This window comes from Pseudorca crassidens, chromosome 16 (genome assembly GCF_039906515.1).
Source record: "Pseudorca crassidens isolate mPseCra1 chromosome 16, mPseCra1.hap1, whole genome shotgun sequence".
Taxonomy (NCBI): domain Eukaryota; kingdom Metazoa; phylum Chordata; class Mammalia; order Artiodactyla; family Delphinidae; genus Pseudorca; species Pseudorca crassidens.
Window position 1 is genome coordinate 61,055,558 of NC_090311.1, and position 142,991 is coordinate 61,198,548.

Consider the following 142,991-nt stretch of genomic DNA (forward strand, 5'->3'; position numbering starts at 1 on the left):
GGCTCCAGATAGCTTCCGGATGAGGGCTGGTGGCACCAGAGGAGCCCACCCAGGGATTAGAGGCTTGGAACGTTCAGCTCCACGCCCCCTCTCCAGGGAGGGGAGTGGGGCTGGAGATGACATAATCACCCATGACCAATGAGTTAATTAATCATTCCTACATGATGAACCTCCAGAAAAACCCCTAAATGATGGGGGTTCAGAGAGCTGCTGGGTTGGCAAACACATCCGCCTGCAGGGAGGGTGGCACACCCCAACTGCATGGGGACAGAAGCTCTGGACCTGGTACCCTGTTCATTTGTATCCTTTATAATAAACCAGTGATAGTAAGTTAACTGTTTTCCTGAGTGCTATAGGCCGTTCTAGCAAATTATTGAAAGTGAAGGGGATGTGTGGGAACCCTCGATTTTGTCACCAAGTTGGACAGCAGATTGGGCACCCTGGGTACCCCATACTTGTGACTGGAGTCTGAAGTGGGGGCAACCTTGTGGGACTGAGCCCTCAACCTGTGGGGTCTGAGGCTCCATGGAGTTGGTGTCAGAATTGAATTGAATTGTAGGACACCTAGCTCGTTTCCAGAGAGTTGGACAATTTGTTGTTGGTATGTATATCAGAAAAAAGAAACCCACCACATTTGTTGTCAGAAGTGTTGAGAGTAAAAACAGTGCAAAGACCCAAAGGTGCCAAGGGCTGGGGTCTTGCTTTGGAGGAACTTGTGCTCTCCCTGGGGGGACAGGCAGCCAAGGGCAGAGGATACAGGAAACCCTGCAGCTGCAGCCAACTCTGAGAGCAGACCGATTCCAGGACCAGGGAGGGGATGGGAACGGCTGGGCAAGTGGGCAGGCCCCAGTGATTGGTGGGATCCGCTCCCTTGGCCCGATGTTGTTGTGGGCTGGCTGTGGAGGCCTCTTCTGATAAGGCCTAGGAATGGAGTAGCAACACTTTTCTGCCTGGAGGGGCCTCTCCTCTGTGTCTGGGGTGGGGATGAGGCATAGAGGCATTGCAAGTGGGCGGAGTTGATGCCTGCTTGCAGGCATTGCCAGAGCATGTCAGGGAAATATTTGTAAACAGTACACTGCTGCACAGCCACTGGGCATCCTCAGTGTTCTGAAAATGCACGTGAAGAAGAAAAAGAAGGGGGGAGAGAAAGGAGGAGGTGAGGGAGAAGAAGGAGAAGAAGGAGGGCCGGGGAAGAGAAGGGAGGGAGGAAGAAAGGAGAAGGAAGGAAGGAAAACTCAAAACATCCAAGGTGCTCTCCACTGGGTTGATACTTTACAACTCGGCGCTATGAGAAAGCATCCTGTCACTCCCAGGCTTGGAAATACCCTGCAAGTTCTGAGTGCTGTACGGAAGCCATCTCACTATTACAAAGGGACTTGCTCCTGGCGCCAGGGAGCTGGGATGCGATGCTATGGACTGGCTGGGGAGGCCACCTGGTGTGGTGGACAGAACTGGAGCCAGATGGCCCTGGGCTTGGATGCCGTTTAGGCATCCCTAGGAAGACAAGTCTGGGTTCCCTCCTCTGATCATCCCAGCCTAACAGCCTTCTATGAGGCCCAGAGGGGGGCCCTGCAATTAGTAACAACTGCTCTCAAAAAGCTCTGGCTGCCCTCCCCCTCCCCCCAGCGACCATCTCCTTGAGCCTAACACACAACCCCGTGAGGTCGGTACTCTGGTTAGCCTCTTTTTACGTATGAAGAACCTGGGCTACTGAGAGGTTAGTACCTTGTTTGGAGTCACGCAGCTGATAAGCGACAGAGCCAAGATTCAAAACAACGCCTTTCTGCCTCCAGAACTCAGTCAGGGGTTCCATGAAAGGAGGTTGGGAGTGGGGACGGGGGAAGGCTCACATAAACTCCTCATTTCACCCAAAGCCTTAAAACCTGTAGGCGATTAAGCAATAAGAAGAGCCTGCGCAGCAGGAAGGCCACCGGGGGAGGCTGAGGCTTCATCAGGCTGGTGCTGCCATCTCGTGGCCTTTCCCCGTCACTGCCATGCTCCCAGGCTGGGCTGGCTCCGTGCATTTCCTGCTTTCTAGGGTTTCCTGGGCCCCCAAGCAGGGCACGTGGCTCCTGAGAGATAAGGAATCGTCCATAACTGCTGACCCATAACTCTCTGCTCCCACATCACTGGTTCAAGTCCTTACCACCTCTCTGGCTCAAACCACCTCTCCTCTGCTTTGCTCAACTGCTCCCTCTGGGGAATGTTCTGGACCTCCTGGAGGCTCCAGCCCCCAACCCCATCTGTCTCCCCTCCCTGCATTGGGCATTTTCCTTCCAGCCAGAGCCAGCTTAGATCCCATGGTCCATCATTTCGGTAACATCTTGGCAATACCCTCAACTCCCATGCCCCTCGTCTCCCAGTGGCACTGCCGGTCAAACCGCAGGTGAACCCACCTACACCTGAGCAGAAGAGCCTTGCTGGACAAAGTCCCCAGCAGGCCAGTGGCTCCACTCTAAATTCATGTCACCAACCTGGGATGGGCTTCCAGGACACCGGCAGTCCCATGACGCGTCTTCGTTCCTGCTCTCCGCAGGAAGGGCTGCCACCTTCCTTCTCCACTCACCTCAAACACCCGGACACACCCCATCCTGAGATGGCCTTGCCTCCTGCCTCCTACTTGGCAGAGAAAACAGAAGCCACCAGGGAGGACCTTCCTCATTTCTCAGCACCGAATATGCTCCCATCTGCTCCTGCTTTTCTGTCTATCTTTCCACTTACAACAGGAAAGTTGCCCTCTCTGTCCTGGGTCTGCTCCCCCTCCGGCTCCAGATCCCAACCCCCGCCCTCCCACCAGCTCGGGAGCCTTTCAGGATCCATCGATCCTTCTCTTTCTTACACCTTCAACCTCACACTCCCTAATGCATTCTTTCCACTGTTTCTTTTGTTTTCTTGTTTGACGTTTTCTGATGCAAGTATAACCTACATATAGCCTAGTGTACAAATCATAAGTGTAGAGTTTATGAATGATTACACAATGGATGCATCCATGCCACCAGCACCCGGATTAAGAAATGGGACATTACTAGTGACACGAGCTGGAACCTGTGACCTTTGCAGTAGTGGATGGGGGAGAAATGGCTCCAGGGTGGACCATGAGAGCTGTTTTCAAATATTTGATAAGCTTTCAGGGACTGGAAGCCTTAGACTTATTCCTGTTGGTTCCTAAAATCAGCCCCTACAGTGAAAACAAGCACTCAAATGTCAGCTGTTATTATTACTGTTCATACGTGATGAGTTCCCTAACTCTGCAAGTATTCAAGCAGATTGGTCAAGCCCATGTGTGGGCCATTGTGAAGGGAATTCTGGCATCAGGTGAGGGTGGATTAGATACTGGCCAAGGACCCCCACCTCTGCCATCCTAGAAGTCTGTGAAATGGATCCCAACGAGCCCCTGCAGTCCTCAGGGGCTGCCCTGCCCAGTGTAACCCCCTTGGGTTATCACAGCATTTACCGGTGTGAGTGCAGGGCATCTGTCCCTGAGCTCCTGGTCATAGGGGAATCGCTGGGACCTGAGGGCTGGTAGCTTAGCCCTGCCCTGGGTTTCATCAGGCAGAGGAGAGGCTCCTGGGAAAAGGACGAGCCGAGGCTGCCATCCCATGGAGGGATGCAGGAGGGGGGCTGGGGCAGGTGCCACTGTCCTTCGGATGCAGCTCGGGGAAAGCAACGCCCAGACAGGGGCCTCTTGGCAGTCTGCAGAGAGGGCCAGGGGCTCGGGACCCTGTCCCAGGCAGCAGAGCCCTGAACCAGAGCAGGGCTTCTGAGCCTTACCCTCCTCTGCTTCAAAACCCCTCCGCAGCTCCCACTACCTAGCAGGTCACAGACTGGGTGGGCCTTGTTTGGCCTACCCAGTATTTAAAGAAATTTGAGCCCAAAATTACAAATGGAGTGATTTCCCATACAAATCCTAATCCTGGTTTCTGGTTTCTAAGAGCAGGAGCTTGGAGCAGCCCTGGGTACTCACTCCTGCCTGGCAGCCACCGTTTGAGCCAGTAGTGAGGGCCTCCCTTTCCGGTGGGCTGTGGGGTCTCGGGTGAGCCACAGTCGCCACTTTCCCCTATCACCTCCCTGTTGCGCTGAGGCCAAATGAGAGAGGCCATTTAACAGAACACTTACCCTCCTGTTTCCTTGAGACCCGTCTGCTAACAACAGTGGAAAGTGGGCAGTATATGCTGAGACAGCCTGTGTTTCAAGAAACAGCCGAGAGGGCACACCTCTTCGTGAAGTGTTCATAAGGCTGCTTCTCTTGTTCACGTGACCGAGCAGCATGGATCCTGCAGACGTTTCTTTTTGACCCCTGGCCTCAGGGAGCAGATCCGTGGGTGAACCTCGAGTGGGGGGCCTTATGGGGAGCCATGCCCCTGTGGCAGGTGGGTCAGCACGGCCCCTCTGTCCTTCCCAGACTGACCCTGCCCCTTCTCTGACTCCAGGAGCCCTTTGCTCCACTATGGGCTTTCTCGCCTCCCCACTTGTCATCACGCCATCCCTGCCACCTGGTGGTCCCTTGCATCCAGCACTCCACCCCATCTCCACCTGCCGAGATTCCACACCTTTCAAGGCGGGCCAGCGGGGGGACCCCTCCCTTCCTCGAGCTCCCTCGTGCTCCGCTGGTGTCCCTCTCAGGCTGGCTGCTGCTCGGTCCTGGTGTACCCACTACGAGAATTCACTTTTTATTCTGCCGAGTGGCTTGAGGGCTGAGTCCAGGTCTGGTTCACTTCCCGCTGCACTCCCTGTGCTGTGCAGGTCTATGGATTAGATCAATAAATATTGACTGAATTTCCAGTTATCCAGACCCTCTCCTTGAGGAAGCTTCTTAGGCCGAGGAACTGGAATGGGCAGATTCAAATCCCCCACAGGGAGGCCTGGGCTGGGCCAGCCCCTCGGGGGCTGCTGGAATAGCGCAGACTTGCTGGTGCCACCCCTGTCCCTGCACCCACCCACCCCCCATCTCCCAGGTTAGGGTCATTAAGAGGACACCAGCACACACCCCTCACACTCATAAACGCACCCAAATAGGGCCCTGAGGCCACTTCGGCACCTCCAGCAGACAGCAGCCTTCATATCTGGCCCACCAGCTGCTGAAAGGACAACAGCATCTTCTCTTTGTAAGAAGTTTCATGAAAGAAAATTGCTGCTGACTTTTGCCTAAAAGCATCTTCCACAAGACGCATAATTGCAAAACTGTCTGAGGGAAACCAGCCCCAGCATTCTAAAACATCTTAGTTCCAGAAAGTCTTTGTGGACCCCAGGCTTAGTTGGAGCCTCTCTGAGCGTCCGTGGTCCCCTTGCCCATTGGTTTCCCCGTCTCCCCCTAGGCCGTGGCTCCGAGAGCAGTGTGTGCTGCCTGGACCTGGCACCCAGCAGTGACGGGCACTGTGCCGAGTGAGATGGGCAGCAGCATGGGGGCCGCTCCCTGCCCCACCAGTTTGTGTTTTGAAATATCAGGGCCTGGTGGTTCCTAATCTCAAGCGCCTCCTGTCCCTGCAATGTTGATCCAGGGCAGGGATTATGGTTAGAAACGGCAACCTGTTGAGAACAGTCCTTAAACTCTCCAAGAGCCCAGTTCAGAGACGGCCAGGGCCTTGGTGTGAGATGCTTGCACCTGGTGCAGGCGACAGCTTGCTTGAGGGCAGCTTTTCTGACGAAGTGACGAGGGAGGAGGTCGGGAGGGCGAAAGACATCCCGCTGTTGGGAGCAGGGAGTTGTTGGCTGAGGCAGTGAATGGGGATGCAAGGGGAGGTCAAGGGGGAGGCGTGGAGAACAGGCAGCGCAGCCCCCAGTGGCCTGTAGAGGGCGCTAGCAGGGCCTTCGTTAAAGATGAGGTTGGAGTTCCAAGATGGATGGGTGGAGCCTTAGCAACAAAAATGAATCTGTCTTAACAACAGCAAGGGAGAGAAAAGTTAGGGACCTCCATGGAGACATCATTAAGGGAGGCTGCTATCCAGCGGGGAAAGATGGTGTCAACAAAATGAGTATCTGAGCAGTTATTGGAAAAATAAAACTATTTCATGTTTATACCTTAAGGGCTTGAGACTCCTGAATCAAACCCATTCTATTTAAATATTTACATGAACAAATGTATGTTTGTATATGCATAGATCTTCCTGAGGCGATATATAAGCAAAGTAGCAATTGCGTCCATGGGGGAGGACCGGGGACTGGGGAGGGCGGGAGGGAAGGGGGTGAGACAGGAGGAAGAGGATCTACTTTTCCCCTATTCTTTTGTACTTTAATTTTTAAACCATAAGCATTATCATATTTTGAATTAAAATGGGCAAAATTTCGAAAATTTGCTGAACGGCAGTGGACGAGGTCTTCCTGAGTCTGATCTCAAGGCGTTGGCTGGGGTTGGAATGGAGTTTTTCTCCTTCTGGCCCCTAGTGGAGGAAGGGGCAGCCCGTGGCCCGTCCACACCCAGCAACCCTTCAGGGGCAACAGCGGGTGGCCTGAAGATTGCAGGCTGTGCCAGGCTGGCTGGCATGTGTGGCAGCCTTGTCACCTCACTGCTCTGCTCTAGGGCATCTCACTGGGCAGCTACCCGGTCACAGGGGTGGAACTAGCCCATCTTCTGCCTGCTCCTGGTTTTCCATCATCCACCCTGGGACAGTGACAGAGGAGGGTCCAACGCGTGGGGCTGTCACACCCCTGCCTAGAACGAGGACCCCCAGCCTCAAATTACAGCACTACAGCAGCCAGAGAAAACTTACAGAGGAGCAGGTCAAAGGCCTCCATTTTATGGATGGGGAAACTGAGGCTTGGCGAGGGATAGTGACCCCCACAGCATCAGGACTAGAGCCCAGGTCTCCTGCTTCCCAGGCTGGAACTCTTTGCACCCCACCAAGGAGCAGGTGGCAAAGAAGGCCCTCCTACTTAGGTGGTGGGCAGAGGGTGAGGAGTTTTAAATGGGTACCCTTGACTCCTGGGGGTACCCTAGATAATCTACCTGCCTATGGGGGCTACCTGTACGAAACAACTTCCCTCTACCTGACCTTGCCCACCCCCTCCCTGGGCTGCTGCCCCACCTCAGGCTATTACACCTTTCCTTTCCTACATACACACACACACACACACACACACACACACACACACACACACACACACACTCATGAAATGTGATGGCTCCAGGTACTCTGGGTCCCCAGAAAATGATGACAATCTTATCTTAGTGGTGGGTCTGTGTGCATGTATGTGTATGTGCCTTGCCTCCCCCGCCTCCCCCACTAGGCCATAAACTTGCAGAGGACCCAGCCCACAGGTGCTCCCTACCCACAGTGGGACAGCCAGGTCATCCTTGGCATACACCCTAGAGCCACAGGTCCCTGGAAGTCAGAGCTGGCAGGGCCCTTCAGGGCATGAAAAGTTTAGAAAAGGATCCCATAATAGGTAACTAATAAGGACCTACTGTATAGCTCAGGGAATTCTACTCAATAATCTGTAAGGGCCTATATGGTAAAGAATCTAAAAAAGAGTGGATATATGTATATGTATAACTGATTCACTTTGCTGGACACCTGAAACTAACACAACATTGTAAATCAACTATACTCCAATAAAAATTTTAAAAATAAAAAAGGGTCCCATGGCCAAATACCTGGGGGACGCCCTGGATTATGAGACCAGCTTTTTCACGCAGGCCTTCTCAGATCCTTTAATGTGCTGTGACTCTCTACTAAGAAGCCAGAGGGTGCTCTTACCCCAAACTTTAGAGATCACAAAATTTACCCACAGAGCAGGCAATGAATGCTGGACAAGGCTGGGACCAGACTCAACTCACACAGGGAGACCTGAGGTCTACAGGGTAGAGGGGACCAGGGCCACTGCCAGCCGTATGACATCTTTGTGCAAATTAGAAAAAAAAAAATCCCCTCAAAACATTTCCAGGACTTGCCTGGTGGCTCAGTGGTTAAGAATCCACCTGCCAATGCAAGGGACATGGGTTTGAGCCCTGGTCCGGGAAGATCCCACATGCTGTAGAACAACTAAGCCCGAGTGCCACAACTACTGAGCCTGTGCTCTAGAGCTCATGAGCCACAACTACTGAACCTGTGTGCTACAACTACTGAAGCCTGCATGCCTAGAGCCCGTGTTCTGCAACAAGAGAATCCACCACAAGGAGAAGCCCGCACACCGCAACAAAGAGTAGCCCCCGCTCACTGCGACTAGAGAAAGCCCATGGGCAGCAATGAAGACCCAATGCAGCCAAAAATAAATAATAAATAAATAAATAAAGACATTTCCATCTATAGGAAAATTAAAACCAATGTGTTGATGTTATTAGAACAAGACCTTTTACTGCCATCTGCTGGAAATATCTCATAGTAAATACATAAACGTACAATCTGTGTAGGAATAGCACCACCCTCCCCCTTAGATATGGCATTCTTGTCCAGTGATTAAGCCCAACCATGCAAGACAGCCTTGGGTCTAAAGTCACACAATCCCAGCCCTCCCATCTTTCCCTTTCTGCTGGCATGATTTTCTTATGTCTCAGGTGAGTGCTCTCAACTGACCTCAGCCTCAGCCCCAGCTGGGAAACACCCTTCTGAACTTCTCAGAGGCAGACAGGGACGCTGAGGGCTTCACATCTGTTGTTCCTCCCACCCATCACCTAGCCCATGACAGGCTCAAATGACTGACTCCTGAACACGTCCCATGAATGCTTACACACTGAGAGCACTGGCTGAGGAGCAGGGACTGGGATCCAGAGGTAGCATGGGCTCTGACTTGCTGTGTGACCATGGGGAAGTTCTTATCCCTCTCTGGGCCAGTTTTCCCTTCTGTAAAATTAGGCAGTTGAACTTGATCATTTCCAGGAGCTCAGAGAGCTCTGGCAATGACCTCCTGGCCCCTAACTTGTGGAATTTTGAGAAAAGCAGGAAGGTCATTCCCAATTGCTGACAGAAAAACATTCAAGAAGACAGCTGATGGGAGTTCCCTGGCAGTCCAGTGGGTAAGACTTCGCCTACCAATGCAGTGGGTGCGGGTTCAATTCCTGGTCAGGGAGCTAAGAGCCCACATGCCTCAAGGCCAAAAAACCAAAACATAAAACAGAAGCAATATTGCAACAAATTCAATAAAGACTTTAAAAATTTTCCAAACCACTAAATAGACATTTCTCCAAAGATATACAGATTGCCAACAAACACATGAGAGGATGCTCAACATCACTAATCATTAGAGAAATGCAAATCAAAACCACAACGGGAAAGGAAATAGTCAATCAAGTCCAGGAAGCGCAGAGAGTCCCATACAGGATAAACCCAAAGAGAAACACTCCAAAACACATATTAATCAAACTATCAAAAATTAAATACAGGGCTTCCCTGGTGGTGCAGTGGTTGAGAGTCTGCCTGCCGATGCAGGGGACACGGGTTCATGCCCTGGTCCGGGAAGATCCCACATGCCGCGGAGCGGCTGGGCCCATGAGCCATGGCCGCTGAGCCTGCACGTCCGGAGCCTGTGCTCCGCAATGGGAGAGGCCACAACAGTGAGAGGCCTGTGTACTGCAAAAAAAATAATAAAATAAAAAAAAAATACAAAGAAAAAATATTAAAAGCAGCAAGGGAAAAGCAACAAATAACATACAAAGAAATTCCCATAAGGTTAACAGCTGATCTTTCAGCAGAAACTCTGCAAGCCAGAAGGGAGTGGCAGGACATATTTAAAGTGATGAAAGGGAAAAACCTACAACGAAGATTACTCTACCCAGCAAGGATCTCATTCAGATTCAACAGAGAAATTAAAACCTTTACAGACAAGCAAAAGTTAAGAGAATTCAGCAACACCAAACCAACTTCACAACAAATGCTAAAGGAACTTCTCTAGGCAGGAAACACAAGAGAAGGAAAAGACCTACAAAAACAAACCCAAAACAATTAAGAAAATGGTAATAGGAACATACACATCAATAATTACCTTAAATGTAAATGGATTAAATGCTCCCACCAAAAGACATAGACTGGCTGAATGGATACAAAAACAAGACTCATATATATGTTGTCTACAAGAGACCCACTTCAGACCTAGGGACACATATAGACTGAAAGTAAGGGGATGGAAAAAGATATTCCATGCAAATGGAAATCAAAAGAAAGCTGGAGTTGCAATTCTCATATCAGACAAAATAGACTTTAAAGTAAAGACTATTACAGGAGACAAAGATGGACACTACATAATGATCAAGGGATCAATCCAAGAAGAAGATATAACAATTGTAAATATTTATGCACCCAACATAGGAGCACCTCAATACATAAGGCAAAGGCTAACAGCCATAAAAGGGGAAATTGACAGTAACACAATCATAGTAGGGGGCTTTAACACCCCACTTACACCAATGGACAGACCATCCAAAATGAAAATAAATAAGGAAACACAAACTTTAAATGATACATTAAACAAGATGGACTTAATTGATATTTATAGGACATTCCATCCAAAAACAACAGAATACACTTTCTTCTCAAGTGCTCATGGAACATTCTCTATGATAGACCATATCTTGGGTCACAAGCCAAGTCTTGGTAAATTTAAGAAAATTGAAATTGTATCAAATATCTTTTCTGATCACATGCTATGAGACTAGATATCAATTACAGGAAAAAATCTGTAAAAAACACAAACACAGGGAGGCTAAACAATACACTAATAAATAACCCAAGAGATCACTGAAGAAATCAAAAAATACCTAGAAACAAATGACAATAAAACACAACAACCCAAAACCTATGGGATGCAGCAAAAGCAGTTCTAAGAGGGAAGTTTATAGCAATACAATCCTACTTCAAGAAACAAGAAGTATCTCAAATAAACAACCTAACCTTACACCTAAAGCAATTAGAGAAAGAAGAACAAGAAAAACCCAAAGTTAGCAGAAGGAAAGAAATCATAAAGATCAGATCAGAAATAAATGAAAAAGAAATGATGGAAACAACAGCAAAGATCAATGAAACTAACAGCTGGTTCTTTGAGAAGATAAACAAAATTGATAAACCATTAGCCAAACTCATCAAGAAAAAGAGGGAGAAGACTCAAAATCAACAGAATTAGAAATGAAAAAGGAGAAGTAACAACTGACACTGCAGAAATACAAAGGATCATGAGAGATTACTACAAACAACTATATGCCAATAAAATGGATAACCTGGAAGAAATGGACAAATTCTTAAAAAAGCACACCCTTCCAAGACTGAACCAGGAAGAAATAGAAAATATAAACAGACAAATCACAAGCACTGAAATTGAACATGTGATTAAAAATCTTCCAACAAACAAAAGGCCAGGACCAGATGGCTTCACAGGTGAATTCTATCAAACATTTAGAGACGAGCTAACACCTATCCTCCTCAAACTCTTCCAAATATAGCAGAGGGATGAACACTCCCAAATTCATTCTATGAGGCCACCATCACCCTGATACCAAAGCCAGACAAAGATGTCACAAAAAAATAAAACTACAGGCCAATATCACTGATGAACATAGATGCAAAAATCCTCAACAAAATACTAGCAAACAGAATCCAACAGCACATTAAAAGGATCATACACCATGGTCAAGTGGGGTTTATCCCCGGAATGCAAGGATTCTTCAATTACGCAAATCAATCAATGTGATGCACCATATTAACAAATTGAAGGATAAAAACCATATGATGCAGAAAAAGCTTTCAACAAAATTCAACACTGATTTATGACAAAAACCCTCCAGAAAGTAGGCATAGAGGGAACTTGCCTCAACATAATAAAGGCCATATATGACAAACCCACAGCCAACATCATTCTCACTGGTGAAAAACTGTAACCATTTTCTCTAAGATCAGGAACAAGACAAGGTTGCCCACTCTCACCACTATTATTCAACATAGTTTTGGAAGTTTTAGCCACAGCAATCAGAGAGAAAAAGAAATAAAAGGAATCCAAAACAGAAAAGAAGTAAAACTGTCACTGTTTGCAGATGACATGATACTATACATAGAGAATCCTAAAGATGCTACCAGGAAACTACTAGAACTAATCAATGAAGTTGGTAAGGTTGCAGGATACAAAATTAAAGCACAGAAATCTCTTGCATTCCTGTACACTAATGATGAAAAATCTGAAAGAGAAATTAAGGAAACACTCCCGTTTACCACAGCAACAAAAAGAATAAAATACCTAGGAATAAACCTACCTAAGGAGAAAAAGACCTGTATGCAGAAAACTATGAGACACTGCTGAAAGAAATTAAAGATTATACAAACAGATGGAGAGATATACCATGTTCTTGGATTGGAAGAATCAACACTGAAAATGACTATACTACCCAAAGCAATCTACAGATTCAATGCAATCCCTATCAAACTACCAATGGCATTTTTCACAGAACTAGAACAAAAAATTTCACAATTTGTATGGAAACACAAAAGACCCTGAATAGCTAAAGCAATCTTGAGAAAGAAAAATGGAGCTGGAGGAATCAGGCTCCCTGAATTCAGACTATACTACAAAGCTACAGTAATCAAGACAGTATGGTACTGGCACAAAAACAGAAATATAGATTAATGGAACAGGACAGAAAGCCCAGAGATAAACCCATGCACGTATGGTCACCTTATCTTTGATAAAGGAGGCAAGAATATACAATGGAGAAAAGACAGCCTCTTCAATAAGTGGTGCTGGGAAAACTGGACAGCTACATGTAAAAGAATGAAATTACAACACTCCCTAACACCATACACAAAAATAAAATCAAAATGGATTAAAGACCTAAATGTAAGGCCAGACACTATAAGACTCCTACAGGAAAACACAGGCAGAACACTTTATGACACACATCACAGCAAGATCCTTTTTGACCCACCTCCTAGAGAAATGGAAATAAAAACAAAAATAAACAAATGGGACCTAATGAAACTTAAAAGCTTTTGTACAGCAAAGGAAACCATAAACAAGATGAAAAGACAACCCTCAGAATGGGAGAAAATATTTGCAAATGAAGCAACTGACAAAGGATTAATCTCCAAAATTTACAAGCAGCTCATGCAGCTCAGTATCAAAAAAACAACCCAATCCAGAAATGGGCAGAAGACCTAAATAGACATTTCTCCAAAGAAGACATACAGATTGCCAACAAACACATGAAAGGATGTTCAACATCACTAATCATTAGAGAAATGCAAATCAAAACTACAATGAGGTATCACCTCACATGGGACAGAATGGCCATCATCAAAAAATCTACAAACAATAAATGCCGGAGAGGGTGTGGAGAAAAGGGAACCCTCTTGCCCTGTTGGTGGGAAGTTAAATTGATACAGCCACTAGGGAGAACAGTAGGGAGTTTCCTTAAAAAACTAAAAATAGAACTACCATAGACCCAGCAATCCCACTACTGGGCTTATACCCTTAGAAAACCATAATTCAAAAAGATTCATGTGGGACTTCCCTGGTGGTGCAGTGGTTAAGAATCCGCCTCCCAATGCAGAGGACACGGGTCTGAGCCCTGGTCCGGGAGGATCCTACATGCTGCAGAGCAACTAGGCCCGTGCGCCACAGCTCCTGATCCTGTGCTCTGGAGCCCATGAGCTGCAACTACTGAGCCCACGTGCTGCAACTGCTGAGGCCCGTGTGCCTAGAGCCCGCGCTCTGCAACAGGAGAGGCCACCGCAGTGAAAAGCCCGCTCACCGCAGCAAAGAGTGGCCCCCGCTCGCCGCAACCAGAGAGGGCCCATGCACAGCAATGAAGACCCAACGCAGCCAAAAATAAATAAATAAATAAATAAATAAATAAATAAATAAATAAATAAATTTATTTAAAAAAAGAGTAATGTACCACAATGTTCATTGCAGCTCTATTTAAAATAGCCAGAAAAATAAATAAATAAATAAAATAAAATAGCCAGGACATGGAAGCAACCTAAGTGTCCATCAACAGATGAATGGATAAAGAAGATGTGGCACATATATACAATGGAATATTACTCAGCCATAAAAAGAAACGAAATTGAGTTATTTGTAGTGAGGTGGATGGACCTAGAGACTGTCATACAGAGTGAAGTAAGTCAGAAAGAGAAAGACAAATACCGTATGCTAACACATATATATGGAATGTAAAAAAAAAAAAAAGGTTATGAAGAACCTAGGGGCAGGACAGGAATAAAGACGTAGATGTAGAGAATGGACTTGAGGACATGGGGAAGGGGAAGGGTAAGCTGTGACGAAGTGAGAGAGTGGCATGGACATATATACACTACCGAATGTAAAATAGATAGCTAGTGGGAAGCAGCCACATAGCACAGGGAGATCAGCTTGGTGCTTTGTGTCCACCTAGGGGGGTGGGATAGGGAGGGTGGGAGGGAGGAAGACACAAGAGGGAGGAGAAATGGGGATGTATATATACACATAGCTGATTCTCTTTGTTATACAGCATCAACTAACACAACATTGTAAAGCAATTATACTTCAATAAAGACATTAAAAAAAAAAGTCCATCCATACCAAAAAAATCTAAAAAAAAAGAAAAAAGAATACAACCTGAATTTTTTATTAGACTAGGAAATATAATTTATTTCATAAAAATTAATTTTGTTACAATAGGAATGCTAAATGTTATTTACAGGTTGTAGTTTACAGAATAAACAGAGGTGGGATTGGGGCCATCCCTGCAGCCCTGCAGCCCCGAGCATAGAACCATGTCCATGGCCCAGGCGAGTGGTCCAGCCCCTGGCCCACAGGAGAGCTGCTCCCTGCACCCAGGCTCTTGGTCACCTCTCCTCAGAGGGCCTGCTAAGGGACCTGGCTCAGCTGCCTGGTTGCTGGGGAAAAGGGACCAGAGGGTCCTGGATCTTCCAGGAGTGGGGAGGATCCCCCTGGAGCCCAGGGCACTGCGAGGGAAGGCCGAGGGAGAGGCACATAGAAGATACACCGACTGACCCTGTGGACTCAGAGAGGGCAAAACCAGGCACACCAACCTCCAGATGGCCCAGCCTGGACGCAAGGAGGGCACACATGTACACACAGGTGGGGTCACGTTCCCGGAGAGGCACGCTAATGTGCCAGCGGATAAAAGCCCCCCCCCCCCAACGCACACACGCGCAAACACACCACAGAGATGAGAGAGACGTCAACAGCGCGCGAGGGCCCTGCATTCCTGCAGTGGCACTTTATCTGCGGTTCTCAAGGTACTCGGCTGTGTGGGGCTGCCTCTCAGGCTCGAATAAGTGGAGGAACGTCCATCGCACCCTGAGGCGGGCAGTCTGCAGACGTAGTCACAGCAGCCGTGGCAGATTGATGGAGCCAGCAAATCCTTTCCAGGCTTTTCTTATAAAGCTGGACAGCTTGAACCCTCCCAGGAGGCTTCAGCCAATTGGTTCCGTGCTCCAGGCCCTGGTACACAATTTCTGGGAATCCGATTAGAAATGGCACCTGGGGGGCTGGCCCGGCCTCACCCACCAAGAGCTCCCGTCCTGGGCACTGAGGAAGCAGCTCGCTTCTGAGGGTGGGGCATGGAGGCGGGACATGGCCGACCACCGTCAACTTCTACCCACTAGCGTTCCCATCAGGAGACTAGAGTGACGTATCAGAGCCCCAAAGTCCTCAGACAGCAGCTGTGGGGCCTTGGTAGAAAAAGGAACAGAGGCCCCAAGAAGGCCGTCATATGCCTGAAGTCACACAGAGGTTTAATGGCAAAGCTGGAGCTTGAACGCTGACTCCAGGCTGCCCTCGAGCTACCACATAGGCCCACACAGCTCAGACTAGGAGCGAGCCGGGATGCTGAGCCTGTAGTGGACAGGCACCTTTGGCAGGGAAGGCTCACTGCCTTTGTCTGAGGCCACGTCCACACAGGCACTGGGGTAATGAAGAGCCATGGTCTCAGCCTCAGGGGCCCAAGCCCGATGCAGGCCTGGCCCCTTCAGCAGCCCTGATAAAAAGGAACCCTCTCTCTCAAACCCAGCAGGCCCTTGACTGCCCACAGCCAACCCATTGCCCGGGGGGCTGGTGGGTGGTAAGAATCCCACTATCCCCATAAGCTCCCTGGTGCATGGAGGAAAGCCAGGCTGGGGACATTGGTTGGGACTACAGCCCCCAAACCTGCCTTCCTCCCAGGAGACCAGACCTTTAAAGGCCAGGATGCTCATGGACCTGCTGGGGCAAGCCCTGGGGTCATAAAGGCCAGGATGCTCATGGACCTGCTGGGGCAAACCCTGGGGTCAATGCCCAGAGGTGGCACTTGCTTTGGCTCGGGTGCCAAGGAGGAGAAGCCTTTGATGTGGCCTCTGTGCCAGCTCAAGATTCTGGTTCCAGCCAGCACCAGATGGCCAAAAAGGGACCCTGATGGCCCCTTGGAACATCCTGGAACAGGCTGGAGAGGGGGTGCCAGGCTCTCCACCCTGGCAATGCTGCCTGTCAAATCTTCCTTCAGCTCTGTCAGACTGTGGAGGGAGGGTGACAGGGGGTGCCTGTGGAGATCAGAGCTGGGAAAATAGCCCTCCACCCTGCCTCCTCCACCCCGGGCCAGTGCGTAAAGCACAGCCGAGCAGCCACCTCCCAGCCTCCCATGCCACCCGCAGGGACGGCTGCTAACATGTTCCTCAAAGCCACACTGACCCCAGAAGCTCAGGCTTCTGCAGCTAGAGAGGCCCTCTTATCCACCCCTTCTGTTTTACAGAAGTAACCAAGCCTGGGAAAGGGCAGATCCCGGGCATTAAGAGAACACCCACCTGCTCCAGCCCACCTGGTCTAGAGGCTGCTGGGTGGGCGTGTCCTGGCTGGCCCCACCCTGGGATGCGGGAGAGAGATGTGTCCTGTCCATGGGGGATTCTCATCCCTGACTTCTCTCTCTCTGTTAGGGTCCCGCTTCTGGGCCGTGGCCCCTCTCCAGAAGCCACCAGACCACAGTACTGGAAATTCTCCCTGGCTCACAGCTGGGCTGGCCCGCCCACACTTTCCATCCCAGGGCCTCTTCATCTGGATTCCTGGGAGCCCAGATGAGACTTGGAGCACCTGCCTGGGGCTGTGAGAGGGAGGCAGGACACCACCCCAAGCCAGACCTCAGGGCTCCTTGGCTTTACTGATTCAGCATCTGCTTAAGATTTTAGGAAGAAACATGGGACCACAGCTCAAACCTCATCTGACCCTGTAGAGCTGTGGAAGCTGAGGCCTTGTAAGCATTTAGTCTAAGATAAAATCATTAGCAGCAAAGTGTTCCCTAGTCAGTCTCTCTCTCCCTGATTCACACACACACACACACACACACACACACACACACACACACACACGCTCCTGGCCAGAACCACGATCATGCCCACACTCACCCATACTCAAGAAAAGTGTTTTCTATTTTTTTTGTGTTGTTTTTTCATTTTCTTTTTCTTTTTTTTCTTAAAAAGGACTTATCCAAATATCTGGATAATAAATCATTTGCGTTTCCTAAGAAACTGGGTTTTCTTTTCCCTTGTGGTTTTGGTGTTTTTCTTCTTTGTTTGAGCCTTACTAGCAGTCTGAAGCTTTCTTTCTTTCCTTCTTTCTTTCCTCTTCCTTTTTGCTTGTGGACAGGAGAAAGCAGTTTGTCTGAACTGTACTTGACTCTTCGAAGAGGAAAACAGTGTGAAAGGAGAAAGGGGCTTAGGGAGGAGGGAGAAATCAATAGCTGAGGAAGAAAATGAAGAGCACAACTAAAACAGATGCACCCCAGAGACCCTGGGGCACAGGGTGGGAGGGCCACCTCCTTGCTCCCCTAGCTGCCTCCAGAGGCCCCATCCCCACCCCGGTTCCTGCACAGCGGTCTGAGGTCAGGAGAGACAGCAGGAGGTGGAGAAGGACCGCTGGGTCCTCCCAACAACAACGTCCATGGATTTCCTAAGGCTGGTCGTGGTCTGGGTCGGGGGGGCAAGGGGAGGAGGAGGAGGAAGGGCGATTCTGGCTGTGAGCTCGGGAGCAGAGGAGGCCCAACTGCCCCACAGGAGGTTGCCCTGGGTCTGCCTGTGCCAGCCACCTGCTGGTCCCTAACAGCCTGCGGGTTTGGGGCAGCTCAGCAGTCCCCGTCGGTGGCCATGGCCACCAGCATCTCGCTCTTGCCCATCTCCTCCAAGGCACTCGCCAGGCTGTTGAGGTCCCCGTCGTCCTGCTGCAGAGCTTCCCAGAGGTCGAGGATCACACCCGTGGGGCTCGCTTTTGTGGCAAAGTAGTTCAGGTACCTGATGGAGGGAAGGAGAAGGACACTGGGCTCCCAAAATGCTCAGCCCCTCCCGGGAGCCTGGGGTGGAGGGAGCACTGAGGGTACATCCCAGGAGCACCGGGACGGTGGGCTCCGGGCTCCCACAATCCTGGGTCTGAATTCCCAGCCCCTCTGCTTGCAGGCTGTGTGGCCCTGGGCAAGTCACTGCTCCTCTCTGAGCCCCAGTCTCATCTCTAAAATGGAAACTGTCCTGCTCATCATCAGTCATCAGCATCGTTCTTACTATCATTGAAAGACACTGGCCCCAGGAGAGGCTGTCCAAACCTAGCACTCCATTCTCTCTCTCCATCCCACATTCGTTGTCTGCCTGCTCTCACCCGCCCCATGCACTGCCCTGAAATCAGGAACAAAGGCTTTGACATCCTTACAGATCCCACCCATTCTGAGTAAGATGTCTTCTACATGGCATCTGCTCGACGCAGGTGTATTAAATGGTTTCTCAGTAAGTGTACCATAACAATAATGATGACTAAATGCCATTATATTTATCCGGCACTTTAAGTTCTCCAGAAGAGTTCTGACACCAGGATGCATTCTGTCACCCAGCAAGCATTTCCAAAACACCTGCTCTGTCCCGGACACAGGACTGCTGACGGTGATCACGCTTGGCTGGTATCCTGGCTTCACCTGATTCTCAAGGGCCAGCACTCTGAGCACGACGCTCCTGAAGGAACCAGCTTCTCAGACTTGGCACACCCAAGCCTGAGCTCCTGGTCTACCGCAAATGGCGGATCCGCTCCTGGACCGTCAGGCTGCCTGCCCCACCTGCCCCACGGGGACAGGGGGTGGGGGCGGCTCTGGTCCAGGCCGGGCGGGCTGTCCCGACACTCACCGGTCCATGGAGAGCTTCTGCGCCAACAACCGCCAGTCACTGCCGCGCGAGTTGGGGGCGTCCAGGCTGTTGCATATCTTCTGGCGGATGGAAACGGGGATCTTGAAGGCGTAGGGTCCCAGTTGGGTGGTGACTGCACTGCTGGGGGCGGAGCAGAGGGCATCCAGGGAGCCAGCAGGCGTCTGGAAGAGCAGGGGGCACGGGTGAGAGGGGCAGAGAGCTCCCTGTGCACGGCTCACTGGGCATCTGCCCCTCCAGCCTTCCTGCCTGGGGACTGTGAGCTCTTGGAGGCTCCGGCCGCTCCCCCGCCTCTGGGCAGGCTCCAGCTGCTCAAAGGGCTCCTCCCCTGGAAGGCCAGCTCTCCAGGGCCAGGGCTGTACACCCCGTCTCCGCCCTCGGGGTGCACACGCTAAGGCACTGCCTGGGCCAGCGCTGGTGCCACCTCGTCATCACAAAGCCACGAGGGGCCTCAGCCCCAGCCTAATCCACGGGGACCTCCTTTTACACAAACGCAAATGAAGTCTGGAAAGGAGAAGTGACTAATCCATGGTCACATGCCATGTTAGTGGTAGAGCTAGGTCTAGACCAGGGGTCCCCAGCCGGTCCGCAGTCTGTTAGGAACTGGGCCGCACAGCAGGAGGTGAGTGGCGGGGTCGGGAGAGCGAAGCTTCATCGGCCATTCCCTATCGCTCGCGTTACCGCCTTAACCATCCCCTGCACCAACCCCCATCCGTCCGTGGAAAACCTGTCTTCCATGAAACCGGTCCCTGGTGCCAAAACGGTTGGGGACCGCTGGTCTAGACTATATCCAGTGCTCTTTACACTGCACTGCAAGGAGGGCCTCGCACTGTTCCTGGGTGGCCTAGGTTTTATAAACCTCAATCCGGATTATAGTGGTGGAGAGCCACAGGCCTGGGCCAAGCGTTGGCTGGATACAAGGTCCTGATACCGGCTCTCCCTAAAACCTTCTTTCTCATCTCCAGGTGAGGATCCTCGTATCTGTCTCCCTGGCGGTTGTACAGATTTGGTGAGTTTTGGTACAGGCCAAGCCCAGGCTCGGCACTCAGTAAGTCACAGCTGTTAGCAAAGAGTGACCAAGTCCCAGCTCAGACTTGGGAGGTGAGGGGCACAGCTCTGTGGGAGGTGGCCTTTCCCCCAGATGAGGAGGAGCCTGGGGTCTGCACGCTGCAGCGCCCAGCCCCGTGGGGCATCCGCGCTCCGGTCCTCACCTCTGCCAGCGTGGTGTGCAGCTGGAATATCTGGCCCTCTCCCTCCACCTGTCGCACGCAGATCTTGCAGGTGAGCTCCGTGGAGGCCAGGCTATGCCTCTCCAGGGTGAAGGTGCAGTGCAGGGCCTTCTGGCTGCCACTCCAAATGTGATAGAAGGGGATCTCCTGGGGGAGGAGGGGCAGGGTCAGGGAGGCGAGGCCAGCCTGCCCTGCCCTCGGGGAATGGAGGCGGAGGCAGGTAAGGGGGCCAGCCTCAGGGAGGGCTGGGACCTCTCCATCCGGGTGGGCAGAGGAAGAAGAACTGGGCAAGGGCCCTTCAGTTGAGAAAGGGAGTATATGGGTGAGAAGGCACGAGTCTGAATATGTGACTGTGTGGGTGCATGTGTCTGGGTCTGGGAAGCCTTGTGGACTCAATGGTGTCACACAGATGGGCGCGGGCAGAGGGATGTGACCATCAGAGATTAGTTTGGACAATCTGCCAGCCATGAACGCTCTTAGAGATGGTAAGGTCTCTTTAAAGATGATGGGTACAGACATTTGTGTGTGGGAGTATGTGACAGGGGTGGCAGGGGGAGGGAGACAAAGAGAGACACAGGGGTGGGAGTGGGGACCAAGGCTACAGGACCGAGGGAGGAGGCAGGGAGGGGAGTTGGTCTTCTCTGGGAAGCCCCCCAGGTGCGCCCCTCCCCAGCTCCATCCCTCCCCCTCCTGCGGCCCAGCCCTCACCTGGTACTTGGCCAGCAGCTTGCTCCTCCAGTGGGCGTGGGGCAGGTCGTGGAGGGAGAGGCGCAGGTTATGGTAACTGTCCTTAAACAGCAGGGGTTTTGGCTCCTCCACTAGGTAGCCACCCAGGGTCCGCTCCAGCTCCAGCACCTCCTGTGGGCCAGGGAGCAATGAGAAGGGGGAGCCCATCACATTTGGCCAAAGGGCCCTTTCCTTCTGCAAGTTTGGGGCTTGGGGACACACATGGGCAGAGGGAACTAGGCTGTAACATTGAAGGCAGGGAACCATCTGAGCCACAGGGCTGGGACTTGGTAAGTGCTCATAGAAGACTTACTGTGTGGAGAGATGCATGAATGAATGGATGGAGGGAAAAATAGATGGATGAATGGGCAGATGGTGGGACAGGTGGATGGATGAATGGATTTACAGATGACTGAATAGATGGACTGATGGATGGATGGTTAAGTAGATGGATAAAGAGATGGGTTGACAAATGGATGGATAGATCAACAGAGACAGACAGACAAAATGTTGTGCAGGTGAATATACAAATGGATGGGTATAGAAACAGAACAGATGGAAGAAAAGATAGATGCGTGGATGAGTGATGGCTGGATGGACAGACAGATTATGGACTAAATGAATATACAGACAGATGGGCAGAAAGCTGGGCGGATGGATGGATGCATGGATAGATGGGTGAATGGATGGATGGGTGAATGGATGAATGGATGGACAGACGGATGGATGGGGATTGAATAAATAAAGAACGCCATCAAGCCAGTATGTGGCAACTTCCCTCTTGATCTCCAATCCATTCTCTGACTATAACTAGATGTTAGCCAATGCCCTAATACCAAGGGATCCACGCTTCAAGAGCATTTCCCAGGAGCCTCTAGCTATGATGGGCCTCCTGCAAGTTCAGGTCAGCCTGGTCCCAGCAGAAGACACTCACTCTCCCACAAGGCCTTTTAGCCTGTGTTGCATCAGTCGGCAACTTGGAGTTTGAGACAAGTCACATGAGACTGAGAGGCAGAGGAGATAGAAAGGCCCACAGATCGTGGGCTGGAGGAGGCCTGGAGCTACAGGAAAGGAGAAGGCTTCATAGCAGCAGGGGATGGAAGGATGGAGAAGGAAAAGGGGTTTAAATAGGGCCAAGGCTCTGTGCTCTTCCACTGTTTGTCAGGATGAGACTGAGATCCTGGGAACTGGTGGAAGGGCTGGGCAGAGAATGGACAGGGTCTTAGAGGCTGGAGGGACAGGGTGGTACTAACAGCTGCCGTTATCAGGTTCTAGGTGCTAAAATCCGGTCCCTTCACCTTCTCTCTCTTCCTGCCCCGAACCCCTTCTCATCTGCCATGCACCCCCCTCGCTTAAGGGCACTGTCCGTTCTTTTGCACACACTAGGAGCTTGGCTGTCAGCCGCCACCCCCTCCCCCTCCCCCCTCCCCCTGTTCCTCCCATCAGTCACTGTTTCTGTCCATTCTACTGACTAAACAGACTCCAGGCCCCTCTCCAGCTGTTGTCACTGTCTGTTGTCCAGGGTCCAGCTGCAGCCTCCCAATTGGTCTCCCTGCTTCTTGTCTACCCATCCCCACTGCGTAGCTTTCAAAATAGCACCCATGAACAGGTGTCCACCGGGTCTCTGCCCCCGCCCACTGGATAGGTTCCAAATTCCTTGCCATGACCCTAAGGCTGTTGGGAGGCTGAGCCCTGCCTGTCTCTCCAGCCCCACCTCTCACACCCCTGCACGCTTTGGCACACAGAACAACACACCTGCCTCTGCATAAGCTGCTCTGTCTCCTGGAATGTGCTTCTTCCTTCTCTGCCTGGAACACCCACCTGTCCCTTGGAGCTTAGGTCTAAGGTCAGCCCTGCTGTGAAGCCTTCTCAGACCCCCTCCCCAACAACCAGGACCTGCCAGCCGCTCCTAGGCCAATGTTCCCTTAGCCCCGCATCAGTGATCCCCTGGTCTGTCTCCCACCTCTAGCCCGCAGCTTGGTGAGCGCAGAACTGTGCCCAACTCATCTCTGTATCTCGAGGATCTGATGCGATTTCAATGTTTGAGGAACAACTGAATGACTGAATGAGGCTGATGGTGGCAGAGGGTGCCTGGCAGGTACCATGATCCTGGGGAGGGGGATACTGGAAGGTACCATGCAGCTGGCCGGCTGTGGGCGAGGTACCCGCAGCGTGCAGGCCCGTGTGGGTACCCAGGGCCTGGCCTTACCTTCAGTGCTACGGGCGTGTCCTCCAGGCAGTAGACCCTGAGGCTGTACTCCAGAGAGGTGCAGAGGGCGGGGGCGAAGATGGCCAGCTGGAGCCGCTTGACTGCCAAGCGAGAGTACGACTCACCCGTGAAGACGTAGGTGCCCAGCTGGTCCAACAGGATGTGGCAGGACCTGGCCTCCAGCTGGCAGTAGCAGGGGGTGTTAAGGGTCTCCTCATCCAGGGTGACCACCTCCTGCAGGGTGACAGTGGAGGTGAGGTGGCTGTACCAGCCAAGGCCCTGGAGAGGGTCCAGGCAGGTTGGGTTAGGGGACCCGGCCCCCCGGCCCCCCGGCCTTGGCTCCTCACCTCCCAGTGGCCCTGGTGGGCCTGGGTCTTGAGCTGGAAGATCCAGTCACCGGCACTGACTTCAGCGCAGTGTGGCACCGTGAGGATGACGGGGCGGCACAGCAGGAGGCCCGTGGGCCCGCAGGTCACCGAAGGGCTCAATACTGTCTGGGTCCCTTCCGAAAGCGGGCTGGGGTGGGATGGAGGGCAGCAGGGAGGCAGTGAGGGAGCGGTGCTGGCCTCCGGGCTCTGCCCCAGCTCCTGGGATGGGAGAAGGCAGGACTGCGCCCTGGGGGCTCCCAGAGGCCACGGGTTAAGGAAGAATGGCACTGGCCTTGAGATCGTTTCTAAATTTTTGCTATTACTCCGCAATATTCTCATAGCCAGATCTTTGCTCCCATTTTCAAAGGTTCTGCACTCCAGGGATGTTGTGGATAGGTGCTGCTAAAGTGCCCTCTGGAAAGCTGGCACCCATCCACGCTCCCACCGACGCACCTTGGGAGGGCTGTGTTCCCATTCTCTCACCAGTATGAAGGTATTATGACATCTGAAAATAGCTTTGCAAGCTGATGAAGCAAAAAAACTTCCAGTATCTTATGGCTGTCTGAATAACTGTTTCTTTGACTACAAATTAGGTCAAACATTTTCTCATAACCTATTGGCCGCTATGTGTGTATGTGTGTGTGTGTGTGTGTGTGTGTATAAGAGAGAGTGTGTGTGAATCACTTGTTCATATCCTTTGTCCATTTTTGTACTGAGATATTCAGTTTTTCTTATTGATCTCCCAAACCTCTTTACATAGTGAGGATAGTAACCCTTTGTCATATTGTAGCCAGTTGGTCAACTGGCTTTCAGTTTTATGATTTGTTGTGCTGGTTTTGCATGGTTTAAATGTGAACATAATAAGATCTAGCAATGTCTTCCTTGGAGAACTACCTCTGGCCTTAGGATCGGACTTAGAAGGGGAGATGGTGCCATTTGAGCCCAAGGTGGGCAAGCAGCAGGGAGAGAGAGGCTGAGGAGGGGGCAGCTGGGCTGGGGCTGGGGTCTCTATACTCACAGGGTGTTTTCTGCCTTGTTGATGAGGAGGTACATCTCGTAGAATTTGCCCTGGGGAATGGCTCCATTGGGCACCAGCAGGCTGACCCCTAGGGGGAGAGGGAGGTCAGTAGGGAGGGGCTGGAGGGAGTCCAGGAGCTTAGAACAGGGGATGGGGGGTTGGCCCCCATCTTGGAGCAGGGAGAGAAAGACATCTGAGCTCCTGGTGGCCACCAGCAAGGAGTGGGGAGAGGGGACTGGGTGCAGGGAAAGGCCAGGTCACTGACTGCAGAGGGGCTGTCCAGTAGCGCAGGGGCCACTGGCATTGCGATCGGGTGTAGCGATGGGGCAAAGACCTGGAGTCTGAAGGTGCAGTGCCAGCCCCAGCCTAGCTCAGTGTATGATGCTGGGAAACTGTCAGCTGCTGGCTCTGCAACCTGAGCTGGGCAGCCCTGCCTTTTCAACAGCACTCTGTAGGTTTGTTGACTATATCGGGGTATACTTTCCCACTCACCAGATGGTGAAACTGAGGTTTAGAGAGTTCCCCTGCCCTTGTGAGGCAGAGGCAGGCCTGGACTCCAGGTCTTCTATTTTATAATCACTTCTTCCCCTTGGGCCTCACTTTCCCAATCTGTGAAATGGGACCAGGGAAGCCCTATCTTCTGCTGGGTGAGTGTTGAGACTGTCTAGAGGGGACATGCTGAGGCCAGACTGATGGGTGAGCAGAGCAGGGACCCACCTGTGTCAGGGATGCTGAGCCTCCCGCCCAGGCAGCCAAAGGTGCCGCTGACACTGCTCCCCGGGTCACGGGGCATGCCCAGGAGCTGCTGGGAGCCGAGGCTGGCACTGCGCAGGTGCAGGAAGTGGGCATCCCGGGCAAAATCACCAGGGTACGTGCCGGGTGGCAGGACTCCCAGCAGCTCAGCCCCGTCTGCCAGGCCTGGCCCAGAGCTGGTGGTGCTAGAGTTGTAGACCTTGATCTTGAGGTTGGGCAGGGAGTCCAGCAGGGGCGAGTTGGTCATTGGGATCTTGTCAACCGAGTCCTGCAGGGCGTACATGGGTCCGCGGTAGATGCCCGCACTGGCAGTGAGGTCCGGAGGCACAGATGGGTGCAGGAGCTGCGGGTTGTCTGCAGGGCCGGGGGCTGCAGTCAGACCAGCCGTGCCTCGCTGGCCCTGTCCCACTGTCTGCACCTGCCGGGACGCCTTCCTTTACAAAATCCTACCCAAACGTCCAGCTCTGAAAGGTTCCATTGCCACCTGCGGTAGGAAGCTTAGGGACTCACCACCTAGGTTACTTCTTCTTTCCTGCATCTCTGTAACCAAACTCATCCAGTGATCTTTAGAGAAAACTCTAGGAAAACCTCTTGAGGGAGTCAGGAGCCTCTGCTCTGGTCTGGCTGGTCTGGCTGGCTGTCACACCCCCTGGGAACCCTGCCTGCACCCGCCACCCCAGGCGTTCCCAGGTCCTTACTGGGCCTCGCAGTCTTCAAGTTGACTGGGTGGAAGCCGCCAGTGAGGGCGGCGGACGAGTCGGTGATGTCGGTGTCGAAGTCCCGGCAGTTGCGGCGGTACACGACCACCCCTACCACCACAAGGACGGTCACCACCACGAAGATGGACACCACAAGGCCTGCGTACAGCGCCACATCCCCCGAGGACTCCAGAACTGCGGGGACAGGAGGGCTGAGTGAGGGCCAGGGGGCAGAGGTGCTGGCCCTGAGGGAGCCAGAGATTCCCTTGGTCCCCGGGGAGAGGCAGGGCCTGGGACAGAGTGGTGTTGTGCTAGGTTCTAATCTGAGCCCTGCCAGACAGGCTGGTGACCTCAAGCAAGGCTTGAACCTATCTGAGCATCAGTCTCTATAAGTAAAATGGCCTAAATGTCCCTGCCTCCCTGCCCTGCTTCCCTCCCCGTGTGGCATGGAGAGGCAAAGGGACTCCTGGAGTTAACGCTCCCGAGAGTTAACTCATTGCTCTCTGCCCAGGAGGTGACAAGGCGCCTGCGGCTCAGAGTCACAGGACCACTAAGTGTCCTCTCAGAGCTGGGATTAAGACCTAGCGCCTCACTAGCAGCCTGCAGCAATCTCTATAGGACCCAAGGCCCTGATTCCCAGAAATCTCTGCAAGTGGCCGCTCTGAGCTCACCTTCCATTTTGTGCTGAGAGCAGGAGGTGGGTGGGGGTGGGGAGGGAGGGATGGAGGGGGAACAGGACGAGGGGAATGAGATGCGTGGCAATGGGATGGAGAGGAGGGGAGCAGGTGGAAGGGAAGGAAGGGGCTCAGGGAGGCAACCCATGTCGACACTCCCTGCCCCCAGACAGGCTGCTGGGCTGGAGGAGGTCCAGCTCTGGGTGAGGGGCAGGGCAGGCTGCTGCTCAGCTAGAAGTAACTCCACATAGCTAGGCGAGGAAGTTTCGGGGTCAAGAGGCAGGGTCCAAAGCAGGGCTGCCCAACAGAACTTTCCATGGTGATGGCCCATCCCGTGTCTGCACTGTCCCCCATGACAGCCACTAGCCACGGGTGGTCATTAAACTACTAAAATGCGGCTGGCTTGACTGAGGAAATGAGTTTTTAAATATATTTATTTTCAGCTAAGATAAATACAATTTTCAAGCCACACGTGGCTAGTGGCTACTACACTGGACAGCACAGCCTAGCCAAGACGGCTGCCCTTCTCCCTTGTTTCCTTTGGGAGCTCCGGGAAGCCCCTGTCCACTCCCTCCCCTCCCCAGGGACCCTCGGAGAGGAAGGCCCGCTTTCCTTCCTGGTGGAGGCCTGAGCTTCAGCAAGGTAGGGCAGGGCTCTCAGCCCTCATTTTTGCCTGCTTCTACCACCTTCTGGACCCCCATCTCTCCTCATCCTTGGGCTCCCCAGGAGAGCTGCCCGAGAAGGTCCCCAGGGCTGGGCTCCCACCTCTCTGGGGGCTTCGCCTCATGACATCGTCACTAATCATGGGGGTCACTTGCCTGGTGATTTACAATATCTAATCAGTCACCAGTCTGGCCCCCCTGTGAGTTGCACTGAAGGCCTCATTACTGACTTGATAATTCCAGAATTATTTGGAAATTGTGGTTTAATTACCACACACCAATCTGCCCAAGCAGCTTTACCACAGCGGAGCATAGCCCCTGGGGGATGAATGATGAGCCCCCAGGGTCTGACGCAGAGCAGCGGGCATCCCAAGGACCTAGGAGGCTTCAGTCGGCTGCTGGGGGCACAGTGAGGGGCAGGTGTGGGCCTGCTTGCTGGCGGCCTCCCACAGAGGACAACCAAGGGGTGGGGCTCGGAGCACCAGCTCTGGCCAAATACTTAGGTTCGAATCCTGGCTGGATCCTTGGGAATGTCCCTTCTCTCTGAGAATCAGTTTCTCCTCCTATAACGGGAGGGGTCAGGATGGCATCCTAGGGCCTTTCTGTCAGCTGAGGGTCTGCCTGTCTGACTGTGATGAAGACCATGCCACATGCAGCGTCAGGTGCTGGGAACCCCGTGGAGGGCTGGTAGTGGGCACCTTCAGCTCTCCCTGCCCCTCACCTTGCCCTGCACCCCACCCCCTGGAAAAGCCAACTGAGGAAAACCAGGGATCCCCCCAGAGGAAAGAGAACAGCCATGAAATGGGACTTACGGTGGCTTTTGGGGTCACTTAGAGTTTTCTTATCTGTTGAGGGAAATAAAGGGAAAGACAATGACACAGACGGCAGGGAAAGGGTGGTAGAGGAGGTGACGGGGAGATGCATGGATGAGATGACAGAGTAGCAGGTGGGCAGGGGCCCCGAGGGGCTGCTCCACTGCAGGCTGGGAGGTGGGGGCCAGGGGGCCCGTATCTGGCTCCAGAGCCCCCACCCTGGGCCCTGCCTTCCAAGGACTCACTCTGCACGCACAGCCCGTCGGTGCAATTCTTGGAGTCAAGCAGGGTCCCGCTGCAGTCCCGGCCTCCGTTCTGGGGAGGGGGCGCCATGCACTCGCGGCTGCGCCAGTGCGCACACTCGGTGCTACAGGCCGACCACTTGCTCCACTCTGTCCACGCGCCATCGACTGTGGGGACACAGCACGTGGTGCATGGGGACACACGCATGCATAGAATGCACACACGGTTATGTGTGCACAACACAGCAGTGCATGCACACACACACACACACACACACACACAGTGCAGCAGGGAAAGAGGAACCCAAGACACACGCATGCCATCCAGAGAAATCCACGCCTCATGCCAGTGCAGAGACGGGAGCACCAGGTGGGCGAAGACAGCCCAAATAGACACATAACGTCACTGACGCAGATACAACCCAGGGCACAAGTGTACACACAGAGGCACAAACCCAGGGTGAAAAACACCACATCAGTCACACAAACATGTCAGCAAAGAGAGAACACAGACCAACCAACGGGGCCACAGAGTAACACAGAAGAAAGAGAGGACTGCAGGGTCAGCGGCCAGGTGTGTCTAGCAGTCAAGGGCAGGAGCACAGGCTCTCTGACCCCAGGAGCCTCTGGGGTCCGGGCCTGGGGGCTGGCGCTGACAACCCTCGGCCTGGAGAGCAGACCGCCCACCCCTCAGACTGCAGCTCAGAGCCTCTGCCTCTGTGTCTCCCGCAGCCCAGGGCAGAACAGGTCAGCAGGCGTAGCATCCAATCCAGCCTGGTGAGCCAGCTGGGGGGCCCGGGACAAGCACCTTCTGTCCTCACCCACCCTAACGGGGAAAGATGGGCTGTTCTGACTGGCAGACACCAAAGCACAGAAGGCAGGGCTGGGGCTGGCATGGGGCTGGGCATGGGTGGACTGCCACCTGGCCGGTGGTCTCACCTGGGCACACGGTGGTGCAGGCAGTCTTCTGGAAGGCCTGGCCCTCACAGAAGGCACCTCCATTGAGTGGGGCGGGGTTGGTGCAGGTCCGTGTGCGCTTCTGCCAGCCGCGGCCACAGCGGTTGGAGCAGGGTGACCACTCGGCCCAGCTGGACCAGCCGCCGTTCACTGCAGGGGTAGCAGTTGTCAGCAGGTTGGCATGGCTCTTCGCCCCGTGGGGCCTCCAAGCCCCATCCTCCAGCCATGATGAGGCGCCTCTGCTGAGGCCTGGCCCTTCCTAGTTGGACCCCTCCTGCCTCCAGGGCTGTGGACTCAGATACCAGCGGGCAGACCTGGGCTGCATCTGTCAGCACCAGAGGCAACCCAGGAGGTCACTGTCTATTCCCCGCCCCATTGTACAATGGCAAACAAAGGTCCAGAGAGGGCTGACACTTACACAAGGTCTCCCCGTGAGTAATGGGGAGCTTGGAACTGGAACCCAGTACAGGGCTCTTTCTACGACACTCATTGTAGCCATGGCTCTGGCCCTCCCACCCAAGGGGACAGCAAGGAACAGATGACCGGCCTGAACAGTAGTCCCTAACTGCTAGAACAACAGGCTCGGGGATGGGGATACCGACTGGGCCCTGCCTTAGCCCTGACTCTCAGAGAACTGGGTTTTCCCCTTCAGGGATAAGCAAAGGGCCTGAGAAGGGGCAAGTGCTCCTGACTTCACCACTAGCTTTGCTGTGTGACCTTGCGACGGCACCTCCCCTCTCTGGGCCTCCTCTTCCTCCCCACCCGTTCACCAAGGTCCTGCTGGCTTCTGGGTAGGGAAGGGTCAGCCGTATAGCCCCAGGCTCTCCCCCTCCCTCGGCCGTGTCCTCCCCCGCACCCCCACCCAGCCCACTCTGGGCCGCACCGTAGACAATGATGGTGGCGGTGGTGCTGCGGCGCTTGGCCACGATATTCTTGGCCACGCAGGTGTAGTTGGCCGTATCTGACAGGCGAGCCTGGCGGATGATGAGGTTGTGGTCGATGGTGAGCAGGAAGTTGGTGTCCTGGGTGGGGTCGATGACGTCCTCGTTCTTGAGCCATTCCACCTGCAGGGGCACGGTTGCAGCTGTGAGGGCCCAGGGCCCGATCCCCTGCACCCCCGGGAGTGGGCCCTCTCTTGGGGGGAAGGGAGGCCTGACCATAAACAGGACTGCAGTTCTAGCCATGTCCACCCATGGTGGTGACACAGGGGGCAGGGCCTCCACGGGCCAGGCACTGTGCTGGACACTACGGAACACAGTGGTTAAGATGACCACCCACCAGCTGAGTGGCCTTGGGAAGGGACTTCCACTTGGCCTCAATTTCATCAACTGTAAGATGATATTTAATAGCACTACCCATAAGACTACTGTGAGAATGAAATGAATCAGTATATGGAAAGTGTGGAGGCCATGCCTGGCTCACGGTAAGTACTGGTACTAAATAAGAACATGTCTTCATCATTAACTCCGCAAACCGACTCCCTGAGCCAGGGTGAGAGGCCTGGCAGGTGATTAAAAACATGGTCCCTGGTCTGGCAGACCTGGGTGTGCAAATGCCAGCTCTGCCACTCACTAGCTGGGTCACCCTGGATGACTGCTTCACCTGTCCCAGTGCTGTGTTCCCAGACATAAGATGGGATGACAATATCCACCTTGAAGGGTTGCTATGAGGACCAGCGGGCCGAGTGCCTGGCACATGTGGCAGCCACGAGGGGTAGCTATTACAGAAGGTGTCTGTCTGAGCTCATTTCCAGATGGGGGCCGGGGCTGGGGGGAAGCTAAGTGATTAGAGCAAAGGTTCTGAGCTGGAAGCCCAGGGTTCCATCTTCCCCAGTCCTGTTCTACTGAGGTCCCTGGCAACAAAGCTGAGATGTTTCCCCATGCCCTGCTCTGACTAGAGGACCACGAGTGCGGGCAGCGGGAGAGAGGAAGCAGGCCTGGAACACAAGCAGGGCAGTAAGAGGACAGGTGGGCACCACCCAGGGATGCCCAGGCCATGTGGTGTAGGAAGGGGTGATCAGCTTGTGGGCTGAGTCTGTGCTCAGATGCACGTATTACGATCCACTAACGCTGGGGCCTTGGGTTCTGGGTGGGGTGGGGGAAATGGTGTATATGGCCACTTCTCTTGCAGGAGACTGAGCCTGGGGTCAACCCAAGGAGCCCTGGGGGTTCCTGCCCCAGCTCTGCCCCATCCTGTGGGGTTATGCCTATGGAGGGCCCAGCTGGGGTCTGGCATGCGCTGAGTTCTACAGAGGTTGCAGTTCCCTTCTCTGTCTCTAGCCTTGATATCCCCATCTGTGAAATGCGAGGGCTCTGGAAGTCTGAGGCATTGTGGCTGGTGGCAAATACCATGCCTGGCTGGCCTCTGCCATGCCAAAAGTTCCCCATATCCCCACTCACCTCAGCCACAGGCACCCCCTCTGGTGGGCGGCATTGCAGGAGAACTTCATGGTCCAGGGGCACTTCCTTGCCTAAGGGCTCCTGATCGAAGTTCTTGCGCAGGTCTGGGAGAAGGAAGGAAAAGTGTTCCAAGGCACAGTCAGGCGGTGCAGGGAGGAGGCCAGTCAGGCAGAGCTGGATCCTGAAGGGCCCCATTCTGGCCACTAGGTGGCAGTGCACACCAAGGGAATGTTCACGGGGACACCCGGCCTTTACCTGGAGAACTTCTTCTCCAAGATGGGGGCCTCACCAGGTGGACTCGGGGGAACAAGCTTCCCTCCCTGACTCTGGGATCCTATGCACATGGTGGCCGGGGATGGTGAGGAAGCTGGCAGCTTCCTTATATAAAAGTAGGCAAAAAAGGGCCGTTAGAAATCCTGGGGCCAAAGGTGTCACAGGTTCTGGGTCATGGAGCCTTCTGAGCTGGCATCCCTGTGCCCTGATGTCTGTGTGTGAAATTCTCTCTCCACGATCCACAGGGAAGGGGAAAGGGCTCAGGAGAATGGGGTGAGGGTGTCAGGGTGGCATACATGCAATGCGGACATAGGCCCGGCGACTCTTGGTGGTGCCCGCAGAGCTCCAGGCCACGCACTGGCACCAGTAATCTTCCAGCCCAAACAGCTCCTCCACCTGCTGCCGCAACACCTCAATCTGCACCTCTCGCACCTGCAGGCCTGGGAGGAGGAGAGAGACGCCATCAGGAGGCAGGTCTGAGGACAGAAGACACCAGACATGGGACCATAGTATCTCTCCTTTCCAACCCGCTGAGTCCTGTGGGCTCCTCTCCCAAGTGCCTCACATTTCCATTTTTCTCATCTCATCTGCCTCGAGCCTGGCCCAAGCCACCACTGCAGCTCACCTGGAAACTCAGTGGCTAACCCAAGCCCGCTGCCCCCATCCAATCGACTTTCCACCCTGCAGATAGCTCTTCAAAAGGCACAAATGGCATGTCATTCCCCTGCTATGTCTCCAGTCATCCCAGTGTAAAGACCCAGACCTTCCACGTGGCCTCCAGGCCCTGCACGATCTACCCACTGCAGCCTCACTGGGTGTCTTCCAGGCCCTCATGTTTTCCTGGCCTCTCTAGCCACAGGGCCTTTGCACATCCAGCCCCCTGCCTGGAACTCTCTTCTGTCCTTTCTGTGTCCAGTGAACTCCCAGTCACTGTCAGCTTTGGGCTGGGCCTCACTTCAAAGGGAAGCTCCCTGATGCTGGCCCACCCCCACCAGCTGTCAAAGTACCGCTCAGCACTCCCACCACTGCACTGGACATTGGTCTATGCAGTTATCATTCCCCACCAGGCCTGATTCCCTCGTGGCACTGACCATTACCTGGAACTGTATTATTTATTGACGTGTTCATGTGTTAACTGTATCTCCTGCAGGAGAATGAGGTGGTGCTTTGCCCTGTTCACTGCTGTGGCCCAGGGCCTGGCACAGACAATGGGCTCAACAAATATGAGGCAAGCATGTGGCCTCTCTCTGGTCATGGCTCAGGAGCCTGTGGGGTTGGAGTTGAGGGAAGGCCCCTTTTCCTGGGAACCCCTAACCTCTCAATGATTCCCTGCTAGGGCCCAAGGGCCTCCCTGAATGACTGGATCCACCAGCCCACAGAGGAGGAATCACTCAGTCTTTGCCAATCCTCCCTTGACAAAACCCTCTACATTCAGGAAAGGGATGAACCCTCCTGGATGAGGGCACCCATCCGAAGCTCCTCCCCAAAGCTTGTGGGAGAACTGTAAGGCCTCCTCCACCAGGAAGCCCTCCCTGACTACCCCCTTGGTCTCGGAATTCCTAAAGCTATTCCTCCTCGCCATCATGTATCTGAGCTCATCTTCTCATGGTTGCTTGTGGGTTCTGATAAGCCCCTCAAAGGTGGGACTGTTGAGTGTACACATTGTAGTCCTGTGGCATGGTGGTTAGGTGGAGGGCTGGACTGCTTCTTGACAGGTTTGAATTCTGGCCCTACCTTCACTCCCCAACGGTGTGACCTTCGCTAAGTTACGTAGCCTCTTCGAGCCTCGGTTCCCTCATCAGAGTAAAACACTCAGGGTAAATTCTAAATGAATCACAGCGATTACAGCACCCAGCCCAGGCTGGGCACAAATCTAAGCTGGCAGCTCATCTGGATCTCATCCAGCCCCTTCCTTTTTCATCTGGAGAAACTGAGGCTTGGAGAGGGTAGGTGGCAGGCCCAAAGTCCCAGAGCAAGTTGCCAGCAGAGCTGAGATCAGCTGTCTGGCGTCCTGCCCCAGTTAGAGCTCTGCCCAGTAATGAATGACAGCTCTCTGGACCTCTCCCAGTGAAATCACTGCCTTAACTCTCCTGCATCCTGAGGGAGGGGGGCCCTTGCACTGGGAGCCCAGACAGTGAGGAACCCCTCCTGATGGCCAGGGATCTAAATTGGAGGGTGCTGGTGTTTGCTGTGGGTGGAACATCAGGAGGGAAGAGGCTTCTTGGGGGACAGGGGCCCTGCCTGCTGCCAGTGGCTGCCTGGACTGCTTGCTCTACAAGCGATGTTGCGTGGCCCGGGGCAGGAGAGTGGGGCCCTGGCCTTTATTCACCAGGCTGGGAGCCTGGAGGAGTGGCCCCTCTCTAGGGGGTCATCCATCCAGAATGTTTCAGGAGCACCCAACAGCTGGACAGATAAACTACCACCCAGCAGGGCTTGACACCGTGGCAATGGTCACCAGCAGGCAAAGAGGACAGGGGCCTTTGGTCCCCCAGACTTGGGTCCCAGACTAGGTGTCCCCCTCAGCATGATGGCCAGTGGCAGGCAGTGCCTGGACCAGGACACCCAGAGTTGGGCTGCCTGCCTTGACCTGGCATGAGCTAGTAGGTAGGCTCATCCCACCTGTTTTGGCCCCCAGCCTGTTTTCAAGGCTTCAGAGAGTGCCAGGGAGGGCTAGGGGTGGAGAGAAGGAGGAACCAGCCACACTGCTGCCAAGGGTGTGGCCTGCTGGACCACTGTCCATTCTTTGTAGCTAATGGGGACAACAGTGTCTTGATTTCTAGGGCTGGCAGGACTTGTGTGTCTGGTAGCAGGGGAGTAAGAGCCACCCTGTTACTAATAATCACAGAGTCTGTGAGGGGCCCTAGCAGGATACACTGTCCCCTTGCTCTGCAGGGCCAGAGGGGCTCAGGGGGACAGAGAAGTAAGAATAGGTTTCAAGAGGAAAGAAGCCAACAAAAACCCAGAAAGAAGATGGAGGAAACAGGTGTTTATTGAGCACCTGCTGGGTCCTGGCACTGTGCTCAACGCTGTACAGGTACCACCTTGTTCCATCCTCACCAAGACCTGTTAATATCCCAGTTTACCACGAGAGAAACTGGGGCTCAGAGAGGTTGAGTGACTTCCTCAGGGTCACACAGCCAGAGCATGGGGGCAGCTGGGATATGGGTTTTTTTTCCTTTTAAAAGTTTCTTTTTTGGAGAACTCCCTGGTGGTCCAGTGGTTAGGACTCCAGGCTTTCACTGCCGAGGGCGCAGGTTCAATCCCTGGTTGGGGAACTCAGATCCCACAAGCCGTGCGGTGTGGCCAAAAAAAAAAAAAAAAAAAAATCAGATAAAAAATCCTTTTCTTGGGACTTCCCTGGTGGTCCAGTGGTTAAGAATCTGTCTTGCAATGCAGGGGACGCAGGGTTGATCCCTGGTCAGGGAACTGAGATCCCACATGCTACGGTGCAACTAAGCCCGTGCACCACAACCAGAGAGAAGCCCGCGCACGGCAACGAAGGGCCCGCACACTGCATCCAAGACCCGATGCAGCCAAAAATAAATAAATAAATAATTTTTTTAAAAAATCATTTTTTTTATTTTTAGATTTTGAGTGAGAATGAGACTCCAACTCTAACTTTTAAAATTCTTGGAATTCTTTAACATTTTTGGTAAAATATACATAACCTACAACTTACCATTTTAACCAATTTTTAGGGTACAGCGTTGAATGACATTAAGTACATTCTGGGGTATGATTTTAAGCCTGAGTGGTTCTGAAATCTGTCAGCTTTTCACAGAAAAATAGAAGTTGAAGGAGGAAGAAAGAAGGAGAGACAGTGAAAGAGAGTATGTCAGGGGAGAGACACAAGTATGAGACTGAGGCAGAGAGAGAGAAACATAAGGGAAAAAAGACACAAAAGGAGACAAAAGGAGACGGGGATGAGAAGGGAGAAGCAGGAGAGACAGAAGGAAAGAAGAGAGGGCTGAAAAAGGAGGAGAAAGAAAAGGTCAGGGAAGAGACGGTAAAAATGAAATCAAAGCCAAGGCAGGCCCTGGGGCAAAGGAGCCACCCCGAGCCTGGGGTTGGTTGGGGCTGCCCAAAGCCGGCCGTCCGCAGGTGACCCGCAGTGGGTGGCCCCCCTTCTTGGCCTGAGTCGGGGAAAGGATTTCCACCCCCGAAGCTTCTGTACTGTAAACAGGGGCTGGGCTCTGGGAGATGTGAGGAGCCCCAGGCTCTGCCTCCTGCCTGGGGTGGGGGGTGCCCAGGGTCCTGCACACATCCCACGCTTCCTCCTAGTTTCCCACGCTTCTGCCACTCTCCTCTCCTGCAGGACTTGGGCTGCATCCTAGCACCACCTCTATGATTATTTACTTAATATTACAGGCCTTTTAAAAAACTGAAGCCAACTGATTTCTATGAAGGAAGCGTCGCATCATTATTGTGAACAGAAACGGTATCATTTCTCACCAACACAGAGGACCTGTGAAACTAGCGATGGTCTAGAATTCTGGTTGGGTGTTGGGGCAGGGCTGCAAGACAGAGCCGGCTCCTCTTCCTTAAACAGGGAGCACAGCAGGTGCTGGGGGAGCGGGGAAGAACCTTGTCCCCGACAGGACCTGCTCTTTGATGTAAACAGAGGATGGAAGGTAACTGGAAAAGGGAGCTCCCTCTCAGCAAGGGATTTGGTGCTGTTTCACCTGGTCACCCAGTCAGACAGGGCAAGCGGCCAAGCCTTGGGGAAATACTGGTCCAGGGTGAACCTCAGAGGGAGGCCCGGGGTTGCCGTGGCTGTATGAGGTCTCACACAGAGCCAGGGTGGAGCCAGGCCCAGGACCGTCTGGGCCTGGGGTGACCTGGGGGTGCCCGGCAAGTGGGGTGGGCTCACCGGTGGCCTCGTCCAGGCTCTCCTGCGTGACGTGGTTGTTCTGGCTGACCCACTCGCCGTTGCACTTGAAGTAGATCTGCGTGGCGGGGAAGGCACGGCAGCGCAGCTCCACCGGCTTGTTCTTCACGATGTAGGCGTCCTGCGGCTCCCGCAGGAAGTGGGGCAGCGGCTCTGCCGGCGCCGACGGGAAGGAATCTGGGAGCACCTCGCTGCCAGAATCAGTGCCTGCAGAGGGTGGAGGGTGGGAGGGCTCCGTGAGGCCACAGGCTGGGAGGCCCGGGTCCCCTCCATCCCCTGGGGGCCGTGGCAGAGAGAGGAGGCCAGGGGAGGAGGAGGGCTAGGCAGCTGGAGGAGACCTGCTGGGCCGCCCTCTGTGGCCTGGGCGAGGTCTGACACTCCTGTGGCCTCGGTTTCCCCACTGTGACCTGCTTTTAAGAGGCTGTGTTTTGGAGCCAGTCCCAGCCCTGTGATGCTGTGTGATTCTAATTTTTTACAGATGGAGGAGTCAGGGTGGCCCAGGGAGGTGAGGTGACCCGTCAGGGCAAGGACACCCCTCTCCAGCTCTCCCCACCGGCCCTCCCCGGCCTCCCTCCAGTTTCCCACGGCGATGCCACAGTATGTGAAGAGCTGGAAATGGGCCTGAGGCTGGAGCTCAAACCAGGCCGGCTCTGCCCCGAAGCCACAGCTGCCCTGTGCAGCCCCAGCCAGCCAGGCTGATGGAAGCAGGGAGACAAGTCAGGGCCCACAGGGGCGAGGGTGGGCTGAGGTGGGGTGGCAGCAGCAGGCCTGGGCTCCCTGGTGCTTGTTCCCAGAGTGCTGCCTCCTCCAGGAAGCCCACGGCAGGCAGCAGCATGCAGGGGAGACCACCTTCCCTGTAGCCTCCCCCCAGACCCTCCCTTCCTCTGGTCTGTGGCTCTGCTCCACCCCCTTAGCATTTCCCACTTCAGCCAAATCCACACCCTCGGCCCTATGGATGAGGGCACTCGGGAGGCTGGGAAGGCAGTGAGGCTGTGCAGGCGGCCATCTCCTCCCGCAAAGGGGCCAGATGGAAACCGGCCGGCTCCCTGGAAAGAACAGCACCTCGGGAGGTGAGACAAACAGGAAGGGAGAGGGGCCTGGCCACCACCAGTGTGGGGAGGGAGGGAAACCAGGCTGGGCCAGCCTACTGGTTTACAATCCACGTAGGAAAACTGACTTTCCAATGCCAAGCCCCAAACAATCAGGTGGCTGGGGACAAGCGGCAGGGGGCTTGTCCTCCTCTGCTAACTGCTCCCGAGGAAATACCGAATTAAGCTGCAGGGGTGCATGGGTCTGCCCAGCCCCTCGCCAGCCTGCGCAGTCCTGTCACTGTCCCAGAGCTCCAGTCCAGCAAGTGGAGCTGGGGCCCCAGGAGGCCACGGGAATCTCAGGTATGGGGAGTCCCCCTTCGGGCAGAGGGGCCAAAGGGACACATGGTTCTTCAAGAGCAGAATGAACAAAATGTGCCTAACATGCTTTATCAGTGTCATCTCCTTGTGGATCACAGCTTCTGCTAAGTCGGAGGCGCTGAGAAAATGCATGGGCTGTCACTGGCTCCAAGCTCTGGGCTGTGGGTGGGGTATGTGTGCGTGACCTGGGGGACCGAAGGGGAAGCCAGCAAGAAAAAGGATGAATCCAGCATGTTCCCTGTGACCCATGGAGAGCCCTTAACTCCAACCTCATTACTTTGTCTCTGAAGAGGGAAGGGAAGTGAGCACTCCTCCTCTCTCTGGGATCTTTTGAGGATCATATGAGATAAACATGCATGAGTGCCTAGGAGGAGCCTAGGTACAAACTGCTGCATCAAAATAGCAACTAATGCTTCCCTGGAATTAACTGCTATGTTTCCATTTACACAGTTAACTTACCTAATTCTTGCAACAACTTTGTAAGGTATATTATATTGGTCCCCAGTTTACTGATGGGGAAGCTGAGGCTCAGAGCAGTTAAGCAACTTGCCCAAGGTCACACAGCTGGCCAGAGGCAGAACCAAGGTTTGAACCCAAGAAACCAGACTTCAGTGTTGCCCGGGGCTCCACACTGCCTATCTTTGGAGCAGCTCCATAACACTGTGGGTGTCCCCATACCTGAGATTCCTAATAGACCCTGACACTGGCTGGGTGTCTGCAATTATGGGGGCTCTCTCATCAAAGGGCCAGCAAGGCCAGGACTGTTTTTTGTGTTTCAAAGCTTGGGAAATTGAAATCCATCAAACTGACGCAAGGTCACCTGGTTAGTGGGCATCTAAACTAAGAAAAGCACCGAGGATTCCTGAGGCCAGGCCAGGGCTCCCAAACACCTGCTTTCCTCTGCCAGACAGGGAGACACCTTCTCTGTAGGTAAACTGGCAGCCCCTAGGGTCTGGGAATGTGGGCAGTTGATGGCGAGATGACACAGTGCCCAGGGAGCTGGACATGGGTCTCCCGGTGGCCTGAGAGCTGCTCACTGTGACCCTCCCGCCAGGCGGGCGGTTCTAGGGAGAGCTGGGTGCAGCCAAGAGGACTCCAGGCCCACCTCCCGCCACCAGCATCCCTGCTTCAGTCTCAGGCCTCAGGAGTGTAGGGCAGGGCTCAGGCTTCAGACTCAGACACCCCAGGGTCTGAACCAGTCCTGACTGGCCTCAGGTACCTCATCTGTGAAACAGGGAGACTGGACCCCCCTCTGGGGATGGTGGCCATGAGAGCAGGTATATGGGAAGCCACGGATGCAGCTGCAGGCTTGCCCTACCTTCTAACCACACAGCCTCCGGGTGACGGCCGCCTTGGCTCTCTGTGGCACTGCGGGCTGCATTTATGACTTTGTTTCATGACCCTAATGTGGCTCATTTACAAGCAGGCGGAGACTCGACTAGGAAAGTCAACATTAGACATCCATTAGGGCAGCAGGCCTGAGTCTGGCGGCCCCGTGCCCCACCCTGCCACCCCACCCCTCCTCTCAGCCCTGGCACGAAGACTCAGCCCTGGTCTTGGCAAGAGGATGGCTGGGCATCCTCATCACTGCCTCCCTGTCATTCAGGACAGTGCTGGGTGGCTCTCTACGCAGCCACTGCCCGCTTGCCCACATCCCCATCCCTCAGACGTCCTGCAGGAAACAAGGAAGCAGCAGCAAGAGCCGATCTGAGATTCCTCCCCACAGGGACCACCATGGACTACGTGCTGGCCGGCACACAGTAGGTGCTCAGTGAACACAAATTAAAGGTGTGTGGGAGGTGCTGCCAGGGCCTGGGTAGTGACTGAGTCGGGCCCCTGTCCTGACCAGTGGACATGTCCCCTCCTCCTTGGCCCTGGCTTGGGCCTTAGCGGCTGAGGAAGGTTCTTCAGGTGTCCTGGAGGGGGGACACCTGAGCCTTCCCTCTCCAGCTTGGAGGAGGAAGAATCATGAAGTTGGGGGTTCCCGGGTGCTCCCTCTGCCAGAGGCCTTCAGAGGGTTATTTTATATTAACTCACTGAGCCCTGCGGCAATCCTTGACAGAGGTTCCCAAACGTTTTTGGTCTTTAATGTCTTGGTAATTTTTACCCAGTAATTTTATCCCACGGCCAAAAGAAATTCCTAGTGGTTTTGTTTATTAAGTAGTTAGATCCAACCAGCTTACGTGTTGTGGGTGGGTGTGTGTATATCCTAACAACTTAGTATCCATTGGAAAAAATAATACACGTAAATTGAAAGAAAGGTAATATTTGTATTCCGTTCCTATATAGCCACAATGACTTATAATGGGGATGTCTTGGAATCATAGGAGACATTGCTGCCCTCACAGTTTGTCTCAGAGTACTCCCAAATGCCAAATTCCCAGCTTTGCAAAGGTATGGGGACATCTAAAGGAAAGAAGTGTGTGTGACGCTGAAATTGTAAGCTATCTTGAGCTAGTAGTTGTTGTGGTATCTGGCAGCTGTCCAGTATTGCTGTGTTTCCATGGAGATTAAAAATATCCCACAGCACCCCCTGTAGCATTCTAGGGTGCCTGGGCACACAGTTTGGGAACCACATCTCTATAAGTTAGGTACTATTATTAACCTCATACTACAGATGAGAAAACTGAGACCAGGAGAGTTTAAGTAGCTGATACAGGGCTATAAAGCTAGTACGTAGCAGAGCTGGGGAGCACATCCAGACAGGTAGACACCTGAATCTGACTTCTGAACTGGGAATTATTTGCCAGATGTTTCAAATAGTTCATCTAATTTACTCCTCACAACCCCCAAGGTGAGCATTATCTTCCCATGTTACAGATGAAGACATGGGGCATCCAGGGACTTGCCTGAGGTCACCTGGTCAGCGGGAGGAAGCCAGGCTCGGAGCCGTATCCCTCAGTCACCTGTCTCCCTGGCTTCACTACTGCTCTCCCCACCGCCCCATCTTCACAGAGGAGAATACAACACCGAGGAAGAGGTCCCCCAGGAGGAGGAGTCTTTGCCACCGCCAGGCCAGATATGAATTTCCCCCTGGTGGGAAAATGGCCCACATAAAGTGTGGTTTTCCAATGGCAGAATTCATTTGAACCTATAGTTGCAAAAATGCAACCTGCCTTTACAGCTGCACACACGAATGGCCTAGCTAATCCAAAATGAAGGTATGAAAGAGAACACATCCCTGCACAGATGTAACCAAAGACGGTCAAACATAGGAAGAGAACCACTGAAGTCAGGAGCCCTGGGTTTTCACCCCAGCTGGGGACTGGCACTGCTGTGTGGCCTTCCTCTCGGGCCTCGGGGCCTCCATCTGTCAAATCGGGAAGTTGGTAGAGTCAATCTCTTGAGCCCCACTATGGTTCTCACACTTTGAGATTTGAAGATGCCTGATGGGGAATCTGTTAATGTAGGACAGGGCGCTGTTGGGTAAAGTTTTTCTGCACGAAGCGAACTTGCTTAAAGTGGGGTCACCTTTCTTGCCAGTGTCATTCCTGGTGCAAAGACCCAGCACCTACTGGGATCCTAATGCACAGCGCTGGGGGGAGGCTGGGAGGGCGGAGGAGGAACTATTTACTGTTGGGCTCTGCCAACCATGCCGCAGCCCACCCACCCCGGCCTCGGATGAAAATGACCACTAGAGTCTCTCTGGTGGGCACCATTCAAACCCGCGCTTCTCATTTACCTATTCCTGCCTGTATGGGGTGTCTTGTCCACGGGGCTCACTTGGATGCACTGAATCACAGGGATAAAGGTCACTGCAAGGGCCATCTCGTACGACATCCCCCTGCCCATCAATTCCGTATCCAACCTTGACTCACATACCTCCAGGGATAGGGAGCTCACCACTGCCTTTCTCAGCCAGGCTCTCCTTTAGACAGATCTAACAGAAAAGCTTTCCTTACTTTCTGCTGAAATTTGCTGTCGGAGGCTCCAGCCATCGCTGTAATTTCAGCCTCTGAGGTTACACAAAACAGTGTGCTTCCTCTTCCCCACGACAGCGTCCCAGCCTCTGAAGGTTGCGGCGTGCCCCCCCTGGCTGTCTAGCCTTTCTCTCAAATATTCACAAGACACCGTTTGGCATCTCCTCACCACCTGGCTTCCTTATGGGCAAGTTCCATTTTGCTCACAATCCGCTTAAAATGTAGGGAGGGGAGGTGACCAGGGTGGGGGTCTGCTGGCGCCTCCCTGCTTCTGGCAGCTCGGAGGCTCCTTGGCAGTTGTGGGTGGCTGCTTCTAGAAAGCAGGGAGCATACCACATGGTTCTTGGTGTCCCCCATGGGGTCCAGGACAGGGTACCCGTCCCCTGGGACGGGAGTGGAGCTTGCAAGACAGAGCCAGGAGTCTGAGCCCGGTCGCCACCCGACAGCAGGACCCGTGCCAGGCCACACGCTCCTTCCCAGAGGCTGGGCCTGGGCAGAGCCTAGTGTGGAGACACACCCGGCAGGTGGGAGGTCCTGATGGGGTGGAAGTCAAGGCCATGGGCTTATTTAAGACGTACCAGAATCTAAGCCACTAGAATAAGCAGAAGCCAGGGGCCTTGGAGATGAAGGAAGTGGGTTCAGGACAAAGGTAAAGAAACCATATTTCCCAGAACTACCCCTGAGAGGAGGGGGAGACTAAAACTACAGTGCTCAGACATCCCTGGATGGGAGACTGTCACTGGTTGCTAGGGGAGGCCAGAGGGGTTGTACTTCCCTTATGGTGACCCTGAGCCTGGGGTCCAGACTGGACTGGCGCATGGTGGAATGGGCTGGCCTGAGAGCCAGCAGACCAGTTCAAATTCAAATCCTCACTCTGCCACTGAGACCTTGAGAGGGCCTCAGTTTCCCTATCTATGAAAAAGGGGCTAATAGGTACTGCCCTGTCAGTTTTGAGGTGTTGTTGTGAAGGTCAGCTGAGAAAACAGATGCAAATGTGCTCTGTTAACTGGGTAGAGCCCATGCCCCAGGGAGAGGCAAAGCTTCTCCGGCTGAGCCGTGTGTGGGGAGTCCTGAAAGCCCGCACTGGCAGCCTCCTCGTCCTATAGACACCTGAGCCCCTGTAGGCCAGAAGCACAGCAAGTCGAGTGCAGAGGCACCCGGAGCCCTGTTCTACCAGCTCAGAGAGGGGAAGTGACCAATGCAACACCACACAGCAAACTAACAGCCGAGCTGGACCAAAGCCCCATTTCTGGTTCACGGCTGAGGCGGGAGACAGCACAGCATGGCGTGGCTATGGGTAAAAGCTTGGGCTCTGTTATTTTCCCGTGCCTGGGATGGAAACTCACTACCACCCATCTCAGCCAGGTCCACCCCTGGCTACTAGGGCAGAGAGACCTCAGAGGCTGCAGTGGTCTAGTAGAGAAGGCCTCGATACCCCTGTCCCTTGGTTTCTGTCCCCAGGTGGGTGACAAGGCCAGGCCTGGGACACCCCCCACCCCGGGCTCAACTGCAGGGGGTGGGCATCTGTAGCTGAGCAGGGCTGGCTGGTGCAAGGCGGTGCCACACTGAGGAGCAGGCCTGGGAGGGGAGGATGGGGGGCAGGCGGGAGGTGAGGGAGAGAGAAACGCCCCACGCTGGGCACATTTATCATTCGTAATCACAGTCTAGCCCCTGGACACCGGCTAATTCTCGCCAGACTTGACCTCCCACTGCATGGAAAATCTCTTCCATTCACCGTGAGGTGGATGTGCTCAGTGGGGAGTGGGGAGAGAGTGGGGAGAGGAGCCCGCTTATTATTATGTTTTAAAAACACACAAACCCCACATGGAAGGACCCCTCCCTGGACACAAAGCCCTTCTTCCATCTGGCCCTGGCTTCTGGCGGCTGTGAAGTTCAGGCTGGGGCCCCCTCAGAGGTGGTTACAATGGCCGTTACTGATGACAAATGGGGGCTGGTGGGCTTGGGGGGCCTCCTTCCTAACAAAGGAGGCCCCTTGCACAGCCCTTTTCCCATACCCTCTGCAGACCTGCCCATGCCCATGACGTCACTTCCTCTGCTGGCCACAGGAAGCAGCCTCACCAAGATGGCCAGCTGGGGCAGGAGCCTGCATCCTGAAGGGGTGTCTGGCTGACGCTGAGAAATCTTTCCCCTGGAAGGACTTGGGACAAGTGAAGGATCTGATGTGAGGCTGGGACAAGGCCCCAGGGCAGGTGCAGCCCTGGCATGAAGCCCGGGCTCCATTTTCTAGGGGCCACACTGCTTACAAAACAGAGAGAGGACACTACGGCTCCCGGGTCATTGGTCTATCCGCAGACTCTCAGTGGTACTTGGGGAAGCTATATTCCCACGGGCCCAGACCCCCCCTTCAGACCCTTCCTCTGGCCACTGGGTTCCCTCGGCCTGGGCCCCGGTCCCTCTAGGGCCAACTTTTAGTTCCCCTTCCAAGTCCTAGTCACTGTGCCTGGAGGTCTGGGCCCTGAGGAGGGGGCATTCTGCTTCCCCTTCTCCTCTTACACAAGGAACGCAAAACTCTCTCATCCATCACCCCCCAGATAATACCCATTTATCCAGCACACAGTGTGATAATAAACATCACAGACAATATAAAATCCTGTGAAGCAGGCGTTCCACTTCACAGATGAGGAACCTGGGGCTCAAAGAAGTGAAAAGACATGCTCAGGCTCTCAGCTACCAAGAAACAAAGCTCCTCCCGTCAAAGCACAGGGCCTCCTTTGGCCCATGATGCCCTGAGGGACCGGCAGGCGGCCGCTATTGTTTTGCCCATTTTGCAGATGAACAAATGAAGTCTCTCCAGAGTTCGCTTCCAGGTCTCAGCTTCCTGATGCCAGCACTTGGCCCCCCTTCCTCTGTGGGCCGGACAAGTCTTGGACTTGTATGGGATGCCCCAGCCCAACAGAGATTCATCCTAGCCTGGGAAGGGCCCGCTGGTAGCCTGGTGCAGCCCCTAAGACGTCACACTCAGACACACATGCTCACACCAGCAGACCCACCCAAGCGCTGCTCAAGGTCACAATCCACAACCAACCCCCCAGGACACCCAGAGAGCCCCAACCAGGCTGGGACAGTGGCTCCTTTCTTAGGGCTGCTGATGTCAACTTTAAGGCAATGGCAGTGACTCTGGCCTATGGGGGACCTGCTATTTTATTTGGTCATCTCTCCCCCATCCAGAGTTGGGATGGGGTGAGCTTGAGTTGCAATATCAGACTCCACCAAACACCCAATAGCTTAGGTCCCCACATGGGGAGATCCCCCTTTCCCTCCCCTGCATCCAACCCGTGATGCTGACGAACCTGGATGCTGCCAGGTAAACCTTCAAGATGTGCTTCAAACTACTCCGCGACTGCCCACCACCACCTCCTACCGTCTCCAAGCCCACGGCGCCCGGCCCAGAACCCCCTTACTGTGCTCCCTTCTTCCCCTCTTGCCCCCTCAAATGCACTCTCCTCACAACAGCTGGGGCGATCTTGTAAAATACAAAAAAATCACTCCCCTGCTCACACCCTCCAATGGCTTCCATTTTCACCCGGAATGAAGTCCGAGCCACCACCGAACCCCCAGACTTCAGAGGCTCCAGGCCACCCAGGTGTGTTTCCTCCCCTTGTACATGCCTGGTTTATTCTCACATCAGGGCCTTCGCTGCTCTCTCCTTCTGAAATACACCCCTCCCCGCCCGTCTACTGATATTCCTGGGCTGACTCTCTGTCACTGAGATCTCAGCTCAAATACCAGTGCCACCTCCCCCGTGAGGCCCTCCCTGACCACCCAGTGTAAATTCACCATCCTTGATGCTATCTTCACATTGTCCTGGTTTGTTTGTTTTTCTTGACAGTGTTCATCTCTCTCTGGAATTACCATCTCCATGTACTTGATTGTTTGATGTCTGTCTGGACAGCGTCTACTCTCTGGAAGGCAAGCTCCTTGAGAGCCTGGAAATCCTGTTTGCTCATTTAGCTGGGCCCACTGAGGACACAAGACTTTCTCCATCTGTGCTGCCCAGCCTCTCTGGAAACACCTGGGGTGGCAGGTGGGGGTGGGAGGGAGCAGCCAGAGGAGGTGGGCATAGGTTGGGCTGACCTGGGCCATGGGAACCAGTCGCTTTGGAAACCCCATCCTGTAGGATGCCACCAACTGATGGAACCTCAGGGACCATCTAATTACTGTCCTCTAGGATGGAGACCAGAGAAGGGGTGGGCTAGCCTTAGATCACAAAGCACCTGAGCAGCAGAGCCAGTAAAAGAAACTGGCCTCTAGACGCCAGGGGGAGTGAGGACTTTATTTTAAAAATCCTCCTTTTCGGGCTTCCCTGGTGGCGCAGTGGTTGAGAGTCCGCCTGCCGATGCAGGGGACGCAGGTTCGTGCCCCGGTCCAGGAGGATCCCACATGCTGCGGAGCGGCTGGGCCCGTGAGCCATGGCCGCTGAGCCTGCGCGTCTGGAGCCTGTGCTCCGCAACGTGAGAGGCCACAACAGTGAGAGGCCCACGTACCGCAAAAAAAAAAAAAAAAAAAAAAAAAAAAATCCTCCTTTTCTTTCTAGTGAAACTACGTTTTTTCTTGACCTCTTCTGATTACAATTTAGGAAAAAATGAGGATGACGATAAAAATCACCCATTCCCACCCCCAGGTGACCAGAATTAACACTGGACATTTTTTAGATGTGCACATATTTTGTTACTTACTGGGTCTTGCCAGACACAGTCTGTGTATCCTATGCTTTCTTTCAAGGCTGTTAACTGAGGACTTTTAAACCACAGTGAAGTGCACCAGGCATCTCCCTCTCCCTCTCTCACAGTCACACATGCCAGAGGGGCACACGCCAGCTGGGCTGACTGCTCCTGCATGGCATTCCGGGTTGTTGGAGGAGCCGCAGGGTGCAGAGCTGGTGTGGGAGCCGCTAGGCAATGACATCAGGATCTCTTTGCATATCTGGGCGCAGAGCAGAAAGATGCCGGTGTCCTATCTCTGTCTCCCAGAAAAGTCAAAATGCCCATGGGTACAGCCTCTGGCCCAGGGGCTGCCTGACGGGTTACGTCCCCGCTGCCCTTCCAGGTGAGGTGTCCCCAGGCCGCCCTGGAAAGTTCAGGGTCAGGGCTGTTCTTCGAGAGCCCCGAGGCATAAACTTCCCCTGCCTTCCCAGCGTCATGCTCTAGGGTTGAGCCACCCCTCCTCACAAAGGGGAGCTGGCTGCCAACACATTGCAAAGTGGAAAACCTGTGCCATCGTCGCGAACTGCCGTCAGCCCCGTCACCACACCTGGCCAGACCCCACCCCAGTGCTGGTGTGGGCCCCCTGGCAGGCACCAGGAGGTGGCTCAGACCCTGGGCGGCGGGGCCTTAGAACGAAGTCCAAGCCCTTCACTTCCAGAGGGGGATCCTGAAGCCAGAGAGGAGCAATGCCTTGTTCCCGTGCAAACAGCCAGTCAGTGGCTGCAGCACCCCTGGTATCTTGGCATCACATTGGCATAAAGAGAATCACAACAGGGAGAAAGGAAGAGGGGTGCCCGGACTCTGGCCTTTGTCAACCTATGAAATGGGGCATGGGACAAACTGGGAGAGGTGAACAGAGAGGTGGAGAGTCACAGCAAGAAGGACAGAGAAAGAGAAACGTGAGAGCACCTGGCAATGGCGGGGGGTGAGAGGGGCTCTTTGGGGGTCTCTTGTACTTTTCTGAACCTGGAACCCACTTGGGTTCCTGCTTGGGGCCCTGGAGGCAAGGGAAGAAGGTGACATCCGTCTCTGGCCTTCCTCCACACTCAGCGCTGCCTCTTCCACAAGGCCGGCACCAGCCCTAAGGCTCCATGGGCCCCAGGGAAGGCAGACCTTGCAGACTAGGCTCCCAGGAATACCCTGCAGACCAGAGGTAGGGAGTAACTGGTCTCAGGTCACACAGAGGGTTGGAAGCAAAGCTAGGACTGGAATGTGGGCATCCGGGCACTCAGACCAATGCTCTTGCCCTTGCCTCTCTCTGGTTCCAAGAGTGGGGAAGACCCTAGCCCTGAGCTTGGGTGAGCAGCTGAGCTATCAGGGTGGAGATGTGGGGAGACAGGTGGCACTGGCCCAGGGGAAGGCCTAGGTGGCCGCACAGGTGCACCTTGAGGGAGACAGGGAAGGGACTCACCCCCATTCCTTCATTCATTCATCAAACATTTTCTGAGTGCTTCCCCTTGATCATGCCTATAGCAGGATCTGGAGAGCAACAACCAAGCTTCAGTTCCACCAACAAGAAGCTCACAACAAAGATTCAAGGTTAAGGACCCAGACAGCCTGACTCCCAGACTCATGCTCAGTCTGCTTCCAGCCTAGCCCCACAGCCATGTGATGGTCCTTCTGCCTGCTGAGCCACCATCGGTGCAGAAATAAATCTACAGCTTTGTCTGCAGCTCCCTCCTTCTCCATCAAGGAGTCAGGCCACCTCCTCCAGGAAGTAGGCTTTGACTACTTCTGCCTTGATGACTGTAGGGATTTCTCATTCTTCAGCCTCCTAAAATCCCTCGTATTTCTTAGGCTGAAGCACACTGGTGCTGCCACTGGCTCATGAGGTGACCTTAGGTAAGCCACTGACCCCTGGACCTCAATCTTCCCTTCTGGGAAATGGGGCCACTTTGATTTGCTTCACCCTCCAGGGTTGCTGGGAACATCAAGGTCAGAAGTGTGAAACTGTTTTGCCAGCTGGGCTGCCCTGTGCATTTGCTAATTTTTATTATTGCTTTTCGCAGTGAGAAACAGTAGGCATACTTTCGCTGGGCTGGCAGGGGCGCTGGCTGACATCTTGACCAACAGCTCCAGGGTCTCCCTCCGGGTTTGAGGTGCCGGCCAGGTGCCCCACTCCCCAATTCCCACCCTGCGCCGGCCTTCCAGCTGCTGTCCAGCCCACTCTGTGATGACACGGAGCTGCAAAAGGCTGATGCAAGCTGGAAGAAGGGAATGAAACAGACTTGAGTGGGGCGGATGGAGCTCCACCCCCAGCCCCATGGGACGCCGGGCCCGGCCCCTGGCTGCTTGTTTGCACCTGCTGATGTAATTGCTGGGCCTCCTTGGCTCAGGGCTAGGCCTGCTCACCTCGGCCTTCAGAGCCAGAGGAAGGGTGTGAGGTCACGGCCGCGTGCGCCACGAAAGGGCTCTTCTCTCGGGGGGTGGTGACTGGGCCCCAGTGAGGGCAGAGGGGAGGAAAGAGCCAGAAAAAAAGCATGAATAAGAGCACAGCTCAGAAGTAAGTAGGACCTGGGTCAACCCCAGCTCTGCCACTGTGCCACTTCAGGGGACTGGTCCCATGTCTCTGAGCCTGGACATAACAGGCACTCAACTTGTCACTGTCTTCCACGGATGTCTCAAGGCGGATAAGGAAGTCTGAGAGAGGAAAAGAGAAAGGATGGAGGCGTGGTTCTGTGGAAAGAAAACACCAGAATAGTCCTGGGCTGGCCACCAGCTCACTTCCTGGGGCCTCAAGCTTGTTGACCCATCAAATGGGCACAGCATCTGTAGGCCACCTCACAGAGCTGGGGCCCGAGGTGTGAACGTGTGACGTGACACTAAAGCATGTGGATATCTCGGGGGACCTGGGGACAGTTGGGGAGAGGTTCTTGCCAGGAACCTGGGGCTCCCAGAGGCTGGGTAAGGGAGGTGGGGCTGTCAGCTCTGCACTCTGCCTTGCCTGGTCTCAGGAGCCCCCCCTCGGGGAGAAAGGCATGGAGAGCAGCACACACCTTCCCAGAGGCCTCCAAGGAATCATCAAAAACACACAGGTGACAAGGACCAGAGCCAGGACCCACTCCTGGAAACTGCAAGACCACCTGCCGTAGAGGGCTCCCTGCCCCACGAGCCCAGGGCCTGGGGATTGCCCTGTCTCCAGACTGTAATTCTCAAATCTGGTTTCCCTGGCGATGCCTTTGCTCTTTCCCTGAGAAAGGGTGGGGGAGGAAACAGCCTCACATAGTTCATGTGTCATTTTGGTTGACACTCAAGGCGAAAAGACAGGAACCAGCCAGGTGGGGAGGAGAGGTCCATCTCAGCCGTGCCCAACTCCTCAGCCTGGGAGAGAGGGGTTACCTTTCCTAACTGGGCCCTCAGTCCTACTTGGTTGCACTGGATGGGGAGCTGCACTCCAGCTGGGATTCGCGAGCTTCCCTGGCCACAAAGACCCATCTTTCCCTTTAGCCAACCACAGCTACTGTTTATAGGCCAACCCACTCCCAGGCACTGCGCAGGTCTCTAGGAGTACATCACCTACCTGAATCCTCCCAACAACCTTCGAGGCAGGTACTCTTATTCTGATCCCCAATTTGCAGGTAAGGAAACTGAGAAACAGAGAGGTTAAGTAACTTGCCTAAGGTCACAGAACAGGGTTGTCAGCACTTCAATCTGGATCTCCCTGACTCGAAGACCATACTCATTAACCTCTATGCCAGTGGTTCTGAAACTGCAGCATGTCCCGGGATTAGCTGGAGGCTTGGTAAAACCTCTGCCTCCACCCAGAAGTTTCCACTTAGCAGGTCTGTGGCGGGGCTTGAGAACGTACGCGTCTAACAAGTTCCCAGGTGCTGCCGCTGGTCTACTGCTCGACACTCCCGTGCCTCCCAACAGAAATATAAAACACTTAGCACACATAATGGTGCTTAATGCTCCTTTCCCTGAGCACTTCTATGATTCAGCTGGAGACCTTTCAAGAGGAACTAGAGGAATTACATGGCAGCATTGGTGCCGCTTGCTTTAGCTTGAATCAGGCCCCTGGTGTGTGGTAATCAAGACCATGATACCCATCACCTGCACCTGTGTTCTTGCAAATTACTCAGCCTCTCTGGGCCTCAGTTTCCTTTATCCGCAAAACGGGAGTAATAATATTTCTAGGCAACACACTATACACACAAGTTGCTTCGAGCAGTGCCTGGCACATCAAAAGGGCTTATTGAGTATAAGCTGCATTACTTTTTTTTTTATTATTACCATTGTTACTATCTACTTCATCTATATTATCTTTCCAACAATGTCTATCCACCTCCACTGTTTACCTACAGTCGCTCAGGGGATAAGTAACTGGCCCAAGTCACACAGTCGCTGAGCAGCAGAGGGAAGATTCTGAGCCGGGTTTGCGACTCCAGTGGTAGAAACTGTCTACCACGAGCAAAGAGCGAAGCCCGCTCTGGCTGCTTCCTCTGGAAAGGATGAAGAGTTATTTTCTTACTTATGTTTCCTGTGCTTCCTTCTAAACTCCTAAGCTTAGCCCAGGGTTCTGTTCAGTGTCACCCGTGAAGGAAGAATGTCTCCAGTAGGGAACCAGAGGCTGCGTCAGCCACCCACACTCAGTGACCTTGGGCGGCCTGACCCCTGCCCTCTGTGTCTGTCCATCTATCCCCTGCTTGCTCCTCCTTATTGGGCACCCTTGAGGTGCGAGGGTTGGCTTGGCATTGGCTGGTCCAGGTCCTGGGAGAGGGGACGGTCACTTGTTTCTCCTGAGACTCCCTGCCCCCATCCCCCCCACCCCCAGGATCCCCAGTTCAAAACAATGGAGGCTTCAGGGCGCCCTTGATGTAAAGGTTCAGTAGGTGGCTAATTTTAGCTGAGAAATACTCGGCATTTTCCCAGCTGCCGTCACTGCCGCACTGTGTGCAGGACAAATGGCCTAGGTTTTCCTCCCCGATTGTTCTCAGCCGGGGGGCTAGGGGTTGACTCCAGCTCCGGACAATTCCCTTTGTGTCTGCTTCCGGGTGACTCTTAATAACTCGTGGGGACAGCCTGGAGCTCCCAGGCCCCTTCCCCCGCCCTGGCTACAGGGCCCCTAGCTTCATAGTCAGCGCATCTCAAAATGTGGCGCTGAAACAGGACTTGCTGCTCGTCAGGGGTGGGGACAGAGAAGGAGGGCTTGTGGCCTGAAGGGGCCTCCTGTGGACAGATGGCGAAGCCAAGGCGCAGAGAGGGTGTGACCGACCTAAGCACAGCCCAGTGCTCTTGGCACCAGGTGCAGGAGAAATCCCACCGCTGTCTAAGCTTCCACCCAGCATGGGGACACCTCAGAGAGTGAGACCCCAGACTGCAGGCCTCCCATTCTCTTGGCCTCCAGTGGAGACACCTGCCCTTCCCCCACACCCCTCACCTGGCTGAATCCCTCCGTCCTCAGGTCTCACCTTGAATGTCACCTCCTCAGGGAGCCCGGCCCTGACTGCACCCTCCCAACTATACCGGGGCCCTGGCTCTTCCTCCGGTATTTCTTTTCCTTATTGCCCTCAGCACCTTTCCTTAGTTAGGTACTCATGGTGTATTTCCTTATTTAATGCCAAGTCTCCACCAGATTCTGGAGTCCCAGGGGCAGATACAACATTTAACCACCTGTGTGGGCCCTGGGGCAGGGTCCTGGAGCTCCGCTGTGCCAGGGGAGACCGGGGGTCCCGGGGGAGTGGCTGGGGGCACTCAAGGCTCAGAACAGTCGACCTATTCAGCCGTTTTCAGCAGCACGATGGCCTAACCGGCACTTTCTGCCTGGACACCACCCCTGGCTGGATGACACGTGTATGCCCACTGCTGACCCCCAGTGCCAGCTTGGCACACAGCAGATGTTCAATAGACGCTTCTCGCATGAATGAATGAAACTTCTGGGCTCCTCTGGTTCCTCCTCTCCCTGAGGGAGGAGCCCTGATTCGACCTATGCCCCACCCTTCCCATGGAAGGCTCTGGAAGCAAGAGAAATGAGGCGCCTTGGGGAAGGCACCCACGGCCCAGGGTGGCCGCACCCCCGAGGGCTGTTTGCTGGCCTTGCAGCCCCCAGCTCTGCCTGGCCCCCCACTGCCCCAGCCAGGACCCAGCATGCTATAATTAGAGTCCTCCTTCCAGGCTCCAGTAATGAGGGGTGTTGGGTGCCAGCCGTAATTACAGCCTGGTTAAAGCGAACAGGAGCCGCCCCCAAGCCAAATTACAAAGTCTGCAGCCGGGCTCCCTCCTGCCCCGCTCCCTTTTTATGGGGCTGGTTACAGGGAGGGACCGGGGAGTTGACAGAGAATCCAGCTCAGGCTGGAGCTGTGGTTTCGGAAGAGTGGAAAGCCGAAGAGAGCCCGAAGTCTGGCCTGTGTTGCTTTGAAACTGTCCTTGCACCTCTCCCGGCCCCACCCTCATCAAAAATGCCCTTCCAAAGCCGAGGTTGGGAATGAGCAAAGAAACCAGCTGAGGCTGCTCTTGCAATGCGTTCATCCTCGCCCCCATCTTGGGGCTGAGCTCTCTGCCAGGCCAGGCTAATGGCTCCCCGCACAGTCGTATTTCATGGGCACAGCCAACATCACCCCTGTGTTACTAACCAAGGTTCGGTGCTTAACTAACTTGCCCCAAATCACACAGCCGGTAAGAGGCAGACCCAGGGCTTGAGCCAGGCCCACACAGGGAGAAGGTTCTAGAGGGTAGGTACATTTCATCTTGAGCCCCCCTCACTGCACTGGGCATGGGGTGGGGCACAAGGAATGGCTCAGTGAGTCCTGAGAATGATGAGTTTTGCACATCATTTGAGAGGTCTAGCTGAGTCCTCTCCCTTTTAGAGATGGAGAAATAGAGACTCTGATTTCCACTGGTGTCTCAGGATCCAGAGGCAGAGCTAGGATGTGGGTGACCTTGTTGGTCTCAGAATCTCAGGATGTTAGTATGTAAGGGCTATAGAGAAAATCTAGTTCAGGGGCAAATACACAGCAGCCTGGCCCATCCCAAGGCTGTGACAGACATCACTAATTGATCATCAATCATGGCAGGCCTGGACAGGGCCTCAGATTCCTTCTCAGCCCAGGACCACACAGCCATACCAATCAAGCAATGAAGAAGATTCCACCATCCCTGATCTGATTAGTTCCCACTCACCCTCAGTTACTCGAGGGGAAAATGGAGCCCAGAGAGCTGGGGTGACTTGCCCCAGTAATGGGGTGACTCTTATTCCTTAATGACCCATCCTCTGTGGATGCCAACCTGCCACTTCCCACTGCATCCTCAGCCCAGCCTTGTCAACTCCGGGCTTCCTGTGTGGGAAAGACTCCCTTAAGGCTCCCTCCAGGCCCTGCAGTACTCACCCAGCTGGCTGATCTGCTGCTCTGACCAGAAGGTGGCTTTCATAAGGGACTGTGGGGGAACAGGCTTGCTCACTGGTGGAGATGCCCCAGACGCAGCAGCGGAAACCTCTCCACATGGCCCCAAGCTGCCCACATGCCCCTACCTGGGCCCCTTGGCTGGGCTCTCCTCCCAGCCCAAAAAGCTGGCTCCAGCCACCCGCTGCCCACTCACCACAATTGGCCTGTAGTGACTCAAGTCTCCTTGTTACCTCTCCCCCTCCTCCCCCACACATCTTCTGCCCCTGGCGTCCCCCGCTCTGACAACCTCTTCAATAGCGCCTTTGATCCAGGCTCTCCAGCCTCTTAAACAAGGACGGCCTTCTGCCTTCAGCAAGGGGTGTTGGAAAGAGGTGGGTGTGGGAGGACGGTGACCATGACAGGACAGGCACAACCCTGAGGTCCTCACCTTCTCGTGACCCCCCCATCCCCCACCCCTAGCCTCACCAGGATGACCAAAGGTGCTGAGCTCAGAGGCCCTCCAGGGAAGCTGTGAGAGCCGCTGAGCTTTCTGGGAGGTGCCTCTGCCTCACCCAGCAGTGCCAGGCCTGGACCGGAGGGCATTTTCAAAAGGACACTTTAATTAGGGACCAGGGAGGCCAGGCAGCGGGATTACAGGCCACACCCGGAGCCGTCAGAGGCCTCTGAACTACCAGGCCCAGCCTTCCTCTCCAGCCTCCACCTACTACCACCTCCTCCCTGGACTGTGGGGAGGGGAGATCCCTGAACAGCCCTGTTCGCTGCCCCCATGGTGGGGGCCCCTAGAAAGGAACACTGGATGTCTCAGGTGTGGTTGCTTGAGCTGAGGTGTGGCTCTCAGGCATGGAAACAAGGGTGCTGAAGACGGTTGGCAAAACTGGAGAAGCCATCCTCAGGCGGGAGGCAGGAGCAGTGGCCACCCTATGCTGGGCCACGAAAGGGACTGGGCACCGGAGACTCCACCCCTGACCCTGTGAGCCCCTACCTCTGTCCACCAGTAGGGACAATGACAAAGGTCTGCTTGTCTCCTAGAGGCTCTGGCTTAAACCCAAACCATGCCGTTGTTCCAGGCGTTCTCCCCAGCAGACAGTGTTCTCCCACGTCTCAGATGGGCAGCCTTGGAGCTGCCCGGGGCTGTCTGCCCCTAAATGTCAGAAGTGGGGCAGAGGACCCAGGCCCACTGACCTGGCTGAGTTTGGAGGTGGCTGAGGCTCTGCGCCCACAGGTTTTCTCTGTGACCTGAGTTCCTTCTCTATAAAATGGGGAGACCCATGTGAATCTCCCAGGCCTGTTGTTCAGGTAAACAGAGTCACAAATGTGAAAGTAATCGGCACAGGGCCTGGCTGGGCTGCTCAGAAAACTCATGCCGGACTTGGATAGGGTTGAAGAGCTGCCCATATACTAAATTCATCTCTCTGGGCCTCAAGTTTCTTAATATTCAGGTGGGTGAACAGTGCATTCTTCTTAAAGATGTGAAAGTGTTTTATGACCTGTAAAGGACTGTCCAAGTCTAAGATTAGTCATTGTGATTTTTCTAATGAACAACTACACTTACCCTTCTTCCACCCTGTCCGTGAGGTGAGGCTGGCCCATTTCTAACCCAGCTCACTCGTGTGAATCTGGTGACATCTGGCTCACGTGGCCCCATGCGGCCGCCTGCCCTGAGGTTCAGCCTATTCTTGGTTACCTGCCAGCTGCCTCTTGGACAGGGCGGTGACTGGAGGGTCCCTGGGCAGGGAGGACAAAGGCGGGCTGTGGATGCTTAGTTCTCTGGGGAAGAAGCCTTTACCTATTAGGTGAATCCTCTGCTGGGCATCAACCCCAAGAGAAAAGGCAATGTTGGGGTGGGGACCCAGGGGACCCTGGGGGCAGACGGGCATGGGTGGTAGCCGGCTGGGCAAAGCCCATCCTTGGTTCCTCCTGCCCTTTCTCTGAGGGAACTCCAGCAAGGTTCCCTGGAATGCCCCCAGCTGTGTGACCTTGGACAAGTCCCCTCCTCTCTTTGGAAGTACTTCTTCCTCTGAAATGACACTCTTCAAGTACATGGCTTATCCCGCTGCTCTCGGCTTGGCGGGAGTGGAGGGTTCTGGGAAAGGCACAAGGGAAGCCAGCCCCTCCACACAGCTCAGTGAGAGGCCAGGTATCCTGGAGGGGCCGCAGGGCTGGTTTGGAGGGACGTGGGGTGGCCTCTGGACACTCTAGAAGCAAAAGTGGTTGAGGCCACGAGGGCTGCACCCCGGCCCTGCTGGCAGCCAGAGGCCAGCATGAGGCAACGCACAGATTCCTCCAGCCTAGACCCAGAACCGGGGAGCCCTGGCTGGAGCTGAGGCATCAGGAGGGTGAGGCCCTCGCTCTCGGTGGAAAGAGCCCCATGCACCCAGGAGAGACTCAGCATCAACAGCTGTGGGATTTTAGGCGCGAGGCTTTACCTCTTCGGGCCTTGGTTTCTTCACCTGTATCAGCCCCTAGCCTAGAGGAAAACTGGGAAGAATGAGTGGGACTATGCGTGGAATACTTAGTACAATGACAATTCCCCAGTAAAGCAGTGCTATTCTTGGACATGTTGCTTCAAGTCCCTGGGCCTCTGTTTTCTTGTCTGTAAAGTGGGCATCAGGACCTCACTTACCTCCGACGGGTCACATGTATGAGACGCTTCGGCACAGGCCTGGCGTGTAGCAGGCTTGCTAGGTGTCTGTGGAAGCCGCCGCGGCCAGGTGACCTGGCAGACTCCCCCACACACCTGGCAACAGCCCACCCTGGTTCCAGGGACGGGACCAAGCCTCATCTCAGCCCTGCAACATGTGCGGGTTGTTTCCTCTGCCCTGGTTGTCAGGCCCCAGGTGGCTGCTGGGCCCCCAGCCAGGGGCAACACCTTCCAAACCCACGTGGCCCCTCTGTGCAGCACCTGGCATGAGGAGGCGGGAGCTCACCGCCCAGCTGGGGATGCCTTCCTGCCAGGGACTGGCAGGGAGCCGGGAGCCCGGGGACGTGGCCTGATTCTGCCCATTTCACAGATGGGACCCATCACGGAGGCACTAGCTACCTATGTGACTGGCCTGGGTGAGCCCGGAGTGGAGAAGGGTCCAAAAGGGGCACCGGGGGTCCTTAGACCCCTGACCTGAGGCCAGCGCCTCCTCTTCACTTAGACTTCCTCTCAGCCCAAACTGCCCGATTCACTTTCTCTTTGGGCAGAATGATCCCATTCAACAGATAAGGAAACAAAGGCTCAAGAGAGGTGAATGGTGGGCCTGGTGAACTGGTGGCTGAGTTGGTGGCAAAGCTGGGGTTCAACCCCAGGGCTTTTCTCTTCCCACCGTGAGGCCTGGCACACCGGCTGGCAGACGCCAGTGGAGAAGGACAAGGCGAGATCTTCGGGTGCCTCTCCCCCTGCTCGTCCCTCAGTGCTAGGCAGAGAACCTCAGGGAGCACCTGCTAATTAACAGAGGGCTCCATCACGGTGTGTTCTTCCAGGGTCCCTCCTTAACTTGCCCCTGCCAGGATAGAGGACACTAGACACCCCCTTCCCCTCCCACTCCTGGGGCTGTCTCAATCCTCCTTCTTAGTAGACCTCCTTGATCCCCGTGCCCTTCCTTCTCCCTGGACCCTCACTGCCCCCCAACCACCAACTCCACATTCTCTGCTTTGCCTCAACCTCTCTGCCTTCTTCGTGGTCTTCCTTTCCACCCCAATAGGCTCCACACTGGCTGGAGTGTTCTTGTGACATCCCAAGGAGGCAGGGAACCTGGGCTCTTGTCTCAGCTCAGTAATTGACTGCTGTGTGACCTTGGACAAGTCCCTGACTCTCTCTGGGCCCCTGCTTGCCCATCTGTCATTGAGGGGTTAGGTGAGAAGTTCTGAGGTTCTGTGAATATCAAAACCTACCAAATGGGACTTCCCTGGTGGTGCAGTGGTTAAGAACCTGCCTGCCAACGCAGGGGACATGGGTTTGAGCCCTGGTCCGAGAAGATCCCACATGCTGCGGAGCAGCTAAGCCCATGCACCACAACTACTGAGCCTGCACTCTAGAGTCTGCGAGCCACAACTACTGAGCCCACGTGCCACAACTACTGAAGCCCACACAGCTAGAGCCCGTGTTCCGCAACAAGAGAAGCCACCACAATGAAAAGCCCGCGCACCACAAAGAAGAGCAGCCCTGCTCACCGCAACTAGAGAAAGCCTGCACGCAGCAACGAAGACCCAACACAGCCAAAAATAAATAAATAGATAGATAGGGAAAAAAAAAAACCCTACCAAATGTTCAGATTGGTGTGCTGGTGGGCACCTGGGACCTTGGGCTCCTGGCTCGCCTCTCGGCTCCCCACTGGGGCCCTGGAGAAGCTGGTTCAGGGACTGGGCTGCCAGGCGGTACCACCCTCTGCACCCCTGAGTCCCTGACTGGCTCCATCTGTTTTCTCAGAGCCTTCAATGTGCCTCTGTCTCTGGCCTCTGCCTCAGTTCCCTCTGTTCCCTATCCAGTCCTCACCCCATGGCCATGGTGCTTGCCCTGTCACTGGAGCCTGCTCCTGGCAGAATAATTTCCCTCTGTGCTGGGCTTCCATTAGTCAGTACGTACAACGGCCTGGGTAGGGCACTGGGGGATGAGGTGGCCATAAATCACGGAGTGGCTCCGTCTCTCCCAGCCTTGTTGCTGACAGCCTGGAAGCTCTGCTGGCTCAGCTGAGTCTCCCTTCCTAGAGGAGTTGGGGCCAGGCCCGGAGCGGCTCTGTGAGGGGCAGTGGCACAAACGTATGGCAGGCACACAGCCACTTACCCCATAACCTCTGGTGTATTATACTGTGATAGCAGCACCCCAGGTCCCTACAGTGTCACCTGGTGATCACTCAAGGAAGGGGACATGGTAGGGACCTTCCTTGGCAAGTCATCGTGACCCAGAGCCTCAGTTTCCTGGTCTGTAAAATGGGGTGGTCATACACCAACCCGACAGAGTTCATGGGAGGATTACCTGGGACCTGGCGACATATACACAAAATGCCACAGAGTATGACTCAGTAAATAATCACTTGCCTTCCCCTTGTGTGGGCTCAGAATTGGGAGCCATGGTGGCCTGTCTGCATACCTTTAAAGCCACATCTCTTACACTATACTCTTCCCTTTTGAAGCTGGACAGGGACAGCTCTTCTGCTTGGAATCCAAACTGCCAGAGGCAAAACAATTCTCAGCAGAGCTGCTGGAGTCAGACCCACCTTTTGGAAAGGGTGGGAACTCAGACCGCGCTAGGAGAGCACAGGAGTCTTTGGCATCCTCAGTAAACAAAGTTTGGTTGAGAAAATTAAATGAGATCACAGGGGTGATATTAAAAGAGCAAATTGCTTTAAAGGGCTTCCACTCACTGCAGATCTCCCTGCAGATGGATGGCGCTAATTACCAACAAGGAGTGGCCCCCTCTGTGAGACAGGTCCCTGGGGGCCCCTAGGGACTCTGGAAGCAGGAGCCCTGAGCTCCTTTTGTCTCCAATTCACATTCCCTGCCCCCATAATTAGGGGCACCTGGTGAAGTCTGCAAGCCTGCACTGTCTGGGAAACACTTGTTACCACCTCCCATGCCCATGCATATCTGCCGGGACTTAGGATGAATTGAGAATAACTTTGCTCCAAATCCACAATACAGACACATGTGTCAAGGGGGGCATGTCTTCTCACCTAGAATTCTACTTCTGGGATGCTCTCCCGAGGAGCTCAACCAAGCTGTGTGCGTGGAGATGTTCACTGTGGCGTTATTTACCAGGGTAAACAGAGGGGGAGGAATGGGTTGAATAAATTAAAGTATATCCTGAGTGTGGATGATTCTCAAGTATCAATAGTGCTGTGTATGAAGTCTATGTAATCGCAAGAGAAAAGTCCATGTAACCATGTTAAGTAAGGAGACCACAGTGTGAAGGGAAGCATTAACTTGGATTACACCATGAAACAAACCTGGGCCTGAGCCTAAAAGGAAACATACTAATATGTAAGCAGTAGTTGGGTCTGGGTGGTGGGATAAGGGCTGATTATTTTTCAGATCTTTGTTTTCCATTATTTGGGGCGATATGGTAACACTATTTGGCCTTTATAAACAAACAAACAAATGCTTCTCAGACCCAGAGGTACTGGGGAGAGGGTCAGAGCCTGGTGTTCTTTCAAAGAGCCTCAGGGCAAGTGACCTTCAGGCTGCAGTTCTGGAAGTAGATCGAACAGTCTAGGCTCATCAAATGCCTAATAGCCTTGGGGCTGGGAGCTTGTGGAGGCCAGTGACCCATCTACCCTGCTCTGTGCACCTGTCGGCCCAAGAAGGCCTCTCTGGGGATGTCCCGTTGTTCTCTGGCCAGGAAGAAGGTGGGGGGCAGGGAGAATGGCTGGTTCCAAAGCCAGGAAATAAATCTTCTCCCCCAACCCGGCCTCTCCATTCAGGCCAGCTCATTGATGGAGACCCAGGGCGTCTGGGGAGAGCGAGCTGCCTTCCCAGGATGCGTGAGAAAACTTCCCTGTGCTGAGCCCACGGCGTCTTGTAGACTCTGGGGGCCCATCCTGGAGGCTTCCTCTGGCTGTTTCCTGGTGTTGTCAGCCTCACAGCCGGTGAATGCCAGGCACCCACAGTTCAGAGCCGACTTACACTCCTCCCCCATCACCACAGCCCGCTGGGACCCAGGCCTTAGGGCGGGTAAGATGATCTCCATGGGCCTTATCAAATCTGATAGTCTGTGAAGGGAGGAGATCCCCATCAGCCCCCCTAGGAAATGTACCCCCCATGCTAGGTGCAGAGAGCCATGGACATTTGCATATGATTTACATTAATTTGCATAACCACCTGCTATAGTGGAAAGAGCATTGAACCAAGAGTCAGAAACCCTGGAGTCTAGTCCCAACACTACTACTGACTCAATGTGACCTTGAGCAAATCCTGTCCTCTCTAGGCATCAGTCTCCCATATGTTGAACTGGGGATGGCACTGCAGGTCTGTAAGTTGACATGGCATGGTGGGCAGTAAAGACACACATGGAGCAAGCAGGAGGTCCCTGGGACCTCCCCCTCCCAGGTAGGGACCCCTACCTAGGACAGGTCCTCTCTGAACACCTCCTGAAAGACATCCCTGAGCCTGGGCCGCCCCCGGACCATCCCCAGGCTGATGGGTCTCCGGGAAGGGAGAGTGCTCATATGGCCCTGCCCAGCTCCCCTGGTCCTCCCCCACTTGGCAGCCTTGGGAACGCAACAGCTCTGACACCCTGGAAATGCATTGAACCAAGTGCCAGGGAGCTTGGCAGGGCCCCAGGAAGAGGAAGGCAAAGCCCCTGGCTATCCAGGGATTGAGAGGACTTGCACACGCGCGCGTGCGCACACACACCACCACCACCACCACCGCCACTACCGCCACCACTGTAGCCTGGACCAAAACAGTGTCACTCCCGACATCTGCCACCCTGGCCTTCCTTGAGAGCCTGACCACCTGCTGCAGGTATTTCCTGGGCAATGGAAAAGGAGGTGGTGAAAAAACCCTCATTCCTGGGAAGCTCAGCCATTGCTTCTCCTTGCGTCAGGATCTCTGGGGCACAGTGTTGGGGGGAGGGCAGGACGCCAAAGCTCATGAAACTGTCTATTCCGGCACCTGCGCCTTGTGCAGTGGGGTGCCCAGGATGGTCGTACTGGGGTGGGGGTGTGGCCTTTCTGATACTCAGCCTTTGGGGGTCCCCTAAGGCTGGGGTCTACAGTGAGGAAGTGTGGGGAGCAGAGGGCACAGGCCCAGAGCCCACAGTTGATGAGGGGATGGCTGGGGGAGGGGGAGGAGTTAGGGCTCTGAGCTTCGAAGAGCCAAAGAGCTAAGAGGGACAGGGTGGGCTGCCCTTGGACCCTGGGGCCCTGGTGCTCAGGTCCTGCCCTCCTCCCACCCTTTGACTTCTCCAGGAAAACCCTCTTTGCTCCCCTGACCCCCACCCCCTTCCCTGCCTGCACTCTACTCCCTTGGCAGAATAGATTGCGAGGGTCTAACTCAGGCCCTGGTTGTCTCCGGAGCTCTCAGCCATCTCCTCCCCGCTCTGGGTGTACTTTAATGCCTCTAGCACCCACAGGTGCTGTCTACTGAGGCAAGTCCCCATGAAGGGGTCCAGCCTTGGGCAGGTCCTTCACCACTCTGAGCCTGTTTCCTCCACTGCAAAATGGGAAAGATGCGCCCACCCCTTGCTTTGTTCTGAGGACTAAATGGAGGCAATTTAATGCAAGCTCAGCACAGTGTCTGGCACATAATAAGAGCTGGAAAACTGCTAGTGGGTTTTATTATTAGCAACCTCTTGCAGCCTCGGTTTCCTCTTTCGTACAACGTGATACAAGTCCTACCTTCACAGGGTGATTGTGAGATTACAAAGGGATGAGAGACATGAATGCACTATGTAAACAGAAGTGGGTGAGGCTGTAGGCATGAGGCTGCTGTTATCAGCACTCTGGGACTGATGCTGGGCCCCTTGACCTGCTGGTCAAACCTTGCCCCGCCCTGATACAGAGCCACAAAGGGAGCCGCCTGCTGTAGCCTGGTAGCTACATCTCTGTAGTTACACCTCTGTAGCTCTATCACCATGTCTGCTGCCCTGGCCCTAAGTCATCCCATCTGATGGATGAAAAAACTGAGGCCCAGAGAGGGCAACAGACCAGCCTACAGTCACACAGCACAGTGAATGCACAACCCTGAAGGAACTAGACCCAGAGAAATGAAACTCAAGATTCAGACACCACTGAAGACAGCACTGGACAGAGAGTACAGACACTGGGAAAATACTGTAAGTTATACGATAATTATTTTAACCCAGATCTCAAGTTACCTTTTTATTAAGGGAGGAAAAAAAAAAGCATTACATCTCACTTTGTTTACTTATAAAACTGGCATACCTGGTATACTTAAAGATGCAAAGTGCCAGAAAAGTGAGGTCAATATGCGAGCAAATGAAATGGCTGGCTTGAAATATACATCCCCAGCCTGGGATTTTTTCAGAAAAGAAAAGCAAAACTTAAAGAAAAATAAATAACCCCCATTTCTTCCCTGCCTGTGTACACTATGCAGCTGTGAGACTCTCCCAGGACAGGAGTTATTTCTTGGTTCATTCATTCCTTTATCTGCTCGGGACTGACTGTGGGGCAGGGGGTTCAGATGGGGATGGAGCTGATGTAGGGACCGTGTACACTCTGCAACTTCCATCACTTCGCAGGCACAAGCGAAACAATCTGGAGACACAGTATTTAAAAGCAAACTTATTAAAGTGCAGGCCACCCTTGCCATGTACCGGCACATGATGGATTCTCATTTCCCGTTGAAGGGCAAATGGAAAATCGCTCTCGCCCATGGGGAAGGGCTCTGTGGCCTGTGAGTCTGAAGTCCAGGGCAGTTGCCAGGAGAAAATCCAATTTGTCTTTAAATGCCATTTACAGAGTGTTTCTACCACACCAACCACCCACAATATTAAAGGGGAAAAGGTAAAAGTTTAAAAGTTTAAAAACTGCATGAAGACTTATGAAGACTGCAGCTGTAGGGCTCCGCCTTAGACAGACACATCATCGGTGTATCTGTCCAGGCTTCCTTGAGTTGTCGCTGTGTCCCGCTCACCAGCTGAGAAAGGATGAGGCTTGCCAGGTGAGAAGGCAGAGAGTGTGTGTGTCTGTATGGGTTTATGTACGTGTGTGTATGTGTATATGTTTGGGAGTATGTGTGTATGTGAGTATATGTGTTTCCAGAGAGTGCAAGTATGTAAGCACAAGTGGAAATTTATGAGCACGTGTTGGAAAAGCTCCTGCCTTCCTTACCTTGTCTCCCTTAGCAGGAGCCAGGATTCTCTAATCATTCAACCAAGCAACGGAATGACCTCTGACAGATTACCTCTCCCTGGGTCCTAGTTTCCATATCAATATATTTGGAAGACTGAAATAAAACAGAGATAACAATACTGCGGTATGATTGCTGTCCTGGCTAAGCCCATGACAGGCATCACTAATCAATTGTGGCACTCTTTCTGATGGAGCCTGGTCTCAGAACCAACACAGCTCCTGGAAATCATTATTGCTTGTTCAGAGTTGGTAGGCAAGAGGAAGCCTATTTGCCAACCCTGAACTTGATGGTCTCTAGAGTTCCTTCCACCTCTAGAATGATGTAAGTATTCCCCTCTTCCGTTTCTACATGTATCTGGACTTATGTTAGAATCTATGGGAAACAGATTCTGCTCACATGAAAAGTTATAATCTATATTGGGGTGCTGGGAGTCAGAAGGGGGATACCCTTCATGAAAGCACTAGAGAGTAATAACAAAACTTCGGGATTTAGCCCTGGATCAGTGATTGCAAGTACCTGGCATCAGTGCTACCATATTCCAATCCCGTGCCCACAGCAGATGATGTGGCCCTAGAATTCTTCTCAATGTAACACACCACACGGTCACCCTCAGGCTTTAAAAACAGACACCTAAGATGAACTGGTTTTTTTCTTTTTGTTTGTTTTTTGTGGGTTTCTTTTGCCACTGCTGCCCTAGATTTTGAGAAACAGGCTATACAGGCCTGGGGAAGCTGGGGTTATCAGGGAAGACTTCTTGGGAGAGGAAGGAATTAAACTGGGACTTGAGGAAGCACCCAAACACCCAGCAAGACCAGACAAATAAGGAAGAGAGAGAGGCTGGGGCTGGGGAGGGGCCATGGCAGGGATTCCCAGGAGGACCCAAGAACATGCCAACCAAGGCAGAGGCGTCCTGTTTGGATCCAGCACTAGAGCTGGAGGGTCAGGGTCATCCCTGGAGACCAGGTAAAAGGGGCTCTGAAATCTGCCCCATTGGCACCGCCCCCTGATTAAAGGCATCCTGAGGAGCAGGGCCTGGGGCCGCCACAGGGTAAAAGGCCGTCAGCAACCAGGAAGCCTGGACCCAGTGGGGTGTACCACGGGCTCCCAGTGGCCCTGCCCTGCTCAGGAGTGGTAGGTACTTGTGCCATGGCAGACCCCTGAGGGGGCAGGGAGATGGTCACCTGTGGCTCACACATTTTCCGCCTGGCTCTCCTGGGCCTGGGCATGTGCTTGGCGAAGGAACCACTTTCCTACCCCATCCAAAGCAGCAAGGCCACAGCCTGGGTACCAGAGTGGGAAGCAAGAAATCTGGGCTCCAAAAGGCCCCACAGACACCGGGATATGTGGCCAGTATCCTACAAGGGACCTTTCTAGAGGCCTAAGTATTCTGTCCTGTGGCTTGGTTTTTGCCTATGATGGGCTATCCCAGCAACCATATGTCTGCAATGCCCACTGGGCTGCTTGCCTCCTTAGCCACTTTGTGCTTTGGGGGCCACGGGGGAGGCATGAGGGGTGATGTGAGGGAGGGGCCAGGAACCATGCCAGGGGGCTCTCCTGGAGTTAGGAATGACAGCTGGGAAGCCACCCTCAAGGACAGCTCTGGATCCTAAGAGCCTTGCTCGAGAGCATGGTCTCAGCACAGAGCTATAAGATGCCTTCCCACAGGGCTAAGGGCCCATCTCAGCTGCCACTGAGCTCGGAAACACACGCTCACACATCGGAACATCACTCTCTGTCACTACTGTCCCCACTTCCTGGGAAGCCCCCAGCCCTTGCAAGCTGGCGCTGGGGCAACTGGGCCAGGACTCAAGGGAAGACAGGAGCTGGCAATCCCGAATGGGCTCCCCTTGGCAGCCTGGCTGTGTTGGAGCAAGAGCTCAGGCTGCTGGTGCCCAGGCTGCAAGGCTGGTGCCAAGGCCAGGTGGGTAGCACGCCGCAGACACCCAGGAGGCCTTTGGAGCTGGTGCCAGCCCTTGGCATGTGAGCAGGCTGGAGACATGGCCGAGATCGTGTTCTCATGTGTGCGTCCCACCCTGGGGTCACTCAGGCGCCCGTGTGGGGCTACACAAGGAGGGACAGAAAACCAGCACACAGAATGGCCCACCTGAACACCATCTGGGGCCCCCCAGCCTCTTTGCCAGAAGGAGCTATGTTTGGGACCACCTGGCCAACCGATGCACATACAGGCCTATGTGTACACCGCTGCCTGGAGGAATAAGGAAGAATATACAGGTGGGAGTGGAGAAGGTAGGTCAACGAGGCATGTGTTTTATATCTTTGTGTGTGTGCTTGTGCGTGTGCGTGTGTGTGTGCCCTCTGCCTCAGTGCACGTGCGTGCGTGTAAGAGGGTGCACGTCCATGTTCACTGTGAGGTCAGTATGCACACAGGAACATGAGCGCAGGTATGTGTAAATGTGCATGTACAAGAGCTACTTTTAAAACAAAGACCCTGGGCTGCAAAGGAAAATGATGAGAGTCTTAAGAACAGCGAGTACAGCAGATACTAGCCAGTCTACTGGGGGCTGTTACACTCACTGTGTATCCATTCTGCCTAATACATAAATTACTAATGTAAATTAAAGCATAATTGAAGCCCTTTAGGCCCAAATATTTAAATTATTTAACAGGCAGTCAGGAATGGGAGAAAAAGGGAGGAAGAGCTGAGTTTAACACCCAGAGGAAAAAGTGCCAATTCAGGGGAAGAAGGGAAGGGTGGGCCTCCACCGGTTCATCCCTCCTGGCTGGGGGTGAGGATGCGCCAGCCCCAGGTGGAGCCCAGGTTAGGGGGGCCCTCCTGCTCCAGGACTCCTCTCCCTGGGCTCCGTCTGTACAGTCTGCCTCCCCCTCTTCCTTCCTCCCCTCCAGCTGCAGCCTCCCAGGGCATTCCTGCTTGGGTAAGCACTGCTGAGGCAAGAAGTAAGGCTGCCTGCCCAGGGAGGGTGGCCAGGGGAGCCTGTCTCCTGCTTCTCAAAGGCTCTGCCATCAGGAGAATGCGAGCTGGTCCAAGGGCCCAGGGCCCTTGGACAGGTCCCCAGTGTGAAGGGCATCTTTATCCCTGAGACATCACACACATGGCAAGGCAGCCCTGGAAGAGGGGCTCGGGGCGGGGGCCACTGAGTCCATCCCTCATCTCACAGAGGAAGATAAAGGCACATAGAAGGAGGGTGATCATAGCTAGCCAGCAGCATGTGTGGTGTTCCCTGTCCCCTCTTCCATTTCCTGAGGTCTCGAGAGGGGTCTCCCAGATACAAGTCGGTCCCCAAATCACTAGAGAGCCTTACTTCCCCTGGCATCAGACCCCAGGGCAAACCAAAGGAAGCATGTCTTTCCTCAGGCCCTCTGTCTGATGTCTATGGAACCTGCTGCCTGGTTTGCCATGTCCCTGTGGCACAGAACTCCCAACCTTGCACTGGCTCCAGTTAGGGGAATATAGGTATTGCTCACACTATCCAGGGCCTGGGAGCCAGGGGTACAGAGGAGAGGCCCAGGCTCAGGTCCCTGAAACAGGTCCGCTGGTCTGGGGAGTGAGCATCAGGTTAGAAGTGCAGAGGTCGGGTCTAGGGGGCGCACAGAGGGTGAGGCCCCCAGCTGACAGTGTCGGCAACACCAGGCAGCTCGTCTAAGAGCGGAGCCCTCGGTGGGCGAAAGAAACAAGCCAGACCTGTTAATTCACCCCCCTCTCTTCTTCTCTCCAGCATGGTACCTGGTCGGGGTGGTAGGGAACCACTGGACAGGCTGGCCACATGGGACAGCGCCTTCTCCATGGGCCCGCACCCTGCCTCAGGCCCAGCTCCAATGGCACCTGCCCTGGAAGCCTTTCCAAAGTGCCCGGGATGTTCACGCCACAGCCTGAGCTGCTGCCGCCTCTGTGAGACCTCTCCGTTCCCAGATACCGTGCGCACCTTTGCAGCAGGAACACACCTTTCCTGTCTTTACTGTCTCAAGGAACCACCGCCAAACAGCTGGTGCTCAATAAATGTTCAGTGACAAGCTTCCTGGACAGCCCTGCTGGGCCTGGACATGCCTTTGGTGGACAGTCAGGGCCATCGACGTTTTCACTGGGTTTGCGCTGGCACCTGGGGAAAGGCTGGCATCGGCGTGCTCCAAGCATGATCGGACGGGCCCTGGACAGCCTGCAGGGTGGGTCCCTGATCGCAGAGGGAATAGGCAGGGGAGTGTGGATACGTCGGTGCCAAGCCCGCCCCACTGCGGGGAGCGTGAGGAAAGAGGCGCTTTTCACGGGAGGCTGCCCGCTGCTGGTCAGCTGCTCCCTGGGTCTGGGTCCTGGTCTTACAGATCCTGTCTATGGAGAAATACTGTGGCTTTTCCTCCCTCAGAGGGCAAGTGGGATCAAAAGCATGGTGGATGTGAAAGGGTTTTGACAAATGCAGTATGCTAGGATGGTTATATTCTTCTTTCCTCCCTTCCTTCCTCCCTCCCTCCCTCCCTTCCTTCCTTCCTCTCTCCCTCCCTTCCCTCTCTCCATCCTGTCACTCACCTAATCACTCATCTACTGTTTCTTTTTTTTTTGTGGTACACGGGCCTCTCACTGTTGTGGCCTCTCCCGTTGCGGAGCACACACTCTGGACGTGCAGGCTCAGCAGCCATGGCTCACGGGCCCAGCTGCTCCGCGGCATGTGGGATCCTCCCGGACCGGGGCACGAACCCACGTCCCCTGCATCGGCAGGAGAACTCTCAACCACCGCACCACCAGGGAAGCCCAAATCTACTGTTTCTTATGAAGAAATATTTAATGTGTACCTATTCTGACATGTGACTTGGTCACCTTCTGTAGTGAAGGAGCTCAGAGTGCACACAAGGGCATTCCCTGTCTGGTCCCCGCTTCCCTCAGGGAGGACTCCTCTACCATCCTGACCCCCACCCCATGAGGACCTTGCCTTCCCAGGCTTGGAGATCCACAAAGCCATTTCTCTGGAAGGAGCCCTCTGGGATCCTCTTCCCCTGGGGTCTCCACCTTGCTGGGACCCCTCCACGTTCCCTCACTCTCCTCAGAATCTCTCTCCTCCAAGCCTGTAGCACCCCCCTCCCCACCTTATACACAAAGGAACTCCTGTCAGCTCTATCCTTGCTTGAAAGGCAGCCTCTGCTCGCCGGTGGTCTCCTGCACTGGGGTCTGATTTTTCCTTAACCTTCCAAAGGTGGGAGTCTTATTTCCCTGGTTAAGCTGGTGGTCAAGCCCAAGCCTGGGTCTCAGGCCTCTCCGGGCATCTACTGGGTCCACCCTGAGCCAGGCGTGCCACGCCTTCCGCAAACCCTCAATGAGAGAAGGAGTGGAGGGAAGACAGAAACGCGGGGCAGGTGTCGGGTCTGACAGTTAATGGGGAAGTCACAGCCCCAGCCTCCTCAGGTCCCCATGAGGCGAGCAGAGCCGACCTTATTTGCTCTGTTTTCACAGAAGGCAGGACCACAAGCCGGGTCACACAGGGATAGAAGAACACAAACTCTGTGGCACCCCATCTGAGAGCCCAGGTCACCTGGGTACAGAGCAGGGACTAACAGAGCCCAAGAAGCAGAGGGTTGGGCTGGCTGGAAACCACTTTACCATGATGTGTGGCCAGGCCTGAGCAGCCCTTAGCCTGCTGCCCTCCTGGCTGCCAGGCCTGGGATGACATTCGGGGGACGAATCTACCTCCTTGGCTCCCACCACCAGGGGCTCGCTGAGCTGCTTCTTCCTTCGGCGCACCCAGGCTCCAACCTCTGGGAGCTCAGAGCCTCTTAGTCTGTACCACCAGACCCGACCTCAGTTCTGCTAAGGAAGGCCTGACGGCAGGGCCCTCCACCCTCAGACTCAGCCCCCATTCCTCACGAACGAGGCAGACCTGGGCCCAGATCGGCACTTCTCAAACTTGAAGTAGGTATGAATCAGCTGAGACCTTGTGGAAATGCAGACTCTGATGAAGAAGGCCTGGGGTAGGGCTGAGACTTTACTTTTCTAACAAGCTCCCAGGGGATGCTGGTCCGGGAACCACACTTTGAGTAGCAGAGCTCTAATGGGCTCCCTGCTCTGCTCCAGCTTCACCCCACTCTTCAAAAACACACAGCCCCAGCTTCCCAGAGAGCCAGCATCACAGAGAGAGGACACGTCATGCAGAATAAAAAGAAATCTTTTCAAAAGTGGTCCCTGAGGGTGTGGGGGAGTAGAGGTCAGAAAGAAGAGAGCCTGGGGACAATAGTGAATAGAGTTGGGATTATTTCCTGAACTCTGACTCCTCGTGGGAACGGGGTTATGGAAAGCTTTTCTTAAAATGGTTATTATTTAGTGGGCTGTCCAAAATAAATACACACACACACTGCACGGAGCCATGCAGGAAGTGAGAAACATCTGGGAGACATCTGGCTGCCGGAGAAGAGGGAAGCGGGTTGGGGAGGGCCAGAGGGAGCTGGAGACTGTCTGTGTGCCGTGGTCACCCACAGACGCATGCTGACACGGCAGCAGGCCCCGCGCCTGCCGGCCAACGTGGAGCACACACATGCACGCACACACGCACATGCACACGCGCACACGGGGCAGTCCCAGTGACTGCCAGGACCCTTGCTCACAGCGGGGCTGAGAACACAGGTTCTCGGAAGCGGACATCCTTGCTCTCAGCATCCGCCTCCCCTCCTCCCCTTCTTGGATGCTATTATATTTATGACTTGCCCCTCTGAGTATGCAAGCTGAGTGTTTTCCTTCCACCTGCTCCCTGGTTATCCTAGAAAAGCAGCTGCGGGAGGCAGAGGGAGCCCTGGAGCAGGCATCAGGAGAATGGGGGGCCACCCTGCTCTGCCCTGAGCAGTGGTGTGACCAAGGGTGAGTCTCGAGGCTCCTCCAGGTCTCAGTTTCCTCTGAAAAATGAGACATGTTACTCTCCTGCCTGGCTCACCGGAGAGAGAACACTAGAGAACATCCATCCAGCTGATATTTATTGCGAGCCAGAAAACTGCCAGGAGCTGGGTGTCATTTTAAGAGATTATGATTCAAACCTCAGCATCCAGGTTTAGGGTGTAGTCATAGTGCCTGAGTGGTCCCAGGGCGGGAAGCCAGGCTGCAGGGACAGACCTGCCGCACCCTGTGAAGGCTGGGGCTCAGAGACTCCTGCTGATGGGGCACTGGGGCCCCCTTTACCATTTCTGTTCAGGGAGTGACGTATGAAGGAGACTCGGAAGGTGGGGACCCTGCCTATGCAATTTTGTGTCTCCAAAGATGCCTGGCCTAATACTGGCCACAGCAGAATAGGTGGACAGTAAATAAACATGGAGTTGTGAAAAGGGCACGGACTCTGGAGACAGACACACCCAGGTGCAGATCCTGGTCACACTAGCTGTGTGACCCTGGGCAAGTTGCTTCACCTCTCTGGGCCTCGGTGTCCTCAACTACGAACTGGGGAGAGCAACTCTTAGCTGCAAGGGTTAAGGAGCATGAATGTCAGGCTCTTCACACAGCGACAGGTAACTGATTAGCACTCAACAATTGTTATTACAAGGCACATAAGTTGCCACTGTGTGTGATCAACATTGCCATAGTCATTATTTTCCTCTATGTTGCAGAAGGCTTTGAGACAAGCAGAGAGCCTTCCAGCCCACCCTGGACTCTCTGGTCCTCTTGCCTTGGCCATTCAGGTCGGGCAGCCTGGAGGGGTGCTCTGTGAGGAGCCCCTCGGGAGAGCAGGGAAGGGGACTAGCCCTGGCTGAGTGCCTACTGTGGTGCTGGACACATGATGGATGGCATCGTCCCAGGACCTTCAGAGCTGTGCTAAGACAGTTGCCACATGTGGCTGTTGAATCCTGAATTAATTAAAATGAAAAATCCAGTTCCTTACTTGCACAGCTGTAATTCCAGCGCTCAATAGCCACATGGAGCAGTGCTACCATCCTGGACAGGATCCCACCTGCTGCTCTGCTGCTGGCAGGGCCAAGCCCAGGACAGAGCGGTGGCACACATGGTTCGCTCCCCCTCCCCCAGGCCTCACCGAGGTGCCTCCTAGGCGTGTATGTGTGTGTGTGTGAGATTCTGGGAGCCCCTAAGAGCTCAGACCCAGGGGTCTACACGGCATGAGGGGTCAGTGGGCACCCCTGGCCTGCAGGTTGGAGCTCCCAGCCTCCGCCGGGGGGGGAAGTCAGATCTCACAGGAGATAACGGCCTCACCACATCCCAGCTGCAAAGCATTCCTCCCGGAAGGTTGGTGCCCACACGCGGTGTCTGTCACTCTCAGAGGGCTGGCCAGGCAGACAGTAGCCCCTCTGCGCTCACCCCCAGCCCCCCAGGCAGAAGAGGGGAGTCCTGACTGGACGCTGCAGGAACCAGATGAAGATGCTGCCGCCCCTCGGGAGCCCAGGGCAGTGTCCCCTCTCCCTCAGCGGGCTTCCTCTTCTGGCTGCACTAGATTGGGGGACCTCACAGCACCTCGCCATCGATCTCACTACTCTCTGGCCTTGTCGTGTGGGGCACCCAGAGCCTCTGCTCCCTCAGCAGCACAAAAGGTGATCATCTCGCCCGTGGTAGGATCAGGTGAGCTCTTGTGTGTGAGCACCAAGCACAGGGCCTGGCACGCAGTCAGGGAGCCTACACAGGAAGGGAGACAGGGAGGGCTGAAAGCAAAGTGGCCCCCTGAACCCCACCCCCTCCCCACTCTATTCTATGGAGGCCGGCGGGCGCTGGCTGTGGTTAGCCCAGAAGAAGTGCTTGAGGCCTCCGCAAAGCAGATCAACAAGGTGGGCTTCTCTGCAGCCTCTAGGAGCACCAGGCCACGTGTGAGCATTTCACTAGTGCCAGGGACTCCAGGGCAATCCTCACCTCCTCGCTCTGGGACTCCAGGCCAACCCCACATCCTCTCTGGGTTGTAACCTCATCGGAGGTGATGTACAGGATAACAGGGCAGTGGCCTGGGCTGTGATTAGCCTCATGGCCAGAAGTTTATTATTAAGATTAACCTGGCCTTAACCCACTCTAACAGGCCCGGGAGCACCATGATGATCTTGTGTCCTTGGGCGGCACTTAGAGGCTCTGGGCCTGGACTTGGGCAATGGTAATGGGAGGCTCCTTCCAGCTCTGACAGCCTATGATTTAAAGATAGAGATCTCCTGGGGAGGTGCCAGGCCAAGAAGAAGACGGGCCTGTCTTGGGCCCAGTTACTACTGTTATTGTTCAAGTCCAGCCCATGCTCCCAGGGACAAAGCTAGATATGCCCGATAAGCACATTTCCCCTTCCTCCCAGCCCTCTGCCTACCCAGATAATGTGGGGCTACCTGTGCAGTGCTCAGCAGGGGGCGGCAGGGGTGGGGAAGGACAGCAAGGCCATTCCCAAGGGCAGCTCTTGGCTCTAGGGCTCACGTGCTCACTGTGGCCTCTGGCTCATTCCCTGGGCAGACCAGGGCCACTGGGGCCCGCACTAACCTTGGACATGGTCAGCCACCAGGTTCCATGACGCAGGTCCTCTGACTTCAGAGGGCTGAGCTGCAGTACAGACGTGGAGTGTTTGAGGAACCCTTCAAACGTCTTTGCAACGAGCCCAGGCAATGGCGAGGACATGCGTGGGGAGCTCTTGCTGCACCCATGTGGTTATTAGTCTCTCTAGGGGGCCCCTTGGGCATCTGTGAGCCCTTAGGCTTCTCAGGGTTGCCTGGGCAACCTCTCCCCAGAGCCTCAAGATACAGGCTCTGAGAGCTGTAGAAGGCAGCCAGGCATCACAGAGGCAACGGTGGTAGCGCTGCGATTACGGGTGTGGGGTCTGCAGGTGTGCCACCAGAGTGTGAGACCCCAGCTAGGTGCTTGGCTTCTCTGCAAGATGGAGATAGGGTTTCCACCTACGGAGGCTTTCAGGAGTAATGGAGTCAAAATAAACAGAGAGCACAGAGCTGTCCCTGCCATATGTGGAAGCTACCAAGATGACAGATTCTTAGAAGCATCAAGCCCTGAAGCAAAAACATCATAGAGTCCTGCACTCCCAGGCTGTTAAGTGAAAAGAAGCGAAGCAGGCCATCCTGAACTCCCCTCCAGGCAGGAATTCCCGCCAAAGTCTTCTTCAGCCCTTGGGGACTGCTACCGAGGAGCTAGTGGCCTCCTCTTAACTTCTAAGGGCTGGCAAAGGAACCTCCTTCAGTTTCCTCAGCCACAGGTGTCCTCGGGCTAGAAGAGTGGCCAGAAACATCACATATGCCTTCTGCTTTCCCCTGCCCCTGGAGGAGTAGTAGGGGATGGATGGGGGGGACAGGAGGGGCTGGGTCTCTATCTTGGTCAGAGAGGAGACAGGCGTCCACCAGGCAGGGAGGAAATCACTGCTGCTGGCCTCTGCTTAGCTGTGACCCTAACAGGAAGCGACTGCGTGGGCCCCTTGCAAGGCTGGACCCTGAGGGAAGAGAATGCAGGACGAGGGATGGAGACCGGACCTTCCAAACCTCACCGCCCACGCCAACCCTGCTGGCCCTGTGCCCACGCTGGAGCCTAGCAGAGGCAGGCCACACGCATCACCGTCACCTCCACATCTGGGACACTGGTTCTTGTGGGCACTGCCCAGGCCCTGAGAGCCTTCGTTCCTTTCTGAGGTTACTGGGGTCCTCGGGGAAGGTGAAATTAAGACTCGGGAGGTTACGTCAGTAGAGGAATTGTTGTTTCCTTAGTGGCAAGTGGCTGGCCCGCTTCCAGCCAGTGGAAGCCAGAGGAGGCAGATTTAGGCTTGTTCCATTCAAGTCATCCCCAAATGGAGCAGGCCGCCGGCAGGAGAGTGACAGTGCCACTCGGGGTAAGGAGCAGAGGCTGACATGTGAGAAGTATGGCTTACAAGCTCTGGGGCTCTTTGGGGGGCAGAGCTTCTGGGGGAAGAGGAGAGACCATGGGGGAGGAGGTGGGGGCAGGGGGGCAGGCTCAGCAGGGGCAGCATCTAACATGCCACCCTCTCGCCCTGTCTGAAGCCCCAAGAGCCCCTCCGTTCCCACCTCCAAGCACCCCACATAGGACACCTATTTATTTCTTCAGGAGCTGGAGGCCAGTCTCCCCCCTGGAGCGAGCAGCTTCCATAGGGCAGGGCTGGTGGTTTCTATGTACAGGGTGTACCTGCAGAAACAGGAGAGAACCCTGTGAAGCTGACCTGAGAAATCTGGGCTTCAGGCTCACCCAGGAGCCCTCTGGCACTCGCTATCACTCACGGCCCAGGAGCCTGCTGCCCACCGCCCACCTGGGGAGCCCTGCTCTTGCACTGATGAACAGAGAACGGGGTGGGGTGGGGTGGAGGTGGAGTCCAGCTTAGCACCAAATACTAGTATTAGCATCAGGAGAGGCACAGCATACACTTCCGAGCAGTAACAATTTACCAGCCCTGAGCCAGACACTTCTCTGGGATCCTCAATAGACCCTTCCAGGCTCCTAGGCGGTAGCAACAGGGGTGATGGGAGGAAATGGGGTGCAGGTGAAGTGATCGGGCATCCGGGTGACTCACGGGGGATGGGGGGAGCTCCTAACTGCTCGGCAGGATAGGGACCCACAGCCTGCCTTCCCTTGGGCCACCCACCCCACTGATGAGATGGCTACCGTCAGTCTCATTCATTCCCTGCACCTGCTGCCGCTTCAGCGCCCCTTCCCCTTGACTAGGCTTTCCTGGGGGGGGAGTCTCTGTTGACCCTAGATTATGGAAGATGGTTCCCCTTCCCAGGCTGCTGCTAAAACCCACCCTACTACCGCCAAAGTCATCGCTGCTGTGTGAACCCCAGACTGCTAGGTGTCTGCGAGGTGAGAGGAGCTGGTAAGTCAGCGTCTCCTGGGTCACAGGCACCCCAGGAGTAGAGAGTGTGGGTTTGGGGTGGCTGGAGGACAGGCCACTCAAACCTGAACCCACCCTCTCCCCCACCATCAACCATCTAGGGTGGCTCAAGGGCAGGGAAATAAGTTACCAGGCTTCAGTTTCCAAGTCTGAGCTGGAGGAGGCCCAGTGGGACTGCAGATGCCATGGGGAGGGGAGGTGCATGGAGCTGGGGCCTCACGTGCTGGCAAGGTCAAGGCAGGTGGGGAGGACTCAGGACAAGAGTGAGTGGAGCTGCAAAGCTTGGGGTCACCGGAAGCCTGGGGAAGACAACAGCAACTCTGCAGAAGTGATCCCCCAACGGTTCTGCCTCCCTGCTCCCTGGGCAGGGACCAAGCCTGTGTGGAGGGTGTCCGCCCCCTTCGGTAGCAGTCAGAACCCTCCAGGACAGTCTACCCCTGGGCTCCCTGAGCAGTCCCTTCCCAGGACTCCAAATGGAGATTGGGGTTTCCAACAGGAAGCAAGCTTTCCCCCTGGGGCGGGGGCCACCAGCCCTGTCTTATATTTAATGATCACACTCCTATTTATTTAGTTTCTGAACGTCCCTGATTTCTGCCTGAGGGAGTTACAGGCAGTTGGGCTATTTGTGGTGAAGTTAATGAGGCGACACAGTGGAAGCCACGTCTCTCCCACCCCCCTGTGGGAAGACAGAGGAGGCCCCTCCATCCCCAATTACCTGCCCGACAGGGGCCTCTCCCCACCTTCCCCAGCCTTCCCAGCTCAGGTTACCACCCCCCCTCTCCCAACTCCCTCTCCATGAACAAGGAAAATGGACTGGCTGGTGTTTTACTGTTTTTACTTGCCTTAGGGTAAGCATTAAATGTTTCTTAAGACATAAAAAAGGACTTAAGGAGCCCTGGTAAAGATCATTCCTGCTCTCAATAAAGCTGTCCCTTCCCAAACCTACAGAGGCAGCAGGCTGAGTGAGGACGGAGGCAGGGGCTCCCAACGCACACTTGACCCTACGTCTACTCTGTACCAGCCACTGTGTACGCGCTGCACATGGTAGCAGCTCACATGGAATCTTCACTACTCTTACCCCCGTTTTACAGATGGGAGAACTGGGGCCTTGAGAGGTGAAATAACTACCCAGGGTCACACGGTTGGTCAAGAAGTAGAACTGAGTTTGGGATCCAGGCTACCAGACTCCAAAGACTCCTGACCACTGAGCAATATTCCCCCTCCACATGCTCTCATTTAAATTTTATGACAATGGACGTTATGGGGTGGATTGCTATTAATTCCATTTCGAGGTTGAAGATGAATCTCAGATAAGCTAACTTGTCCCAGGACACATAGCTAAGGAGTGGGGAAGGTGGCATTTGAACCTAGTCTGTTGCCAGAGCCTGTCCACATAAGCACGAGTCTAGGTGACCAAGAGACAGAGGGTCCTCAGGGGATGTGTTCACAAAGCTCTATGGCTCTCACAGCCCCAAAGTTCAGGTCCTGGCTACTTGGCCTCTGCCACTCCATACCCGCCCTGGGCTCTGAGCTGTGCTCCACCCCCCGGCAAGCCCATTTGCCCCTACATTCCTGCTTCCTCCAGGAAGCCTTCCTCTGCCAGCCACGGAGACCCCTCTTCCTCTATGCCAGCCATGGAGACCCCTCTTCCTCTGAGCTACAGAAAACGTGAGCTCTCTCCTTAACCGCAATTTTGAGAGCTCCTTGGGGCAGGTTCTGGGTCCCCTTAGGCTAGGCACAGAGAAGGGAATTAGAAATAATGGGGGCTTCAATGTTCTCAGGAGGAGAAATCCAGGAGCAGATCCCTCTACAGCCTCTTGAAATCTCCAGGGACCCCTGAGCCTAAGCCTCCCATCCATCCCCCCATACTTCCTTTGTACAGAGGAGAAACCAAGGACAGCTAGTGGTGGGAATGGGGAGGAAGCACGAGTGGCTGGTGGGTTTAAATGGGGGCTCAGGCAGAGGGAGCCCAGCAGACATGGGAGAGGAGGCCGCTATCCATCCGGGTGGGGTGGGAGAGCCCTGGGCCCAGCTCCGAGGAGCTCCGAGAAACACTTTACGACTTTCTAAGTGGGCGCTCTGCTGACAGCTTAACGGCCAGCTCCTCCCAGCCCCGGCTTCGGCTTCATATTTACGAGCTGAAGGCTCTGAGGGGGAGGCTGAGGAATCCAGCCCACACCACCCCATCCTCAGCCCTCTGGCTCCGGGGCCAGGAAGCCATAAAAAATGATCTTGCATCCCTTCCCTTCCCCCAAATGGTTTCAGGGGTGTGGGGGAGGGGACGGTGAGCAGAGGTTGGGGGGCAGGGAAGGTGTAGGGCCTTTTCCAAAGCCTGCACAAGCAAATACTCATGGAGAGAGAGGGCTGGCCCCTCAGCCTCCTGACACCCCATGGCCCAGGCTCCTGCGGCAGCTTTGCCAGTCCTGGGGTCCCCAGCCTGTGCTGCTAACAGCTGGCCATATTGGTATTCATGGAGCGCCGACTCCAAGCCAGGGTATCACTTCCTACATCTCATTTAATCTTCACAACAACCCTGGGAGGTCTGACAAGGTTTGGAGAGGTGGTATCTGTGGGCTTGGGTCTCTGCTGTCACCTCCCACCCCCACTGAGGGAAGGCTGTGTGTCCTCATTCACACAGGCTGCCCTCCCCCCCACCGCCCAATGTACAGCTGAAGAATGTAAGGCCCAGAGAGGGAAAGAAACTTGCCCAAGATCACACAGTATGTTGGTGGTAAGGCGTGGGCTCCCAACTCCCAGTAAGTGGAGCCCATGATGCAAACTCCTGACCCCTGGAAGACGGAAGAGCATCTGACCTGCCAGGGGGGTGAGGTGGGCATGATCCCTTCTCACTCTGAACGGGTCTCCTTGTCTGTACGCTGCCTGAATGTGACCAGATGCACTCCAGGGGGAGCCCGGGCCTGTTAAGGCTGGGCTTCTCCGATGGTGCCTAGTCCTAGGCCCAGGGGACGGGGATGCCCCTCCTTTTCAGGCTGAGGCCAGGAGGCCATGCGAGCCCTGGCCGTTCTCTGAGACCAGTCCCCAAGAGCTGGAGGCTGGGAGCCCTCCAGCACCCTCCCTCCCCTGTCCCTAAGTGTCCTCAGCCCCTGTCTGGCCTGGGAAGGGCCAGCATCTCCCACAGGATGTGGCCGTCTGGCTGGCGGCAGCCTCCACCACATCCCCTCTGGGCATTGTCCAGGCCCAGTGCTGAGGAACGCTGACCACGGAATTGACCCCACCCTCTGTCCCCATCCCAGCCCCCAGCCCACATACCTCTTCTTCCCACTGAAGTGGGTCAGTCCACCCAGGGAAACCAGTCCTCAGCTCTTTGCTGAGCTGGGGGCTCAGGCTGCAGTGGGGGCTTAGTAAATGGCCATCAAGACCCCAGGTGGGTGGCTACATGCCTCCTGGTCCCCCTCCCCCACGCCTGTCTCTGTGCTCTGAGCCCCCTCCCAGGTGGCCCCCCTACTGAGGGGTTGTCTGCAGATAATCAGGGAACAGATTCGGAAAGTAGGAGGAAAAAAAGCACTCAGGCGCCAGACAGGATCCTTATCTTCTGGGGCGGAATGTCAGAGGCAGCAGCAGCAGGGCAGGAGTCCTGCAGCAGAGGAGGCCCTGCAGCTGCAGCCGGGGAGGGGGAGGGCGGACCCGCCCTGGGCACTGGGGAGGGAGGGGGCCGGCATGGTCTGCTCTGGGCCAGCAGAGCCTGAGAACCAAAGGGAATCTGGCCTTGCCCAGGAGGGGGTCTAGACACCAAATCTTCCCCTCTCCAGCCCAGCTCTCAGGCCCTACTTGTTCAGACTGGCCCTGGAATCTCCCCAAGAGAACCAGGGAGGTGGGTTGAGGTGAGTCCCCAGACCCTGCGGCCCAAAACTGGCTGGGCCACAAGACTCCGGCCAAGTTCCTGACTGGCCATGCCTCAGCGCTCTCACATGTCGAATGGGGATTAAAACCCCTGCTGCCTCTTGCACTGCACTACTGGGATCCTCCACAGAGACGTCTGTGGAAACCAGCAAGGGCCGTGCAAAGGGGGGCTGTGCTCTGCCTGGTGCTCCCCACCCAGGAGGCTTCCCTGCCGGTGCTCACACAGCATGGGAGCCCAAAAGAAGTCTGCGGGGGGTTCTGCTTCTCGGCATTGGCTCCCCACGGGCAGTGGTCCCTCTCACAAAGCAGAAAGCAGGTTTTCTGATGGCGCAATGTTTTCCCAGGGTGGTCCATAAATCAAAAACAGGATCAAGGAGCCATGATCCCCTGGCCTGGACATTCTCCTCTGGGGCTGGGCTAAACCCCAAGGATGAGGCGTCATCTTTGTGAGGCCCTAACAAAGGCCCCTGGAGAAGGGCAATGTCAGTGGGGGTTAAGGGCACAGGCCCTAGATGTGGGTTCAAATCCAGGCTCTGTCACTTGTCTGGCTATATGACCCTGGGCAGGTGTCCTCACCCCCCAATCCCCACCCTGGGGCCTCGGTTTCCTCCTCTGTAAAATGAGGGAGATGTCTCTTTCACGCTAACATTCTGTGACTTTACACTTGACCCAGCAGCTGGGGGCCAGGAAACACGTACTCATAAACATATCAGAGAAACATCAAACTGAGTGTGAGCCATGTATCTGGGAACACCCTGGGGCCACCTATGTGCACCCTGGTCCTAATTTCCTGGTGGCCTCAGCCAGGAGCAGTGAGAGTGGGGCAGCTTCCTGTGGATTTCGGCTAGTTCATCTCCCAGGGTAGAAGCCAAAAATGCCAGGGAGTGTCCACGAAGAAAGGCTTCTGGCAGGCACTGGGCATTAAAGGCATGCTCCCCTGTGCCCCACCCGTCCCCAGCCCCGTGAGGGCCTGGCTGGCTTGTCCCCCAGCTGTCATCGGCAGGGCCTGGTTCTCATTAGCTGCTGTGGCAGCTGGGGGCGGGGGGATGTGGGTTTGGGGGCAGTCTGTGAATTAAAGCCAGTCTGGGACAGCACCCGCCTTTGGAGCTGGAGTGAATGATGGACAGGGGATGGGGAGGGGGATGGGAGGAGGAAGCACAGAGGCGTGGCCAGTGGCAGGGGCGAAGGTAAGAGCTGGCTGGAGCCCCAGCATTTTCCGGGCTGTTATTCTGGGCAACTTTTTATTTATTCAGAGGCTGGGGATGCGGCTTAGCATCTGTCAGCTCAATATTTATTACACGCACATTGGCCTTGTACCACGGACCCCATGCCGGGGCCACCGCAGGACCCTCTCCCCGCATCTCCTCCCTGCCAGGGCACTTGAACACCTGCAAAGAAGAGCTGCAGGGCAGCACCTTCCCAAAAGACTATCTAATCCAATTCTTTTGGTTCACCTTTCGGGAAACTGAGGCCCAGAGGGAGAAGCAGCCTTGCTCAAGGTCACAGGGCACTCTGGTACCTGATCCCTGATCTCTCGGCTTTCAGGCCCCCAGAACAAACACTCCTGCAGTAAAAATACCACAGACCACATGGCGAGATGGGACAGCGCCTTGCCCTCCAGTCCCCCGCCAGGTGCAGGTAGAGCGGAGAGGAATCCTGGCACAAGGCCAGCTTTGCCACAGGAGTCTTTTACGAGGTACTCAACCCCCCCACCCCCCGCCTCAGTTTCTTCCTCTGTACAAGCAAGGTGATCACACCCACCTCACAGAGTGGCTGGGAGGATTGCATGGAAAAAAACCTGGAAATGGTAAAGTGCTGTACAACTGGAATTTGTTTATTGATTTAGATGCTGCACAGGCTGGGCTGGGAAGAAGTGAGGCAGGATGGCCATGGGGGAGGAGAGGTGTGTGTCCGCGGCCACCAAATCCCTTCCTAATCCCAGCCTCCAAGGCAAGCCGGGAGGCAGCTGACACGTCAACAGCCACAGCACCCGCTTAACCAACTGAAGATGCATAAATGACCCGGAACAGCACTGCGGGCACCAGTTGGCAGAGCTGGCGTGGACATCACATTCCCTCCCCACCCCCCAGCTCCCAGCCTTCTAGCAGCTGTGAGGTCAGCTTGCAGAGTGGTAGCACCTCCCCCCAGCCACCATGCAGAGCTCAGAGGAGCATGGCACTGCCAGGGCCAGGGCAGGCACCAGCTCGGATTCCCCAGGTTCCTCCTTCCTCCTGCACCCCCTCTGCCGTCGCTTCTCCTCCAGCCCCCTGATCGCATCCCAGAGCATTTCCCCCACCAACACAAGACTGCGGCGTCTCATATAACACATAAGCTGTGGTGTGAACTTCTGGTAAATGAAGATCTTATTTAAAACTGTGTACTATCAGGGGAGAGGAAGACAGGTTCCAACACAGCTCGGCCGTCTTGCCGGGAAAAGGAGGTTGGAGAGAGCAGAGAGCCACCAGTGGCTCCTGGGAAGTCACTGGAGAGGGGCTATGGGGCCCTGGGAAACGCTCCCAACTCACCTACGAGGGTCAAGCAGGGTGTCACTTTCTTTATCTGTGCAGAAGGGTAGGGCAAGGAGCTGACCCCCGTTGGAGGTTTGGAAGAAACAGTGGTTTAACTTTGCAGGGCTTTGCAAGAATGGCAGACCTTTGGACCAGAGAGGCCTTGGCGATGATTGGATCCTGGGGCCTCTCCATTAGCAGCACGACAGAAGCACTTAAGCCACTCTGAAAGCTCCCAATGGCCAGGCCAGACCCTAAGCCCAGTGAAGTTAGAATCTCTGGGCGGGAACCGGGCAGAGGTGGTCCCACGGATCAGCCAAGGCTAGGAACCAGCAAGCCCTGTTCTTTGTAACAAGCGGTGTGCCTCTGAGTCACCTGGGTGCTCTGTCAAGATTCATATGCGCAGACTCCTAAACCAGAGCCACTAGGGGCAAAGACCAGGCACGTGAATTTAGAAAAAAACCAAAAAACCAAAAACAAACTCTAGGAGATTCTTAAGTACAAGCCTGGTTATTTGTTCACGGAGCACCTGGACATCGAGGGCCCAGTCTGTGCTGGGCACTGTCCCGGACCTGGGGGTACAGTACTGAGTGACGTGGCCCCGTCCTCGTGGAGTTGACATGCTAGAGGGGGGACCGACGATAAGCCAGCAAGCATGTAAGTCCATACACAAATCATAATTCCCGACGGTAATAAGCTAAACGAGGCAGGGGGATCGGGGAGGGGCTCTCCGAGCAAGGGGCGTCCAAGCTGGGACCCAGATACAGGAAGGAGCAGGCCACGCCAAGGTCCATGGTGAGAGCACCCCGTGCAGAGGCATGTCTACTGACGTGGAAGCTGCAGCCTCCTGTCAGCTGCAGACCCACACTCTCATCAAAACCCCTGTTTACAGGTCCTGGCTACACAGGAAATGCTGAGGAGAGGCCAGTGGTGTCACAATTGCCCTCTTTGGCTCTCAGGAAATTCAACAGGTGGCTGGAATAAAGGGATTTTAGAAAATGTACATCTGTCAGGGACCTCAGAGTTCCCTGGTCCAGCTTCCTCAGTTAACAGATGGGGAAACCGAGGCTCAGCAAGAGGCAGTGATTTACTTTGGTGTGGCATCTCCGTTCTGAAAGGGTTCAACGGGACCACGACTCCACCATGTGTCACCGTCAGGCCCAATGTCCACCCTTCCCCCAAAGTCCCTGCTGCTCTTTCTCTCTGTATCAACAACCTGTGTGTTCCAGGTACAAGGCCACGATACACCCAGGGGGCTTGGGTGGTGGGAAAGTGAGGCCTCCCCCCATTGTCTCTCTGAGGGTGGGGAGGTCCTTCCTCCTACACTGGGAAGCCCATCAAAGGTCAGAGAAAATGGTGCGCGATAAGGCCATGGAATTTGGAACTTAGTGGGAGCTGGAATTTCCCCATGTGGAAGGCTGGTCCCCGCTGCCCACCCCTGGTGAGCATACAAGGGAAGGGTATGGCATATTCCGGGGAGGGGGCGGGTGGCCCAGGCACTCAGGGTCAGAGGACGGACGTCGAGGGGAGGGCAGGGTGGGCAGAGAAGGTGGCTGCCTGTCTCTGGAACATCCCTGCCCAGGAGAGGCAAGCTGGGTCACCAGGCCACTCTGCGGACAGACCACTGAACGAGGCCACTGCTTGTTCCTGCTCAGCCCTTATTTCCACCGTGAATGTGGTGTGGACAGGAGGACGAGGCCAGGGGCTGCGTCAGCACCTTCCCTAGCAGGGCCACAGAGCGAGGAGAGCTCCTGTTCCCTGTACAGCTGTACCCGCTGCCCTCTCGGACCAACCACAGCTAAAGCCCCGGTAGCTCCTCTCAATCTCCCTGAGTTTCCTGGGTAAAACCTGTAGGTAAGACAGGTTGCCTGGAAGGACGATCTTCTTAATCTTTCTCAGCCACGTTAAGAGTGGAGAGGGGCCGGTAAGTGGGGAAAATCCGGCAGCGACAAAGCAAGTCCAGAGATGATGTGGGTAAGTCAACCCCCTCCCTCTGCCCCTGTCCCCCCAGCTGTAAGCAGGGGCCGGGGTGGTGGTGGTGCAAGCACTCACCCGGACGATGTCCTGTGGTTGCTAAGAAGCTCAGCTTCACGTGTGAAGGTGCTTTTTGCGTGAAGTACTCCACACCTGCGAGCGATGGGCACCAGCTGGACGCGTGGTGGGTGGGGGAGCCAAAGACAGCACGCGGCTGATTCTCACGACCAGCTCTTGCTCAAGCAAAGAGGACGCTGGGCCCTCATGTGCCCCTTTATAAGGCCTGCCAGGCTTCTGAGGCAGAGGGAGGGGGTTGCCCACATCATCTCTGGACTTGCTTTGTCGCTACCTGCCTTCTAAGGACTGCACCCTCCCTGGCAAGCACTACAATTCCCTGGAAGGAGCCTTGGAGAGGAAGTCCAGGGCAGTGTGATGGAGGTGCCCAAGCACCTGGGAACTTCTGTGCAACCAGCTCTTGTCATCAGTGATCAGGGCCCCTGGGGGCTTGGGCGATCGGTCTGGTCCAGTGGGCTGTGATGGGGAGGTGGAGAGGTTGGTCTACTTCAGGCTCCCGGTGGCCTCTCTCCCTCAAGAGTCCAGACCCTCAGCTGGCCCTGCCCTTCCTTCTGCAAGCTGCAAGGACCCAGGGTGGGGCAGAGGAGGATGCCGTCAAGGGTGTAATAAACGACTTACTGACTGGCAAGCAGAGTTCTCAGGGCTTGGAGCTTGACCTTCCGGCAATTATGCCCTCCACCGCCTGCCCAAGGCCCCTCCTGCTCTGTGGAGACTCAGGTCTGGCTCGGCCCCTTCCCCCCAGACCACTGGACCTGCAGGGGCCCCCCTGCAGCTGCTAATGCTCCTCCCCAGGTGCCCACATGAACACACACCCTCTTGGACCAATCCTTAAAATGGCACAGGCCGTGGAGAGAGGGGTCGGCTGGTCATGCTGGCTGGGACCAGCCTGTGGGAAGAGCCCAGTTCTGCCCAACGATCCACAGTGCTTTATTGAGGCCAGAATCACATCAGTGGGGGATTCTGTACTTTACAAAGCAGCCCCGAGTTCTGTTCACTCACCACCCAATCACTCCACCAGTTATCACCAAGCAGCTAGGGCTCACGGGGACACCCAGGGAGGCACACAGGGGATAAGCCCTGATTCCGGCCCTGGAGAGTGGATGCAGAGTGGGCTCCTGGAAAGAGCACTGAATATGGAGTCCAGAGGCTAGGGTCAGACCTAGACTAGACTCTGACCCAAAAGCTGGGAGGCTGGCGGGGGGCGGGGGTCACTTCACTTTCCCTGAGCCCCATTTTGCTCCTCTGCTAGGACCTTCCTCCCAGAGTCATTACAAAGCCTAAATGACACAATGTGTTCGAACTGGCCAATGTGGGCACGAGAGAAGGCCCAGAGCGGGAGGGAGGCCAGGGGCTCAGAGGGCCTGAAACACACCTGGCAGGCAGACGGAGCGTATGTGGATGGGAACCTCACAGGTAAAGGAAACAGCAAATAAAGCAACCACCTCAGCATCTTCCACAGTTCTGTATAGAATGGAGTGTGTGTGTGTGTGTTTATATGTGTGTGCACGCATGTGTGTGTTCCAAGGGACTGGAAAAGAGGATCCAAGACCCATCTGAGTCCCAAGGAGCAACGTGCAGAGCCTGTAAGTAAATAATAAATAACATATTCCACATCATGCAACGCCCTTTGCACACATGAACTAATTATGATGTTGGTCCCACCTTTTGTCTGTGTGACCAGTGGTGTAGGATTCATTATCCCCCATTTGACAGAAGAGGAAAGCAAGGCCCAGAGGGCTGTAGGACCACACGAAGCCAGGAGTCACAATTTAAGCCAGGGCAGGGATGGCACTTGGGGTCCTGTCCTCTCCTCTCCATCTTCCTCGGGGGCAGCACAGAGAATCTGTCTCCCCACACAGGGCTCACTGCTTGGATCTATAAGCAGAGTGGGAAGGGGCATCTGATGAGGAAGCAGAATGTATTCAAGAGGCCATGAAAAAAGAATAAGAAGAGAGGTCTGGGTCTGGCCTGGTCTTATATCCATTTCTTTCTTACATGAAAGGTTGCATCCTATAGATACTACTTTGTGGTTTGCTTCTTTTACTTGTCAGTATGTCCTAGGAATCTCTCCATATCAGTTCTTGAAGAGTTCTAGCATCATTTTTTTAGAGCTGCATAGTACTCGAGTGTGTGGTTGTACCATAGTTTATTCAGCTCCTCTACTGGGGTGTTGGTTGTTTCAAATATTTTGCCATTATAAATGACGCTGTAATGAGTCACCACGCACATAAGCATTTTTGTACTGATAAAGGTATATCTTAAGGGTAGATTTCTAGAAGTAGGACTGTTGGGCCAGAAAATAAAGTGTACATGCAGTTTTGTTAAGTATTGCCATATCAGTTCTCCAAAGGATTCTACCAATTTGCACCTCCTCCAGCAGTGTCTGGAAGTGCCTGTTTCACATAGCCTCCCCAATGGAATGTGTGGTCACAATTTTTAATTTTTTCCAGTCTTGTACGTAAGAAGTGGTATCTCAGAGTTGTTTTAATTTGCGTCTTTCTAATTATGAGTGAGTTGTAACATTTTTTTCATGTGTTTGAGGGTCACTGTTACATCTTATTTTGTGAATTGTCTGTTCATGTCTTTTTCCCACTTTTTAATCAGATTTTTGGGTCCTCTGTCCCTCAATATTTTAGACTGCATTATGTATTAGGGCTATTAGTCTTTCATCTGTAGCATATGTTACGAACATTTTCTCTTAGTTTGTCAAATATTTTGTCCTTTGACTTTCCTTAGGGTGCTTTACTGTAAATTTTTTAAAAATTTTATGTAATAAAATTCATCAATTTTTAATTTTATCATCCTGGATTTTGAGCCACAGTTAGAATGCCTTTCGCTGTCCCAAAATTAAAGAGAAATTCACCTGAGTTTCCATCTAGTACTACCTGTATGGTATGACTGTTTACATTTAGATCCCTAATCCATTTAAAGTTTATTTTTCTGTTTGGTGTGAAATATGGATCAAAGTTTATCATTTTCTAAATGGCTACTCAGTTGTCCCAGCACCTTTTTTTTTTTTTTTTTGAGTTTTCTAGTGTTATTTATTTTAATATCATGCAGAATACAGAGTGGGCAATACCTTGTTCCCAACGCTTTTGTGATTGGCTAATCAACAAGTTATCACTAAGGGTAGCTGTATTCTAAGAAGCAGTTGAGAGGGACGCAATGTCCAGCACCATTTATTTAAAAGTCTATCTTTATCCCAGTGATCTGGGATACCACCCTTGCATATACCACATTTCCACATGCATTTGGGTCTAATTCTGGGCTTTCTCTTTTCTTTGAGGGGCCTATCTGCCAATTCAGGCACCAGCTCCACATTATTTTAATTATAGAGGCGTTATAGTATGTTTTAATATCTGGTAGGGATAGTTTTACTTCTTCTTTACCCTTTTTGTGCCTCTAATTGATCTATCTTGTTAAATTACATTGGATAATACTTCCAGCACAGTGTTGGATGGTAAAAGAGATGGTGAGCGTCCGTGCTTTATTACTGATCTTAATGGAAGTGCCTTTAGCGTTTCCTCATTAAATAAGATACTGGCTTTAGGACTAGGATGTATATATATATATATATATATATATATATATATATATATATATATATATATAAAAATATATGTGTGTGTGTGTATTTTATTATACTTAAAAGTATCCCTTAATCCCTATTTCCTTGAATGTTTATATCATGAATAGGTGTTGAATTTTGTCCAAGGTTTTTTCAGCATTTATAGATATAATATGATTTTGTTTCTTTAGATTCATTAATATGGTATATGATATTAATTTGGCACACGCTATTAATATTAATAGATTAATTTTGAACCAACCTTTCTTTTCTAGAATAAATAAGGGGACTTCCCTGGTGGTGTAATGGTTAAGAATCTGCCTGCTAATGCAGGGGACAAGGGCTTCAGCCCTGGTCCGGGAAGATCCCACGTGCCGCGGAACAGCTAAGCCTGTGCGCCATAACTACTGAGCCTGTGCTCTAGAGCCCGTGAACTACAACTACTGAGCCCACGTGCCACAACTACTGAAGCCCGCGTGCCTAGAGCCTGTGCTCCGCAGCATGAGAAGCCACCGCAATGAGAAGCCCACACCGCAACGAAGAGTAGCCCCCCCTTGCCGCGACTAGAGAAAGCCCGCGTGCAGCAACAAAGATCCCAATGCAGCCAAAAATAGATTAATTAATTTAAAAAATAGAATAAATAAGATTTAGTCATTATATATTATTTTCTTCAAAAAAAGGGGGGGATGGAATTGGATACCAATGACGACAGCTACAATTTACTGAACAATTTCTCTGTCCTCTGTATGCATCATTGTCTGATTCAATCCTCAAGATACCTATGTGAAGCAGGCTTTATCATCCCCATTTCACAGACGAGGAAACTGAGATTAACAACGGTGAAGTAGCCTGGCCAACATCACACAGCTAGCAAATAAAAGAGACAGGGCTGAGCTTCCCTAGTGGCGCAGTGGTTGGGAGTCCGCCTGCCAATGCAGGCGACGCGGGTTCGTGCCCCGGTCCGGGAAGATCCCACATGCCACGGAGCGGCTGGGCCCGTGAGCCATGGCTGCTGAGCCTGCGCGTCCGGAGCCTGTGCTCTGCAACGGGAGAGGCCACAGCAGTGAGAGGCCCGCGTACCACAAAAAAAAAAGAGACAGGGCTGGATCTTGGGTCTCAGTGATTCCAAAGGCCTTAGTACTACACAGGCAGCATTATTTAGCTGTTATTTGGATATATTAAAAATGCTTATTATTTGATAAGGTGTTGGAAGGGGAACACCTCTGTAGGAACTGGGGTGAGGGCCTGCCCCTACTTCCCAGAACCCTGAGCTTCCCTCCTCAGCCCAGCCTGCCCGAGGTAGCAGAGGAAGGCTGTGATGGGCTGTGAGGGCTGCCGACCATGTGGCTGCCCCAAGGCCAGGCAGCAAGCAGCCCTCAAGGCCTGCCACGTCCCCTTCCAATCTCAGCCTTGATCGGTCCCAGCATTTATGTCTCAGGCTCCAGACAGTGTGGGAACAACCAGGAGAACGAAGACGGGTCCAGGGAGGTGCTGGGCTGTGAGGGAACAAAGCAGAGGGAAGAAAACCCTAACCTCCACTCCCTGCTGGTCCTGACTGTCCTGTTTTCTAAGAACAGGCAGCCGGCCGAGGGATTATGTAACTTCTGGTGGGCATGGCAGATGGCGTGCTGGCTGGACACCTCAAACCCAGCACTGACACTAACCTTCCCTGACGTGGCACCCCGGCCTCCCCTACTCTGGGGTGTGGAGCAGAGAGGGATGGGAAGCGACCCAAACTCTTGTCATCTACCTCAATAGCCGTGGCCATCTAGGCCACCGGGAGAAGCCAGGGCCCACCCGCCAGCGGGAGGTTCCAGCCAGGGAAGTGGAAATGCAGGCCCTCTCCTGCCTGCCCCACAGCGAACAGCTCTCTGCATAGCCCCTGGGGGAACAGAGCCTGCTGTGCCGGCCTCCTTCCACCTCAGATCAGTGGCCCCTGGGGTTTGGAGAAGTTTCCAAAGCACCTGTCCAGGCATTTTCTCCCTGGGCCCTACCTAGCATTCAGCTTCTTTTATTCCTTTTGCTGATGGGTAAACTGAGGCTCAGAGAGGGTGAGTGATTTGCCTGTCACACAAAGCCAGATCTGGCCCTACATTTTCCTGCTGGTGCATCCCACTCTGTACAGACACAGCTGACCTTAGGGCTGCAGATTCCAGACTCCTCGTCCAGTGCTCTTTCCAAATGCTATGACAATGCAGGCTTCCCCTCAGGCGGCTCACCAAGTCACCCTGTGGGCCATCCTGAACTTTATGTCTAATACTCCCTATGTCAAGAGGGGAATATTGGAAAGAAAGGAGGGGTGTAACCAGCGATTTGCAGATTGATTTCCTCCCAGGTAGAAAGAAAAGGGGGCTGACCTTTACTGACCATGCCTCATCTCGTTTTCATCTCCCCAACAACCAATCAGGACCCACATTTCACAGGCGATGCAGGCTAGGGGAATTACAGCTAGTGTCGGAGCCAGGACTTGAACCCAATTTACTGATTCTAGGGCAGACCCTCTTCCACTGGACAGATGAGGACACTGAAGCCCAGAGAGGGAAAGGGACTAGCTCAATGCCACACAGCAGATTAGCTGCTGGCCAGGATTAGAATCCGCGTTTCCCACTCCTCAGCTTAGGACTCTTTCTGTATGTGTGTGTCTGTACAGAGTGGGACGAACCAGCAGGAAAATGTGGGGCCTCACATTTGCAGCAGGGGTTGCTGCGTCCATCAGCTCCGGCTATCTCGGGCTGCCAGGCAGGAGTTCCAGATGAACCTGTGTTAGGGGCTCCTGGCAAGGGCCGGCGGGTGCCCAGCTGTGAGTGTGGCAATGGGCCCAGGACTACTGCTGCCTCGGCTAAGAGCCTGGGGGTGTTTAATCTCCCAGGGATGCTCCCTGAATGTTAACACTGGACGCAGTGCCAAGGGGAGCCTGGCTTAGCCAGACTCTGCAGCCAAAACTGCTCCCCTGTATCAAAACCAGCTCCTGCCAAGACGCTGCTGGCAGTTGCTCTGGAGGGCTGAGGCCTCCAGTCAGACCCTGCCCATGAACCTTCAGATATACTGTCTCAGCCCACACCTGCTCCCAGGCCCCAGGGCCAGTGTCCCTGCAACGGACTTTCTCTTGAGCCACTAGAAGACAAGGTGGAGGGGAATGATCCATGGGCTTGAGACTGCAAATAGGAAACAAACATCTTTTTTTGTTTGTCTGTTTGTGTTTGTTTCTTTGGCCGTGTCGCCTGTGGGATTTTAGTTCCGTAACCAGGGATTGAACCAGAGCCCTCAGCAGTGAGAGCACAGAGTCCTAACCACTGGACCCCCAGGGAATTCCCAGGAAACAAACATCTTTAAAGGGCCTGGACCAGCCAGCTATGGCTTGTGAAGGCCACCATGCAGGTGAGTACAAAGTTTACCAGCCCAGCAAATGTCTGCCAGTCTGCTTTCTCCACACAAAGGGGCAGAGGGCGCTTGACGGCAGTCCTCGATTAATTCTTCGTGGTTCCACTGGATTTAGTGAGTCAATTCTTTGCTACCTAGGGGCTCTGACCACTGAAGACTTGGCTCTGACATCCATGGTACCCTGTGCATAGTAAGTGATCAAAGATGGAAAGCAGGAGAGAATGAAGGGAGAGAGGCAGGCAGAGCGGGGGAGGGGTGGGGCTGGAAGCAAAGCAACGAGAATCTTCTAATTCTTTGGTTGCGCATCTACGGTAGCAAGTCCAAAGCGTGGCAGGGAGTGAGTCACAGCAAGCTCTTGGGCGAGGAAGGCTTGCGGGGATCCTCATTCATCTGTTCTACAAGTGTTCATCACGCACTCTTTGTGTTCCAGAACTGTGCTGGGTGCCAGGGACATGCGAGTGAGCAAAATCAGACCGAGCAGACCCAGGCTCCCTAGGCACCTAGTGTCACAGTTGCTCTCCTGTCACCCAGTTGTTTCAACCCCATCCTGTCTCCACCCGCTGACCCTGCCTCCTTGTCCCCAGGGCCCTGGCTTGGGTGACAGGAAACAGAAGGGTGGGAACCTGCCCCATAAGACATACCCCACCCCACCCCAGGTCACCCCTCTGTCTCTGAGTCTCTGTCCTGCTTTTTCACAGAATGACCAAAGGTGGGATGGAGGAGGGGAGCCAGGAACAACATTCCTGGAATCCCGGTCAACTTCTTATAAGCTCTGCATCCTCCATGGGTGCCCAGGCCCAGGCTGATTGCATTACAGAGCTGCTTGCCTTCGGCTCTGTCTCCTGACGCCAGTAATGCCTCCAGATACCAGTCAGGGCCTCTGGGGGTTACAGCCTCCTGGGTGATCTCAGCAGAAGACGTTCCTCCCAGACCCTAGGGATGCCTCCTGATATCCACCAGGCCCAGGTGGGCATCAGGGACCAGAAACGGCAGCCTCCTTCTTCTTGCCCCTCTCCCTGGCTCTCTGGTTGACAAGGAAACTGCCACCAGGAACTCTCTGTCCCCCTGCTTTCCTGCCCAGAGATGTACAGGGAGAGAAGCAGGGCCCAGGCCCAGCCAAGGGGGCAGCCAGACTGGGGGCAGGGAAAGGCAGGTAGGAGGGAGGCCAAGGGCAATCAATGGAACCTACTCTGTGCCAGGACTGCATGTTTATCTCACATCACATCACCATCCAGTGAAGTCAGCGGGGTCATCCCCACCCCACAGATGGGGACGCTGGGGTACACAGAGGTTGAGCCACCTGGCCCAGGCACTCAGTAAGAGTCAAATCCTTTTAATTCCAAAGCCTTGGCTCTTCCGACTAAGAAGGGACCCCTGGCTCCAGAAGTCTTGTTTTACCAGATGGTCAGGTGGCTGAATTCAGAATCCGTCTCCTGGGGGATGTGTCAGACATTCCCACCCCACACCTTCACATACACACCCCCTACCAAGAAGGCCCTTTCTGTTCACCCAAGCTCTGCTCATCCTTCCAAAGCCAGTCAAGCACCATCCTCCCCTCCTCCAGGAAGCCTTCCCTGAACCACAGGAGCTTCTCTCAACAGCTGAAGGATTTCCTGTTGTTATCACCCAATACATGGCACCAATAACAACGAGGAGGAGGAGAAGGAGGACAGCGAGTTTTACTGAGCGACTTAGAATGTGCAAAGCATTTGCACACATTATCTCATTCATCCCCACAAGGATCTGATGAGATTGGTGCTATTACCACTCCCCCTTTACAAATGAAGAAACTGAAGCTCAGAGAGGGTAGACAACTTGCTCTAAGCACCATGCCAGACCCCTCCCAGTACACACATCTTGGCTCGTCCTCAGAAGGGCTCCTCTCTGTTGCCCCATCATACACTCCTGTTGCACCCCAGCATCACAGGTCTGGCATGTGGCTTATGCCTCAAGAAGAGACACAAATCAATTCAAGGTTCAGGCCGGTACTTTGCCCACCTCTGACCCCAGAGCCCAGCAAATGCTCAGACCGAACGAATGTCCATGTGCACCAAGTTTTAGGGCTCGGTGTGTTCCAACACCCAATGTGGTGACAGGAGTCCTCATTCCCCACCCCCGCGCTCAGCCACCCTCCACTCCTGAGAAATGAAACAGTGGATGGGATGGCCAGGTCTGGACAGTGTGTTCCTGCCACACCCTCCAGAGGGCCCCCTTGAGCCTTGTGGCAGCGGCAGGGTCAGGCAGCAAGTGCCTCTCTGCTCACATGCCCAGGATGCCTTTGGCGATGGGGTCCTTCTCTGCCTCCCGGGCCCTGCTTGGCATCTGGGGCTCTGAGTCTGTGAGGCAGGAGATGCTCATGAAACAAGAAAAAGGGACGGAGGTCCCAGAGGGTGATTTATAGCTTTGGAGAGAGAGACCCGGGGCCGCATAATGCTCACAAGGGCATTCTAGTCGATATATTGACTTTCTGGAGGGGCCCTGTAAACACAGTGGTTCTGGGCCATGGTTACCTCTGTCTCTTGTTGGTTGCTGGGGCCTATTCACATGGAACCAGACAAAAACCCCAGAGCCCCTAAGGATCATCCTTCCACCTTTCCCCCATCCCAAATCTACAGATGGGACCCAGAGAGGGAAAGCCACTTGCCTAAGGTCACACAGCAGAGAAAGAGCAAAAACCAGAGTCCCCTAACTCGCAGGCCAGGAGCTGCTGGGCCTCCAGGCCCTGAGCCTCCCTGCTTTCTCCTCCCCCCACTCCCCTGGAGGAGGACGTCTCTGGCATTGCTCGGCTCTCTCCTGAGGAGGCTTTGCCTGAGTGCTCCCTGAGCTCTGTGTGCCAGGCCCTGTACTTTATAATATATCAGGTCATGTGATCCTCAAATAACCCTGTGAGGACAATATTATTATTATCATCCCCATTTTACAGATGAGGAAACTGAGGCAGAGCACAGTTACGTGAACTGCCCAAGGCCACAGAGTTAGTAAGTGTCAATGCTGGGGGGCTATGCTAAACTCCTCAGAATCCCAGTTGGCCACACCATGCACCCACAGCTGAGGCCCTGGGGAGGGGCCTCTGTGAGAAGGGGTAGGCAGAGGGGCTGGGGCTTCCTGGAGGTGATGAGAAGTGAGCTTGCCCCCTCCAACGGGCTCATGGAAGTAGCTGGGCTGAGGACTCTGTGCTTCCCTTCTTGCCCACTCTGTGTTCTCTGATGGGGGCCTGGCAGGAGGCAAAGAAGTATACCTCCCCATGCTTCCATCCCCAACATAATCCCTACCATTTCTTAAAAAGCGTTTTCTGGGCGCACTCCATCTGCAAGAACCACAGAGAGCAAATCAAAGAATAAGAAATCTTTTCATCTCCAGTGCAAGAGGTAGCTGAGAGGGGCGGGTCCCCCAAGGCACACCCCTTCAGTTGGGCCTGGGAAGGCCAGGATGGAAATATGGCCGAAGGTTGGCTCACCAAGGATTGGTGTCCACGCAGGATAGAGGCCTTGCAGATGCTGACAGGGCCAACTTCTCAAGAGTGGGAGAAGTCTCGGGCCTTCTTCACCCCACCCCCATCTTTTCTCCTCTTCAGAAATGCTCTTAGAAAGACCCAAAAATGAGAGTCAAGGTCTGGCTCACATCACCTCCTCCAGGAAGCCCCAAGGCTCTCTTCCCTGAATAGACAGTTGACCCTTGAACAATACAGGCTTGAACTGTGTGGGTCCACTTATAGGCAGATTTTTTTCAATAAACGTAGTAGCTATATTTTCATTTTACAGATCTTTAAGTTAATTGTGGGGATGAGTTTATGTTCAATTAGAGATTACAATATGTGGAATCAAAAGAACTAGTGTTTGAGTCCTGATTCTATCCAAACCATTTCAGCTTCCTGCCTTTGGGTGAGTCGCTTATCAATTCCTTTATTTTTGAGGCTGAGATAGCAGACAGAGGATTTTTAACTGCTGGGGTGTCAGCGCCCCTAACTCCGAGCTATTCAAAGGTCAGCTGTAGTGTCGTTGCTCTCATTTGCTACATACAGGGGCTCTCGGAATGTCATTTACCATTTTTTGGAGTGGAAATCAGCATCCCTCCCACACAGTGACCACCTTGAGGGCTGGGGCCAGGGATGCTCTGGCTCTGACCCAGGTCTGAGGTGGGCTTCCTAAGTGGCACCCACCTCCCCAGTGGGGTTCTTACAAGGACAAACTGAGGTCTTACGTATGAGGGTTTTATAATCTGTAAAGCAATATGTATACCGGTGGAGCTGTGATTTTCCTATAGGTCTCTCTGGTCCACAACAGCACACCTTATCCTAGAGTTAAGGAAGGCAGGGGAACTGGGAAAGCAGGGGAGCCCTTTGTGACCATGGAAATGAGGAACAGAGGAGTCCAGGGCTCATGTGTGTGTCTGTGTGTGCATGTGTCCTCTTAATTGCATCCACGAGAGTCCCAGGCCCAGCCGTGCCTGCCCACGTTGCTCTCCATGAGGGATGCCACTCACCCAAGCTCTGCTTGCCTCTTCTCTGGCAAATTCCAGTGGACACCCCACTCCCCCTGGAGGGTGAAGCGTGAACCGGACCCAGATCAGAGCAGATCTTCAAACCACAGGCCCTGTCACTGTTCTAGGGAAGCTGGGAGCTGACTGCAGGAGACCCCAGGACTCGGACCCCTGTCCTCCTGGGGGTAGGCACTGAAGCTCCTGGACTGGCTTTAGGGCTTGTCTGTGGCCAGTCTGTCCCACCTGCCCTCAGTGGGGGAAGCCAGCTTCCTCCCTTCCAACTCCACAACCCGGCATTCAGACCAAATGGACCAAATCCTGCTCACCTGGGTCCCACCTCAAACAGGCAGCCCTAAGAATACAAGAGAGGAGCTTCCCAAGCCTGGCGGTGACTCACCGTCCCCACACAACACATTCCTGTTTACACACAAACACACCACAGCTGCACCCATATGTACACTGCATACCTCCCCCACCCAAACACACACACAGCCACCTACACCACACATCCCATATGCAAAAGGCACAACTCAGCACACACACTCATTCCTCCTGCACACTTCACCTCCATGCCCAGCACCCAATGCAGCACCACACCTACCCTCACCTCCCACTGCACACTCCCGCCCCCGCCCACCTCCTCCACACACATTCTCACCCCACTCACTCCTCCATGCACGCTCTCACACCCACATCCTGTCTTCCTCGAGAAAAGAGCCGCCCAGTGGCGGGGAAGTTGTGAGGCACTGGGGGCAGCCTGCTCTGGGAGGTGAGAAGGAGGGAGGCTCTGCTGCGAGCTCACTCCCTAACCAACCATGCCTTGAGAGGTGTGGACTCCCGAAGACTGATTTAGCTCAGCAGGGGACGGGGTGGAGGGGACTGGCCAGGGGGCCGAGGGGGATCAGGGTGGCTCAGGATAGGAAGGGAAGGGGGAGCGGGCGGTGCCAAGGTGTGCGCAACCCCCAGGTACCCGCGCTGAATCAGCCCACCAGGCGGAGATGCTAACCGGGCCGCTGTGTCCGCAAGGGTAAATTCGGAAGCTTCCAGCAACCCAGGGCTTTGGGAGAGAAGGAAGAGGAAACAAAAGGGGTAGGGTGGGGGGAGCAGGGAGGCGGCTGATTTATGCCAGCACTTCAGCAAATGTTTTCGCTGCCATTAGCCTCGCAGCTTAGGAGAGAAAGGGGCGCCACGGGGTACCGGTGGTCGGGCCTCGCCAGGGCTTGCCTGCCCTGCGGGGTCGTGGGGGGCAGCGGCTGGCACAGAGGATGGGGTCTCACCTGGCCCCGGCTCGCCAAAATGCACTCGGTCCGGTGGGGGAGAAACTCCCCGGGCTCCAGGCCGGGTGCGGGCCCAAGGGGGGCAGGAGGTGGCGGCCCAGGCCCCACTTCAGAAGCAAATCAAAAGGATGGAGGGCACACATTCCCTCCACCCTTCTGAAACTGCCCTTCCTCATATTATTCTAATTACGGTATTCTAAATTTTCCTTTAATAAAAGGAAAGAAACAGAAAAGCACAGAACATACTTGTTTGGTTTCATTTTGCCTTCATAGCTTTAATGATTCCGTTTGTGGAAGCTGTTTAGAAAACCGGGGAGGACGAAGAGGAGGAGGAAGAGGCCAGAGTCACCAGCTCTGGCCTCAGCGGCCAGCTTCCTCCTCTCTGCCCCTGGGTGCCAGCCTGCCTAGGCAGCAGTCTCTCTCTACTCCCCAGCCCCACGAAGCCAACCCCTAAACCCCAACCTAGGACCCCTGTCTCTCCTCCCTTTCCTCCAGGCCTCAGGGTGCTCCAAGGTGCCTCCTTGTTACTCCAACCCCAGCGATAAGGTTCAAATGACCATATGTTTGGCCAGCAGGCCCGGGAGGAGGCTCCAGGATGGGCCAATGAGAACCACCAACCAAGCGCTTGGAATGTAAGAGATCCACCTCCCCTCCAGCCTCATCCTCGAAGCCCCAGGCAGCCCAGACCCTCCCTAGAAGCCATTGCTGGTAAAAGGGAAGGGGAAGTGGTAGGCAGACCTGACGACGTGGTCTGGCAGCCAGGAACAGGTCATAGTACCTCAGTCCAGGAGAAACTCAACAACAAAGTGAGTGCAGGAGATGAGCCCCCGAAGCTTCAAAATAAAAAAGTAAAAACCTATTTTGCCCCCAACTATACAAATAGGTACAGAGCTCTGAGGCTGGCTTGTGATTTATCTCACCTGGGGCAGGTGGGGGCTTTTTCTGAGAGGATCAGTGTTGGAAGGCTACCCCTGGGCACTTGCCTGGTCTCAGGGTCTCCCCTTGATCTTTGGTCCAGCCCTGTTCCACCTCTCCCAGGTCCCTGCTCCCAATTTCTTTCCACCATCCCCCAGCAAGTCCCAGTCTAACTCAGCTACCAAACCTACTTCATCATTAGCTGCCTGCCTTAGCTGGGCCTTGATTTCTGAATCTCAATCCCAGACCCATGCGGCCAGTCCGCAGCCCAGGTGGAATAAAGGAGCCACAACTAGAATGAGGTTTATGAGGCCTGAGTTCAAATGTCAGCTCTATCCTTGAGTCCCAGTGCAGTCCTGGGCAAGTCAGGGCCTGTCCCAAAGCTTCAGCAGTTAAACAAGCGGATTGGAAGAGACAGGAATTGTCTGGGATCCTATGGAATTCCCAGTCTGTGGGGTGGGGAGAGAAATTACATACAAAATTCCTCCCCTGCAGTGGTACTTTCACTTTAATGAGAAAACCCAGTAAGAGGCTCTTGATTTTCCATTTGTTTAAGTGAAATGGGCATTTGGTACAGAGTAGAGGAAGACAAGGACAGGCCACCACCACACATACATACATACACACACACACACACACACAGCAGAGACATTAGGAAAACTCCGATTTTAACTGCACCTTAAAAAGAAGTGCTATCATGACACCTTGTTTCCTTCTCAACCATCCCAGCCAGAGGCCAAGGAAAGGCTCATTAAAAGCTCCAGGAAAGGGCTTCCCTGGTGGCGCAGTGGTTGAGAGTCCGCCTGCCGATGCAGGGAACACGCGTTCGTGCCCGGGTCCGGGAAGATCCCACATGCCACGGAGTGGCTGGGCCCGTGAGCCATGGTCGCTGGGCCTGCGCATCCGGAGCCTGTGCCCCGCAACGGGAGAGGCTATAACAGTGAGAGGCCCTCGTACCGGGGGGAAAAAAAAAAGCTCCAGGAGAGGCTGAGGGGTGGGTGGGAGGAGATTCCCAGAGCCAGCCTGGGCTTTTGAAGTGGCCTCTCCTGGCCAGTCACTTGCTGAAATCTTCTAAGAGTCTCGGGTTTATGGTTCCAGGTTTGATTTCTCCACCATCAAACTTTATGGCTTAAAAAAAAATTCTCAGTGCTGGAAAGGGAACTCATTCCCATATTCACTGGGAATGGGGGTAGCGGAAAGGAGAGAGAGGTGCCTGCCCCTTGAGGAGAGCTTGGACACGCCCAAGAAGGAGCTTCCCCCTCCCATGGCTGGGACCAAAAGGAGGAGTCCAAAGTGGCCCGAATCAGCCCGCTATCGGACAGGAGCCCTGGATACAAATCTGCAATCTGCGGTCACGTGAAGGCAAGATTTGAGGAAAGGCAACATCCTGGACTTCATTTTCCCCATCTGTGCAATGGAGCTCATGAGGAATCACTGGGAAGACCTAAAGAACATTCTGAAAAATGTTCTGTGCCTGTGGCATTAGAGTACAAGGGCTGTGTAGGAGGAAGGGGCATGTTCTCTCTCCTGAAGGCAGGTTTCTGAGGGCAAAGGGAAGGCAGCAGGCTGACCCCACCAGTTGGCCCCTCTCCAGGCTGGTGGACAGGCAACCCCTGCTGCGCTAAGTAATGAGCACAATTCCAAGGCCAGTTCTGCTCGCTAGTGAGAAATCAAAGCCCGGTATTAGCCACCCATTTCTGGCTGGGCACCAATCGTGCTCAAATCCATCAAAGCCTTGGGCCTGGCGTTTCTTCTGGGGAAGGTGGGGGCCAGAGGCTTTGTTAAGCAGGCAAGGCAGGCCACCCCCAGCCTCCCCAGCAGAGCCTACTCTGCAGCTCTGGAGAACTCTAGGCCAACCGGTCTTGTCTTTCTCCTGCCTCCCCATCTCCCCACCCTCAGTAACCCCAGTATTTATTCCTGATACCCTTGCCCTGCCGGTCCAAACACAGCTTCCCAAGACCCAATCCTGCCCATATGCCATTTACAGAGACTTCACCCAACCCTCCAATCACCTCCCCTCAAACACCCCCAAACCAGAAACCAACACCCCAACCCAGCACCTCCCACACCCAACTGCACTCTTTAAAACAAAGTTGGTCACTCAGCAGCCTGCTTCCTCCCCCATCATTACCTTCCAACTTCAAAACACTGCTTTAAATACCAGAGTCTACCCAAATCATAATTAACGTGGATCAAATGATTGTGTCGTAACTTTACAACACAAGGCTGGCCAAAAAAAAAAAAAGTGGGGTATGTGCTAAAATCAAGCCCTCACTCCTGGGCCATGGGAATCATTAATTCCAGAGTGAGGAATAGCTGACTGTAAGTGGGGGAGGCGGGCGTGGGACGTTCGGGTGGGGGGGCGGGGAGGAGGGCGGCGGACGTCAACATCCAAGCGGAAGGTAGAGGGGGGAGGGCTGCGTCATCTGTCCACTTTGTGCACCAGTTTTCGGAGTCAATGCAGGATGCGGCCCACGCCCACCCAACCTCGGAAGCCCGGTGCTTGGTTTCTGGGGGGAGAGAGTGAGAGAGACGGAGGGGGGGAGGGAGGGGGGGCGAGAGAGAGAGAGAGAGAGAGAGAGAGAGAGAGGAGAGAGAGAGAGAGAAGAGAGGAGGGGGGGGGAGAGAGAGAGAGAGAGAGAGAGAGAGATGGGTTGGCTCCCGTGTGTCCACCCGCTCCCCAGGAAGACGCAGCCCAGTCAGCTACGCCCGGCCCAGCTACAGACCAGCGAGACGTGTACACAGCCACGGCGGGAGAGGGGGAATAGGGACTTTATTTTAGGAGCCCAGCGACTCCCTTAAGGCATCTTGCTGGGTCTGGAGTAGGAGCGTGGAGAGCGCACCTTGTCGGCTTCCCAGACGGGGAGTCTTGTCAGTGATTCATTTAAAAGGAAACTCGTCAGGATCACTACGTACTCCTCCCCACAACACACAACACCAACACCCAGAAAAAAATTCTTCCAGGCCTGCGGATCCCAAGATCTCGAGGAAAGCTGTACGTGCAAGACAGCCCTATTCCCTTCGATAACAAAACCCTACAAGCTGGCCTCATCTGGCTGGCGGAGCGGACCCGCGCTTCCCGTGTTCCCCAGGTTTCTCGCTCCCTCCTTCTCATCTGCGGATTCGGGTCTGTGCCACGCTAGGAGTCTGGGCGAGCCGGGACCTGGACTAGGAAGTTGCCGGCGAACAGCAAGCGAGCGCACACCTGGCCTGTGCAGCGACTGTGGTTTTTTGGCGCCGCTGCCAGGCGCGCGCGACGCCAGGGGTCCCCCGGAGGCCGGTACTCCGGGAGGCGCACACCCCGACTTGGACACCGTTCCAGGGAAAAGAAGCGATCTCTCCCTTCCAGGCGGGAGCTGGAGAGCCTGAGCAACACCCCCGCCACGCCCCGCCCCGCGAGATATCTGCGCCATCGCCCACTTTATTGGGGCAGAGAAATCTACCTTTTAACTTGGGCGCCCTTACCGCTTTCCCTGTGCGCACTGACGGAGCGATAGACCACCTCAACTTCAGAGCAGAGTGAGGCGCCAGGGTCCCCTCGCTCGCCTCGCTCCCCTCCCCCATGCCCGAACGCTCCCTACCTGCTTGGCTCGGCCTCAGGTCCCAGCAGAGCAGGAGTGTCAGCAGTAGCGCGCCCCGCGCTCCGCTCCGGGCCCACATGCTCCCGCGGCCCGGCTCGGGCGCCTCTCCCCCAGGGCTCTCTCCCTGGCCCCAGCCTCGCCGCCGCCGTCTCCGCCGCCGCCGCCTCCTCCTCGCCGTCCTCCCCGGCGCCCGGCCGCGCCAGCCCGTGCCCTCCGTGGGGGCAGAGGCAGCCACGCTTCGCAGAGGGCTGCCCGGCGCTCGGAACGCTATGGGTACCCGGCGCCCGCTCTCCGGCCAGGCTCCGGCGTGCCCCTCTCTGCGCTCCTCAGGCTCCGGGGCTCGAGCGCTCCTCAGGCTCCCGCGTCCTGGTTTCGAAGTTGCGCGACTGAGGGTGAGAGCGCTCAGCGGCGCCCGCAGCGGCCAACGCCGCGCCGTCCGAGCCCCCGTGCGCGCCTCCCTGCGCCCCGCCGCTGCCCGCGGCTCCGGCGCCCTCGCCGGCCTCCGCCGCCTGCCACAAGGCCGAGCGCTGCCGCTCGCTCGCCCAAGTGAGTCCGCGAGCAGAGCAGGACAGCGCGCGGCCGGGGCGGGGCCTGGGCGGGCAAAGGCGGAGCCGGCGGAGGGCCTTTCTAGGGGGTAACGACGGCCCCTTGGGCGCGGCTTTGGCGGAGATGGGGGCCCTTCAGGGGGGGTCCGCGCGAAACTCTGGGCCCGGAGCGTTGGAAATCCCGGCCGCTAGATCGTAGCTGGAAGCGGAGTCTGCCCAATTTTTGTTTCCAGAAACTAAAGAAATGTATCTTGGCGCTTTCCTCTGACTTGGCTGTGTCAGCTTTCTCCTCTGATTAAACTCAGGACTCTGTCGTTTTTGGCTCCCTGGTTTGTACTACGTAGAATCTACGCCTTCTACAGGGGGCGGGGGGGGGGGGGGGTCTTTACCAAAAAAGCTCCTTCAGTGAGGAAATCTCAAACACTCAAGTCCGTGGTAAGCAGGGGCTTACAGCTATGTGGACTTGGATCATCCGGTTTGGCCCTACTTGTGGGTATGACCTTGGGCAGAACTGTTTGACTAGACCCCTCTGAACCTCCTGTAGCACCCAGGGCCTAGGATGTTACTCCCCCACCCCACCCCCACCCTCCGCAAGTGACAATGGGGCATAGGGAAGCCATTTTGGGCTCGGGTGGGTGTAAATTTGGGCTCTGCTCCTTACCTGCTGTGTGACCCTGAACAAGTTACTTAACCATTCTGATGCTTCCTTCATCATCATCTCCAAAATGGAGAAAAATGATAATAACAATTTTATAAGGGACTGTAGAACTGATTTTTAAATATATATATATAGAAACTGTAGCATAAATGTCAGTAATCTCTCTTTCCAAGATCTCCCCTCTCAGCCAATCTGATTCCTGGTGGAAAATCCTGACCACCCAAGGGTGAGCCAAAGGGCATGTGGAGTCAGATGGAGGTTGGGCGGTGGGCGATATCTTGAGATTGAAACCCAGTGACATTAGAAGGGGTGGATCAACTAACACTGGCAGGGTCCTTGTATGTGCCAGGCATGGGGTTAAGCACTTTTAAACACTTTATATGCATCACTTCAGTTAATCCTCACAACTCTCTGAGGTAAGTACCATTTGTATCCCCCTTTTATGGATGAAGAAACTGAGGCACAGAGATGTAAAGTCATTTGCCCAAGATCACACAGCTTTTAGTGAATGAGTGGGTGAGTGAAAAGGGCAGGAGAGAGAGGATTGGAAAGAAACCCTCTGAGCTGGGGATCCTCGACACTTACACCTCTTCTGGGGCTGGCAGGTGAGAAATGACTGGCAGCCAGCAGGAATGCCTCCTCCCCACTGATCTGTTCACTACTGATCTGTTCACTACTTGGGATTTTTCCAGAACTGGGATCTGGAATCATTCCTCAAATACAGAGGCAGTGGCTGCTTCAGGAAGGGGTAAAGGAAGGCAGAGAGAGGTCCAGCCTCTCTCTGGTCCAGGCCCAGGAGTCAGTAGGTGGGTAGGCTGGAATAGGGTCAGTGTCCCCAGGGGCGCTTCCTAGACTGGAGGAGAAAGGACTTGGGGGCCAGAACTGCAGGCTGGAAGGGTTGCTGGAGGGGGTAGAGAAGCAACAAGGGCCTGCCCCAGCTGTTTCCCCAGAGAAGAGAGAATGGCAGGACTGCCCAGGAACCCCTCCACACACACTCCCCTCACAGGCTGGGGTCTGGAACATGTGGGGGAGTGTGCATGTGGTCAGTCCACCTCCTTAGACCTCCCTGGCCAGGCACCCAGGACCAGGAGGGTGGATATGGGTGAGTGGGACTCCCTGGGAAGAACTTAGGTCAATTGAGAAAGGTCCCCGTGGACAAAGATAAGTGGGTTATTTTTAGCTTGGCCCAGGCAAGGGCAGTGGGTGAGGGAGTCAACAGCGCATCACACCCAGCCAGCCCCACCCAGCCACGGAAGTACAAGCACACATATGCACACGCAGCCCTAGACAGTTACAGGCACACCTACAAAGGTACACACAAGCAAACATACAACAAACATATACAGGTGCAAAATGACCCTCCCAGAAACATTACAGGGGCACCCAACTGCAGAGACACCCACATAGTTAAGACACAGGATTTTAAAAAGCACACATATACACCTCATCACAGACATGAACACACACACAGGCACGCACATCCAAAAGCACAAATACACTCTTGGGCAGATGACGCTAAAGACAAACAGATACTTAGATGCTTAACTTTCACCAGGCAACACATATAGGGACACATCCGAGGCCCAGCATCTGACTGTCAACACCTGGCACAGGCACAAGGTCAAGGGCTTTATGCTGGACAACTCAGCAGGGACCTCAGTAGAACCTCGGCAGGCAGGGACCACAGGGCAGGCGCGCTCACTCTCTCTGTCTCATTCTCTCTCTTAACCAGAAGGACGGTGGGTTATTGGAGATTTTTCAAAAAAGTTCCAGTGCTCAGAACTTTGCTGTTCAGACAGTAACTGCACCAGGCAGGCCCTTCTAGTCCTAATGTCAGGTTTCATGACTTTAATTCCTAACTGGAGAGAAGGGGGACGGGGGCGGTGTGCAGGCAAAAGGAGAGTGGCCATTTCCCTGTCTTCTGCTGGCCCTCGTCCCATTTCCCCCAAGCCCCAGCGTAGAAATATGCCCATGGGAGGCCCTAGACCCTGCTTTCCCTCCAGGGCTCCCCTACCGGGGTAGGGGACTTACCACATTAGGGTCCTTCCATAACCCCCCTGCACCCGATCCCCTGCTGTTCCAGTGTTCCAGTGTCCAGAACACCCCTTCCCCAGTCACCTGCAGCTAAGCAACCACTGCGGGTGTGGCTGCTTCCCAGCCTGGGCATCTCCAAGTGCTGGCCCTCAGCTGGGGCCAGGGAAAGGACTTCAGAGGGAGTCAGACTACCCTGAGCCCACACCTTTCCCCAGTATGGGTGAAGAATGGGCAAGGCCCTGGCCCTGGGATGACACACTGGAGTAGCTGGATTAAGACTTACCAGGGTGTTCCCAAACCCAGTGCCATCAGACTCACAGCAAAGAGGTTCTGCTGTGAGTTAAGAAAGAGAATGAGGGACTTCCCTGGTGGTCCGATGCAGGGGGTGTTGGTTCCATCCCTGGTCAGGGAACTAAGATCTCACATGCCGCGTTGCGCAGCCAAAACATAAATTAATTAAAAATAAATAAGTAAATGAATGAATGAATGAGGATGAGGCAGTGAGCTGCTTGGAAGCCAGGCCTCCCCTTCTTGCTCACCATGATATATGCAGCACCTCAGACTGTCCCGCGCATAGTAAGCATACATAAATATTGGTTGAGTGGACGCATCAGTGAGGCTGGGGAAAGAGGGGTTACTGGTTAAAGGGCCTACAGCCCTGCCAAATGAGCCCTGGAAGGAGCCTCCCACCTCCTCTCCATTTCCTAGGGGGTTTATGGGGCCTGAGGCTGGAAGTGGGGCAGCCTTTGTGCAATATAGCAGCTTTGAAATCAGTCTCAGAGCTAGATCTGACACTTAGCGGGGGCTGTAGTGCTTCCATGGGCTACCCTCATTTATCCCAAATCACAAGTGAGCGTCGGAGACAGAGTTCTGGAATCTGGAGCTGAGCTGGTGGAAAACCAGACGTCGGGCTGCTCTTACCTGCTGGGAGAACTTGGGCTGGCTGCTGAGCCTTTCCAAGCATCAGTTCCATCAGTTATAAAATGGGAACAATAACTAGCTCGCGGGATTAAAAAGAATATACAGAATGCCCTAATCTGGCTGAGTACAAGCCACTTATTTTATAATAAGGAGCAGCTGTCAGGGTGCCCTGCAGGCGTGGCTGGAGCCTTTGGCTGGCGCTTCACCCTGCGGCCGGTACTGGTATGCTCGAAGGGGCCACTAGGCGGCGCGCTGCAGCGCACACCTCTTCCGCGGCCGCTTCAGCCTGCATCCCAAAGCAGCGGGTCTGGAAGGGAGATTCGCTCTGGCTTCCACCTTGGGGCCTCCCAGGAGTGGGTCTCCACTTCAGGTTGACGGGGGAGGGGGCTCTCAGACCACTCGGTTTGCAAGATCTTGGGTGGGAAGGTTTGGGGATGAGTACATAATCCCTCCCCTGACCCATCAAGGCCAGGATGGACCCCAAACGCCTGGACCTTGCTGACAACAACCTTATGAGATGGCTACTGTTACTACCCCATTTACCAGATGAGGGAACTGAGGCAGAGAAGAGGTAGCTTGCCCAAGGTCACATACTGCTAGTAAAGGGTACCCTGGAGATTCAAATCCAGGCAGAATGGATCTCAAGCTTGTACTCTTTTTTTTTAAATCGAGATAACAAAATTTACAACTTTAACTATTTTAAAGTGTACAATGTAGTGTTTTTTAGTATCTTCACATGGTTGTGCAACCATCACTACTATCTAATTCAATAACATTTCATCACCCCGAAAAAAAACCACATACCATTAAGCAGTCATTCCCCATTCTCCCCTCCCCTCCCCCTGCCCCTGGCAACCAGGAAATCTACTTTCTGTCTCTACGGATTTGCCTATTCTGGGAATTTCATATAAATGGAATCACACACTATGTGGCCTGAGTCATCAAGATTGGGCTCTTAACCTCTCTACTAAATAATGTGACAACCCTCCACCTCCTCCCCCATTCCATACACATCTTTTCTCTTACCTCCAGGGGAGGGCCTTCTCCTGGGAATTCAAGCAGTGTAAGCAGTCATTCACAAAAGCTCTGGGGTCAGGCAGATCCGGGTTCAAATCCTGGCTCTGTCTTGGACAATTTACTCTGCTGTTGTGTTCTCAAAATTCTTTGCTGTGGTTAATTTTTTTAAAAAATTTAATTTTAGAGCTGTCTTAGATTTATGAAAAAATTACATAGTACAGAAAGTTCCCATATGTCCCTCACCCCTGTTTCCCTTATTATTAATAACTTACATTAGTATGGTGGATTTGCTACAATTAATGGACCAATATTGAAATATTATTATGAACTAAAATTCATTTAGATTTCCTTAGTTTTTACCTAATGTCCTTTTTCTGTTCCAGGATCCCACATTACACATAGCAGTCAGGACACTAAGGGCTTCTCTTGGCTGTGACAGTCTCTTAGACTTCCTTTGTTTTTTGATCGCGACAGTTTTGAGTATTATTCATCAGGTATTTTGTAGAATACCCCTCAGTTGGGATTTGTCTATCTTAAAGTTCTTAATAATTTTTGAACAAGGAGCCCTGTTCAAAATAATTTCACACCGGGTCCCATAAATTATGCAGTAGGTTCTGCTTGTGGGTTACGGGGCACAGAAAAGGCAGGTGAAGCCAGAGCTGGAACAGGCTGCAGACTGTGGCCACCATGGCTTGGTCTTGCCTGCATTGGTGGAGGGGGCTTACTTAGTGCTCTGAAGGGGAAGCGCTGGGGGCTAGACAGAGGGGTGAGAAGGAAACTGTAAACATGAAAGAAGACTGCATTCCAGGCAGAGGGAACATTTGTGAGGAAGGCCTAGGGTCAGGAATGTGGATGGTGTGATTGGGGGTAGCGGCTCCAGGTCCTCACGTGGTGAGTCAGAGGTGCCTATGGACTTCCCAGCACACAGCTGTGACCGCAGCACTGACCAGTGATTACAGCAGTGGTCGCCGTCTTGAAAAATAACAAAGCCAGCTAACGTATACTAAAGCAATTGCAGCAAGCCAGATACTGTGCCAAGGGCTCTGCATGAATTAGCTCCTTCAGTCTGTGGTAACCAGTGAGATTGAGGCTATGATTATTCCCTCTTAGTGAGACAGAGGCCAGGTTCCAACCCAGGCAGCCTTGTTCCAGAGCCTGCACATCCAACAAATCCCCTGGGTGTAGTTTTTTCTTTTTTTTAATCATAACAATGTGATTTCCCTTTGTTCATTTCCATTTTTCTTGGAGGTAGGCGTTAATCATGGGCCCATTAAAATGGAAACTGGGGCTCGGAGAGGGAAAGGGACATGCCTAAGGTCAGCTGGTAAGTACTGACTCTGAGCTTTAAACCCACATTCTTATGACCAGTCCACACTACCAGCCTCTTCCAGATCCTCTCTGGAATTCAGTGGGAAATTATTGATGTAGAGGGAAAAGGAAGAGGAGAGGGGACAATCTAATAGGGAGACTATAAAATAGCAAGATGGACCTTTTAAACGTTCTCATACTCTGTTGTTATAAACATTCCAATTTAAATGTATTCAGGTAAACATCAAGTTACTTTGCCTAATAAAAACATCAAGGCACTTCACATTTGTTTTAAAACTATAGAATACAGCCCTTGGCATATAGAAATGCCTTTTGCCATTTCAAATATGTCTAATTTCACATACAGATGGCCAATAGGCACATGAAAAGGTGCTTAACATCGCTAATTATCAGAGAAATGCAAATCAAAACTACAATGAGGTATCACCTCACACTAGTCAGAACGGCCATCATCAAAAAGTCTACAAATAACAAATGCTGGAGAGGGTGTGGAGAAAAGGGAACCCTCCTACACTGTTGGTAGCCATGTAAATTGGTGCAGCCACTATGGAAAACAGTATGGAGGTTCCTTTAAAAAACTAAAAATAGAGTTGCCATATGATCCAGCAATCCCTCTCCTGGGCATATATCCAGACAAAACTACAATTCAAAAAGATAAGTGCACCCTTATGTTCATAGCAGCACTATTCACAATAGCCAAGACATGGAAACAACCTAAATGTCCATCGACAGATGAATGGATAAAGAAGATGTGGAATATATATATATACAACGGATAGTATGCAGCCATAAAAAAGAATGAAATAATGCCATTTGCAGGAACATGGATGAACTTAGAGATTATTATATTAAGTGATGTAAGTCAAGAGAAAGATAAATGCCACATGATATCACTTATATGTGGAATCTAAAATACGACACTAATGAACATATCTACAAAACAGAAACAGACTCATAGACATAGAGAACAGACTTGTGGTTGCCAAGGGGGAGGGGGTTAGGGGAGGGGAGGATTGGGAGTTTGGATAAGCAGATGCAAACTATTATATATAGGATGGATAAACAAGATCCTACTATATATAGCATAGGGAACTATATTCAATATCCTGTGATAAACCATAATGGAAAAGAATATGAAAAAGAAGGTATATATGTATAACTGAATCACTTTGCTGTAGAGAAGAAATTAACACAACATTGTAAATCGACTATACTTCAATAAAAATTTAAAAAATAAAAAAACCCCAAATATGTCTAATTTCAGAATTGCTCATGTGACATTTCCAGTATTGTCCATATAATAAGGATGGTTTATCAAATTAAACACAATATTTAAACTATCCAGAGACTATAAGATAATGTAAATAATTCACTCACTGAGATTAATACTTAAATCAACTTTATTTACAAAACACTATCTTGATAATTATAATTCTGTAAAGCTTTCTTTTGGGCAAAAGTATGACCACCTTAGTTACAGCAGTTCCTTAAACTAAGACAGAGAGAGAATTCAAAATTAATTTGGAAGAAAGGCAAAATTCCTGCATTTCTTTTGTGGTTGTGGACTTTTAGGAGCAGGTTCTTTTGAAGCCTAAGTCAACACTGAAGATAACTCACTATTGTTTTCAGGATACACACCAAAGAAACCCTATAGTGAAAAGGATTCTTGAGGTTGAGCATACAAGCTTTCCACAGGACCAGGAGGAAGAAGAGGTCCTTGAGTTGTGAACTCTGTCCCCTGGGATGCATCAGCAAGAAAGATCTTAATTGGAGGAAGAAGCAAAGGAAAGAAACCCCATAGGAGAGGGTGTGTATAAGGGGAAGGGTAGTGAAAACCTTTCCTTATCGGGAGCATTCCTTGTCAGGTCCTCTGATCCTCTGTCTTTCTTGCAGTATCAGCCATCAACTCATCTGGTTCTCTTTGTTCTGCATCTTTGCTGTAAAATCGACTCCACTCTGAACTACGAAGATGGACCTATTTAGCTTTCATTGTTTGCTTCTAGAGCTGCTGTTCCTGATGTCTCTTTATCATTTTTTTTAATTGGGGTATAGTTGCTCTACAATGTTGTGTTAGTTTCTGCTGTACAGTGAGGTAAATCAGCTATGTGTATACATATATCCCCTCTTTTTTGGATTTCCTTCCTATTTTAGTCACCATAGAGCACTGAGTAGAGTTCTCTGTGCTATACAGCAGGTTCTCATTAGTTATATACTTTGTACATATTAGTGTATATATGTGATGATTCTATCATGCTGGCATCTTTTAAGCAGGACTTGAGGCTGTCAGTGTGAATGCCTACATAGATATACATATTCTGTCTTAATATGGCTAAGTTTCTTGAGAGTTTTACCTTTTCTTTCAAGTAGTTTGGTTAAGTTGTATGGTGAGAGATTTTTTTAAATAAATATATTTATTTTATTTATTTTTGTCTGCATTGGGTCTTTGTTGCTGTGCATAGGCTTTTTCTAGGTGCAACGAGTGGGGGCTACTCTTCATTGCGGCGCACGGGCTTCTCATTGCAGTGGCTTCCTTGTTGTGGAGCACAGGCTCTAGGCATGCGAGCTTCAGTAGCTGTGGCATGCAGGCTCAGTAGTTGTGGCTCGTGGGCTCTAGAGCGCAGGCTCAGTAGTTGTGGTGCACGGGCTTAGCTGCTCTGTGGCATGTGGGATCTTCCCGGACCAGGGCTCGAACCCGTGTCCCCTGCATTGGCAGGCGGATTCTTAACCACTGTGCCACCAGGGAAGCCCAGGTGAGAGATTTTTAAACAAGTGAAAACTTCAGTTCCAAATTAAGAGAGCTATTAAAAATTCCAGTGGCTGCTACCCAGAGCATCATCACCCAAAGATGTGCAGAAATCAGGACTTAAGACTGCTGTAACCTGGTTGGCGTCATCTGCTGGAACCAGGAAAGCCCAATGGTGAAGAAGGTCAAGTTTGAGGAAAGGAAGTTAAAGAACTAGCACACCCATGTTCCTGCCCAGTGCGTCCTCTTCTCTCTCTCTTTGAAAAAAATTTGATTGAGGTGTAATTTACATACAGCAAAATGCATAGGTCTTAAGCATAAAATTCCATGACATTTGGTAAGGGAAAACACCTAGTAACCATGATCCCAATCAAGATTCGAATAGTTCCATCATCTTAGAAAATTCCCTCCTGTTCCTTCCCAGTCAGTCCTCACCCTGCAGGGGCAACCACTGGTCTGATTTCTAACACTAGAGACTAGTTTTGCTTATTCTTGAATGCCTCATACATGGAATCAAATAACACGTAGTCTTCTGTGTCTGGCTTCTTTCTCACAGTTTAATGGCTGAGGTTCATTCCAGGGTGCTGTGTTGTTGTGGTAAAGTGGAAGTTCATTCCCCGAGACTGTTGGGAGGATTAATTATTTGAACACTGGGTAATTTGTTTATCCCTTCACTTATGTTGGACATTTGGATTGTTTCCCATTTTAGTCTAGTATGAATAAAGCTGCTGAAAATATTTTTAAGCAATTTTTTTTTGTGGACATAACGTTTTCATTTTTCAGCAGGAAATGTATAGGAGTGAAACTGTTGGATCATCAGGTAAGTATATGTTTAATTTTATACAAAACTGCCAAAGTTGTTTTCCAAAGTTATTATAACATTTTATATTCCTACCTTCACAGGATGAGCATTCCAGTTGTTCCTCACCAACATTTGATACTGTCTGTCTTTTTGGTGTTAGCCAGTGGGTGTGAAGTGGTATTTCAGTTTAGTTGTAATTGGCACTTCCCTGATGACCAGTGGTGCTAATCACTTTTTCATATGCTTATTAACTATTTGTATATCTTCCTTCATGAAGGATCTGTTCAAACCTATTGCCCAATTTTTATGGAGATGTTTGTCTTTTTATTATTGATTTGTAGGAGTTCCGTAAACATTCTCAATACACATCCTTTGTCAGACATATGTTGTGAATACTTTTTCCCAGTCTATAGTTTGCTTTTTCATTTTGTTAAGCGTGTTTCAAAGAGCCAATGTTTTTACATTGATCAAGACATTTTTATACTTTTTTTCTTTTATGGTTACTGCATTTTCTGTCATAAAGACAGTCTGTTTCCTTCCAGAAGTTTTATAGTAATTAGCCTTTTTATTTAGTCTCCAATTTTTAAAAATGTATAATGTGAGGTAGAGGTTCATTTCTTTCCCATATGATTATCCAGTTTTCTAGCACCATCTTTTTGAAAAGACTTTCCATTTCTCACTGAATTGTTTTGCCCCCTTTATCAAAATCAATGGACTGTGTTAAGTGTAGATCTATTTCTGGATCCTCTATTCTGTTTCATGAATCTATTTGTCTATCTTTACCCCAATACCACGCCATCTTTATTACTATAGGTTTATAGTTAATTTTTAAGCCCTCTACCCCTGTTCATTTTTTCAATATGATTTTGGCTCTTCTAGATCATTAGCGTTTCCATTTCCTTTAGAATCATCTTGTTAAATTTCCATACAAAGTATATAGATCAATTTAGGGAGAACTGATGTCTTGATATTTTTTCCAACCCACAAAGAGGCATACCTCTCCATTTCCTTAATTTCTTTCAGCACTGTTTTGTAGTTTTCAGTGTAGAGGCTTTGTACATTTTTATTAAATGTCTTTCTATACATCTTATAGGTTTTTGTGCAATTAAAATATTTTTAGCTCATTTTCTAATTGTTTGGATAAAAATATCATTGACTTTGTATACTGACCTTGTGACTTACTAAATTCACTCAGTACTAGTTGGTTTATTCTCAATTCCTTTGGATTCTATACATACACAAACATATTATCTATGAATAAAAAACATTTTACTCATTCCTTTCCAATTGTGATGAAGTGTATTTATTTCTCTTGCCTTATTATACTGGCTAAAATCTACAGTACAAAGTTGAACGGAAGTGGTGAGATGGACCTTCCCATTTTCTGGATCTTAGGGGGAAAGCATTCATATTTCACCCTTAAGTATAATGTTAACAGTCAGATTTTCATAGTTATGTTATCATATTGAGGAAACTCCCTTCTATTCCTACTTTGCTGAGGTGGGTTTTTTTTTTTTTAATATCATGAGTGGGTATTGGATTTCATCAAATGCTTTTTCTGCATCTATGGAGATGATCATACTTTTTTTCTTCTTTTTCTCTTAATGTGATGAATTATGTTGATTTATTTTCAAGTGTGAAACTAGCCTTTATTCTTTTTTTTTTTGCGGTACGCGGGCCCCTCACTGTTGTGGCCTCTCCCGTTGCGGAGCACAGGCTCCGGACGCGCAGGCTCAGCGGCCATGGCTCACGGGCCCAGCCGCTCCGCGGCATGTGGGATCTTCCGGGACCGGGGCACGAACCCATGTACCCTGCATCGGCAGGTGGACTCTCAACCACTGTGCCACCAGGGAAGCCATAGCCTTTATTCTTGAAACAAACAATACTTAGTCATGATATCTTTTTTATATATTTCTGGATTTGATTTGCTAATGTTTCGTTAAGGATGCTTGCAACGATGTTCATGAGGGATATTAGTTTATAACTTTATGTAATATTTTTGTGAGGTTTAGATGTAAGGTTCTGCTGATATCACAAAATGAGTAAGGAATGCTATCTCGTTTTCCAGTTTTGAAAAGAGTTTGTGTAAAATTGGTATTATTTCTTTCTTACATATTTGATGGAATTTACAAGTGAAGTCGCTTGGGACTAATGTTTTCTTTGTTGGAAGGTTTTAATTATAAATTCTTTAACACACTTAGGGCTTTTAATATTTTCTATTTTTTCTTGGGCCAGTTTTGGGAAGTTGTACTTTGATGGGATTTATCCATTTTGTCTAAGTTGTCATACTTATTTGTATATGGTTTTAATATGTTTGTGGAACTTATAGTAATAGCCCTTCTTTTGCTTCTGATATTGGTAATTTGAGTTCCCTCTTGCTCTCTCTCTCCTTTTATTTAATCCAGCTAAGGGTTTATCAATTTTATCAATCTTTCAAACAACCAAATTTGTCTTTGATGAATTTTTCTATTATCTCTCCATTTTCTACATTGTTTTCCACTCTTTATTAATTCTTTCCTTCTACTTAGTATGGAGTTAACTTGCTCTTCTTTTTCTTACTTCTTAATGTAGATGCTTGGATCATTGATGTTAAGTCTTTATTCCTATCTAACATAAGCATTTAAAATTGTATTTTCTTATTTGCAAATGAAGCAACTGACAAAGGATTAATCTCCAAAATTTATAAGCAGCTCATGCAGCTTAATAAGAAAAAAACAAACAACCCAATCCAAAAATGGGCAGAAGACCTAAATAGACATTTCTCCAAAGAAGATATACAGACTGCCAACAAACACACGAAAGAATGCTCAACATCACTAATCATTAGAGAAATGCAAATCAAAACTACAATGAGATATCATCTCACACCAGTCAGAATGGCCATCATCAAAAAATCTAGGGCTTCCCTGGTGGCGCAGTGGTTGAGAGTCCGCCTGCCGATGCAGGGGACACAGGTTCGTGCCCCGGTCCGGGAAGATCCCACATGCCGTGGAGCAGCTGGGCCCGTGAACCATGGCCGCTGAGCCTGCGCGTCCGGAGCCCGTGCTCCACAATGGGAGAGGCCACAACAGTGAGAGGCCCAAGTACCGGAAAAAAAAAAAAAAAAAATCTAGAAACAATAAATGCTGGAGAGGGTGTGGAGAAAAGGGAACCCTCTTGCACTGTTGGTGGGAATGTAAATTGATACAGCCACTGTGGAGAACAGTATGGAAGTTCCTTAAAAAAACTACAAATAGAACTACCATATGACCCAGCAATCCCACTACTGGGCATATACCCTGAGAAAACCATAATTCAAAAAGAGTCACGTACCAAAATGTTCATTGCAGCTCTATTTACAATAGCCCGGAGATGGAAACAACCTAAGTGTCCATCATCGGATGAATGGATAAAGAAGATGTGGCACATATATACAATGGAATATTACTCAGCCATAAAAAAGAAATGAAATTGAGCTATTTGTAGTGAGGTGGATAGACCTAGAGTCTGTCATACAGAGTGAAGTAAGTCAGAAAGAGAAAGACAATTACCATATGCTAACACATATATATGGAATTTAAGGGGAAAAAATGTCATGAAGAACCTAGCAGTAAGACAGGAATAAAGACACAGACCTACTAGAGAATGGACTTGAGGATATGGGGAGGGGGAAGGGTAAGCTGTGACAAAGCGAGAGAGGGGCATGGACATATAATCACTACCAAACGTAAGGTAGATAGCTAGTGGGAAGCAGCCGCATAGCACAGGGAGATCAGCTCAGTGCTTTGTGATCGCTGGGAGGGGTGGGATAGGGAGGGTGGGAGGGAGGGAGACACAAGAGGGAAGAGATATGGGAACATATGTATATATATAACTGATTCATTTTGTTGTAAAGCAGAAACTAACACACCATTGTAAAGCAATTATACTCCAATAAAGATGTTAAAAAATAATAATAAAATAAAATTGTATTTTCTTTTTAGTAGCACTTTAGTTGCATTTCATAAATTTTGATATGTTTTGTTTTTAATTTCATTTAGTTTGTTCAAGTAACCTCCAAGAAGGCAAAAAAAAAAAAAAAAAGGAAACAAAGGAATGAGAAACAGAATAAACAAATAATAAAATGGCAGACTTAAACCATATCAATAATTACTTTAAATAAAAATAATCTAAATACATCAATTAAAAGACAGACATTAGCATAGTGGATAAAAAATGACTACACAAGAAACTAATTTCACATACAGCAATACAGGTAGAAAAAAGTGGGGTGGAATATGCCATGCAAACACTAATTTTAAGAAAGCAGGAGTGGCTACATTAATACCAGATAAAGTAGACGTCAGAGCAGAGAAAATTACCATGGACAAAGAGGGACATTAAATATTGATAAAAGAGACGAAATGTCAAGAAAACATAGAAATCCTAAATGTGTATGAACCAAACAACAGAACTTCAAAATATATGAAGCAAAAACTGATAAAACTGAAAGGAGAAATAGAAATAGACAAATCTGCAATTATAGTTGGACATTTGAACATCCCTTTTGCAACAACTGGTGGAACTATTAGACAGAAAATCGACAAGGTTATGGAGAAACAGAGCAATGCCATTCAGCCAATAGGATCTGATATTCATAAAATGACCTATCCCAAACAGTAAAATACACATTCTTTCAAGTGTTCATGGAAAAGTCACAAAAATATACCATACCCTAGACTATAAAATTAATCTCAATTAAGAGAATTGAAATCATAAAATGTCTGTACTCTGACCACAATGGAATCAAACTGGAAATCAATAACAAAAAAATTAGGAAAATCTCCTAACACTTGGAAATTAAATAATTACATAATATGTGGGTCAATCAGGAAGTTTCAAAAGAAATTTTTAAAATGCTTAGAATTGGGTGATAATGAAAATACAACATATCAAATTTTCTGAAATACAGCTTAAACAGTGGTGAGAGGGAAATTTATAACACTGAATTCTTGCACTGGAAAAGAGAAAAGGATCTCAAATCAATTTCATTTAGTTAAAAAAACTGTCTAATTTCCTATGGGATTATTCTTTGACCCATGAATTATTTATAAATGTGCTGTTTAATTTCCAAATATGTTGTGTTTTCCAGATACCTTTTCGTCATTGATAATTAATTTACTCAAGTGTGGGCACAGAGCAAACTTTTCATGATTTCAATCCTTTACAGTTTATTAGAATTTGTTTTCTGGATGAACATATATGGTCTATCTTGATGAATATGCTGTGTGCATTTGTAAATAATAAATACACATAAATAATGTGCATTCTGTAATTGTTAACTGTAATATTCTACAAATTGTCAATTAGGTAGTTTGTTAGTTGAAAACGACTTACAAATTGATAGTTTTGTTCCAATCTATCCTTAAAAAATTTTTAATCTACTTATTCTATCAAATGCTGAAAGACTACTGTTGGAATATTCTCTACTTCTTCAATTTTGTGAATATTTGCTTCGTGTGTCTTGAAGCTCCATTATTAAGAACATAAACATTTAGTAGCATCATGTCTTCTTGATGAATTGACCATTTATCATGATGCAATCTCTCTCTTTATTGCTGGTAATAGTTTTTGTTTTGAAGGCTGCTGTCTGATATTAATATAGCAACAACAATTTTTTCTTATATGTTAAGAAAAACTTGTTTTACATATTACAGTACAAAATTGATAATTAAAAAGATGGTTACATTTGAGCAGTAAGATAAAAGGCAAACAAATCTATCAAATAAATCAATATGAACTTAGATTCATTGTACTTAGATTGAACTTAGATTCATGTACATATGTACATACACTTTAAAAAATTTAGACAGCTTTATTGAAATAAAATTGACATGTAATAAACTTCATTTTTAAAACTGCACATATTTAACATGTAAAAACACTCATTTTGGAGATATATATGTAAAACCTTCACTACAATCAAGGTTGTGACCATATCCATCACTCCTAAAAGCTTTCTCTTGTGACTCTGTAATCTCTTCCACCCACCCCACCCTGTCCTCTCCATCCCTGCCAAGCAAACACTGATCTACTTTCTGCCACTACACGTTAGTGTGAAGTTTCTACAGTTTTATAAACATGGAATCATACAATATGTACTCTTCTTTTGTCTGTTTTCTTTCATTCCGTGCACTTATTTTGAGATTCATCCATGTTGTTGAGTATATCAATAGCTTATTCCTTTTTATCGCTGAGTAGGAATATGTTGTATGGATTTGCCACAATTTATTTATCCAATCATCTGTTGATGGGCACTTGGGTTGTTTCCAGTTTGGGGCTATTACAAATAAAACTGCCAAGAACATTTGTGTCCAAGTCTTCATATGGATATATGCTTTCATTTCCCTTGGGTAAATATCTAGGAGTGGAATACCTGGCTTATACCATTGGTGTATATTTAAACCTTTAAGATACCGACAAACTGTTAGTTTTCCGAAGTGGTTGCACCATTTTACATTCCCACCAGTAGTGCATAGTGGTCCTCCACATTCTTGCCAACGATTGGCATGGTCAGTCTTTTGAATTTCAGCCATTCTAATAGGTATGTAGTAATATGTCATTGTGGTTTTAATTTGTATTTCCCTAATGACTAACGACGTTGAGCATCTTTACATGTACTTTTTGTATCATCTTCTTTGATGAAGCATCTGTTTAAGTCTTTTGTCCATTTTTCAGTTGGTTATTTCTTTTATTATTGAGATTTGATATTCTGGGTATTAAGTCCTTTATCAGATAAAAACTTTAAAAAATATTTTCCCCCAGTCTGTGGCTTGACTTTTCAGTCTCTTAATAGTGCCTTTTAAAGATTGGAAGTTTTTCATCTTGATGAAATCCAGTTTATCAATTTGTTCATTTATGGATTGTTTTCGGTCGTGTATCTGAGAAATATCTCTTTTTTTTTATGAAGAATTTTCTGTTTTCTTCTAGAAATTTTATAGTTTTAGGTTTTACATTTAGGTCTATGATTCATTTTGAGTTACTTTTTTGTACATGGTACAAGGTAGGGATCCAACTCCATTTTTTTTGCATATGGACATCCAGTTTTTCTAGCAGCATTTGTTGAATAGACTAACTCATGTCCCTTGATTTGCCTTTGTACTTTAGTAAAATATCAGTTATCCATCTACGTGTGGGTTTATTTCTGAATTCTTTATTCTGTTCCATTAATCTATTTGTCTGGCTTTATATCAATACCACACTGTTTTGATTGCCCTAGCTTTATAGTAAGTCTTGAAATCAGGTAGTGTTAGCTCTTCAACTTTGTTCGTCTTTTTCAAAGTAGTTTTGACTATTCTAACTCCTTTGCATTTCCATATAAATTTTAGAATCAGCTTGCGAATTTCAACTAAAAACCCTGCTGGGATTTTGATTAGAATTGCATTGAATCTACACACCAATTTTGGGAGGATTTATATCTTAACAATATTAGCCTTTCTTTAATTTCTCTTGGCATTATTTTGCAGTTTTCAATGTTCAGGTGTTCACATATTTTATCAGATTTATCTCTGAGTATTTTATATTTTTATACTATTTTTTAATACTATTATAAGTGATATTTTTTAAAATTTCAATTTACAATTGTTCATTGCCAATATATAGAAGTACAACTGATTTTTAAATATATTATTGACCTTACATCCTGCAACCTTGCTAAACTCATTAAATCTTCTAGCTTTTTTGCAGATTCCATCAGATTTTTTTACATAGACCATCATGTTGTCTGCAAATAAACAGTTTTGTTTATTGCTTGCCGATTTGGTTGCCTTTTATTTCTTCTTGCCTAATTGTACTGGCTAGAACCTGTATAATGTTTTTTTCCCCCAAGCTTTATTGAGATATAATTGACATATGACATTGTATAAGTTTAAGGTGTACAACATGTTGATTTGATACGCTTATATATTACAAAATGATTACCACCTCCATTGTGTCACATAATTACCATTTCTTTTTTGTAGTGAGGACATTTAAGAGCTACTTAGCAATTTTCAATTATATAATACTGTATCATTAACTGTAATCACCATGCTGTACATTGGATCCCCAGAACTTATTCATCTTATAATTGGAAGATTGTACCCTTTGACCAACATTTCTCCATTCCCTCCACCCCTGCAGCCCCTAGCAACCACCACTCTACTTTGTTTCTGTGAGTTTGGCTTTTTAAATTTCCACATATAAGTGAGGTCATACAATATTTGTCTTTGTCTGACTTATTTCACTTAGCATAATACCCTTAAGACTCATCCACATTGGCACAAATGGCAGGATTTCCTTTTTTTTCTCAAGACTGAATAATATTACATTATACATATGCACAAGCGTTCCCTTTTCTCCACATCATTGCCAGCACTTGTTAACTTGACTTTTTGGTAACAGCCATTCTAACAGGTGTGGGGTGATAGCTCATTGCGATTTTGATTTGCATTTCCTTGATAATTAGTGATGATGAAAACCTTTTTATGTACCTATTGGCCATTTGTGCATCTTCTTTAGAAAACTGTCTATTCGGTTCCTCTGCCCATTTTAAAATTGGCTTTTTTTTTTTTGCTATTGAGTGGTATGAGTTCTTTTAAAATTTTGGATATTAACGCCTTGTCAGATATATGATTTGCAAATATTTTCTCCCATTTCATAGGTTGCCTTTTCATTTTCTTGATTGTTTCTTTTGCTGTGCAGAAGCTTTTTAGTTTGATGTATTTAATGTAGTCTCACTTATTAATTTTTGCTTTTGTTGCTTGTGCTTTTGGTCTCATATCATAAAAATCATTGCCAAGACCAATGTTGAGGAGCTCTTCCCCTGTGTTTCCTTCTAGGAGTTTTACAGTTTGGGTTCTTATGTATAGGTCTTAATTCATTTTGAGTTAATTTTTGTGAGTGGTATAAGTAGGGGTCTAATTCTATTCTTCGGTATGCAGTTATCTAGTTTTCCCAACACCATTTATTGAAGAGACTGTCCTTTCCCCATTGAGTATCCCTGGCTCCCTTTTCAGATATTAATTTACCATATATGTGAGGATTTATTTCCGGTCTCTGGGATTCTGTTCCATTGGTCTATGTGTCTATTTTTATGTCTGTCCTATACTGTTTTGATTGCTAGAGGTTTGTAGTGTTCTTTGAAATCAGGAAATGTGATTGCCTCCAGCTTTGTTCTTTCTCAGGATTGCTTTGGCTATTTGGGGTCTTTTGTGATTTCATACAAATTTTAGATTGCTCTTCCTTATTTCTATGAAAAAATGTTATTGGAAATTTTGATAGGGATTGCATTAAATATATAGATGTGCATTTTAACAATATTAATTCTTCCAAACCATGAACATGGGAAAGCTTTCCATTTGTTTGTGTCTTGTTAAATTTCTTTCATCAAAGTCTTGTAGTTTCCAGTGTACAGATTTTAACTCCATGGTTAAGTTTATTCCTAAGTATTTTATTGATTTTGGTGCTATTTGGAATGGGATTATTTTCTTTAGTTCTTTCTCAGATATTTCATTGTTAGTGTATAGAAATGCAACTGTTTTCTGTATGTTGATTTTATAACCTGCAGTTTTACTGAATTCATTGTTTACTTTTAACAGTTTTTTTGGTGGAGTCTTTAGGATTTTCTGTATATAAGATCATATTTATCTGCAAACAAAGACAATTTTATTTCTTCCTTTCTGATTTGGATGCCCTTTCTTTCTCTCTGTCTCTCTCTCTCTCTCTCTCTCCCTTTCTTCCTTATTGCTCTGGTTAGGACTTCCAATACTATGTTGAATTAGAGTGGTGACAGTGAGCACACTTGTCTTTTTGCTGATCTCAGCCCTGTGTGAAATTTAGGCACTGTTCCTTCAAATCATGTTGGTTGGTTCCAACCCTGGCCTCAGGTAGTTTCCTCAATGCTGATCAGTACTCTACTGGATACTCAAGGGGCAATCTCTGCAGATCTCTGGAATTCTTTCTCTGTACCATCTTCTCCTTTTTAGTGCTCTGTCTTGTGAATTCTAGATGAGTCAATCTCCCTGGACTCTCAGCTCTGTGTCCTCAACTTAGGGTATCTTCCAGGCTCTGCCTGAAATCCCCTTCCTTGCACTGTAGCCTAGAAATTTTTTCAATGCAGTAAGCTGGGGGAAATCATTGGGTATACCTCATTTGTTTCCCATATTTCAAGAATCACTGTCTTTCATTATTTTCATGTCCAGTGTCTTGAAAGCCATGTTTCATGTATTTTGTCTTTTTTATTGTTATTTCACATGGGAGGGTATATGCAACCCCTGTTACTTCATCCTAAGAGCAGAATTTACAATTTTCTCTTAAGAAAGAATTTATGAATTTATAAATTTATAGAATTTACAGACTTAATTTCTTTAATTAAAAAAAGAAAACCAGCATTTTATATTTATTCACAACTTTCTTTTTATAGATGCATTTCTTATACAAATGCCTTTCCTTCTACCATTATTTCCATTAACCTGAAGAGTATCCTTATTATTTCTTTAATGTGCATATAATGACTATAAATTCTTTAAGATTTTATTTATCTGAAAAATGCTTTATTTTGTTGTAATTTTTGAGGATTATTTTTACTGAATATAGGCTTATAGGTTGACAAGCTTTTCTTTTCAACCATGGTAAAAATCTTGTTCCATTATCCTCTAGCTTTCATTGTTTCTTTTTAGAAGTCAATGTTCTTACTGTTCCTCTGAATATACTGTGTCATTTTTCTCTATCTGCTTTAAGATTTTCTTTTTGCATTAGTTATTTATTGCTATGTAACAAATTACCCTAAAACTTAGTGTTTTACAACACTGAACATTAATTATTTCATAATTTCTGTGGGCCAGGAATTTGGGAGCAACTTCATGTTTTTTTGCTTCAGATCTTTCATGAGATTGCAGTCAAGGCTATAGCTACAGTCATTTAAAGGTTTGACTGAGATCATAGGCTATACTTCCAGGATACTTCACTCACATGGCACCATCAGGAGCCAGTTCTTTGCTGCTTGTTGGCAGGAGGCCCCAGTTCCTAAACATGTGGACCTCTCCAAGGGTCATGCTCTGGTCCTCAGAGCATGGCATCTGACTTCCCCCAGGGTGAGTGATCCAAGCGTGAGCACCACCTCTTATGACCTAGTCTTGACAGACACACTATCCTTTCTGCCATATTCTTTGTTAGAAGGGAGGCACTAAGTCCAGCTTACACTCAAGGGGCGAGAAATTAGGTATAACCTCTTGAAGGGAAGGGTATCAAAGAATTTGTAGACATGTTATAAAACTACTGTACTTTTCATTTTTAACTTTCATCAATTTGACTATGATATATCTAGGTTGTGTGAGTTTTTTTGCTTGTTTTTTTGTTTTGTTTGTTTGCTTATTCTGCTTAGGATTCATTGAGCATCTTGGACCTGTGAGTTAATATTTCTCATCATTTAATCATTAGTTTTTAAAAAAATTTTTTTGGCCCATTATCTATCCTTTCCTTCTGGGATTCCAAATACATGTCAGACAGCTTAATATTATCCCACAGGTCACTGATGCTCCATTAATTATTTTTATATCAATTTTATTTCTCTGCTCTTGTTTGGAAAATTGTCTTGACCTAGCTTCAAGTTTCACTTACCCCTCCTTTTGCAATGTCTAAGTCCATAAGTGAATTCTTTATTTCATATAATATTTTTTCTTTTCTATTATTTGTTTAGTTTTAGAGTTACTATTTCTTTCCTGAAATACTCCATCTATTCACCTGTTATGTACATCTTTTCCTGTACATAGCCTCTAATATTTTTTTAATGGGGTATAGTTGTTTTACAATGTTGTGTTAGTTTCTACTGTACAGCAAAGTGAAGTAGAGTTCCCTGTGCTATACAGCAGGTTCTTATTAGTTATCTATTTTATATATATTAGTGTATACATGTCAATCCCAATCTCTCAATTCATCACAACAACACCCCCCACGCCCCGCTTTCCCCCCTTGGTGTCCATACGTTTGTTCTCTACATCTGTGTCTCTATTTCTGCCTTGCAGACTGGTTCATCTATAACAGTTCTTTTTAACATCCCATTCTGCTTCTGCTAATAACTAGGTCATCTATGGATCTGCTTCTAGTGACCGTTTTTTCCTTGGTTATGGGTCGTATTTGCAGTGATATGTTATAAATGTTTAATGACCAGCTCTCTGAAGAAGGCGGAAGAGGAGGAAGAAGAGGAGAGGGGAAAGGGAAAGAAAAAGCAGCAGCAGCAGCAGCGGCCCTGATTTGTAGTGTTTGCCAATTTCCATTGTGTGAATATTCCCACTCAAGCTGAGTTCAAGTTACCAACATACCAATAACATAACCGAACACAGACTTATAAAAAGATGTGCACATTTGGTTCTCATGAGCAGAGCTAGCTCCAGCACACCGCTGCATATTTTCTTACTTCCTCATATGTATAAAAATTTTTTAATGAATACTATCTAGAAAAAATATGAGGACTGAGATGTAATTTTGCTTTCTTTGCTTATGTCTTTCACAGGGAGTATAAACACTTTCCTCCGTCTGTGGTGAGGAGTAGATCAATAAGATTCTTCCTGGGTTGAGTTGACTGGTGTTGGGCTTCAGCTTTCATTAGATCAGGTCACCTATGAATAGCTCTGTCCGCAACCTCAAGTGCAGTGAGAGCTTTTCAGTCTTGCTACTGAGCTGGGAAAGGGTTTGGCTGCAGTTTCAGATGGTCTTTTGGTTTACCTTTGGATTTCATTCTGACAGGACCTTGGAATTCAACGGCTAGAGGAAGGCATAGCACCATGTGATTCTCTCTCTTAGAGGCAACGTAGCTTCCTGGTGAAACCCAAAGGCAGTGGAGACAGACTGCTTGGACTGGGATTGGAGCTCCTGTCCTTGACAGTTGTGTGCGTTTGAAAACGACCCCTCGCTTGCCTCAACCTCAGTTTCCTACCTGGGAAATGGGCATGATTCCTTCCTAGGAAAGAGCCCTCATGGGGTGACTGGGAGGAGGAAATGAGATGAGCTATGTGGTGTTAGTACAGTGCCTGACACCCAGTCCCTCCTTTTCAGCGTTAGTTATTCCAGTCTGAGGTCAGAGCACTCACCTCTCCTGGAGGGGCTACTTTCGCTCTGTCTCTTACCAGCGGCAACAACAAAAAGGGCCTGGTAGGGGTTTTAGTCCCCTCATGATGCTATCTGTCCTTCCTCAAGCCATCACCCAAAATAATATTGCTTGATATGGGTGGGCCCTAATCCAGTATGTCTGGTGTCCTTACAAGAAAGGGACATTTGGACAGAGACGCGCACAGAAGGTGATACGAAGACACTCAGGGAGAAGGCCACGTGAAGACGGAGGATTGGAGTGGTGCAGCTGCAAGCCAAGAAGCTCCAAGGACTGCCGACCAGGAAGCTAAGAAGCGGCGAGGAGGGATTCCACCCAATCTCAGAGGGAGCACGGCCCTGCTGACACCTCATTTCAGACCTCGAGCGTCCAGAACTGTGAGATAATAAATGTCTATTGTTTTAAGCCATCCGGTTTGTGGCACTTTGTTGCTGCAGCCCTAGGAAACTAGACAAGCCCCTTTAGAAAGTGTTACCTTTTTTTTTTTGCGGTATGCGGGCCTCTCACTGTTGTGGCCTCTCCTGCTGCAGAGCACAGGCTCTGGACGCGCAGGCTCAGCAGCCATGGCTCACGGGCCCAGCCGCTCCGCGGCATGTGGGATCTTCCCGGACGGGGGCACAAACCCGTGTCCCCTGCATCGGCAGGCGGACTCTCAACCACTACGCCACCAGGGAAGCCCTAGAAAGTGTTACTTTATTGACCCTAATATACAGCGAATTGTGTCCCCTATGCCCCTCTCTGTGCTCCCTCAGTATCTGAGTTTCTTCCCTGAATCCCTCCTAGTTGGGGCTCTGGAGCTGCCACTGCCCCTGCCCCACCCAGAGAAGGAGCTACTGGTTCCCCCGACCCTCCTCCTTTTGCCCCTGCTCCCCCAGTTCCATCCTGCTCTCGCCTTCCAGAAACCACCTCTGCCCCCACTCTCCAAAGGGGGGATCTGCACCCACAGGGAGGCAAACAAGTCTTGAGTCCCTCCTGTGCTCCTGGACTCTGCAACATGAGGTCCCTTGGGATTCTTGCAGCCCTGCCCCCACAAGAAAGTTGCTTCCAGCCCTGTGCTTTATGAAGACACTGAAGCTCACAGTCACTGGGAAAAAGCCGGCTCAAGAGGGGAATGTCGGGAATCAGGCTCAGCGGTCACTCCAAGGCCTTCCTCTTTGCACTGCCTGGGGTCCAGTCTTGGCTTGTCTGCTTGCTTCCTGTGTGACCTGGGGCAGGTCACTCTGATGATGATGGCAATAATAATGACTGTTTACTGAGCACCTACTATGCTCTGGGCTCTTTGCACAAGTCATCTTATCCTCACTCATAGGTCCTTACGAGGCAGGATGGGGGCCGCACTACCAGATGTGGGAGGTGAGGCTCAGAGAGGCTGAGGAACTCCACAATAATGTCAAGGCTGGGGTTTACGATGAGACCAGTCAGCCTAGATTGGCTTCACTACACCACACTGCTGCCACTTCCCGCTCTGGGTCCCAGTTTCCCCAGTTGGACAAGATGGTTATGAGGTCCTTTTCCAGCTTCCTGGGCAAATGGCTCCATTCCTGTCTCCTTAAAAATCCCTTCTCCATCCAGCAGCCAGTGATCCTTTAAAGCATAAACCAGATCATACCACTTGCACAATCTGCTGGGGACTGTTTTGTTTACTGTGTGTCTTCCTCTGAGGGCAGGGCCTGGTCTGTCCTCTCACGGCTGAATCCCTGGCACAGAGAACATTGCCTGGCACACACTGGGTGCTCAGACAGTGGCTGCTGATGGAGTTAAATCAGCACAGCATGGTGGCTGGGTTGGGAGGCAAGAATGGGGCTGGGTGGGAGATGAGTCTGCAGGGAAGCTTGGCTGAGCTGGGTTGGTCCTGAGGATGGTTAAAATCTCAAGATTGTCTGCCCGAGTATCTGCTAGTGAAAATGATGGCGTTTGTGAAGTTGATCTTTGGTTCTTGGGCTGACCTCCTTGACTGTCATCCCAAGCCCAACTCTGCCAGAGGCCAGCTCATTTTCCCCAAGGTCTTATCTGATGAGCTGTTTCTGTCTCTCACACATAGCTCCCTGTATTTTCACACCACCTGAGTGGAACATAAAGTACTGGCGATACAAAGGGATGCAGTGCTAATGGTGGAATTTTAGACATTGTGAAAGGCTAGAGGTGACATATTTTGGGGCCATGTCTTTGCAGGATCTCAAAACCTTCCTGGTGTGCAATGACTCACTGCAGAGGGGGACTGCCACCTGAAGAGATGTGGCTGCTTCCAGGTTGCCTGTTTCAGGATGGGTGAGGCACTGCCTCACCTATGCTCATGGTAACCCTCCCCCTTCTCCCCACGTAGGGTTGTGGCCATCTTTTCAGACTCACCCATCCCACCCTTCTCTTTCAGCTAAAATGGACCTGAAGCCCAGAGAGGGTAGTAACTTGCCTGAAGTCACATGGCAAGACAATCACCTGTGCTATATTGCCCAATTCTTCTGACTCCCAGTCTTTTCTCCACCTTGGTGATTTTTAATCTGTGTTCCAGGGAGTCCCAGAGTTCTGCATAGGTATCTAAGAGGCTGCCACAGAGTGGGATTGGGAGGGAGGGGAGGCTGAGTAGGAGTAGTCTACAACCCCACCCCACCTCCTTCAGTGTAGCTGGTTTACACATTGGGGTCTGTTTAAAGAAAGGGTTTAAGTACTAAAAGAAAACAGTTTGGAAACCAGGGTAATGAGTGGGTAGAGATTTTGGAAAGATGGAGGAGGCAGTGGATGACCCCTTCGTGAGATTGTACAGCCATCATCTGCATCATCCCTGGGATGGTTTGGTCCAGGGAGGGAATATTCAGTAGGTGATAGTCCCCCGGGAAGAACACCGTCTACGGGGAAAAGCATGCTCAGCACCTGGCATAGAAGAAGAAGAGGAAGATGATTATAATAATACTACTACATTTTAGTGGGCTCTTGGCATTGTGCCAGGCATTTTTCATAAGAGATATTAGACTGATGTTTGTTGACTGAATAAATGAACAAAATGGGCCTATTCCTGTATAGAGAGGCAGGTGTTCTAAATGTTCAGAGAGAGAGGAGTCTTTAAAGAGAAATGGGAAGCACGATGTTTGCAGCCTTCACTTAACAACCTGACTTGCAAACCCAGCTCTCCATAGGGACAGCCACTTCTTTTCAGGTATTGGGTCTGTGACTGGATCTCCTATCTCTGCATGCCTGCACACACCGGACTCATCCTAGCTTTCTTTCCCTCCAGAAAGGTTTGGTGGATGTCAGGAGTGGGACATCAGAGGGAATTTCAGGAGAGTCTTCCCACTTGGGCAAACAAGCACAGAGAAGCAAAGTGACCCTCCCCAGGCAGCACAGCAATTCCAGTCTAGCACAGCAGCCCCTAGAAACTGCCTTGGCCAGAATCTTGGCCTCAAATTCTCTCCCTATGACGAATACCAGGTCAAAGGTGATTTCAAGGACTGGGTAAAACCTGCCCTATGAAAAAGTTCCAGAGAAACTAAGGAGAGAGAGAAAAGTAACAGGCCAGGCCAGCTGATCTGGTTCCTCCCTTGGCCTGGGGAGGAGATGGCCCTAGCCTCCTCTCCCTTCCCGCTAGGGAGTTTCTGACAGACCTGGGAGCCGAGGAGGGCCCTGCTTGCTGGTGGCCCAAGCCCAGATAATGCAAGGCAGCAACGGGGGTCATAGAGCTGACAGGTCTGACATGTGTCACGATGTGCTCCCTCTGGGAGCCCTCTGCCAGCACCCAGACACAGGAAGCCTGCAGAGGCCTGGGCTGACAATGCCTGCCCTGGGCCTGTCTGTTCTGCCATTAGGCCGTGGGCAGGGAGGCAGGAGGGGTTGGTGATGCCTGCTTTTCACGCCTGGCTGAATTCAGGACACTCTGGGCCCGTGCCTGCTGACAGCTCAGGGTTGGTGCATCTTGAATAAAATACACTTATAAAGCCTTAGAATCATGGTGATTTTTTTATGTTAAGATGAACACGGGTGCACTGGAAGCACACAGAGGGGCCCTGCTCACTCTTGGGCAGCAAGGAAGGCTTCCCAGGGCCACCTGAGCCACCTAATGGATAATGCATATTCTAAAGCTAAATTTAGGCCAGGATTCAAGACCTTCAGCTCTGTCTAGTTGAAATATAACTCAAGTCACATATGTAATTAAAAATTTTCTAGTGGCTACATTAAAAAAGTAAAAAAAAAAAAAAGTAGAATTAATTTTGATATACTATATTTAACTGAATATGCCCCAAATATTTCAATATGTAACCCTGTAATCAATATAAAATTTATTAATAGTTATTACATTCTTTTTTTAAAAATACTAAGTCTTCAAAATCTGGTGTGTATTTGATGCTTAAAGCTCCTCTAATTTGGGTGCTAGATTTTCATCAGAAACACTCGATCAGGACCTCCCTGGTAGCAGAGGGGTTAAGGATCCACCTGCCAATGCAGGGGACATGGTTTCGATCCCTGGTCTGGGAAGATCCCACATGCCACGGAGCAAATAAGCCAGAGCGCCACAACTACTGAGCCTGTGCTCTAGAGCCTGTGAGCCACAACTACTGAAGCCCGCACGCCTAGAGCCCGTGCTCCGCAACTAGAGAAGCCACTGCAATGAGAAGCCCGCGCACCACAGTGAAGAGTAGCCCCCGCTCGCCACAACTAGAGAAAGCCCGTGCACAGCAACGAAGACCCAACGCAGCCAAAATAAATAAATAAATATATAAAGAAACACTTATCAGTATTTACATTTCATAAAATTTACAGCAGAAAAGTATCCATTTTGTTCTAACCATACTAAAGTTTTCCAGTAGGTGAACCAAGTATCAGTTTTTTGGGTTTTTTTTTTTTGGCCGCACCATGCGGCATGTGGGATCTTAGTTCCCTGACCAGGGATCAAACCCGTGCACCCTGCAGTGGAAGCTCAGAGTCTTAACCACTGGACAGCCAGGAAAGTCCCTCAAGTACCAGTTTTAAAATTAAAATTTTAAATTTAAATGAATTAAAATTAAAACTTTTTAAATGAATTAAAATTTAAAAATCAAAACTGAAATTTCACTTTCTTAGTCACTCCAGCCACACTTCAAGTGCTCAGCAGGCACTGGTGGCCAGTGGCTACCACACTGGACAGCAGAGATACAGGCTACCTCTTGAATTTTCCCCCAGACTCACGCTCATGCTCCCCTTCCCTCCAGCCTCTCCTGAACACACCTGGTTACCCGCCTTTCTGTCCTTCACACAGGGGTCCTCTCCTCCTGTGCACACCTCTAAGCCCCACCCCTTCCCCAGACCCCACCTTGTCCACACCCACCTGCAGGGGGTGTCAGGGATGAGCACCCTCACCCTGACTCTCACTGTGGCCTGTCCTTTCCTATTCCCGTAGCCTGTGAGGGCCGTCTGTCACCCTGTGGAAAGCTGGCAGCAGAGCTGGGACGGAGACTTGCCCTTCCCCTTTCCCAGCTCTCTTCCCATGCCTGTTCTCCCTCATCCTCCTGGAGCTGGCCCAGGCCTGCAGGGAGGTGGCTACAGCCCGGATGCTCTGTGCCCTCACTGACTCCCTTTTCTGAGACTTTCCAGGCCTTGCCTGTGGGAGGGAGAGGGCCCACACCGCCTTGCTCCCTTTCTTCAGAAGGCTGAACTCGGGAACAGGGAGAGGGACAGTTCATGTTGGGGAAGGGGGTCACAGGGAACACTGAGGCTCACCCAGAGAGGGAGAGGTAGTTACCCCAGGGCAGCCCCTGTCTTGATTCTAAGTGGGCCCCCGGGCTCTCTGATGGTCAGTTTTCCCCTCTGCCCAATGGGATCTCCTCCTTCTTTGCAGACAGTGACCTCTGAGGGGACAGCAGGGTGGGCTCACCAAATCCAGCACGAACCTGCGGCTGCCCCCATTAACACCCAAGGCTTTGCTCAGCCATCCCCTGGCCCTATTCCTGTAGATGCCACGTTCAATCCAGAGGGCATCTGAGGCCCCCTTACATCATATGGGCCCCCATATCACCACCAGCTCTTCCCCTGTCAACACCCATCCAAAAAAAGGACCAACTCTCTCTGCCCCTTAGTTTCTTCCCCTTGGGAGACCTTTTGCCCCATTCTGGCTGATAAGCTTGGATGGTGTCCTGCAAGCTCCAAACATTCTATGGGTTGGGGTCTCCAACCCTTTCAAGGAAGCACTTATACTCGCCCTCTGTCTCGAATGGCACCTGCCAGCCAAGATTTCTTCGAATCTAACTTTCTACAGTTGGTTTACAAAATCAGTCGTTTTGTTACATATGCATTTCCAAACTGGAAGGTCTACCCCATCCCTGGCTGTTCTCTTCTCTGCCCCATCCTTCTTCCCAGACAATAGTTACACAACCATGTCAAGATAGGGAAGTGGAGGCACCTAGCGTAATGCCTGGCACATCTCAGGGCCTTGATGAGTTGAAAGAACACACAGACTTAGTTCCCTATGATTAGGTCAGAGGTCCCTCTTGTCAGCTGGATCCTTTAGGGCACAGGGTGGAAATATGATAGAAGGATCCAGGGAGGGAGCTGGGCACATAGGAAGTGCCTGACGTAATGGTTGAATAAACGATTGGATCTTCCCAGAGCCAAGGCCAGTTCTGCAAAGAAGCCCAGAGTCACTTGGCCATGGTGACTGCTGGCCATCAGTTACCAAGGGTATGCCTGACCCTGGAGAGGGACCCTGCTCTGACGCAGCAACACTGGGGTACTTATTCTACAGCCACGGGATTGCTAGTTTTCGCTAGAATCTGGAGGCTTGAATGGGCCCAACATGCTTAGTTCTTTTTAAAGTTGTATCTATCATGGTAGGAAAAAATAACCCATATATTATCACTTCTATTTTTGGACTATGTAAAACAAGATGTGTTCGTTACCTCCTGGTTGCCCTTATCCAGTCACTGCAGACAACCAGCCTCCTAACCTCTGTTAACAGTCTCCGGGTGCGTGTCTCAGTTAAGTCCTAAGATTATACGATGTGTCAGTTTATATCAGCATGATTAAAGTAACTATTTTAAAAACAAAAATGGGTATATGCTTTATACTGGGGTGCAACTTCCTTTCCCCTTAACATGGTCACAGTGATGTTATTGGAAGTCAACGTACAAAGATCTCCCTCACTCTTTTCAATGTTTACGTGGTGTTTTGTAGAATGGATGCATCATAATTTGGTCGGCCAGTTGTCCGTCCATCAACAGAGTTGTTTTCAGGTGTGTGTGTGTGTGTGTGTGTGTGTGTACATAAGAAACGCTTCTCCAAAGAAGACATATAGATGGCCAAAAAGCACATGAAAAGATGCTCAACATCACTAATTATCAGAGAAATGCAAATCAAAACTACAATGAGGTATCACTTCACACAGGTCAGAATGGCCAACATCAAAAAGTCTACAAACAGTAAATGCTGGAGAGGGTGTAGAGAAAAGGGAACCCTACTACAGTGCTGGTGGGAATGTAAATTCGTACAACCATTATGGAGAACAGCATGGAGGCTCCCTAAAGAACTAAAAATAAAAGTACCATATGATCCAGCAATCCCACTCCTGGGTATATATTTGGAAAAAACCATAATTTGAAAAGACACATGCACCCCAGTCTACATAGCAGCACTATTTACAATAGCCAAAACATGGAAGCAACCTAGATGTCCATCGACAGATGAATGGATAAAGAAGAGGTGGTACATATATACAAGGGAAAATTACTCAGCCATAAAAAAGAATGAAATAATGCCATTTACAACAACATGGATGGATCTAGAGATTACCATACTAGGTGAAGTAAGTCAGGCAGAGAAAGACAAATATCATATGATATCACTTATATGTGGAATCTAAAAAAAAATGATACAAATGAACTTATTTACAAAATAGAAACAGACTCACAGACTTTGAAAACAAACTTATGGTTACCCAAGGAAAAATGTGTGTGTGTGGGGGGGGATAAACTGGGAGTTTGGGATTGACAGATACACACCACTGTATACGAAATAAATGGTCAACAGCAACCTACTGTATAGCACAGGGAACTCTACTCAATATTCTGTAATAACCTATATGGGAAAAATAATCTGAAAAAGAATGGATTTATGTATAGGTATGGATAAATCACTTTGCTGTACGCCTGAAACTAACACAACATTGTAAATCAACTATAATATAAAATAAAAATTTTTTAAAAGTCTACAAATAACAAATGCTGGAGAAGGTGTGGAGAAAAGGGAACCCTCCTACACCATTGGTGGGAATGTAAATTGGTGCAGCCAGTATGGAAAACAGTATGGAGGTTTCTCAAAAAACTAAAAATAGAGTTGCCATATCATCCTGCAATCCCACTCCAGGGCATATATTCAGACAAAACCATAATTTGAAAAGACATGCATCCCAATGTTCACAGCAGTGCTATTCACTATAGCCAAGACATGGAAGCAACCTAAACGTCCATCAACAAAGGAATGGATAAAGAAGATGTGGTACATATATACCATGGAATACTACTCAGCCATAGAAAAGAATGAAATAATGCCATTTGTAGCAACATGGATGGACTTAGAGATTATCATACTAAGTAAGTCAGAAAGAGAAAGACAAATACCATATGATATTACTTATATGTGGAATCTAAAATATGACACAAATGAACTTATTTATGAAACAGAAACAGACTTACAGACAGAGAGAACAGACTTGTGGTTGCCAAGGGGAAGGGGAGGTGGGGGAGGGAAGGACTGGGAGTTTGGGATTAGCAGATGCAAACTATTATACATAGAATGGATAAAAAAACAAGGTCCCACTGTATAGCACAGGGAACCATATTCAATATTCTGTGATAAACCATAATGGAAAAGAATATGAAAAAGAATGTAGGGCTTCCCTGGTGGCGCAGTGGTTGAGAGTCCGCCTGCTGATACAGGGGACACGGGTTCGTGCCCCAGTCCGGGAAGATCCCACATGCCGTGGAGCAGCTGGGCCCATGAGCCATGGCTGTTGGGCCTGTGCGTCTGGAGCCTGTGCTCCACAACGGGAGAGGCCACAACAGTGAGAGACCCACAAAAAAAAAAAAAAAAAAAAATGTATATATATGTATAACGGAACCATTTTGCTATACAGTAGAAATTAACACAACATTGTAGGGGCTTCCCTGGTGGCACAGTGGTTAAAAATCTGCCTGCCATTGCAGGGGACATGGGTTCGAGCCCTGGTTTGGGAAGATCCCACATGCCGCGGAGCAACTAAGCCCATGTGCCACAACTCCTGAGCCTGTGTGCCTAGAGCCCGTGCTCTGCAACAAGAGAAGTCACCACAGTGAGAAGCCCACACACCGCAACGAAGACCCAAAGCAGCCAAATAAATAAATTAAATAAATAAATTTATTTTAAAAACACCATTGTAGGGGCTCCCCTGGTGGCGCAGTGGTTGAGAGTCCGCCTGCTGATGCAGGGGAGGCAGGTTCGTGCCCTGATCCGGGAGGATCCCGCATGCGGCGGAGTGGCTGGGCCCGTGAGCCATGGCCACTGAGCTTGCGCGTCCAGAGCCTGTGCTCCGCAACGGGAGAGGCCGCAGCAGTGAGAGGCCTGCGTACCGCAAAAACAAACAAAAACAAAAAAAAAACAAAAAAACCCCCACCATTGTAAATCAACTATACTCCAATAACATAAATTTAAAAAAAAAAATCAATGCTTTAAGACCACCTAGGCCAACTGACCTCGCAAAACAGGAATGGGCATCTCTTGGCTGTACTTGGTTTCCCTGCCACCAGCCCTGTGAATGGATATTGTAAGTCCCAGGGGCGCTGGGGATCTGAGTGGGAGTGTGGATGGTGCAGCGCCTTCTGCCCACTGCTGGGGAGGTGGGCAGGCAGGATGTGCAGAATGGCGGCCGTCCCAGCCTTCCTCCTGAGACTCTGCCCATATCATGGGCTCTGACTCCCTCCTGGACCCACCCAGGCTTTGCAGTGGAGAGCCAGCAGTGGTGAGGCATTGGAGAAGCTCTTACCTGAAGCCGTGAGGATAAAAGTAAAGCAGTGTCCCTGCAAGCCCAGTCTAGGAGGCTAATTAGTCCAGGGGAACCTGCTATCAAGAGGTGGAGACAGTGTTCCGGGGGGCACAGGCAGGGCTGGGAATGGCTTACGAAGGGTCCCTTTCACACTGCTGGCCTGGCCCTCGGCCCAGCTGTCCGCCCAGCTGCTATGGGCAGATAGAGCTGCGGTGGGGGTGGTTTGCTGTTGACCCCCAGCCCCTAAGGGGCCAAAGGAGAAGCCTCCAGGCTGAGCATAGAGGCTGGAGGGAGCCCCACACCAGTGCCTGTGGTCACAGCTCTGGACGCAGACGAGATAGATGGCGGGGGCAGCACCTGCAGGAGGATGTATGTGTGGGGTCAGCCGTCTGCTCATTCCTGCTCCCTCCAGCTTGGAGGATGGCTCTGGGGCTGATAAGGGGGGGATAGGTTAGAGGCATCTAGGGACCTGGGAGGAGGAGAAATGCTATTACAAAAGTAATTTATTGTGTGTGTTTTTTTCTGATTACAAAAGCAATGCATATTCATTGTAGAAAATTTGGAAAAGAGAGATAAATGCAAAAAGCAAATAAAACCCCTCCTAATCTCCCCATTCAGGGACAGGCACTCTCATACCCAGCGTGATGGGTAAGAGCCCAGGTTTGGGGCCTAACTACCTGGGCTTGAATCCTGGTTCTGCCATGAAACTAGCTGTGTGACCTTGGACAAGTGCCTTAACTGCCCTCTAGTTCTCCCCTTGCACTGCTGTGAGGACAATGTGAACATGCCTGAAGCTCTTGGCACACAGAGAGCGTCCACCAAGTGTTAGCCATTGTCTGGATAACAAACATCCTCCCCACCTCCACTTGGATGGCTGACAGTTTTCTCAAACTTACCCAGGACTGCTGGGTCCACCCCACCCAAATGTCCGTCCCCTAGCTTGCCCTGTCTCGGGACATAGTGTCCCCAGCACTTGGGTGTTCAGCACTTGAGTTGTCCTTGACGGCTCTTTTGAATGTCAACCAGTCCACCAGAGGTCCTCTTCTGGGTCAGAGGGCAGGAGGAGGAAGGGGCAGGAGGGAAGAAATGATGGCCCTTGGAAGGGGATCTCAAGGAAAGATTGAGGAGCGAGAGAAAGGAACACTGGTATCACTCTCCTGCCTGCGGGTGAGCATAGGTGTACCCTTCTCCCCACTTGCGTCCTCCTGCCCAAATCCGCTGCACCTCTCCCTGGTCCCTGCATCCTGCACACCCAGCCCTCTCCCCTTGGCCCAGGCCACAGCCCCTGCCCCTCTCCATGCTCTCGGTCCTGTCAATAATTTATGGCTTGCAGGCTACGATAACTATCAATAATGCACAGGCAATAATGTTCTACAGCTCTCTGCACAATTGTGTTTCTCCTAATGTATGCAGGGCTGGGTCCTGGCCCTCAGCCTGCTCACTGTTCCTCCCCCAACAGGACCCCCAGGGGCTCATGAGAAGAGCCGGGCTGGCCAAGGAGGAGAGGAAAGGGGGTGTCAGGTTGGGAGGCCAGCTCTGCCCACCTCCCAGAGCTGCCTGTTCTAAGTCCTGTGGTCAGTCCAGGCCTCAGCCTCCCACCCCTCCATTCATCCCAGGCAGGACCTACCTCTCTGTTCTAATACTCAAATAGGCAGGAAGTACCCCACAGCCCACCCCTATGGGCAGCTACCAGTTTATTTAGTTCTAATTCCACAATCTCACTTGCTAATCACTTTTCTCACCTGTAAAATAAGGCTGCTAATACCCTCTCTCCCCACTTCTCCCCATCACACTTCACAGTGGTTTGGGAAGCAGGTATGATATCGCCTTGGAAATCTGGGAAAGCTCTTTCCAAGCCAAGACTGAGGGGATGAATGCCTCAAGTGGTCATTATTGCCACGGAGGCAGCACCTGGTCCAGACACTTCAGGGACTGGATAGGAACGGGGTGAGACAGAAATACACAGACCCTGCCCTCAGAGTGTTTCCTGGAGGGGACAGGCAGGTCATGTACAGTGCATGCAGCTGGCTGGGTGTGAGGCTGTAGGGAGTGGCGGGGACTCTGGAGAATTGGAGATGCACGTCCTGTCTAAAATAGGTGTCTACTACTTGGCAACAGCAGACAATGCTGCGTGGGCTCATGGGTTACCATGTTCACTTACCTATCAAGGGGGAGTGGGAATATGGATTTTCATGAAAAATCTCCTGAGTTTTAAATGTGGGTTGAAAATTTGAAAGGAGGGGTACCGGCAAAGCAAATTCATGAGTGGACCAAATCTAGTCCCAGCTACTAGTTTGGTCTACAAACTGGTTGCATTCTCTGTGTTTTTCTACCAAAAGAATAATTCCAGCCAGTTCAGAGCAACTGAAGGAGCTTCGGACTGGGAGTCAGGGAGCCTGGGTCTGGCCCCACCTCTTGCGTGGATTGCGTGACTTTTCTTCTCTGAGCCTTGTCTCCCCTCTGTATAAAAGAATGCCAGGCTGGATGAGGCCCTTCCAGCTCTAAGGCTAGTGTGGAAATGTTCCAAACTTCCAGGTGGGGTGGCCAGAGTCTAGAGGCTTGCCTTTAAGCAGACGTCACAGGACAGGCAGTGTGGGGTGGGGGAGGAAAGGGCTTGGGGGTGCCCCCAGGACTAGAGGAGGGGGTGACACCACACACCCCCAGGCTTCACCAGGGTCTGCAGGCCACAGCCCTTGGATCACTCTTTGTAAGTCCCTTACAGGTGAGACCACTTGGGTATGGGGCCTCTTTGGTCTTTGGTAATTAGGCCCTCCAAGTAGGGTGTAAGCCAACCTCTCTACAGCTGAATTCTGTCTCTGGCAAATTGCTGCTGATAACACTAACAACAGGGGTGGGCCCTCTCCCTGCTGAACTTATTTCACTATCGTGCCAAAGCCTCACAACAACCCTGTGAAGTAGCATGATCCCCATTTAGGAGAGATTAAAAAAAAAAAAAAAGCAAAAAACCGTGTGGCCCAGAGAAGGTAAGCAATTTACCCAAGGTCACACAGTGAAAGATAGTGAATGTGAGAACCCTAACTCAAACCTAAGTGTGTCCAGTTGCAAATCTCAATCTCTCACCACATTTTTCTGCCCCCACGTAGGTTTGAGGTTTCTGTCATGTGGCTCCCCATGTTGCCTGGAGTGGGGCAGAGCAGAGCAGAGCACACCATACCCATTGTCCAGAGGGGGCTGTTGAGGCCAGTGTGCAGCTTAGCCCTAATAGTGGCACAGCTGTCAGACTGCAGGGGAAGAGCACAGCTCTGGGGGTACTCAATCTGGACTGGCATCCTGGATCTGCCGGCTCTGCGACTCTCAGAGCCGGGGTTTCCTCCCCCTGCCCGGCTCCTCCCAACCCTTGGGAGGACTGTTGTGAGAATTCAGGCCAGTGGCATATGTGGAAGTACTTGGCACCTGGCTCACATTAGGGACTCAGTAAGCATTTGTGTATAAAAGAAAATAGGAAGAGGAGGCAAACTTCTTAATTACTCTTCCATTTCTCTGGTATCTTGGTTGGGGAGAGGAACATGGTGGTCTTTAAAATAAGGTGACCTGCACTGCATGCTACTAGGTTGTTCGATGGGACATACTGGTTTAAAAGCACAATTTTTAAAAAAGAAAAGGAAAAGAGAAGAAAAAAGAAATCTGAGGTGAAACTGTGGTTCCCAGACCTTCAGCAGTAGGATTGACAGTGGGGAAACAGTAGCGTTGGGGAGGGTTGGAGGAGACTGAGGCCTTACAGGAGAGGGCACTTCTGGTGGGGCTGCTGGCTTGCTCCCTGGCTGTACAGTCACCGTGAGCCCATCCTGGGGTCCAGGCTTTTATCTGGAGACAGCCAGTCCCTGGAGCTAGGGCTCAAATGACTCACCCAGACCAGGAGCTAGAGTCAGGCAGGACAGGCAGCTGGGCTGCCCTGGGGCTGGCTGCCTGCCTGGGGAGGGGCCCTGCTGGCTGAGTCTCAGGGCCCGAGGCTGAGTGGGCCTGGGAGTCAAATGAATCACTCTGAAGGACTCTGGTTATTTAAATTGCCCTTTTTAAACACTACAATGACATATCACCTCATGCCTGTCAAAATGGCTATCATCGAAAAGGACACAAATAACGAATGCTGGAGAGGGTGTGGAGAAAAAGTTACCCTTGTGCACTGCTGGTGGGAATGTAAATTGGTGCAGCCACTGTGGAAAACAGTATGGAGGTTCCTCAAAAAACTGAAAATAGAACTACCATATGGTCCAGCAATCCCACTCCTGGTTATATATCCAAAGGGGAAAAAAACAACAAAAGCACAAATTCAAAACAATATATGTGCCCCAATGTTTATAGCAGTATTATTTATAATGGCCAAGATATGGAAGCAACACAAGTGTCCATCAACAGATGAATGAATAAAGATGTGAAATTTTATACATATATATATATATATACACACACATACACACACCACACACCCAATGGAATACTACTCAGCCATAAAAAAGAAGGAAATTTTGCCATTTGCAACAACATGGATGACCTTGGAGTGTATTATGCTAAGTGAAATAAGTCAGACAGAGAAAGACAAATACTGTATGATATCACTTATATGCAGAATCTAAAAAATAAAACAAACTAGTAAATGTAACAAAAAAGAAACAGGCTCACAGATACAGAGAACAAACTAGTAGTTACCAGTGGGGAGAGGAAAGGGGGAGGGACAAGACAGGGGCAGCGGATTATGAGATACAAACTACTATGGATAAAATAAATAAGCTACAAGGCTGTATTGTACAACACAGGGAATACAGCCAACATTTTATAATAACTATAAATGGAGTATAACCTTTAAAAATTGTGAATCACTATGTTGTACACCTGAAACATATAATAGTGTACATCAACTATACCTCAATTTTAAAAAAGCAATGAAAAAACTGTTTTTTTATTTCTCATCACTCATTTTAGACTCATCTTCCCACTTTACACCACATAGACCTACATTGATGCCAACTTGATCAAAGCAATGTGTTAATAACCCAAGCAAAGGTCTCAGTTCTAGCCAAATTAGGGGAACAGGTAAAGTAGCTCTAATGAGGCCCAGAGAGGTGACACCATGTGTCCAGGTCACACAGAAAAACAGGCTTGAATTCTGAAGAGGAAACTCTTCATCATAACCCCCTGCTCCAGCCCCAGTCCCTTAGTTCCTCTTAAAGCCACAAGTGCAATTGTATTTTTCCAGGTAAGCTGAGTCTGAGAGGGGCACCTTAGGGTCCTGTCTCCACACCTGCGGCCTGGCCCCTCCTGCAATATTCATCTGGTTCTTATCAATGTTTCATCTGCTTTCTATCCCATATCACCCCTGCTACTGTCTTCTCATATTCGAGCTTGGGATCATGAAAAATAGATGTGTTCACTCCACCTGCTTTTTCCCAGGTTTGGGCCTTAACAGGAAGTGATCTGTTCAAATGTTCTCCCAATCATCTGGATTCCCTGCCCTCCCTCCCCCACCAGCACCCCCTGCCCCAGCTGGGCTCAGCAAAGGATAGTAAATGTACTGATACCTTGCTTCCAGACCCGGCTTTCAACTTTTCAAAGCACACTTCTGCACGCTGTTTATATTCCGGGCAGGCAGGAGAGCCATCTTTGACCACTAAGCTCAGAGACACTAACCCACTTGCCCAAGGCCACACAGAAAACTTTAATGATGGTGAAGGGGCAGGAGTCAGCTCTGATGGTTGCCATCCTCTGACCTCTTAGTTTGGAGTGTCCCTGCACCCTGTTAGCTGCATCCGCTAACAGGACGGGCTCCTGAGGCCCGAGCCCTTTCCTTTTTATCACATGATAGAAACAGTAACGTCTAGGAGGGAGAGAGGAGGCCGGAGGAAGCTGAGGCCGATTACTCAGCTTTCATTACATCGTGCCCCTCCTCAGAGATTTTCGGTGGCTCCCCGCTGGCCATGAAGTAAACGCTGAACCCTTCAGTTTCTCAGGGAAGGCCCTTTGCAAAACCACCTTTCCACCCTCTCTCCCTCCTCCCCACTCCAGTAGTCATACTGGGAGGTTCACCTTTCCAGGTCCCCTGTCTGCACTGCCTCCCCTTGACCGGAACTGCCCCGTCCCTGCTGGTCTCTCTTTTCTTCCTAATCTAGGCCGGTGATTCTCCAACCAACCAAGGGTTCTGAGCAGAAAACCTCCTGATGCCTGGGTCCTGCCCCCAGAGAGCCTGCTTCAATTGGTCTGGGATGGAGCCTGGGCCTCAGTGTCTTAAGCTCCAAGACACTTGGCAAACTAAGTTTGTATAAACGATAAAACACTTCGCCCGCAATCTGCCTCAGAATGAACCTCACCAGGGCAGGGAGGAGAAGTTTTAAAAGCTTGATTTTGCATCTAATTTAAGTATCACCTCTTACCCTGAAAGCTAGTGAGCTTGTTTTCCAGAGCTGGGGAGACAGCTTGCCTCAGAATGACTGGGCCGGCCTTCCCCTCTGGCTGCCTTTCCTTCTCTTCAGGTCTGTGGGCAACAGGAGGGGTCTCCCCACTGCTCCCAGTGTTTTCCTGTTTTCCTGTCACTCCCCCACCAGGCTGCAAACTCCTCCCGGCAAAAGGTCGCATCTTTTACTGCACCTCCCAGCACGCAGCAAGTGCCCACCACACAACACGTGCTCAGTAAAGCTGAACCAATGACAGATGTGGTCCAAGCCCAGCAAGTGACTTACTGGTGTCCTTGAGGGAGCTGGTGGCAGACCTGGGCCTGAGACCCAGCTGCTCTGATTCCCAGATGTGCTCCCCACACTCCCCATACCCTCTTCTTCTCCCTATCTTCTCCCATCTGCTGTGAATCCACTCCACGAAGCCCAGAATTAGGAAGGATACAGGTTCATTCCCAAGAGACATCAGTACCCTGCCGTTTGCTGACGCTAGGGGCCCCAAAGGCCTTCAAGACCAAGGCAGACCACTCTCCTCATCCAATCCTGAGGATCAACCCCAAAGCACCAAAACTATTCAGATAAACCCAGCTCCACCTGCACCTTCATTCAAGGGGGAGGCACAGGTCCTTTTCATTTCTGACAACTCTAGAACAGTGGTTCTCAATGTGCGGGCCTCACACTAGCAATATTGGTACCACTTGGAAACATCTTTAAAATGCAAACTCTCCAGCCTTACCCCTGACCTACTGGATCAGAAACTCTGGGGATGGGGCCCAGCAATCATGGTTTAACAAGCCTTCCAGCTGATTCTAATGTATGTTAAAGGCTTGAGAACCACAGTTCTAGAAGCAGCAGCAAGATCAGGGCCGTATAAAAACCTTCACGCCGAGCCTTAGCTGGATTGCCAGACGCGCCTGCTGACCGCCGCCACGCCTCCTCAAGGCCTAGCAGAACGCTTGCGGGACACATCTCCACTCACGCAACTCCAGACCAAAGCAGGCCTCCAGAGAGGGGTTAAAGAGATCTATGTGAAGCCAGTAACCCCCTTGGCCCATGGCCATGGGTAAGGAGTACTGCCTGGACTGGGAGGTGGCCATACCTGGCTGGGTCTGGAGGGGACTCCTGACTCTAGGAGAGCCATGATCTAGGGAACACATGCACACTGGTGACTGACGAAGATGAAGGTTTGATTGAAGGCTTGGACCGCCGGACTTGGTATCCTGATTGCAGGGCTGAAGGTTGCCTCTCCAGGTGATGTGCTTGCTTTGGGCTGGGAGAAGATAACTGGCCCGTGACTGGCTCTGTCTCTCTGACTTGGGTTTGAGTTAAGGGCTGTGTGGGAACTCTCAGAGCCAGCCTGACCTCAGCGTGGTGTTACCTAGTGGCCAGTGCTCAGGGTGGGAGGCCGCTGGCCTGGGTATACATCCTGGATCCTGCCTCTGCCAGCACTCTACCCCCACCCCCTTCCTGCTTCAGTTGGACAGGGCCTGGCAACCTTCCCCAGGGGAAGAAGTTCTCGGGCAGTCCTGGCTAGAGGAGAGAGCGTAGATCTGGTGCTCAGCCCAGCAGCCTAGTTAGGGGCCTCCTGACACTTAGGTGGAAAGAACTGGTGGGGTGAGAAGCCCTCAGGGCACAGCTGTGCACGGTTTCCACCTGACGAAGAGTAGAATCGGGGGGAGAAGGGAAGCTGAAGCTTGGGCCAGCACCTGTGGCCTGGGCTGGACGGGAACCTGATGTTGGCCTTGGAGTGTGGCTGGAACAGACGCCCCATGATAGAGGGAGTGGCTGCTGAGTGCAGTACCTGGTCAGCCCTGGCCTCCAGGTGCTTGGGGAAGACTAATCTCCTATGGAGGCCTGGGCTTGAGTTCCTGGGCTGGGCAGACCCTGGGTGGTTGGCTGGGGAAAGAGGCAGAGTCTTTGCCT

The 142,991-nt window shown here is 51.5% G+C and overlaps 1 protein-coding gene across 2 annotated transcripts; it reads right to left on the bottom strand.

Annotated features, from left to right (window-relative positions):
- Positions 1 to 16,666: 16,666 nt before the first annotated feature.
- UNC5B (unc-5 netrin receptor B) lies at positions 16,667 to 102,091 on the bottom strand. Of its 2 annotated transcripts, XM_067710655.1 has the most exons (17): positions 101,538 to 102,091; positions 36,955 to 37,179; positions 32,381 to 32,524; positions 31,812 to 31,915; positions 30,296 to 30,476; positions 29,395 to 29,562; positions 28,459 to 28,623; positions 28,214 to 28,246; positions 26,066 to 26,260; positions 25,332 to 25,721; positions 24,615 to 24,702; positions 23,576 to 23,744; positions 23,229 to 23,462; positions 21,002 to 21,151; positions 20,276 to 20,440; positions 19,047 to 19,228; positions 16,667 to 18,173 (listed from the first exon to the last, which is right to left on the bottom strand). In XM_067710655.1, the coding sequence occupies exons 1-17, from the start codon at positions 101,614 to 101,616 to the stop codon at positions 18,008 to 18,010; spliced, it is 2,838 nt and encodes a 945-aa protein (XP_067566756.1). In that variant the 5' UTR covers positions 101,617 to 102,091; the 3' UTR covers positions 16,667 to 18,007. The 2 variants fall into 2 exon arrangements, with proteins under 2 accessions (XP_067566756.1, XP_067566757.1); XM_067710656.1 differs by lacking the exon at positions 28,214 to 28,246.
- Between the last annotated feature and the right edge of the window lie 40,900 nt (positions 102,092 to 142,991).

What these genes read in the sequence shown, in the direction of transcription:
- UNC5B (XM_067710655.1), bottom strand. Translation starts at nt 101,616, where the DNA reads ATGTGGGCCCGGAGCGGAGCGCGGGGCGCGCTACTGCTGACACTCCTG. An exon ending in CCTGAGGCCGAGCCAAGCAG is followed by an intron (nt 37,180 to 101,537) that starts GTAGGGAGCGTT and finishes CACCCTCTGCAG; the next exon opens with GCACTGATTCTGGCAGCGAG. An exon ending in CCCACCAGGGCCACTGGGAG is followed by an intron (nt 23,463 to 23,575) that starts GTGAGGAGCCAA and finishes GTCACCCTGCAG; the next exon opens with GAGGTGGTCACCCTGGATGA.